This window comes from Stegostoma tigrinum, chromosome 19 (assembly GCF_030684315.1).
Source record: "Stegostoma tigrinum isolate sSteTig4 chromosome 19, sSteTig4.hap1, whole genome shotgun sequence".
Lineage (NCBI taxonomy): Eukaryota > Metazoa > Chordata > Chondrichthyes > Orectolobiformes > Stegostomatidae > Stegostoma > Stegostoma tigrinum.
The window spans coordinates 42,838,116-42,982,294 of NC_081372.1; the positions used below are offsets into that span (position 1 = coordinate 42,838,116).

Genomic DNA, 144,179 nt, shown 5'->3' on the forward strand with positions numbered 1-144,179 from the left:
TAATTTGCTTTCCACCCTGCATTCTTGAACAGTATGCTTCAGTAATGTGTACCTGCTTAAAAACTGTTTATCTGTAGTATTTTCAATTCTGACAGACATCAGCCTGAAATTCTATCACAGCACTTCTCTCTTCGCAGAGACTGCCTGGCCTGCTGAGAGTTTCCAATGTCTGCAATACTTAACAAAAACCGAAAGAACTGCAGGTGCTGTAAATCAGGAACAAAAAACAAAGTTGCTGGAAAAGCTCAGCAGGTCTGGCAGCATCTGTGAAGGAAGAAACAGAGCTAACGTTTCGGGTCCGATGACCGTTCATCAGAAATGTTTCAGGTCCCTTCTGAGGAAGGGTCACCGGACCCGAAACGTTAACTCTGTTTCTTCCTTCACAGGTGCTGCCAGACCTGCTGAGCTTTTCAAGCAAATTTAATTTTGTGTCTGCAATACTTTTCTTTTAACATGCCACCCCCAAACCACCTCCAGTATAACATGAGGTATTATCTGAGAAACAAGCTGGGTAAATAACTAATGTGAGAATGGGAGAACAATTGCAAAATAATAAACAAGTGAGAGTCAGTGTGAAAAAGAAAAGGGTAGAAAACAATTCAAATGTGGGCAGGGGACAGATTTGAAAAGGACAAAGCTGAGATAGCAAGTTAAAGGGGCCAAATAAGTTGAACAGAGGGTTCTAAAAATGGGGTGGAGATTCTTCAACAATGTGAGGCATTTACATATCCCTGCAAGTGAAAAGGCCAAAACGTATCAAAGCATAACATTCCATGAATGCTTGTAGCATGAAACTAAATTGAGACATAAAATGAAGGATATTATAAAATAATGAATAACCACATGAAAGAAAATTTTAAGCGGTATGAAAAGTGAAGTAAAGGGAAAAAGCAAAAACAGAATAGCATAAGGAAAGGACAAAAACATTTCATCAGTTAATATAAAAGAAAGTAGTAATGGTTTCTATATGCATATTAAACATGCCCTTAAATTGGTCATTGCATTTACACGTCTCTGAATAAGAAGGTTATATGTTCAAGCAACACCCAGAAGCTTGACCTCTCAATCTGGGCATACGTTTCAGTTGTTATGACAAGACCACGGGCAAGGTGACTCTCGTAATTGCAGTTCCAGACGAAAACCCCAAATTGTCAAGCTCCCAGATGAGGAGAAATGACCAGCCATCCCTGCTTTAATCACTTGCCCCTCCACTCCCTTCTCCCAGGCTAAATGAAGATATAAGTAGTCAATTTAACCATGCTTTCTTTTGTTAATAAAAGAGAGAGCTTAATATTGCAGTTACGCAAGAATGCAATCATTAAGAGCACACCACACAGACACACAAATGTGAAATGAAAAGCGAGTCCAAAAGTAAAAGAAGTTAAAAGATAAACAGCTCAGTCTCTTGTTGTTTTCGAAGAGTAGATAATGGAATACTGAGAGTCAAACAGTTGGTTTTGTGATTCTTTGCTTTGAAGATTGGAATCAAATTATTTTGTTCTGTTTCATTTTGTCTGGCTTGCTGACTAACTGGCTTCTAGCACTCAGAACAAGAGAGTACTTTATCTAAAATGCAGGAGTAACTAGTGGGTGGTTCTTCAAGTGTGACCTTCACAGCACACCAGTGGTAAAATACACACTAATGCACGAGTATGTTAGCTCACTAGCACACATTCTTCCACCAGCACACACGGACCACGTGTGAACTGAATTTTAACCCTTGATTTCTGCGCATTTGTGAAAGGGGAAGACACAAAATCTCTCTCTTTGAGATGGCTGCCTTTTCGCTGCTAATGTTCACAGTTTGAGATAACTCCTGATAGGAAAATAAGCATGTTGCCTCACCTGAATAGGGTAGATACATTGGGCTTGTTTCTACTGAAAGAGGAGATGTGTGACTTGATTAAAGTGTATAAGATCCTGAATTGTCTTGACAAGTATTGTCCAGTTTCTCTTTAAACAAGTTACAGACAACTCTGACCAGAATGTGAAGAATGAATTTGATCAGGAGTGCCACAATACAAAAGTGGTCAAATCAATATTGGTACCAAAGCAAAACACTCTCCCTTTATTAAGAACAAAATTACAATAATCGTTGATACTAAACGTACTATCCCTAATCTGTTCAACCTGTTAAGGTTACATTATTTCCCAAATCCCTTGCAAATTGACACAGTCGCTCTCTCCGTCGCTCTGCCTCTGGGTCTGCGAAGCTGCTTTCTCTCTCTCTCTCTCTGGATAGTCAGTTGGTCTCTGCCTCCTGCCATGCCGGTTTCCTCAGAAAGCTCAGACAATTCCAGAGATTCTGTGAACAGTTCCAAGAGAGATTTGCAGATAAACCTTGTTTTTATACGTTAAACTGGTTTCCTGGAACTTTCCATAGTTCTGGCCAATCAGGAAGACACACTTCATAGTTTGAAACAAGAGTCAATCGCTTCGATAGCATGCTACTGTTAGCTTCTTTGTGTTGCAGGACCAGGTGATTTTCTGTCGGAGCTCTCCTTTGTTTAGTGGATAAGTTGTTGGGGTTTGTCTGTCTAAAATGACTGTTGCCTTTCATGTTATGCTAATGTCATTAGCACCTGGCTGCTGTGTTTGCATTGTGTCGGGTGTGTGGGTTTTCTGATTTCAGAGTTTCACTTGGCCAATGTACCCAGCATCCCTTGCTGTTTGGCTACATTTGCAATTCATCTGTCTTTTAGCAGCTAGGAAGCTGCTAGACAAGGTAGATGTAGAAATAGATAACTGAGTGTGGAGTTGGAGGAACACATCAAGCCAAGCAGCATCAGAGGAGCAGAAAAGCTGATGATTTGGGTTGGGACCCTTCTTCAGAAATGGAATGAAGAAGGATCATTTCTGAAGAAGGATCCTGACCCAAAACGTTATCTTTCCTGCTCTTCTGATGCTGATTGGTCTGCTGTGTTCCTTCAGCTCCACACTGTGTTATCTTAGACTCCAGCATTGGTAGTTCTTACTATCTCTGTAGTTGTGGAAAGGATGTTTCCTCTTGTAGGGTTGGTCTAGAAACCCGGGAAGCTGTTTTAACAGATTGTCCTTTTCAGGACAGAACTGAGGCAACTTATTTTTCTCTCACAGGGTTTTGTAACATTGGAACTTTCAGCCTCAGAAGATGATGTAGGCCACGTCATTGAATATCTTAAAGTAGCGTTGTATGGATTCTTATTAGGCATGAGAATCAAGAGTTATCATATGTAGATGGTAATGTGGAACTCAAAACCCAAACAGATCAGTCGTGAAGTGAGGTGAAGTGGTCAAATGGTCCACTCCTGCTCCTGCTGAGTATATCTGTAGGTGTTTGATTCATTTTGCATAGCTGTTCTTTTTTTAAAAACAAACACTTGTTGAAATTGAAGTTTGCCATGCCCTTAGATAGTCCAGGGTTATGATCCATGGTCGTGACATCATGTAGTGCTGAGGGAGTGCTATATGTGAAGTGTGACCTTTCAGGTGAGTTATTGAACTAAAGCTCCTATCTTCCACCTTAAGTGACATAAATGATGCTTTACAACAAAAAGGCAGTAGCATTCTTATAGTGGTAGTGGGAACTGCAGATGCTGGAGAATCTGAGATAAGGTGTAGAGCTGGATGAACACTGCAGGCCAAGCAGCATCAGAGGTGTGGGAAAGCTGACGTTTCGGGCCTAGACCCCTCTTCAGAAATGGGGGAAGGTAAGGGGATTCTGAAATAAATAGGAAAAAAGGCGGAGGCAGATAAAAGACGGATAAAGGAGAAGATAGGTGGAGAGGAGACAGACAGGTCAAAGATGCAGGGATGGAGCCAGTAGTGATGAGTGTAGGTGGGGAGTTAGGGAGGAGATAGGTCAGTCCAGGGAGGACGGACAGGTCAAGGAGGTGGGATGAGGCTAGTAGATGGGAAATCTGGATGGGGCACGAGGTGGGAGGACGGTATAGGTGGGAGGAAAGACAGATTAGGGAGGCGGGGACCAGCTGGGCTGGTTTTGGGATGTGGTTGGGGTAGGGGAGATTTTGAAGCTTGTGAAGTCCACATTGATACTATTGGGCAGTAGGGCTCCCAAGCGAAATATGAGATGCTGTTCCTGCAACACTCGGGTGGCATCGTTGTGGCACTGCAGGAGGCCCAGGTGAATGAACTGTTTGAGCTCCTCATGGGAACACAAGGTGCTGCCAGTACAGTCATCAATGTAACGGAGGAAGAGGTCGGGTTTGGGGCCAGTGTAGGTACAGAAGAGGGATTGTTCCATGTAACCTACAAAGAGGCAGGCATAGCTTGGGCCCATGTGGGTACCCATGGCCACCCGCTTTGTCTGTAGGAAGTGGGAGGAATTGAAAGAGAAGTTGTTAAGGGTGAGGACGAGTTCAGCTAAGCGGATGAGGGTGTCAGTGGAGGGGGACTGGAAACCGATATCCATTTCAAGCCCACCAACTCCCACAGCTGCCGAGAATACACCTCCTCCCACCCACCTTCCTGCAAAAATGCCATCTCCTCTTCCCAATTCCTTCACCTCCACCGCAACTGCTCCCAGGATGAGACATTCCACTCCCGAACATCTCAGATGTCCTCGTTTTTCAAAGACTGCAAACTCCCCCCCTCAGTTGTCAAGAACGCCCTCAGCTGTGTCTCCTGCATTTCCCACAACTCATCCCTCACACCCCATACCCGCAGTAACAACCAAAACAGAATCCTCCTCGTCCTCACATATTACCCCACCAACCTCTAGATCCAACGCATCATCCTCTGACACTTCCACCATCTGCAACCGAGCCCATCACCAAAGACATTTATACCTCCCCACCCTTATCTGCTTTGCGGTGGGACCACACTCTCTGGGACTCCCTTGTCAACTCCACACTCCCCTCCAGCCTCACCACACCCTGCATTTTTCCCTGCAACCACAGGAAATGCTACACCTGCCCCTCACCTCCTCCCTCAACCCCATCACAGGCCCCAAGGAGACCTTCCACATCAAGCAGATGTTCACCTGCACATCTGCCAATGTGGTATACTGTATCTACTGTTCCAGATGTGGCCTCCTCTACATCGGGGAAACAAAGCAGAGGCTTGGGGACCACTGTGGAACACCTATGCTCGGTTTGCAACAAACAACAGCACTTCCCAACTTCTTGCATGTCAAGAATAGCAGTCAATGTGATCATCTAATCAGGTAAAAGGGGACAAAAAACTGACAGATTCTTGACACCTGCCACTTCAACACACCACCATGTTTTCTGGCCAACATCTCTGACTCAGGCCTGCTGCAGTGTTCCAGCAAGCCTCAGTGCAAACCGGAAGAACAACATCTCATTTTCTGCTGGGCGCCCTACAGCCTTCAGGACTCAGTACCAGGTTCAGTAATTTTAGACCCTGAACACTTTCTACTATCGCCTTTACCCAAGCCCATACCCCAGGCCCTATCGTGTCATGGGCTGCTTTCAGTACAGCAAACCCATTTTCATACTTTCAGTCCCCATTGTCAGCTTTTCTGTCTCCCTTGCATAGTATCAACCATCCCTTTGTCTGCTTATCTAGTTTTCTCCTTTTTTGGACTCCCCCAGTCCGCTCACTCCTTTTCCTTCCCACCCCATCTTTAGCCTATGCCTATTTTTCAAATCGACCCATTCAGAGATGTTATTACACACCTGTGGAGCAGGTAGGATTTGAACCTTGTTACTATCAGTTCTGGAGAAGGGTCACTGGACTTGAAACACTGGGCTCTGCTTTCTCTCCACTGCTGCTGCCAGAGTTGCTGAGTTTCTCCAACAATTTCTGTTTTACTTTACAGTAAAGCTTGTCTGATTTAACCATTAAGCCTAAGATGGTAAGTTTGGAATTCTGGTGTCGCCTGGTGGGAAGCTTGTTTCTGTGCATTTGCATCTCACTAACAGGTCACCTTGATATGTCAACATCACATCCAATCTTACTCACCATAATTAAGAAATTAATGATGCAAAAGCACAACAGATCAAACAGGGAAGATAGTTTGCAACTTGTCTCATCAGAGTTAGTTAGAGCTCATGGAATTCTTGTGCCAGCTATCTAGCTCCATCGGGGTGCCACCTTGCACCCTGACGACCTATGCACTTGGCCCTCTGGTCGGGAGTCTATTTACCTGGCAGACTGGCTTCAAATCCATCTGATACTTTACTAAACTGGCATCCTATCCCAGCATGTAATCGTTCCTAGCTGCGGCCTTCACAGCTGGTATCCTATTTAGTGGTCACTCTATCCCGTTATCCATCTGACATCCTATCCCCTTAGCACCCTAACACCACACCTAACCATCTACATATGATTTGACAGCTGCTGTGAAAACAGGGTGTGGTTTACCTTCCTCTGACAGTTATGCAGTACAGAGGAGCTGTCAGAATGGAAGTATTGATCATGTTTCTGAGGGAAACCTGAGCAGAGTATCTTCTCAGGATTGCTGAGCTCCCTTCTTTTGTAAAATGAAAGGCGAGGGTAGCAAACTGTCTAAGATTGCCAGGCTTGAGAAAATCTGGCTCAACAGTTCACTGCCATATTTCCTAAATGCTTCTTTTGCTACATTATGTTCATATATCCCGGTGCAAGTTTTAACTTCAAAGTGTTGAGTTTACCTTTTCTAATCCAATAACAACCCATATACTGTAAATATGACCACCTTTTAAATATCCCTTCTCAAGTTGAAGCATTTATGTTTCTCTAAACATTTCATAAATTTAGTGCTTTGACATTTGGAATCAGTCATCAGCCTTCTCTGGGCCTGGTATACATGGCCCTTCTGAAGTAGTCGCTAATTTCAAATAGTACTGACAAAGTACACACTTTGAATTTTGTTTGTGAAGGTTTAATAATGATGTTTTCAGAGCCAACAAAATATAGCAGATAATTGTTGTCGTTGACTTCATTCATCCCTGATCTCAGTAATGGTAACACAGAAAGGCAACCTGTTTAGCTTCATCCGTATTAATGCTTCTTTCACCTGTCACTTAATTAATATACTACTTCACTCTTATCACTTTGATGCAGACTCATCAACTTCCCTGGTTCCTTGAAAGTGGAGTCATAGATTGTCAGGGTGAAGAAGGCATTTGATGTGCTTGCCTTCATTGGCCAGAAAATTTTTATGTAGGAGGTGGGAAGTCATGTTGCAGCTGTACAGGACTTTGATTACGCCACTTTTAGAATACTGTATACAATTCTGATCACCCTTCTATACGAAGGATGTTGTGAAACTTGAGAGGCTGTGCAGAAAAGATTTACAAGGATCTTGCCAGGACAGGAGAGTTTGCGTTAACGGGAAAAGCTAGATTGGCTGGAGCTATTTTCCCTGGAGTGTCAGAAGCCGAGAGATTACCTTATAGAGGTTTATAAAATCATGAGGGATGGGGATAGGGTGAATAGCCAAGGTCTTTTTCCCAGGATGGGGGGAGTCCAAAGTTGGAGGGTATAATTTAAGATGAGAGGGGAAAGATTTAAAAAGAGCCTGAGGGATAACGTTTTCAGGGTGGTATGTGTGTGTGGAATGAGCTGCCAGAGGAAGTGGTAGAGGCAGGTACAATTACAACATTTAAAAGGCATTAGGATGGGTACATGGATTTAAAGGATTTAGATGCATATGTGCCAATTGCTGGCAAATGGGATTGGACCAGATTGGGATGTCTGGTTAGCACATAAAAGTTGGACTGAAGGGTCTGTTTCTGTGCTGTATGACTCTATGTCAGTGGAAGGACATTTATAATGAAACACAAAAGCCCATATACATCCTCCAGGCACAGCTATGAGGAGCTGAAGGTTGAGAAAAATTTCATGACTTGAAAAAGAGTATTGTGCATAGATGAAAAAAAGCACTAATGTAATGCATCAAAGTTCAAATATGAAAATGAGACATTTATGGAAACTAAGTTTAATAATAGTTCCTGTAAAGATAGGTATATAATTCCTTACAGCATATTGGAGTATGACTCAGTTATTAATAGTTGTACCTATGGATCATAATGTTATGAGCATGAGCTGTGTATCAGATGCTCACAGTGGAATTTTCCACTCTCTTGAGTAATGTTGGCAATGGCAAAAAAAAAGTTGTGAAAATGAAAAACATCACACTCTTGACTGAAAGGAAATTTTTTTTCCAATTTTCCTTTAGGCTTAAATACAATTCTGAATCCTGCAAATAAGTGATCACCACTTCATTCCCGTGTGTTTACTCCTTATTATTACCTAATTTCACCACATTTTTTTTGCATCTCTCAATTTGCTCCTCCTTCCTGAGAAACCTGACTGTCAATTTCTGACAGAGAAATCAGAGCTGTTACTTGGTAGGAGTAGAGTAACCATAAAGCCCAATGAAGATGAATGGCATGCCAATACTTAGTGTTTAGGTGATTTAGAAATGATGTCCAGCACCAAGGAAACTAATAAGCAATGAATTATCACATTCAAAAGAGCAATGTGGAAGATTTTGGTATCAGATTAAAGAATCACTTCTATATCTTCTTCGTAAGAATTTCAATTTCTTGGCTGAGAAACTGAAAATTTTAGAAAGACAGGGTTAGTAATCTTTATCATGAAAAGTTCAAAAAGTTCAAAATGGATTCCAATGTCACCTTGAGCAAAAATTGCAAATGAAGGAATTTCCACAAAATGAAATGCTCACCAAATGTAAAGAAGGATAGTCGGGCTGCCCCTTTATGTCAGGACGGAGTTTGAAAAACTATAATAAAAGCTTGAATTGTTCATCTTGAAAAGAAATGTGTGAAAGGTGCCTATGTAAAGTACTAATGGAATAGGAAACATTAACTCAATGCAGAAATTGAAGTCTTGTATTATTCATTCACGGGTTGAGGGTAGTGTGAGTACTGCCCATCCCTGATTACTTAGTAGGCAGCTAAGAGTCAAGTGCATTGTTGTGTGTCCGGAGTCACATATAGACCAGACCTGGTAAGGATGGCAGATTTGCATCCCTAAAGTACATTAGTGAGCCAGATGGCTGTTTATATTAATCAACAATGGCGAAATGTTCGACCATTAGGCAAATATTTTATCCCATATCCTGACCTGAGGTCACTCAGAAAATGGCACTGGAGAAATAATAATGGGGAACATAGAAATGGCAGAGGAGTTGAATAACTACTTCACAATCATCTTCACAATAGAAGAGGTTAAAAAATACTAAATAGTAAAATAATTAAGGGGGAAGAGGAAGAAAAACTACATTCCTTCTATGCAGTACTTTCTCAGAATGTAACTGGAGCATCAGTCTAGATGCCTGTGCTCCATCTCTGGGATTTGAGGATACAAGCATCTGAGTTATAGGTGAGAGTGGTACCAACTGAACCACAGCTGACATAAAATGCACAAAAAAAATGGCACTATTTGAGGGTAATTGCAATGTCACATGGAATACAGGTTGTTCTCCTACAACGTGATAGTTGCATTGTAGTGTGACCTCGTGCTATAGAAAATCAAAATGGAAAATCGTGTTATAGGGAAATCGCTGTGCCTGTACAACAGAAAGACTGTGTCATCTGAACAACAGTGTCCACTATTCATCAATCATGTTACAGTCAAATCATGTTAATGAAACACGTGTTTTAGCAGAACCACCTGTAATTGTGTTGTTGACTTCCATCAGTTGGTGAGGTAGGGGTAGAATATAAATATGTGGATTGGTTGGACAGTTTCTTCCCATTCTAGAGAAAAATATATTGGTTGCCTGTCAAATGTACTGCACTTTATATTTGCTTATTTTAACAAAATTTGCACCACGAAGACAACGCATTGTATAAAATCATTCACAGTGAACACAAAACAGTATAGCACAGGAAAAGGCCCTTTCAGTCCACCATGTCTGTGTCAACCATGATGCCATTCTAAACTATCCTATCTGCCAGCAGGTGATCCATATCCCTTTATTCCCTGTCTGTTCATGTGCCTGTCTGAATCCCTCTTAAACTTTGCTAATGTATCTGCTTCTACAATCTATCCTGGTAGCATGTTACAGGCACATACCATCCTCTGTGTAAAAAAACTTTTCTCACAAATCTCCCGGTGAGTCACGGTTTTTGAATCGTTAAAAAGCTTACCTTGTGAATAGGCGGAGGGACACTGAGCAGGAGCTGACACGGGACTGGTGAGTGAGTGAGGTAATATATTTGTGTGGTTGTGTTACCCAAAACACTACCCAGGTAGTGTTTCCCACCCATCCTCCTCCTCTAACCAAAAAAAAGGTTCTGTGTGCCTGATTGGTAAGGTAACAAGTTTATTTTTTATTCTTTATGTTTTTTAAGTCTTTGGGAATTTAGAATAATGGGAACGGAGGTCAGGGCAGTTGAATGTTCCTCCTGCAGAATGTGGGAGGCAAGGGTCACCACTAGCATCCCTGCTGACTACCTCTGCGGGAAGTGCACCCAACTCCAGCTCCTTGAAAACCGCGTTAGGGAACTGGAGCTGGAGCTGGATGAACTTCGGATCACTCGGGAGGCAGACGGGATTATTGAGAGGAGTTACAGAGAGGTAGTCACTCCTCAAGTACAGGAAAAAGGCAGATGGGTTACGGTCAGGGGATGGAAAGGGAACCGGCAGGCAGTGCAGGGATCCCCTGTGGCCATTCCCCTCAACAATAAGTATACCATTTTGGATACTGTTGGGGGGGACGACTTACCAGGGGAAAGCAGTGGGGCACAGGTCCCTGGCACAGAGTCTGTCCCTGCTGTCAGAAGGGAAGGGGTAGAGGAGCAGAGCAGCAGTCATTGGGGACTCCATAGTTAGGGGGACAGATAGGAGGTTCTGTGGGGATGGGAGAGACTCACGTTTGGTGTGTTGCCTCCCAGGTGCCAGGATGCGTGATGTCTCTGATCGTGTTTTTGGGATCCTTAAGGGGGAGGGGGAGCAGCTCCATGTCGTGGTCCACATTGGCACCAAAGACATAGGTAGGAAGAGAGACGGGGATTTAAGGCAGAAATTCAGGGAGCTAGGATGGAAGCTGAGAGCTAGGACGAAGAGAATTGTTGTCTCTGGTTTGTTGCCCGTGCCATGTGCTAGTGAGGCGAGGAATAGGGAGAGAGAGGAGTTGAACATGTGGCTACAGGGATGGTTTTGGATTCTTGGATAATTGGGGCTCTTTCTGGGGTAGGTGGGACCTCTACAAACAGGATGGTCTTCACCTGAACCAGAGGGGTACCGATATCCTGGGGGGGAAATTTGCTAAGGCTGTTCGGGTGGTTTTAAACTAATTCAGCAGGGGGATGGGCACCAAAATTGTAGTTCGACTATAGAAAAGGTTGAGAGTAGGGTGGTCCGAAATAAAGTTTCAGGGAAGCAAGATGGCACCGGCAAGCAAGAAGTTGGATTGAAGTGTGTCTACTTCAATGCCAGGAGCGTCCGGAATACGGTGGGTGAACTTGCAGCATGGGTTAGTACCTGGGACTTCGATGTTGTGGCCATTTCGGAGACATGGATAGAGCAGGGACAGGAATGGTTGTTGCAGGTTCCGGGATTTAGATGTTTCAGTAAGAACAGAGAAGATGGTAAATGGGGCGGAGGTGTGGCATTGTTGGTCAAGGACAGTATTACAGTTGCAGAAAGGATGTTTGGGGACTCATCAACTGAGGTAGTATGGGCTGAGGTTAGAAACAGGAAAGGAGAGGTCACCCTGTTGGGAGTTTTCTATTGGCCTCCGAATAGTTCCAGAGATGTAGAGGAAAAGATAGCAAAGATGATTCTTGATAGGAGTGAGAGAGACAGGGTATTTGTCATGGGGGACTTCAACTTTCCAAATATTGACTGGGAACACTATAGTTCGAGTACTATAGATGGGTCAGTTTTTGTCCAGAGTGTGCAGGAGGGCTTCCTGACACAGTATGTAGACAGGCCAACAAGGGGCGAAGCCACATTAGATTTGGTACTGGGTAATGAGCCTGGCCAGGTGTTAGATTTGGAAGTAGGTGAGCACTTTGGTGATAGCGATCACAATTCTATTATGTTTACTTTAGTGATGGAAAGGGATAGGTGTATACCACTGGGCAAGAGTTATAGCTGGGGGAAAAGGCAATTATGATGACATTAGGCAAGATTTAGGGAGCATAGAACGGGGAAGGAAACTGCAGGAGATGGGCACATTATAAATGTGGAGCTTATTCAAGGAAAAGCTCCTGTGTGTCCTAGATAAGTATGTACCTGTCAGGCAGGGAGGAAGCTTTAGAGTGCGGGAGCCGTGGTTTACGAAGAAGGTGGAATCTCTGGTCAAGAGGAAGAAGAAGGCTTATGTTAGGATGAGATGTGAAGGCTCAGTTAGGGCACTTGAGGGCTACGAGGTAGCCAGGAAAGTCCTAAAGAGAGAGCTCAGAAGAGCCAGGAGGAGACATGAGAAGTTGTTGGCGGATAGGATCAGGGTAAACCCTAAGGCTTTCCATAGGTATTTAAGGAATAAAAGAATGACGAAAGTAAGATTAGGCCCAATCAAGGATAGTGTGTGGAGTCAGATGAGATAGGGGAAGCGCTAAATGAATATTTTTCAACAGTATTCACTCTAGAAAACGACAATGTTGTCGAGGAGAATACTGAGATACAGGCTACTAGACTAGGTGGGATTGAGGTTCACACGGGAGATGTATTAGAAATCCTTCAGAGGGTGAAGATAGATAAGTCCCCTGGGCCGGATGGGATTTATCCTTGGATCCTCTGGGAAGTCAGGGAGGAGATTGCCGAGCCTTTGGCATTGATCTTTAACTCGTCATTGTCTACAGGAATAGTGCCAGATGACTGGAGGATAGCAAATGTGGTTCCCTTGTTCACAAAGGGGAGTAGAGACAACCCTGGTAATTATAGACTAGTGAGCCTTACCTCAGTTGTTGGGAAAGTGTTAGAAAAGGTTATAAGGGATTGGATTTATAATCATCTAGAAAAGAATAAATTGATTAGGGATAGTCAGCACGGTTTTGTGAAGGGAAGGTCGTGCCTCACAAAACTTATTGAGTTCTTTGACAAGGTGACCAAACAGGTAGATGAGAGTAAACCGGTTGATGTGGTGTACATGGATTTCAGCAAGGCATTCGATAAGGTTCCCCACAATAGGCTATTGTACAAAATGCGGAGGAATGGAATTGTGGGAGATATAGCAGTTTGGATCGGAAATTGGCTTGCTGAAAGAAGACAGAGGGGGTAGTTGATGGGAAATGTTCATCCTGGAGACCACTTACTAGTGGTGTACTGCAAGGGTCGGTGTTGGGTCCACTGCTGTTTGTCATTTTTATAAATGACCTGGATGAGAGCATAGAAGGATGGGTTAGTAAATTTGCAGACGACACTAAGGTCGGTGGAGTTGTGGATAGTGACGAAGGATGCTGTAGGTTGCAGACAGACATAGATAAGCTGCAGAGCTGGGCTGAGAGGTGGCAAATGGAGTTTAATGCAGACAAGTGTGAGGTGATGCACTTTGGTAGGAGTAACCGGAAGGCAAAGTACAGGGCTAATGGTAAGATTCTTAGTAGTGTAGATGAGCAGAGAGATCTCGGTGTCCATGATAACAGATCCTTGAAAGTTGCCACCCAGGTTGACAGGGCTGTTAAGAAGGCATACAGTGTTTTAGCTTTTATTAACAGAGGGATCGAGTTCTGGATACAAGAGGTTATGGTGAAGCTGTACAAAACTCTGGTGCAGTCGCACTTGGAGTATTGCGTACAGTTCTGGTCACCGCATTATAAGAAGGATGTGGAAGCTTTGGAAAGGGTGCAGAGGAGATTTACTAGGATGTTGCCTGGTATGGAGGGAAGGTCTTACGAGGAAAGGCTGAGGGACTTGAGGCTGTTTTCATTAGAGAGAAGGTTGAGAGGTGACTTAATTGAAACATATAAAATAATCAGAGGGTTAGATAGGGTGGATAGGGAGAGCCTTTTTCCTAGGATGGTAACGGCGAGCACGAGGGGGCACAGCTTTAAATTGAGGGGTAAAAGATGTCAGAGGTAGTTTCTTTACTCAGAGAGTAGTAAGGGAATGGAACGCTTTGCCTGCAACGGTAGTAGATTCGTCAACTTTAGGTATATTTAAGTCGTCATTGGACAAGCATATGGACGTACATGGAATAGTGTAGGTTAGATGGGCTTAAGATCGGTATGACAGGTCGGCACAACATCGAGGGCCAAAGGGCCTGTACTGTGCTGTAATGTTCTATGTTCTACATGTTTCCCTTCTCATCTTAAACCTATGCTCTCTAGTATTTGACATAACTACCCTGGGAAAAGGACTCTGGCTATTCACCCTATCCATGCCTCTCAAATTTATATACTTCTGTCAGATTGACCCTCAGTCTCTGACATGAAAATAATCCAAATTTGTCCAACCTTTCCTCATAGCTGATACACATCAATCTAGGCATCCCCTTTTGCATCCTCTCCAAAGCTTCCACATCCCTTCTGTGAGTATGATGACCAGAACTACTCACTATACTCCATATCTGCCCTACCTGAAGTCTCATACAGCTGCAACATGACTAGCCAAGCTTTCTACTCAATGCCCCAATCGATAGAAGGCAAGCATGTCATACGCCTTCTTTACCACCTTATCCACTTGTGTTGCCACGTTCAGGGAGCTATGGTTGTCAAGAATATAGAATATTTAACATTAGAGCGCAGTACAGGTCCTTCAGCCCTAGATGTTGTACTGACCTGTGAAAGCAATCTGAAGCCCACCTAACCTACACTATTCCATTATCATCCATATGTTTACCCAATGACCATTTAAATGCCTCTAAAGTTGGCGAGTTTACTACAGTTGCAGGCAGGGCATTCTAGACCCTTACTACTCTCTGAGTAAAGAACCTACCTTTGATATCTGTCCTATATCTATCACCCCTCAATTTAAAGGTATTTCCCCTTGTGCTAGCCATCACCATCTCAGGAAAGAGGCTCTCACTGTCCACCCTACCTAATCCTCTGATCATCTTGTTTGTCTCAATTAAGTCACCTCTTAACCTTCTTATCTCTGATGAAAACAGCCTCAAGTCCCTCAGCCTTTCCTCATAAGGCCTTCCCTCCATACCAAGCAACATCCTGGTAAATCTCCTCTGCACCCTTTCCGATGCACCCAAAGATCCCACTGTGTATTAATGCTCCTAACAGTCCTGCCATTTGTTCACAGAAAACTGGAGGTTGATAACATGGTCATCCGTAATTGCAAGTTGAAGCTTAAACTGTTGATAAACCGTTTTCTTTGAGGTGCTCAAGTAAACTGAATCCATACTATCCAATAAATGTTACATACAAATAACACGAAAATACAACATGCTTGCAGCAGTGGGATTTTTCTGAAATATACAAGTCCGTGATGCAAGCTTGAAATATACAGGAAAAGGCTTCAGACAAGACTTGAAGCGGGGCCCCCAATCACTGCATGGATTGTCTATACCAGGGCACACTTTCATTTACAACTTAATAGTCTGCTGGGATTTAATGAAGCATCTTATCTATGACTGTACCATGTGATTTCTTTCAGATATTCTATTATTAACAACAGGATATTCTGCCGTTGTGCTCATTACCACAATATTCATATTTTTACATAAATCCCTAAATTTATCATTGACAAATTCATCCTGTTGTCAGTTTGGAATGTAACTGCAGTCCACAGACCAGTCCCCATCCATTTTGCCATTACCATGTCCACTAATGCTCTTTGCTACTATTGTGGCCAAATCTACAAAGTTCAAGATTATTTTTCTTCTTATTCCATACCTTCAAATTCATTGCCACTTGCTAATAGGAGTCTCACTAAGGGTTGTGATGATGTCCACCAATAATTTTTACATACGTCACAGTTATTTTAAAAAATTCTACGACTTCAAAACACTTGCCAGCCTTTACTTCTTCATCTTTTATAGGAATATTTGGCCTGTGAAAAGATGGTTGAGCAAATTGCCAATGTGCTTTTAAGGTAATCAGCCTTTTATCCTTTAAAAACTGCTCTCCTGATGTTGATGACACATAGAATCACAGAATCCCTACAGTTTGAAAGAGATCCTTTGGTGCAACAAGTCGACACTGAGCCATGCAGCATTCCACCCAGGCCCATCCCTCTATAACCCACCTAATCTACACATCCCTGAATACTACGGACAACTTAGCATAGCCAATCCACCTAGCCTGCACATCTTTGGACTGTGGGAGGATACTGGAGCACCTGGAGGAAATCCATACAGATACGGGGAGAATGTGCAAACTCCGCACAGAGAGTCGTCCAATGCTGGAATTGAACCCGGGTCCCTGACACTGTGAGGCAGCAGTGCTAACCACTGAGCTTAATATTTTAAAATCAAGAAATTAGGTCTTGTTAAAGGAATTAAATAATATCTGGCATAAACTGTAAATCCACTGACTACCCAAAAATAATTGTTGTCATATTCCATGTCCACTTTCTTTTCACCCTTTACCACTAGTGACCTGCTGAGCAGTAAGCTTAATTCACTTTTTGCTCTGTCCATGCCGATAACCCAGCTACTGCACAGGAAATCCACATGCTTTTTAATGATTTCAGCACTTTGTCATCCTTAAATCTGATGCAGATAGAATTCTCAAATTCCTTACCTTGACTTTAATCTTATTATTTAGACAATCATCATCACATTTTAATAATCCACTCCACTCACTACTGACATGTGTCCATAGTCCAACACAGAGCATTTGATAGATTCGCTCAACAAAAACATTAATTACTGTGCCGAAGTTTCTTGTAAAGCATACAGTTCCTTCTTTTTCTGAACCTTCTATGTCATGTGATTTCAAAAATGTTGCTACTGCATTTAGGACTAAAAACTTTATAATGGTTATCATGAAGCTACTGTGGCTTTAAGAGGTGTATTTTGCTCTTTTGTTTTGAAGAGAGGTTTTATGGCAAAGGTACAGAGCTGTCTAATGAAATCTCATAAAGTAAAAAGCTTGTGAGATCTTGGGCATTTTTTAAACGTTGGAACGTAGAAGCAACTTAAATAGCTGAGGTAAGCTCCCACAGAACCAGAATTTTTAGTTTTAGTTTTACAGTAGCAGTAACTGCTGTCATGGGGCTGGGTTTGGAAGCTATAGTACATCTCTCCCTGCTGCTCTCTCTTTCAGAGTATTCTGTTGATGTTTTCCTCTTGGACTGGAGAACTGCCTGTGAGATAATTTTTTTTACTGCATTAATTTGCATTTGCCAAGGGTGTGTTTATGGGATGTTACCAAATTGGATCATTTACTATTTCGTAGTTAAAAACTATTATTCTGTTAAGTTTTCCAATAGACTTAAGTTATTATAATTTCTTCTTTTTTGTGTATTTTAACTGTAGCGTATGAATAAAGTGTGTTTTGCTTCATGACTGGTAGTTTTGAATTACATCCTGAACACAAAGCCTAGCACTTATCATTAAAATGAGTAAAAGTTAGGATCTAGGCTGTCTTCTCAAAATAATTCAAGGGTTTGGTCCGGTCCATAACATTTCTAAGTCACATCTAAAACGCCTTTTGACCATATCATGGGAATCCTCAGGTTCATTTTTGGTATCTGCATTTTAGTCACAATTCTGCATTTTGAACTGAAGATTTCAGCCTGTATTTGTATGGTTGTGCATTACAATTACAATTGACTCTTTCATTTTTCATGTTACGGCTGAATGTTCCAACTGAGCTATGACAACTGCTAGGAATGAGTATTTTCACAGGGTTTCGGTTTTAAAAACACTTCTGACATCTATTCCAAATGCACGTTTCCTTCTGACAAGCTAACTCCATGCTAACCTATCTATGTTTGGTACCTTAGCACAGTCCAACAATTTAGAGGTAATGACTCAATTAGGAATCTTCACATAGAACTTCTGTAATTTTGCATATGACCTGTTTAGTTGTTACATTACATCTTTTTCTATGGAATATCTATCTTACTTTCTACATTTTCAAAATCTGACTGTGTTCAACATGCATTTAACAGGTCATCTTCCTTACAAATTTTGTCCGTAAATTTTAACAGACCATAAATCTTCCCCGTGTCCAAATGTTTAGTCTCTAGCTAGGAGAACATTTTACATTGGATCTTGTTTTTACTAGGAAGTGAAAGGGCCATGGTACAACCTTACCTTTTATCGTGGTAAATACATATTGCATATTTATATACCTGCTTCACTTTCCTATTTATTGCAAGGTTCTGCTTCTCAAAATACCAGTGGGAAGTTATATCCCAACGCCTTGCACTGGGTTTCAGCTGTACTTCACCAAAGTAAATCCAAAACAATATTCTGACTTTAAATAAAAAAAATCTTCATTTCTAGTCTTCACCTTTAGGGGTTCAATTTCTGCTATGAAATATCAATTTGGGTACAAGCCAGTCAGTGGCAGAAAGCAAACCACATTTCTCTGTAAGGAATCATAGAGTCATACAACACAGAAACAGACCCATCAGTTCAGCTACGTTGAACATAATCCCAAGCTAAACTAATCCCACCTGCCTGCTCCTGGCCCATTTCCCTCCAAACTTTTCCTATTCATATATCCATCCATAGTCTTTTAAATGTTGTAATTGTACCAGTATCCACCATTTCAACAGGAAGTTCATTCCACAAGTGAACCACCCTCTGTGTAAAAAATTTGCCTCTTACGCCTTTTTAAAATCTCTCTCTCTCACCTTAAAAATATGCCCCTAGTCTTGAAATCCATCATCTTGGGGAAAAGATAACTACCATCAACTCTATATATACACCTCAATTAAAATTCTATCAGGTCACCTCTCAACCTCTTATGTGCCAGTGAAAAAAGTCCCAGCCTATCCAGCTTTTCCTTATAAGTCAAACCTTCCATACCCGACAACATCCTGGTAAATCTCTTCTGAACCCTCTCCAGCTTGATAATATCATTCCGACCAGAGCGGGATATAGTATTCCAGAAGAGGCCTCACCAATGTCCTGTATAACCTCAACATATTTCCTGCACTCAAAGGCCTGTGCAATGAAGGCAAGCATCCCAAATGCCTTTTTAACTATCCTGTCTATATGTGATGCAAACTTGAAAGAAATGTGTCCCTTCACCCCAGTTCATTCCGTTCTACAACACTATCAAGGCCTACCATTAATTGTGGAAGCCCTACCCTTGTTTGTTGTACCAAAATGCAACACCTCACATTTATCCAGATTGAACTCCATCCGTCATTTTTAAGCCCATTGAACCATTTGATTAAGGTTCCTTTGTAATCTTAGAAAACCTTCTTCACTGTCTACTATACCACCAATCTTGGTGTCATCTGCAAACTTACTAACTGTGCCTTCTATATTCTCATCCAAATCATTTATATAAATGACTAACAAAAGAGGACCCAGAACCGATCCCTATGGAACACTGCTGGTCACAGGCCTCCAGTTCGAAAAACAACCCTCCACCATTACTTTTTATCTCCTGCCATTAAGCTAATTATGTATCCAATTGATAAGCTCACCCTGATTCCCATGTGACCTAACTTTACTAATTTGTCTACCACATGTCAAAGGCTTTACTAAAACCCAATAAGCAACTCTATTACTCTGCCATCATCAACCTTCTTGGCAACTTCCTCAAAAAACTCAATCAAGTTTGTGAGTTATGATTTTCCTCGCAAAAAACCATGCTGACTATTCCAATCAATTATTGCCTCTCTAAATATCCATAAATCCTATCTTTTATCGTCACCCCCAACAATTTACCCACAACCGAAGTCAGACTCACAGGTCTATCGTTCCCTGGTTTCTCCTTACAACCTTTTCTAAGCAAAGGAATAACATTATCCAATAATCAGGCACCTCACCCTTAGTTATAAATGATGCAAATAATTCTGCAAAGCGTCTTGTAATTTCCTCCCTAACTTCAAACAACATTCTGGAATACAATTGATCCGGTCCCAGAGATTTATCCACCTTTATATTCTCTAAAACCTCCAGTACTTCCTCTTCTATAATGTGAACTGTTTTTAAAACATCAAAGTTTCAAAACATCTCTGCATTCTCTACACTCAATTTCTTTCTCCAACAGCAAAAACTGACATGAAATATTCATTACTCAAAATATTCTCCCATCTCCTGGGGTTTGACAGAAAGACGACCCCCTTGATCTTTAAGAGGCCCAACACTCTGTCTAGTTACTTTCTCACTCTTAACCTATTTGTAGAATCTCTTTGGATTATCTTTAACACGATCTGCCAGTGCTATCTCATGTCATCTCTTAGCCTTCCTGATTTTTCTCTTAAGAATGCCCAGGTACTCTTTATATTACTTAAGAGATTCAATTGAGCCAAGTTGTCTACATCTAAAAAAAATTCACTTTTATTCTTGACTAGAACTTCAATATCTTTATTCATTTATTTGTTCCTTAACCTTACCAGTCTTACCCTTCACTCCACCAGGAGTAAAATGCCTTTGAACTGTTGTCATCACACTTCTGAACACCTCCCACTTGTCAGACATCCTTTTATCTGGGAGCAGTCTGCTCCAATCAACTTTTAAAAGCTTTTGCCTCTTAACATTAAAATTGATCTTACTCCAATTAAAACCTTCATTATTTATGAAAGGATTATCCCTTTCCATGACCATTCTGAAACAAACAGAATTATGATTGCTAGATCCAAAGTGTTCCCCAACTTTTACTTCAGTCAACTGCCCTGTCTTATTGCCCAAAAGGTCAGTTTTGCTCCTTCACTAGTAGGAACATCCACATATTGACAAAGGAAATCTTTTTGTGCACATTTGACAAATTCTGGGCTGCCTGGTTTACTAAAGATTTACTGTTTCCATTTAGATTTTATTACATTTGATCATGCAAATATAATTTTGCACATTTTTTTAAAATCAAGATCAATTTAAGACTTTTAATCTAAATAATATTGGAACCTCAACAACTTAATTTGAAGGATTTGCACCAAGGGATACATAATGCTTATATAAGACTAACTTTGTATCATATGTAAACCAAATTGTTGAAATGAAAGTCGAAAAAATGTTTGCTTCAGGAAGTCCCACCATAATGTTTATTACCTAATTACAGGTATAAGTATTTTACTTCATGTTTTTTGCTTGTTGTAATATTTATAATCTGCAAAGTTTGGTATTGTAACTTAAAATCTGGCAATCAGGCTCAAAGAAATTGAACTATTTAACTGATTTTCTTTCTACTCATGAGGAATGTTGAAAGTTCTGTTATCGATATAATCCTATTAAACAACAAAACATAATTGTTTACTTCCACAAAAGAAGCAGTTTTTTTTAAAAAAATAGCAACTGTATACCATAAAACTGAAGCAAATTGAGTTCCAAGAATTATGGAGCTCCCTTCTAGATTGCCACAATGAAACACAGAATAAAGCAATCTTGTACAGCATAGAAAAGAAAGTCTAGATGACCAGTCTTAGATTCATGGAAATTCGCTCATTCTCCAGATTCTAAATATTTGTTATTCACAACAACAGATCTCTGCATATCACAAATAATAACAGGCCAAGGGCATTATGCTTGCTATTTAAGCTCCCCCAGTGACCTTGTGAGTTTATGTAATGAATGCATACACACTATAAAGTGACAAGATCAATTGCCAGTCTATGCCGAGTTGGCTGATCACGGCCTCAGTGTCTGCTACAATAGAACTCTTTTTTCTTAGTTATGAGAAAACATGCAGGGTTCCCACTCTACTCATTAACTAGTTGAAAATGTACACACGTGGATAGGATTAAGGTTGACTGACACCTTAAGTAGTTTCCAGCCTGCTGACAGTACGCTCAGCTCAAACACTGCAGTGGCCACTGGTCATAGATTGCTGCCAATGCCTTTCTACCTCAGCAAGGAGTCAATACATTCTAGAAAGAGATAAGATATTCAGAAAACTGAGAGGAATCAAAGTTCCTGTTCTGACCACTAATACGAACATACAAAGTCTGGCTCCATTCCCTTAGATTCTGTATACCTCTTCATTTACAGGTTGCAAAAACACAACTTATCGGCCATAATTAGAAGATTAACATCCAAAGGAAGCCTTCATTTGAATATCTCATAATACAATGTGCTTCCAAATCTGTCCATGAATCATTCACTACTTCAATTTAATCTACCTATCTGCAGCACTAAACACTGTCCTGAAATTCTGGGAGTTGCAGCATGTATCATACATCAAAGTCACATGTGGGAGGGATGAAAGCCCCCTTGTTTCCAGCCCCATGAAAAATGGTACTTTACAAATATCCTCTCTTACAGCCAACATACATCTACCTCCTTAAGGCAATATGTATTGTAATCCAAAAGTAATTAGCGAAGTATATGGTATGCTGCAGTTTCATTAGTTGTGCTCTTCACACTGGCTGTTGGATGTGGGGGGACTTATGAGTTTCTCATATCAGGTATTGCTGGGAAGCAAAATGTGGAATTCTAGAATTTCTGAAGGCAGTTTCTTGATGTAATTGATCTCAAAGCAATCAACTGCAATGATAAACAATTTGTTGCCTTATTTTCGGCCATGGATTTCCAGGCCCACATACTATTGACACTCTGGCAATGTATCACAGCAAGATTCCTTCAGATTGTTCCCCAGTTAGACCAGGAATGACGGTGTGTCACATTTTTCCTCGGAAGAAAAGGATTTAAGCAGCCTGACCTTGAGATACCTAATGGGGTCAATGTTCTCCATAGTGATGTCCCCTCCTGTCTGCCAAACCTCACCGTCAGAGGTCTCCACATGACTTATAGGGCCACAAAGTTAAGGAGCTGTACTAAGTGCCCAAATTTTTTTTATAACTCATAATAAAACAAAGCAACTACCGCTGATTAAAATTCTGCATCACAGTTTCTTAAAATTCTGTCAAGTACACTGCATCATCAGGTTCTTTATAAAAGGTCAGCCTAGAAACCATCTGAGCAGTGATCCCTTAATAACATGCACTACAGGCAATGGTTGTAGTTTCAGATACTTTACAGCCTTTCAAACGACTCTTGGATAGGCACATGGAGGATGGTGAAATGTAGGGTATGCAGTGTAGTTTGATGTTAGCAGGATAATAGGTTAGCACAACATTGTGGGCCAAAGGGCCTGTACTATGCTGTACTGTTCTACATTCTAATAAAATTGAAGTAACGTAGAAATAGCCAAAAACAGATATTACAATCAGGCATGCAAATGACACTGGTTCATCTGGTTAATCCTGAATATATATCTTTTAGTACTGCTGTGCAACATTCATTTGGCAGAATCAATCTACTTCTTCTTAGGCACTTCCTTGGGATTGAGGCTGACTGTTTCTCATTCTGGTTTAACATGTTCTGAGATGACTGAGGAGCACAAGTTGTAGACACTGCCACATATAGAGTGCATCTTGCTTAAAGGGGCATTCAGTTGCTTAGAGGCTTATGCACTGCCTTCAATGACTTGACTTTGCCTCAGCTTGAAGATGTGTTTGGTGATTCCCAAATTAACTTTCTCCATTTTGGTCTGTCAGAATCAGCGAGTTCCAGAAGTTGGTGGGGATTTTTGATACCCTCAGGGATGCATGAAGTCATCCCTAAAGCATTTCCGCTGTTTTCTGGGGCCTCTCCTGTGTCCAGTTCTGGTCACCCTGTTATAGAAAGGATATTATTAAGCTAGAGAGGGTTCATTAGAGATTTACCAGGATTTTGCTGGGAACACAGGGTTTGAGTAATAAGGAGAGGCTGGATAGGCTGGGACTTTTTTCACTGGAGCATAAGAGGTTGACAGGTGACCTGATAAAGGTTGAAAAAATAATGAGAGGTATAGATAAGGTGAATGACAGATGTCTTTTCCCTAGGGTGGGGGATCTGAAGACTAGGGGTTATATTTTTAAGGCAAGAAGAGAGAAATTTAAAAAGATGTGAGAAGTGTTTTTTTACACAGAGAGTTGTCAGTGTGTGGAATGAACTTACAGAGGAAGTGGTGGATGTGGCTACAGTTACAATATTTAAAAAACATTAGATAAGTACATGAATAAAAATTGTTTGGAGGAATGTGGGCCAAGCACAGGCAAGTGGGACTAGTTTAGTTTGGGATTGTGGTTGGTATAGACTGGTTGAGCTGAAGGGCTTGTTTATGTGCAATATGACTCTGTGACTCTAGAACATGTGCTATAGCCAAGTTCTGAATAAGCATTAGCTTCTGGAGTCTGAGATAATGGGAACTGCAGAAGCTGGATGAAGGGTCTAGGCCTGAAACGTCAGCTTTTGTGCTCCTAAGATGCTGCTTGGCCTGCTGTGTTCATCCAGCTCCACACTTTGTTATCTCAGCTTCTGGAGTCTGATGTCTGATACATTCTGCCAATGGAGCTGCTTTTGACTAATTAGCAATTTGATGTTGACTTAAGGAAATACCCTGCTATTAGGCCATCTTTTTTGTCACTCTGAAGATCTTGCAAAGGTACCCCTGGTGACATTTCTCCAGTGCTTTGAGATGCTTGCTGTAGGCTGTTCAAATCTCTGAGCGAAAAGGGGTATGGGGATCACTGCTGCCAAGTAAACCATGATCTTCATCAGAGATTTGAAATCCTTGCTCCTTAAATATACTTTTCCTCAAACAAAAAAGAACTGCATTAGAAAATCAGCAGCACCTGTCATGTGAAAAACAGAGTTATTGTTTGGATTCCAGCGACTCTTTGTCAGAACTGAACATAGCTGGGAATGGATGGGATTAACACTGTTCATGGCCAAGGAGGTGTGGGGTAGGGAGGGCACAGAGTGAATAAAGTACATGGAGACAGTGCCCAGAGAGAGTGAGAGATAGAAAGAGAGAGACAAAGGGACAGACAAACAAAAACACTGATGATAATAAGCCTAGAGAGACACAAATGCTGCATATGATTCTAATGAGAAGAGTATGTAATTGAAAATGGGTTGGCTCTGCTGGGAGAAACCTGCATTAAAAAAAGCTTGCCTGTGGGGGAAGGTAACCAACATGGAGGAGGGGGTTCACATTCTGAAATTGTTAAACTCAACGTTAAGTTCTGAAAGATATAAGATATTGAGGTGGAAAATGAGGTGTTGTTCGTCTAGCTTGTTTTGAGCTTCACTGGAACACTGCAGCAGGGCTGAGACAGAACAAAAATGCTTATGTGGGAACACGGTAGTGTGTTGAAGTGGCATGCACAATTTACACTTCTCATCAGCCCCCCCACCCATTATTTATCTTCCTCTTTCCTCATAAGCAATGATCTCTTTGTATCCCTTTTTTGCTCTCTCTTCCTGGGCACTATCTCCTATTCACTGCCCCCTGAACCACCCCATTGTCAGCCTTAATACCACCCTCTCATAGCTATTTTCAGTTCTGAGAAGGGCTGTTAGAATAAAGATGTTAACTTTGTTTATCTCTCGACAGATGCTGCCAGACCTGCTGAATTTCTCCAGCACTATCTGTTTTTGTTTTTGATTTCCAGCATTCACAATTCTTTGTTTTTACGCTTTTTCTGAGTTGGCAGAAGACTGACCTAGCATATTGAAGATATTAATGCATTTTGTCATCTTTGTTGTCTTCCTCAAGAAGAAACTTTCAAGAAATGGGAATGGTTCATATTTCCAAAGATCTCGCCATTGATCAATGGTTGTGGGTGATGTTTGGAAAAGAACTAGTTTTCTACGTATTCGTGAAAGGCTGAAAACTTTGCAGGTGCAGTCAACATTAGCCTGGAGCTTAGTTTCTATGTGAATGCACGCCTAAGTCTCACTAGTGTACTGGATTTCAATGCCTGAAGTTGGAGTGGCTTTAGTTTTGAATTGAACAATTTCCTCTCTGTTTTGTAAATTAACCCCAAACTTTTGGTTAGGTTGTTGGAGATGAAGTGCATTGAGGAAGATGAAGAGGAGGGTTGGTGCAAAGATGCAGCATTATTTGACTTCAATCTTCACTGTAGTTATGCAAGCACAAATAGTTTGGTGACTCGAGCAAAAGTATATTGTGGATCATCCGTACACTAACTTCTGAATTCATGTCAATTTTGTTACAAGAAACCAAAGGATCTAACACCAGGGCAAAAATAAATGAAAACGTATTCACTCATCTTGCAGCTAATGTGAATTTAAATATAATTCCAACAACAATTTATAATTGTTTAGTATCTTAACATAATAAAATATCCCAAGACACTTCAGTGTTATAATTCAAAGCAAAATGCAGAAATACATTAGGAAATAATAGATCAGTTGACCAAAAGGGTGACCAAAACACAGGTTTTAAAAAGTGTCTTCAAGGAGAAAAGTGAGTTAGAGAAATGTAAGAAGGGTATTCAAGAGCTTAGGGCTGCAGCAACCAAAGGTGCAGCCACTTTAATGGTGGAATGATTAAAATCAGGAATACTAAGAGTCCAGTTATCTTGCAATGTTTTTGGGCTGCAGGAGATTACAGAGATATGATTGGCTAGGCCATGGAAAGACTTGAAAACAAAAGATAAGTATTTTTAAATCAAATCATTGCTTGACAGGGAGCTACTGTGGTTCAGTAAGCACAGTGGTTGATCAGCAAATGGAGTTAGTTCAAGTTAAGACAGAAGTCAACTGCTTTGGATGCTTTCAAGTTTATGGAGTGCGGAATGTAGGAGGTTGCTAGGAATACAATGTGTTAGAAAGGCATGAATGAGGGTTTCTGTAGCAGTTGAACGGAGGCCTATGCAAAGTCAGACCATGTCATAGACTTAAAAATAGATGCTTTTTCTGATGTTTTTGTAGATGTTCGACTCCTGAAATTTTAAGGCATCTGTTCTCTTTGCAGGTGCTTACTAATGTTTTGAGCAGTTTCCCGAATTTGCTGGAATGTCCATGTTGCATATTTGCAACGTGTGCAGCTATTAGAACACTTATTAAATAGGCTAAAGGTAAAACAGTAGATTTTTTTTCAATTTGATTGTGCAACTGTTGTTCTTCTGTTCTTATGCAGTGCTTGCCAAACCTCCTAAAATGTTCAGAATTATTGACACGATGCATGCCTTGTAATATAGATGTTGCTGATACACTTTTTCCACATACTTCAGAGAAGAACTGATTTAACGGAATGCACTTCAATGTGTGATACCTGCACTATTGCACCAAAAAATTATGAACAACACAGTTAAATTTCAATGTGTACAAGAGTTACTTAAAAATGTATTGATGAGGCAGGAAAAAAACTGCACTCTATTTGAAACACATATTGCATAAGATAGTGAGTAATACTGTTTGTCACTGCAAATGGTTATGTCACCAATACAATTTATATTTGGGCTTCAATCTGAACCATATGCAATCGGTAACATGGTTGGTTTACTGACTTCACTGGTGTGCAAAAACAAAGTGTCAAGGAAAATCACTAGTAGGATAATTTAAGTTTGTACTGTAACTTGGTCTATCACGACAGCAGTCGCAGTATCAAGTGGGTGTATTTTTGTTCTCTAACACTGGTGAGTAATGTAAACCTGCCCTTGCCACAAAGACTTTCCAAAACATATTTGTAACATAAATGGAAAAATAAAATATTAAATAACTATTGAAGCTGGGATGGCGATTTATCAAAAATAAAATACATCAACATTGTAGCTTATGACACCATCTGTAACATAATAATAATTTCTTTGCTGTCTTTCTGTATTTGGTACTGAAACCTGTTGTGACCAGATCACTACCACAGAAATTAAAAAAAAAAATTTTTAAACAACATAGATCACTTTTATCATAACCATTTCACTAAATATGTAGACATTCCAAGACTTATTACTGTACCACATACCATCAATTATATAAAAAAAAGTCTAATAGTCAATTATCATTTTCAAATTAACATTTAAATTTACATTGTGGAAGCTAATACAAAAGTACTTTTATAATTTATTTTCCTCTTGGCACATTTTTATAAGGAGATGAATCCTTGATCAGATACAGTATTAAATTCCTTTCGGTACCTTGCCCAATCAGTTCTTATTTATGTGGGAACCATAACATCATTGGTGGATTATTTTACAATGGGTAACATTACTGCCTACCTCAATTCTGTGTTTTTGTATTACTGAAACAATGTAGAAATCCTCAGGACTAAATGGAACGCCTCTGTAACTTCTGACTTACTTCTACTACAATTCAATGGGTTTTGAGAAGTCCAATGCATGGTCTGCAGGATTTACCACATCTGGGGCAGGTGCTGCTTGAAGACCCAGGCAGCTGACACTTGACTTTTCCAACACACAGCTTTTGATGGAGTTTCTCTATTTGTTTGGTGCCATGCCAAATAAAGAGTTCTCCATTTAAGTTGTTCATAAGTGACAGACTCCTATGAGTCACTGGGGATGTTTAATCTCTTCATGGGCGCTTTAAGGGCCTCCCGAAAAATGTTTCCAATCTCCTTCAGGGATTTCCTGCCAAGACCAAGTTCTGAGTAGGACAGTCCCTTCATGACTGTGGTGTCACTCATATGAACAATGTGTCCCACCTAGTGGGCTGTTGTGAATAATTACTATCTCAATGCTGGACATGTTGGTTTGGGAGAAGCTGCTGTTGTTAGACCACCTTGCCTCTAGATTTGGAGGATCTTGTGAAGGTACAGCAGATCTATTTTTCCAGTGTTTTGAGATTCTCGATGTAAGTTACGCCAAAGCATAAAGGGGCAAAAAATCCCTACGAAAGATGGCATTTCCATTGCTTGAATCTTATTTGACCAGCTTCAATTGTCAACTCTGAAATTAGCTAGGACTGGTAGCAGCGAAGTCAAGTTTTCATTTGCTTGGATCACTGGGGAAGTTTTTACAGATCTTTTCTTAAGAAGAGATATCATTTGCCAAAAATATTGGTTAATAGTAAATAAGAGATAGTTGCAGTTTAACTTTTCCTCCATCGTAAGATTAAAAATGGGGACGTTCACTGGTGACTACACAATTTTCAGTGCGATATGTCACATCTAGACACTGAAACAGTCCATGTCCAAATGCAGAAAGACCTGGACAATGTCCAGATTTAGGCTGACATGTGGCAAGTTACATTTGTAACATTTAAGTGCCAGGAAATAACCATCTCTGACAACAGAGAATCTAATCCATTGACATTAAATGAGCACTCCCGTCTTTGACTCCCCCACTATCAATATTTAGGGGATATCATTGACCAGATATTTACGTGAAACAGCAATATAAATAATGCGGCTACCCAAGGAGATCAGAGACAAGGAATTTTGGATCAAATATCTCAATTTCTTTCTTCTCAATGCCTGGCCACCACATACAAGGCACAAGTCAGATATTTAATGTAATATTCTCGACTTGTCTGGATCGGTCTAGCCTCAACAAGAGACAAGAAGCTCAAATCCATTCAGGACAAAGAAACCCATATGAATGGTGCCCTACTCACTATCTTTAACTTTCACTCCCTTCGTAACTGAAATAAAGTAGCAACAGTATATATCAAATACAGGATGTACTGACTAACTCACAGTTTCATCAGCACTTTCCAAAACCACAACCTCTTCCACCTAGAAAGACAAATGCAGCAGATGCATGGGACACTACCACTGCAAGTTTCACTCCAAGCCACACACCATTGTGACTTGGAACTATATTACCATTCTTTCACTATCACTGAGTCAAATTCCTGAAACTCCCTCCTTAACAGGGGATGCCCTACAACTCAAGGATTGCAGTGGATCAAGAAGGCAGCTTAGCAGCACCACCTTCTCAAAATAATTAGGGACAGGCAATAAATGCTTGCCTAGCCAGAGACACCCGCATCCCATGAATGTCTGTTTTTATAGCCACCAGGCAGCTCAAACTATTTTATGGTTAAGAAAGTTATTTCAAAGTCTGGTCACTGTTGTAATGTAGGAAGCAATATCAGCTAACTTTGCACAAAGCAAACTATCATAAACAGATCATCTGTTTTTGTCATCTTGATTGAAGGACAGTCATTGTCCACTGCACTGTGGGCAACTATCCCACTCTTCTTACAAATTGTATCATATGACCTTTTACCTTGAGCAGGCAGATGCAGCCTCAATTTTGCATAAGATCTGAAAGATAGCAATTTAAGAGTGCATTATTCCTCAGAACCACACTAGAATGACAGGCTTAATTTTCACATTAAATACCTGGAAAAGAATTGGTCAGCAAGCATCTTATCATTTATCATTGATGCAAAACCAAGTGGTGGCACATTAGTGAATGCTGTATCACATTTGTCTATTATAAATTAAATCTGTAAATTACAGAGATTTTTTCTATAAAGGTAAAATATTTTCAATACACTAAATTAAGTCTGATAAAGTCTCTACTACATAGGATTGATTTTTAATTATTTATTATCTTATACCTTTTCATGTGGAACTGGGATGAATCTGGATGGGATGCTCTTTGGAGGGTTGGTGTGGATTCGATAGGCCAAATCGTCTTTATCTGCAGGGGACTGTGATTCTTAAATTGGTTTGCGCTTCCTATTGAAATTTCACATTTCCCACATGCAAAAACATCTAGTATCGGTTCAACTAACATTTTACTTTTATTTGCTATGATTATTGAATTATTGTAAATTTAAAAATGATCATGGCAATATGTAATGTGGCTTTTATCAATGAGGAAAGTATTCTGATCATAAATGCTTTTCACAAAGAAATTACTTGAATCTTTCTAAGGAGAGAAATAATGTACATAATATAAAACTATACTTTTTGATATTGTGTATGTGTGTATTTCCATGATTTCTGAGAGGCATATATTCAAGAAAAATAAAGACTTGTTTTCACTTTTGTTATTTTCCTTTTGTAATGGAAAACAAATAGTACAACTTCATAATGTCTGTTGACATACATGAAATAGATTGTTGGTACCGATCATCAAAACCAGTTTATAAGGGCCTGTTTTAAGTCAGAGTTAAATTAGCTGACAGAAACTGGCCTCGCAGATCCATAAACATACACATGTGTGTACTAGACACAGCATCTGTAGTGCATCAATATGTTTACATCTACTACAGATGCTGCAGAAAAAAATAATTTCACACCAACTAGATGCAGTCAAGTCTTGCCAGGAAAAGTCGATGTGGAAGCATTTATATGTTTTTCTTACTTCAGACGATTAAAGACATATCCCAGATCTATAGACAGTATAGTTATGATGGTTAGGATATAATTTAAACCAACATACTGTGAAGACATCAATGCAAGATTTCATCAAAATTGTTTTTGAGCACTCACAATAATTATATTACATTATAAATTGTAACTCTGAGTTAGTGGAAATATTCCATCCATGTGTTATATATAGTACAACTATGAATTCATTTATTTCAAGTTTACCAAATGAAGTGCAGGGAGGAAAACATATATAACCAGGGAATATTCCATCTCTGCATTTTTTGTCATGTGAGACAGTCACACATTATGATTTTGATGGTCCATAATCTTGCCCTTCCCCCACATCTTGATATGTGACCAGCAAAGTGTAAAAGAACACACAAATCCACTGGATTAGAAATGGGCATTTGCCCAATCAAGCAAACTCTTTTTGATTTTGATGCCCTCTCCAACATAACTAATATCCCAAGGGAAGGCAATAAGCATTGATTCCAAAAAAGCTCAGAAATTTCTATACCATCCCCAAGGCAAATGAAAAGGGTACCAACCATATTTTATTGTCTGCTTTAATAGATGTGCTCTAGATATTTGATTTTTAGTTATAATGACAGTGGTTAGCAATGTTAAGGAAGGGTTCATAGCAGTAATCAAAAATACAAGCTCCAACAGCAAAACTGAAATCAAAATACTCAATAAAAAAAACTGAATTAGACAGTTTTATGGTGAATGTTGAATTCTGGGTGAGAGTTTGACAGATGTAACATACTCCTGAGGTTTAGATCACCCAATAACATACCTCAGCTATATGCGCACAGTCTATGGCACAAAGAAAATGTGTATACTATATAGCACATCTTCACATATTTTATGTTCTTTTTATATATGTTTACTCATACATTCTTAAGAACAAAAAATAGCAGGTTTTGAGAGGAAATAGTCTTATAATAGTTAACCTCTCATATTATAAACCTTTAAATGTGGAATATTTAACAGAAATTTAAAATTATTTTCAAATTTATCCTTAGAAGTTTTATCAACTGTAAAATAAATAGCTGAAGACTAATTCATGAAAAGAGTAATTTGAGGCTGTTATGCAACAATATAATTCTGTGGAATATAACAATCAAATGAGTGTCAGCAGACAAATCAACTGCAGGATCACATTGAAATCAATATCATGAACACCCATGATTTTCTTTTCCCTAATGCAGGAGTACTTAAATTAATTTTAACACCTCTCCAACGGAGATCCTTGAACTAAAAAAGGGCTGTTAACAGGGCCTACATAGCTTTAATTGCTCATTGAATTAAATTTGCTGAGTTTGTTTTATTCACCATATCCTAAATGTTAAATATGTTTAAGTAACAGTAGTAAATATAGGTCATTCACAGGATGCAGCTAAAAACATAATTAAAATGCTTTTTCTCAATTGAGACTTATAAAAATTTTGTAAAACAATGAAGGTATCCTGCCACCTTTGTGTACGAACAAAATTAGGTCAGTTGTCACAGAAAGTATGATCTGATGATCATTTAATCTTTTTGCAGTTTAATTATTTGCATATGTTGTGCATTCATGTGAAAGTGGAATACTGTCCACATTACTCCAAGAATTATTGTAACTTAACTGCATGTTTAATATGTTGTACAGCTTCTGACTGCTTTGGTGATAATTTCCATATTTTCTCTGAATATCACTTGTGTTGTGTTGTGTTCATTCACATTTTTATTGCAAGGCCTAAGCAGCTTTGGAGTCAGCAAACAAAAAAAAACTACAGTAGAGATCCAAAAGTGAAAGTAGAAAAAGGGAATTTTGGGATCAAAGGACATGGAATAGAAAAATTCCAAATGTGTAGACAGAAAAAGCTACAAAAAGTGAATTTAAAAGCTTTAGTACAGAACATAACTTCCCAAAGAAGAGGCTAAACATGGAGTGTTAATACCATCATTGCTGATGCCCACGTAGAAGAAAAAGTTTCTAAACAAACGTTGTGAAGAGGAGAACAAAAAGGAAAAGTTGGCTTGGTTCATGCAAGGGCCGTCCCTCCAAATCACGGAAAAGTGAGTGAGACAGACAGAGACAGAGAGAGAGAGAGAGAGAAGAAAGAGCACTCACACATTTTACTGGATCATCAGGGACGCCCTCGGCGGGAATGAGCGCGTGCACGCGTACTAAATTTTTTTTGAGGCGCGGGCACGAGGAGGGATGGACACGTGACGCCGAGGATGGTGTGTGTTTGGTGCTCCTGTTGGGGGGGGCGGTGGTTGAACGAGCGAGCGAGCCAGAGAGTCAGCTTGAGTACCGGAGTGTTATCGTGGAATAGGGAAGCGGCCGGTGCACGGAGGCTGCACCTAGAGCGCAGGCAGCGCCAGGTAGGAGCGCAGCGTATTATAGGATGGCGCAGGGGAGGGGGTATGAGTCAGTCAGTAGGGTTAGAATAAAGGGCTTTAAGGAGATGAGTGTAGACACTACAGGAGAGTGAGGCAGGTCAGTTATGGGGGGGGTATAAATAAACAATTCTTGCTTGTGGCACTTAACACACTTGTTTTGGTGTCTTTATTAAAGTGAGTTTTTTTTTGTTTGTTGTCCATCGTTGCTGTCGTAAAGGTCGTCCTCGCCTGACGAAACCGGTACTTTTGGTGCCCTACTGATTGCAAACACATCAGTAACGGCTCTAAACAGAAGGAAGGGGAGGTGGGGAGGGGAGTAAAGTCAACGGAAGATTCGGCTTCAGATACAGAAATCATTTGGGTTTTTTGTTTCCTCTATTATTATAGAGGTGCAAAACAAATCGGAACTTTTGCAATTAGAGAGAATGAAAGACCAGGTCTAATCCGGCCACGTTCTGCCTCTTGTGCAAGAGAGAGAGAGATAATGAGAGGCAGTGTTTAAGATGAAGGGAATTTTAACAGTGAACTGCGGCATGAAGCTCTAAGGCTGGCTTGTTAGTCATTATGAAAGTTCATTGATCGCTGTCAGTTTCTTTTTGTTTCGTTTGGGTTGCGTTTAGGTCCTCAGTGGGCGATGTTTTCTGCGCGATACAGATTGTATATGGCGATCAATACATCAACCACAAACGAATAACTTGTAATTACAGATTTTTTTTCTATATTTGTCGGAGAGGGGTGGGTGGTAGTGAACTTAACAGGGCGTTCCATTTATTAATTGCTTCCATATCGTATGGTGACGATTGCTTTAAGTTGTTCCCTGTTTTTGGATTCATCAGGATATTATTGTTTTTCCAAAAACAAAATCAGAATAACGTCGAACTTTTATTCTCCAAAGGATTCGACTGAAGATAGTCTTCTTCACACACTTCGTTTTTATTCTAATCAGCAACTCCCGGATCACATGGTCCAGGATTATGTTGACTGTTGGTCGTTTACTTATCTGGTGAAGATTTTTTTTAAAAAGGAACTTTTTAAATGGCTTTTTTTACACGGAAAGTATCTCTTAAATAGTATCTACGAATTCGGTTGAAAATTGAAGGTTATTCAGACTTTTATCTGCTTGAAGCAGGCAGTGACTTGCTGACTAATACCATGACGGTATGGTTGGGGGTTGTTAGAGAAAAGGTATCAAGCACAATGACATGACAATAGCCTGAATGCCTTCACGCCATGTTTAGACATGTGTGCTGAAAGTCCCTTTTGAACTGAATTGTAGTTTTTTCTCCCCCCAACGTAATGATGAAAAACTTAGAGGTATTTAAAAGTACAATAATTAGCCCTGTTTGGTAGAATGTAACTTACTGCTAAATACTTGTATGTTGCAAAACAAGTCTCCATATTTCTTTGTTCATTCTTGATTGCCTTATACGAATAGAACCTCTGCTATAGAATCTTAAACTATTGAAATAACTTTTTAATATAGTTTTATTTTCAGTTCTGTGATTATCTTAACTTTTAAGTAAAATGTTGGAAGGAAGATCCCTTTTAAATTGCAATTTGTACTTGTCCAATTTAATATTGGGGAATAGAAATAAAAAAGTATTTACATTCTTGTAATAGAAATGATTATTTATAAAATTATCTCAAGTACAGTACTGACAGGTTGTCTCAGAATACATTTCACCCTAAACCAAGGGACTACATGTGGATTGGGCTAATAATTAGTTACTAATTGACTGACTGAAACCAGGACTGCTGGACAAATGTTCCCTGGCAAGGAATAAAGTACTTGGTCAAGCTTACCTGAAATGAGAGACTAGAAAAGTTCCAAATAAGTTGTTGCATTTGTCTTTTTTTTTGCCTTTCTGCAACCTTGATTGGAACTTTTAGTCTTTTTAACAAAGGTCAATGGCAGCTAGCTGGCTCTCCTTCAGGGACTGAATGTTTTTGAAAATGTCTCAAGGTTGTTTTTTTTGTGTACTTTTTGCAATTGGCTTGCTTGATGTGTTTAATTGAAATGTTTGTTTTAGGAATAGAGGGTTGAGATTTCAATACTGTACTTGATCGCTGACTGCACACATGCAGTACAGATGAAAGAGCTATCAAGTAACTCAAATGGCATTCAATGGTTTTATGTTCAAATTTTACATATTTAGGCTACATATTTCTATCACCATATCAAATTAAAATGACTTGGACAAGATAATTTTGTGTTTAAATAAAGAAAATATAATGCCTAGAATTATTCCAATGATTCCATGAAAATGAGCTGTTTGGTGTTTTAAAAGGACCTTTGACCACTGAATGCTTACATGAAGTTTTGCAATACATGAACTTCAGCTTCTGATCTGCACTCTGTTGCATACCAGTTCTTCAAGGGAATCATGTCAATTTAAAATCTCATTGAAAAATAATCTAAGGAACTTTAATAACTATTAGTACTGAAAGATATCACACCAAAAACAAATTATTGGATGTGAGCAATTGTAACGATTTTAAATAATCATTGTGCAGTGAGAAAATGTACCAGGAAGTGAAAAACAGTCTTTTATCTTGTGAATTCAGTCATGTGTAATACAAAAATGGTAAAGCCTTTTGTCCCTAAAATGGTAAAGCTTTTCCATTTCCTTTTTCAAATGACTTAACATTTCTGTGTATCCCCTTTTCAACATGTGTAGAGGAAGTTCTTGGGCATTTATTTTCTGATACTAATGCTTCAAAAATTAGGCTACATACAGAAGGCAACAGGATTTTGTAAGCAAGCATTTTAGGCATTGTATTGATTCTCAACTGTATTTTAGGAAAAAAAAATACTTCAGTGGCAGATAGTCATAACTTATCTTCCTTACCACCACAACTCTAAAGTTGAGGACTTTTTCCAGTATGATTCATTGATCAAGGAAGTGCTGCATTTGTTTATCATGATGTTGAAACTGATATCCTCCACAGGCAGAATAATGATCACAGCAGCACTATTGTTTCAGAAGCCCTAGAAAAAGGTTAATCTGAACCTCATATATGGTGGGGAATTGAAGCTTTGGCTTTTTTGGCAGTGAATTTAGTTGGCCACTAGCCTTTGTTCAAATATTATCCTTTTTTGATTATTCAAAGTTCTGCAACTTGAGATTTTTTTCAGGTGAAATATAGCAGAACAACTTTTAATCTTATGTCAGCTGTGTACGGTTGCATAACAAAGATCCAAATCTGTTGTTTTTATGTCAGCTTCTTACAAGTTCATTGTAAATATAAATTCCTGGTTTCCTGCTGAGAAGTAATATTTTACAATTGAGAAATCAAGGCTTCTAAGATGGTCTGAGTCATAAAGCAGAATGCAATTCAGTATGGTAAGCAAAGTATGCTTTCTGTTGTGTGGTTTTATATGCTCTTTTTTTCAGTCTGGGTTTTGTTACTGTATCCAAATACAGTTGGTTTTGTAATATCTTGTAGCAAATACTTTGAAACAGCAATCAGCTTTTGTTGAAGGTGAGACTTGTAAAACACCAAGGAATGTGTGGAATCAATTTTACTGCCTGTTAAAGTACAGTTCTTTTATTTCGAGGATGGTTTGCCTACAAACGAAGGAAAAAAAAGTTGTGGACAACCTATTTGAAGGCTTGTTTTTGAAAACAAGTACTTTGTTAGACACCTTGCTTTTCATTTTTTTTTAACAAAAACAAATTTCTAAATTGCCTGATTTGTGCAGGCTATTATTTACTAGGTTGCTTTGTACAAGTAGAAGTGGTAACTAGGCTAGTGGCTGTTTCCCACCCTTCCTTTCAGAGCTGATTTTGATATAGAGGCAGCCTCCTGTGTTGTGCCATTAAACTAAAAGCCACATCTGTCCTTCACATTAGGCATGTCAGACTGCCTGTTGGGCTAGTGGATTGTGACCTTGATGACTTGTACACTTATTGAAAATTTAGATAAGTCTTTACTGGTTATGGATTGCATTGATATTTGTGTTACACGCACATCCTGTATCACATGAGGTTGTTGGACTTAAACAGTTCCTTAAATTAGAGACTTTGACTATTGCCTTTTAACAGCCCTAGATCATGTTTTTAGGCAGTATGTCTCCTCGTAAGCAGTTAGTGGCTGGTTGTGATGTGTTATTGCTTTGTGCTAGTTCACCTTGTACTATGTGTTCCAGTCGATCTTGCTTTAATAATTTTTTTAAAGAAAGTGTCCATTTAGTGTTTTAGCTGCCAACAAATTGAAAGAGCGACTGATAAATGTGCAGTGAGCGCAATATGCCTGTAATGTTAAGATTTGGTTGATTGAGCTTCTGCTGTTCTCCTCTTTTTGTGGATAAAACAATAGGAAATTTATATCACAGTCAAGAAGCAACCCCACCCACTTTTCTATTTGGTGAAATGACTTGTGCAAACTGCATTCAGGTTGAACAAGAAGAAGAGCCTATTAAACTAAATGCTTAAAATGGCTTTTTAAAAAAATTATACTAGGGTTCAATCTTATGACTTTCCTCTAAAGTTGCAGTGGGTGATGGAGTGCTTCGAAGGTGAATGGGAGTGTACTAAAACCTCTGCAAGTTACACGTAGTACAAACAAGTGAATTAGTGTGTAGTTAGTGATTCATTTTCAGCCTTGCCGTTCTAAGAAAAGGAGTGTGATACATGTCATTCAGTACTTAAAATATTCAATAACAATAGTGGATACTTTGCCAGTAGCTTATATGATAAAGCTACTGTATAGTTGAGCCAAACAGAATTGGGATTAGGCCATTCTGGTCTAATTTTGTTTTCAGGATTTTCTTTGTAAGGTTCTTTATTTTGTTAGATACTTGCCTGTGTATCTGTTGAATTGGTTGGGATCAAATAATTCAGCACAGGCATAAGCAAGGTGACCATACAAGTGCTTAAATTGACCTCTGCCATCTCGGGTTATGGAGGGAACTAAAACAGTTTTTCTTATTTTTGGTGTCCAATAGAAAGTATGCATTTATAGATGTTGGGCAAGGAGTGGGATTTTGCTGAACTGTGGTACTTCAACAAGTTGGCAGTGAACACACCCCCCAAAGAAACTGATGCTTTCAGAAGGGTGGAGTGGATGTGATTAAAAATTGTCAGACTAAAATAGGCAAGCTGAAGTTTATTTATGCTTCACTTCCTTTCAAAACAAGAATATTCCTGGAAATGGGCAAAAATATTTCCAGTAAAACTTATTTAAACAAAAACTTAGATATCTAAACCCTCTGTGATGTATTTACTTGCAAATGAGAAGTTTTAAAAAATAGCTAATGCCTAAAAGTAAATAGAAAATCTTGATAGTGGTGTAGACTTATTTAAGCATCCAGTTAATATTTTTGTTCAGTTTGGTAGTTTTTTTGTGCCCAGTGACCATTCTACCTCACTACCTTTCATGAATGATGCCACCTCAAATACAGTTTCCTCTGGGCAACAAATGTTAGTCATGTCAGCAATGCCCATGTCCCATGAAAGAATTGTTTTTAAAAAAAACTCATCTAAGTAACACCATTGTATCTTGATCTGCAGTGGCACTAGAAATGTTACTTGTAAGCACCAGCAGTATAAACTTATCCCATCTTGAATTCTTCTGTCATACAAATGATAATGTTAATGGGCACGTGAAATGCTATGTGCTTATAGTCCAATGGTCATCACTTGTTTCGAAAAAGGAACTGGTCAAACAAAAGTCTCAAACTTCTTACGAGCAGCCACCAAGGTGTTTAATACAAGACTGCCAGCTGAGTAAACTTGTGTTGTGATAAATCTATAGCTCCTGTGCATACCTGCCATTTATCATATGGGCAACCAAAATGGTCTGTCTCCATAATTCTAGTCAAATAGATTTTTTTATGTATTTCCCCTGTTAGAGTATCTTCACTATTGTGCAGATATGAGCAGTAAAGCTGCAGATGTGACCACAGTGTTGCAGCAAATGTCAGGAGACTTTCTTTCTCTCTTAAATTAAGTATCGCTAAACCAGCAAATGCTAGTATTTTTGTACCTTTTTTCAGTCTTGCAAAATCTCATCCGTTTGCGTCACAACTGAATAAGACTGGCATGGTAGCTTTAGGTTACTTAAACTTCCCTTACTGCCTTGATAGCAACTTCCTCTCTCCTATCCTTTGATCTTCAGTTTCAGATATTGACTGCTCTAACTTTTTTCTCTGCTTATGTGTAACAGCTTGCTCCCTCAGAGTTCTCTTTGCAACTTTGAGATATTCTCACAGTTTGGTAGGCACTATATGCAAATTCTAAAATCTCTTTTCCCAACAGTTAGAAACATTGAGGGTAATATGTTGATGGTGATTATGATGGCTACAGCATGACCTATCTACAAAGAAAATAATAATTTCCTAGAAAATGAAAGACACAGGCATTATATCCGGTTCTTTTTTAAGAACCTATTTTCCATGATAAGTTTTTTTTTAGATATTGGTGTTCTTAATGTTTAGTGCTCCTCATTTTTTTTAGATTTACAGTGAATCAACATTTCAAGCTTGTTCTCAGTAATATTCTGAAATTAGACTTTTTGCTGTGTCCTGACCAGAATCTGTTCACATACTCGTATAGCTGAGTAAGATTCCACAAGCTCTGAGCATTCTGACAACTTGCTTAGTGATGGGTTATTTACTGTGAAAGCTTACGCATAAATACTGGCAAACCGTTTCATCATGGAGTATATTACAACCAAGCCTGATTTTTAGATTCCATCCTCTCCTGATGGTCAAAGAAGTGTAGTAAAAGGAGGAGTTGGTGGATCATAGTCTGGAGTTATGACCCTGGGTAATGCTTTCTCCAAAGAAAGCTAATTTCTGCACTCTGCTACATCAGTTGAGAAACTGACTAAGATGATATTCAGGGTATTGAATGATAAGTCATCTTCTCTGTCTGACTGAACTCACTGAGCTAGTGTAAACTCATGCAGCCCATATAGATGTACGTTGGATAGTATTCAGTAGCATTACATCCAATAGGGCAGTAACTCAGTGTATAGTAATTCACTCCTGTGTGTGACATGGAATTTGTGGACAAGTGTAAGTGCTTGTCCATTTAACAAGTTTCTAATTGAGTTTCCATGGTATATGGGAACCTCTGTCAAGATCAGCATTTGTTGCCCATCCCTAATAATAAATTTTGCTGCATGTAAGTTTGGTACACGAGCATATTAACCTGCTATGTTTACTGTTAATTCTGTACTTTGTCCGATGCATCTGAACCAGCATTTGAGGTGTGTGCATTGGTAGTTTGGACCTTTGCAATCAGCAGAATCACAGAACTGCTTGGAGACGTAACTGTCAAAGTACCTGTAGTTTAATCAGTATACTGTTTGGAAGATACATTTAAAATTCAATAAGTTTTTAAGTAGTTCTTAGAACTTAAGCAGTATCTCTACTAATTGCTCTGCCTTAAAACTGTTAGATTTGGTAGTGCGAGGAGGAGTGACAGTATTTTTTTCAAGGTTGAATTACTGTAATTTTTTTGTACAATAACTTTTCTGATCTTTGAAAAAGCTGACAGGTAGGTTATACATCAGTGACGGGCTTGTCACCGAGAGAATGTATTGTATAGGATATGTTACAAGATTGCAGTAACTAGTTTAGACATTTGTCTGAGCCATATTGGGCACTAGATGGTAGTGAATCTGCAGAGGGTTGTTGAGGTTGGGCCATTGGGTATATTCAAGGCTGAGAGAGACTGATTTTAATCAGTAAGAAAATCGAGTTATTGGGGGAAGAAATTGGAAATTGGGGTTCATTATCAGATCAGCCATTATGTCATTGAACAACAGAATAGACACGATTGGCTAAATGGCCTATTTCTCTGTTTCTGCGTCTTTATGGTCTCACTCACCCTCTTAAGATTGCATTGACTTGTGTATGCTGGTCTGTTGTGAGAATGCCAATGTCTATTGGTTCATGGGCAGCAAAGTCTTAAAAGCAAAAGGCTAAAAGACTGCTTTACATTTGTGTTGTATCAAAACAGCTGAAATTGAAACAATGGGTTGAAGCTACTTGTGACAGCGTATGACTTCACACTGCCCCCCCCCCATCCACCACGGTGATTTTTTTTGTGTATCTTACACTACACACAAAGTCACTCTACGGGCACAATGCAAATGTAGATATGTGCTACACTTAAACAAATTATAAAATGATACAGTATAACATTACATTCATGAGCTTTTAATCTTATTAAATATCTTGAGCTGTCTTGAACCTCCTGAGAGTTGGGAATAAATAGATTCTAGTTGGGACTGTAGGGATTTGTTTAAGGTTGAGTTAGAGTGTTGGTCCACTAATGATGTAATTATTGTAATACATTCAACTGTGGTGATTTTAAAGGAATTTTGTTCTTGGGCTTTTTGTGGTGTGGTTGAAGGAAAGACTGATCTCAAAATGGCTCAAATTGTATTCTGAAATAAATTATTGCGGCATTTGCACAAAGGCAGCACAGAGCTCAGACTTGTGGGCAAATCATTGCAGTTTTTAAATCTGTTGTTTTGTTTGTTGTCTTCAGTATGTAACAAGTGGAATTGACTAATAAACTGAGGAAACAGAACTGAACTTTGCAAAATGGGAATTTTAGACCTAAGAAAAACTTAAACCTGATAATTTTGGAAGTTAAATCTGATGATGGATTTTTAAAAATCGTTTTTAAAGCTGTTTTTAACTGACTTGTCTACACTTCACACTGTAGTCTAAATGTTTTATTGATTTTGTGAAAGACCAACTGATGCTGTAGAGAAAATATTTTTGTGAGTTGAACCACCAAGTGAAACATCTGCATGGTGTGATACCAAAAAATACTATGATTACTAAATCCAGTTCTACAATTAAGTTAGCAGCTGTTTGCAACAAAAGCACAATAACGTTGTCTCTTGCATCCTTGGGCACTTGAATAGGACAGGAATTGGGAGTTGGTGTGAGGGGAAAGCATGAAATAGGGCAGGTTTCTCCCTCTTGACTGACGTGTGGGAGGTAGAGACGCTGTCAACAATCTGACACCTGTCAGTATTGATCATAGTGGGATCGTGTGTGTGTGTGTGTGTGTGTGTGTGTGATTTTCCTTGAGTTTCAAGTGGGAATTACTTTTGCAAGACTAAATTAAGATAGCTTAGATGCACAAAGTTTTTGGAAGACATTGTATGATGTAGAAGCTTGGCTCCTTCTGGTATGTATTAGCATGATTGGAGTTGCACAATATTAGAAATATCTCTAGTATAATAAGAGAAGCAAAATATACATTCCCTCATTTTCTTTATTCCTCTCCTGAAGGTATCGATGAGTGTACTTTCTGTTAAGTTGAAGATGCTACTAATAATTCTGTGATACCTTGCTTGAAAGAGTGTTCCTCCCAAATTCATTTTGGAAGAGAGGGATGAATCTCAGCTGCACGCCTACTCATAAGTTGCCATCACTGTCACCAATGCTGGCTCTGCACGTTGAGGATTTGTTTTGAGTTGGTCTTGGTTTACGTGGTGAAGTATCATGTGTGCATTTCTTGTGAGCAACAGCATTATTGCAGATATAGAATGCATGAGTCTATTTAATTTTATATCCATGCAAATAAGTTGAGGATTGTCAAGAGCTCTTGAATTCCTGAGTTGTTAAATGGCCAATTACATAGAGCATAGACTAATACAGCACAGTACACGCCCTTTGGCCCTCTGTGCTATGCCAACCTATTATCCTACTAAGATCAAACTATCCTGCATACCCTAAATTGTACTATCATTCATGTGTCTATCCAAGAGTTGCTTAAATGTCTCAAGTATCTGACTCCATTACTAGTAGCGCATTTCGCATGCCCACCACACTTTTTTAAAAACACAAAGTCTCTAAAATTTTCATGATTGGGTAACTCATTTCTTATTTTGGTGAAACTTCCGAATTTTCTTTGTCCTTTATTGGTTTTCAGCTTGTCTATTTAACTTTAAACGTAATACTTGCATGTTGCAATGTGTAATCAGTGCAGTGATTCATTGGTGTTTATCATTGCAAATTTGCTAACCTAGAAGTAGCACATTTTTTGATTGTACTTTATCATTACAGTATGTTGCATGACAGTGTGGCACCTGTCTAATCAGTTGTGTATTTTTTTATTTGAAAGGTAATTGATGCTTATTTAGGAAATATCATGGACACAGTTGAAGTTAACTCCTCACTGAATATTGTCAGAAATTGAGTCCAGAGTTTAAATCGGTGAGTCTGATTACAAGATTTAAAAAGCAATAAATACGTACTGTTTCCTGTCCTGTGGCTGGTCATTATAGCCAATCAAGCCTAGCCTGTATATCTGCATTCATGCCAACCTGGACTTGATTTACAAGGAAGCATGCTTGAAATACAGAAAAGTATTCATTTTATTTCCTCCCTTATCCAAATGACTTAAGTTATGCAGACATGTACCATTTGCATCTGACTGAGTTTACATCTTGGAAGTTCTGACCAATGGGTTGATATGTAAGGCTAGTTATGAGGTTGACTGCTACAGAAGGTATAAGACAGTTTTATTTATTAACCTGAAAATCCAGGTAGGGTTTTGGGGACTTGGGTTTGAAACCTGCCACAGCAGATAGTGGAATTTTAAATTCAATAAAAAATCAAATCTGGACTGAATGGTCACTGTTCAACCATTGTCGATTGTCGGGAAAACCCACCACTAAGCCCATCCTTACCTGCTCTGGCCTACATGTGACTCCAGACCCACAGCAATGTAATTGACTCTCAACAATTAGGAACAAGCAATAAATGATGGCCCAACCAGTAACACCCACATCGTCTAAATGAATTTTAAAAATAGGTTTGACAATCTCAAATCAATTCCTTCGATCTGTCTGCATACAATAGTGGTTGCAGCCATGCTTGTTGAAGTTCTTCAGTGTGGAGGCTTCATGTGTTTCTGGTTTCTGTAACAGCTTGCCAATTTTGAGATGTTGCTGAAGAGAGTGTTATAGTGTTCTGAGGATTATGTGATCAACAAAGTGTACTTCTCTGAGCTACTTGCACGATATGATGCTTTAATAAATTGCAGCCAATGACAGCTGAAGAGTCAGCAAAAAGAATGGATACAATGTCAGGAGATTTCTAGTGTGTAAAGATTACTGATATACTGTTACATGGTGTACCAGCAGAAGTGACTTTGCACTTCACTTTCTTTCTTAGGAAGCTAGAATACCAGGAAGTTTTGAAGCTTGAATGCTAAAATCAGCAGAAAGCAGTGTATCTTGTTCAAGCCATGTCTATTCTTACAGAGCTAAATGAGTCAGTCTTTTTATTTTAAGTTAAATCTTTTTTAGGATGACTATCAGGAATTATTAAAGGGCCACTGTCATTAATGCCAAACAGAATACACTGTATTTTTTGTGTTTGTGTGCAACCAATTGATATTGCATCTTGATACAATCCCAAAAGTTAAAATCTGAAGTAAGTCTATTGCTGACTACTCCTTGGTGCACGTTTGTTGTTCTATGTTCCGGCACTTAAGTGGAGTATTCTGCTGTAATGAACAATGGGCTAGTTCCTATTACAGGTAGACAACAGTGCATTGTCGGTGCCGCCCCAGACTGTTTTCAGGAATTGAAAAAGTTCATAGCACTTAAACTTCCTTTCTTGGTAGAAACATGGCCCTTTTATATTTGGCAAGGCTGGCGTTGTCTAATTCTTGCTCTATGAACATTTTAGCTGGCCACCTGCCTTACTGGATCACTTTGATGCAAAATTGCACATCAAGCGTTTTGATTTGGGTCTAAAATTACATAAATGCCAGATTCTGTCCACGCATGAGGTTTCCTTCTCTGAAGGACTGTAATGATCTAGATGCTTTGTGGTATCTATTTATTGATATGTATCATTCCGTTAACAATAATGACTTAAAAATTCTCTCTTCATTGTGGAATTTGAACTCCAGATTATTAGCCCAGGCTTGAAGAATTGCAACTGTCTGAACAATGTATGTGTGGAAAGCAAATGTAATTAGATCTCTAGCCCAAAATTTCAGTGCCAAAATTTTATGTGGAATAGTACTAAAACAATTCTGTGTGCTGTGTTTGAACTTATGCATTTTATGCTTCAACTTGAGAGTTGTTTGCTTTCTCTGTCCTCCATTCTGTCTTCTCTTCCTAAGCTTTCTATTTATTCTGTACCTGTTGAAGTTAAAATTCAATTCCTGATGGCTCATGTTGAATTTATTGTCTGCAGTAGTATTGAAGGTATGGTTTCTTTACTGAGTTAGTTGATTATAGTTGAGATTCTTGTGAAAACACTACATTGGCTGCTGCACAAAAGGATGAGAGAGGCAAGGCAGAGTCCACATGATTTATTAGCTCGTAATTTGTTTTGCATACGAGCATGCTGAATCTGCAGTTGAATTAAGCCATAGCACTTTGGAAGCCAAATAATCAGTTGTTAATGGTCATTATCGGGGTGGAAACTGTATATGTAACTTTTTCTTTCCATCAGACAATCCCACTTTGGTTAGTTGTCCTTTATTGCAACTCATTTAGTCACTTGGAAAAACTAGCTCAGACAGCAGGTGAGTAATAGACAGATTTTTACAGAAAGTAGTGATAAATGAGTTGTGAGAAAAGGAATGTTGGCTAAAGTGCCAGGGAAACTATTTTTTTAAGAACTGAAGTTCTTGGTTTAACCCATTAAAATTGACTCTCTTTGCAGTTACATGTGCATTCAACTCTTGATTATTTGAAATTACTTGTTAAACAGGATTGTTTAAAATCTTTGTCAGAGAATTGTGAATTTGATTAGTCAAATCATTTTGTATGAGCAACTCTGGTGGAGAGCTGTTCTATACCCCATCTAGCAATATGTAGTGCATTGTTGAATCCTTCAGGATATTCATTTGTGACTGAATATTATGCTGTGTATTATTAACATTTCTTAAAAAAATTTAAACATTTTAACAATTTCCGTTAAAATAATAGACAAAGGACTTTTTGAAACAGCTGTAGATGCTGCATTATGCAGTTGTTATGCCATTTTTAGTTTTGAAGTTGTGGCAGGAATTTGGAAAATCTATCCGGCCTTCACTTGGGGGGGGGGGAGAAAAAATGACTGCTAAACATAAAACCTTAAATTCATTGCTTGGTAGGTTTCTAAAACGTCACATTTGGGTGATTGCTCCATTTTCAATATTAGCTTATTTAATCATTTGCAGGTTTCATGATGCAATTTTTTACACTGTTACTTAACTCTCCTTACAATCAGTAAATATTTTCTAATCAACCTGTTCGGAGATGTTATGACATACCTCTGGAGCAGGTGGGACTTAACCACATTTTCTAGCTCAGAGGTAGGGACAGTACCACTGTATCATACACCTTCTCTACACTTTTTCTATACTTGTACCACTCACAGTTGACCTGGATTTTAGTGGATTTCCTTTGAGACATTTGAGCTGCCTACCTATTTCCCCGTGATATTGGGAATCCCCTGATTTCTGCTGCTTGCGTTTTCAAATATCAGCCATAGTACAGCAAACCATTGGTATGTGTTGAAGCCAAGATGGTGCTTTCAGACGGAGAAGTACGTGTAACATGCTGACTTTGCATTGTGTGCTGCCCTTTTTTTCTTTAAAAAAAATGTTTGATGAAGGAGCAGCATTGTTTTTCTGCAGTTCAGTCCAGAGTTCATTTGGCAAGTGGTGTTCAAACTTGTATGGTGAACTGGAGCTCATTCAGCCAGCCAGAGGACTTGAGCTAGAAGAGCATTTCTGTTGTTGGTCCAGTTTCTTAATTTGTCTAAAATGGTCTTTTTTTTTGTAATTAAATAATAAGTGAACAGTAAGTTACACATCTTTTGTAATCACATTGCATATTGTTTTCATGGCCTGATTCAATAACGTTTCACTGGACTTTGTATATTTCTTTAAAAGAACTATTTGGCATGTTTACAGCTCAAGTTAATTGATCATATGATTTGTATCACTGCAACAATTTAGCAGTAACAGCACTGCACTACATTGGAAGAATTTTTTTCAATGTAAGTAGTTACATATGCAAACAAACTTCGTTCAGTGTTGTTACATTCTAGTTGCACTGTTCTATGCATTTTTTTTAAAAAAGGTCTTTTTTCCTAAAAGACATTCAGAATTGATCTATTTGCTCTAAGTATTGCATCATATTACTTAACTAGAAAATGTAACCACAGATGCAGTCCCAGTTACCAACTGCCATAAAACAATTTGGTTTGTTTTTTGAACAATGGCAATCTTCACTGGTGTGGGAAGGAAGGAATAGAACTATCCACTTAAAAAGAATTCCAGGGACTTCCATAGTTGTTGCTGTCATTGTCAAAAAGTTCACTGTACAAAATTTTTGCCAAATGGGGAAATATCGACAATTTCGTAAGAAAGGGTGTCAATAAAATACTTCTGGTAATAGTTTTGGAGTTGGGCCCTTATCCTTGTCAGTTTGCACGCTCAGTTGTTGCTTTTGCAGAATATCTGCAGTGGCAACAAAATAAGGCATGAGTTAGCGATACAACCTGGGAGCTGGCTTGCAAGAAATGATAATTTTACTAAAATTTGAATTAATGTTAGATGCAATGTTTTATTGTCAATTTGAACGCAACTTAATAGCTTGTTACAAATGGAGGGAAATGATTTTGTAGCTGTGATCTTGAAGACCTGTGGATTTTCATTTGGCAGTTTTTCAAATCTGTATGCAAATGTGCAAGACGAATTTAAACAGATGTAGCAGTCATTGTGGTGCTTCTCCCTTTACCTTTGCTTCCCAAATAATGCTAACACTAACAAGCGTTCCATTTAAATAAAGTATCAAATGGCGTTATTTCAAAGTTCTTTTCGACAGATCAGTCACCTTTATTTATTTAAGTCTGTTTAAGTCCCAGATTCATTTTCATCTTGTCTGTTTCATTTAATTTTTTTTTTAAGATTGATGGCCCAGCATATGCATTTTCATTTTACTGATCCTGCATGTCCTGCACAGGCTTACATTGTTCCTTTTCACGTTCTGCATTAGTGTACTTTTCATTTGTACAAAGCTGTCTTGCTGTCCTGTTGAATAAAAACCTCTTGTTGGTTCAGGATTATATGTTGCTTCCCATGTAGCATTACCCTTCACCTGAAAGATCTGGCCTGTGACTCATCTGTGTAATATCCAACCATTAGAAGCACAATACGGCCTTATGATGTGACAGCCCTTTCTAAAAGTCGTACTTGTTCGTTCTAGTTGAGACTGCTGCATACGTGAAAAGTGGGTTATGTTCGGCACTCATTAATCTAATCTTCAAAATGTCTAAACTTTGTCTGTTTTATCAGTTGCTTCTACTTGCTGTACATGCCGATATCCTTTATGATATTTACATACAGCCAGGTTGCTTATGTTTCTTGCACTACAATGGTGTCCACTTATCATGCAACTAACCAAGGTATTTAGACAGTAGGTGGTTCATCTGATTGTGGAAAGTCTTTTGGTGATCCCTTGCATGAAAGTAAATGTAAATATAATGCGGATGTTTTCAGTTGCAAAGCAGAAATAGGTTAGCAATTTTTAGAATCAGAAAATTGATGTCCCTCTGAAGTATAATCCATTCCTGAGTGGACATGTTTGATGTGTGGACAGTTCAGTTCTGTTGAGGAATCCACATGCGAGAGGATTGATGTTTCCTCCATAGACAGGCAGTGGTTGGCTGGATAGCTGGTTTGCAGTGCAGAGGAATGTGAACAGAGTGGGTTCAATTTCTGGCTGAGGTTACCCTCCAGAGTTTACGCTTCTAGCCTCTCCCTTTGGCTGAGATGTGGTGACCTCCATGTTAAGTATCCACTAATTGCCTCTGCCTGTGCCTATCTCCCTCATGAAAGGACAGCCCTACAGTCTGGTAAGACTATGGCAAGTTTACTTTTTTTTAATCCACTAGTCTAATGGATAGTTTATTAAATGCCAAAATCAGTGCGGAGGGGAAGTGGTATGGGAAAAAGTGTGAAACAAATTTACATTATGATGTCGTTTGTGTGCAATACGATGCAGGAAATTACTGAGATTGGACAGATTGCACTTGTTTCTTTAGAGCAGCAGAGACTGAGGGGGACGTGATTGAGATGAACAAAAGTTGAGCACAATGGAACTGGTAGACGCGAAGAAACCTTTTCCCCTTGATCAATGACCGGGGCAGAAGCCTTAGAGAAATGAAGAAACTTTTCACTTAAGGTGATGGGAATCTGCAAACTCAATGCCTGTAAGGGTGCTAGAGGCAGAAACCAGTCTTAACACTTAACTAAGATTTAGATGTGCCCTTGCATTGCCAAAGCATTCAGGTCTATAGGCCAAGTGCTGGAAAATAGGGTTAGAATAGTTGGGTACACAGGTGGAGCTGCAGGAACACAGCAGGTCAGGCAGCATCAGAGGAATAGGAAAGTTGATGTTTCAGATAGGGACCCTCCTCCCTTTAAAAAGGGCCCTGACCTGAAACATCACTTTTCCTGCTCCACGCTGTTGTCTCTGAATGCAGGATCTGCAGTTCTTGCTTTTTGGAATAGCTGGGTGGTTGATTTTGACTGGCTTGGACAGAGCGGCCAAAGGGTATTTTTCTGTGCTGTCGCTCTCTGACTCTATATGGCCATGATTTTTGCCTTTTCAGGGATTAAATGTTGAGGGGAAATCAACTGAGTTCCAATAAGCTTGAGGAGTGATTAGTGAGTTTATCGCAGGTCTCTGCACTGGCTTGAGGTTTCTGGCAAGTTCGTATACCAATTGGAGGCCTGTAACTTCTGGGTCCTAAACACAGTCAGTTAATGGCTAGACCTGAGAATGCAGTGGTGACAAGGTAAGTTTGTCCTTCTTATCATGAAGTGAAAGTTGAGGAAAAGGATATTCAGAGGGATGCGTTGCTTGGAGGCAAGGGCAGGGTATTGGCTTTCACAGGATAATTAGCCCTATGTTGATCTATACGGAAATGCACCCCAAACCTGGCAGCTAAGTCTTAATGGTTACCTAACTGCTACCTCTCTCGACTGCGAGAAGGCAGATAATCGGGAATGTGGTGAATTGATTCCCGAGATGGCTGTTGGCTGATCGCTTAAAGATCTTAGTTGGTGTATTGAGGAGTTCCATTGAGGATTTCTCACCCAGAAACTAATTGGCGAGGTGGCAAAAAGGGGTTGATTATTTCTCCAGGGCTAACTTGCCCAATTCCCCACCTTAACTCCTCCAGAGGGAGAAGAGTCTTTTGTAAGCTAATCTGTTGAAGCAATTGAATACTGAGGCACTGCAACTTTCTCTGAATTAGAATTTACAACTAATTTCAGAAAGCATTTCTAAGAAAAAGATACTTGAACCCATTTGAGTTTTATCACCTCAATTTGTTTACTGAGGACATCCCATAAGATCTTATTGGTACAAACATTTTGTATGCAAAGCTTTTAAATCCCATCTATCACCTGAAACCTCACCACACCCTTGTTCGCATTTCATTTTGGGTTTTTTTAATGCAAGTCTGTCATTTTGACAAAAAGATTGATTGATTACTTTGCAGAGGGAAGTTATGTTCACTAGTAATAAAAGTCAAAGGGTTTTGGATGAGCTGTCAATTTTAAATTCTAGAGTGTGGTTTTACATCTATTTAATATAGCTAGGTAAATGACTGATAAAGCTTGAAGCAATTACGCTGTCAACCACTTGTAAATATTTAAAAACAACTGATTTTTCTAAGGAGCTGCTGATGTCACTGGTCTCTGGTATAAGAGTGTCACAGCTGGTAGCAACGTCAGCATAAACTTCCTTGGTTTCTAAAGCTGCCAGGAAAACCTGTTTTTCTTTATTTAGAAAGAGGATCCTGTTTATGTCAAACAGAATCCAGCAGCATTTTAATTTCTGATTTGCATGAGTGCTGGGAACAAACCGTGTTGGAATTTGACAAAATAATACTAATTCGTAGGAAAGCTCAGGGTAAAAACTAAAAGTAAATGGAGTATTTGAGGCCAGGACTATTAAACATTTAAAGGGAAAATTTGTCATACTTTCTCAAAAAAAATGTAAGCTACGTGACATTTTCTGATAGATCCTGACCACAATTCAGGTAAAAGTTACAGTTAATAGATTTTCTTCTTCCATTGTTCTTGGTTCGGAACTACACGGCCTGCATGCTCTAGTATGGTAGTGTGAAACCAGGTACAATCAGTGTGGTACAAATTACATTGGTTTGATAGATATAGTTATTAAGACTGTGTGTGAGAAAGATTTCAATGTTAGGTCTTAATCCTTCAATGTCCAAAGGTGTTCCCTGCACCAAGTGTATATTACATTATATTGGAGTTGCTTAAGGCACACTTTTGCATTAACATTTTCTGACCCTTGCTCTTTTTCAAAAGATGGGAATTGATATTGAATGATTCCATAAAAATATGGATATAAACATCATCTGTGCTATAAACAGGTGTGACTGTATGATTGTTGAAACTTGATTGTCTATTGCCTGCATTTTTTTCTGAAATGTGAGCATGTTTGGCAAGTGCAGCAAGCCTCCATTTAACATTGACTCAGTTTGTTATTTCCTTTTGTGTTTGTCAATTAATATGGCCTCTATTCTTTAATGTCATGTGCTTAATTTTTAAAATTTGTTTTATGCTGGTAGGGCGGCACCATTTTTGGAGTGACCTTACTTTTCACTAACTCACTGTCACATAGGGATAGAATTAGTTCACTCTGCCCTTCAAATCAGTCTGCCATTAATTAATGGCAGATCTGATATCCCTGGTAGCCTTTCTCCCTTTTATCAATAAGCTAGCTACCTCTCTTCTTCCACTTTTCTTTTGGAAGAGTTCCAAAGTTTGTCTAAGGAGGGGAAAAGAATTGGCCTCATTTGTTTTAAATGGGTAATCCATCATTTTGGAACTGAATGGAGTTCTAGAATGTCTCTCAAAAGAAAACATCTTTTCTACTTGCACATCCGTTCATGTGCTCGTAGCATCTTCTATTTCAGTCATATATCCAACATATAGAAGCCTAAACAGTCCAATCTTTCCTCCTGAGACAACTTACCCATTCCAAGAATTAAGCTGAGTAAACCTTCCAAATACATCCCATGTATTCATCCTTTCTGTAAGGACACCAATATTGTATATTCTATTCCAAATTTGATCTCATCAATGCCTTGTATCGTTGAAGAATAATTCCTACTGGTGCATTCAATTTGTTTTTCACAGACGTTATTTACTTTACTTGCATTGTAACCTATGATTCATGCACTAGGTCACCCATATTGTTCTGTGTCTCAGCTCTGCAATCTCTCTCCATTTTGATTATTAGCAAGAATTTAAAATAAAAAGATACTTTCACATTTTCCCTACAGTATGCTCCATTTGCCACATCTTTACCCACTCACTTAACCTATTTATATTGCTTTGGAACCTCGGTTTATGTCCACATTTTAACTTGCAATTTTATTCATGCCTTGCACTGTCTTAAAATTTTAACTGTCATACAAAAAAACTGAAAGAATTGCGGACGCTTGAAATTTTTGCTGGAAAACCTCAGCAGGTCTTGCAGCATCTATGGAATGAAAGCAGAGTTGATGTTTTGGGCCCAGTGATCCTCCTTCAGAACTGATGGGAACTAGGGGAAAAACGGATTATGCAGAAGTTGGGGTTGGGGGAGGAGCCATTTCAAAACACCACCCTGTTTCCTGACAACACCTCTGTCTCAGACTTGCTGCAGTGCTTCAGCGAAGCAGTGCAGACTGGAAGAACAGCATCTTTACTTTCTGCAGCCTTCTAGGCTTAATATCGCGTTAAACAATTTTAGGGCTTGTGCACCTTTTCCCCCACCCCCATACACTCTTGTCATCTCCAAGATGGCTGCTACCACACACTACCCATTGTCAGCTACGAATAGTCCCTGTTAGCAGCTGCATGTTGTCCTAGGGTGGTCCTTATCCACACTTCTTTGTTTTTTTTTCGCTCTCTTGGTACCATTTGTTTATTCCTTCTCTTCATCTTTCCTGGTTTACCCCACGCCCACAATTCTACATAAAAAAACATCCCTTTCTGAGCTACCATCAGTTCTGAGAAAAGGCCACTGGACCTGAAATGGTAACTCTGCTTTCTCTCCACAGATGTTGCCAGACATGAGATTTTCCAGTGATTTTGTTTTTGTTTTTGCAACTATACGTATGTACGCCTACACTTTACTTTTCATTACTACCTTATCTTCTATTCATGCCAACATATTGCCCCTATTCCATGAGCTTCTTTTCTGCAATCTCTGTTGAGCTATGTTACATGCATTCTCGAAGTTCAACGACTGTCTGTCTCACCACTGGTTTTTCTTCAACAGCACATCTTCAAACAAGGTGTAGAGCTGGATGAACACAGCAGGGCACGCAGCATCAGAGGACCAGGAAGGCTGATGTTTTGGGCCTAGAGGCTCAATGCCCAAAACATCAGCTTTCCTGCTCTGGTGCTGCTTGGCCTGCTGTGTTCATCCAGCTCTACGCCTTTTTATCTCAGATTCTCCAGCATCTGCAGTTCTTACTATCCCTGAAACAAATTGTCAATATATTTTTTCTTTGAAACCATGTTGACTCTTCGTGGTAACCTTGAGCTTTTCCAAATGTCCTCCTATAATGTCTTTGGCTTTTAATGATTTTCCTACAATAAATGCAAAGCCATGTGCCTGTAGTTTCCTGCTTTCTCTCTCCTTCCCTCCCTCTGTGAACAAAGGAGCTTCATTCGCTGTCAATCCTCTGATGTACACATCACCTATTCCCTGACTCGCCCTCTGTTGAGAGTTGGTTTTGGTGAATCTTCCCTTTGCTGGTTCCCTCTTCTGAACCTTCACTATGAGACTGTAAACATGAGTGGTGAGAGGCAACAGGAGCTGTTGACTTGACAACAAGAGGGAGACAGGTAGAATGTTGCCATACAGTTTGTTTTTTTGGTATTTTCATTTTATTAGCTAATTGGGATGTATTGTTGTAAAGTATTTAAATTTACAGGGATAATTTTAAAATTATTTTTGTGGTTTGTTCAGAAACAGACTAAGCTTTTGTACTTTTTATTTGGGAGAATGTGATTTCACTTAGCTGTACTTTTCAGGTACACAGCTAGAACCATAATCTTCTATGTGCACTTGATGTAATAGAAACTGTCAATTCAAGCACTTTGGTTCTCAAACAGAATTCTCCCACAATGTAAGTAATTATAAGTTGGTTGTATACTTTTGATGCTTAAATAAGAGTCTTAAGATAATTATGCTTACTGTTTAGAATCATCAAATTATCAGTTGATTGGCTGCCTCTGAAACGAATACAAGTGTATTTTTGTACACTCTTTCATGAACAGTGTAAATGCTCAGCTTGATAATCAGATCTATGAAACAATTGTTGTGTAACTGAGGAAAGTGCACTGTTTTGAATAAGAAGGTGTTGAGGTATTTTACTTGCAAGCAACTATTTAAATAAAAATTATCACTCTCATTCAATGTCTTCTGTGGTAGCCCCTACACTTCACAGAATGCCTCAAGAGCAGTTAAGGTCGGCATAAAATGCTGGCATAGTCAGCGATGCCCATATATGAATAATTTAAAGATGATAAATTGATTGTTTCTCTGCCTTTCAACTGAACCAGCTTACAAATATATGAAACCAGCGGGTGCTCTTGTGAGTTATATTTGAAATCTAAAGTGATCTTTTTTTCTTGTTTCTTCTACCTCCCTGCCTTTCTCTCAGCTGTCTGCCATCCTCACCACCGCCCCCCCCCCCCCCCCGCCCACCTGCCAAAACTACAACCGTCCTCCTTCTATGCTCCATTTGTAATTTAGAATACCCTGCATGGAGAAAACCGTGTTGCTGTGGGCAGAATGGCTGGCTGTTCCATGAAAATAGTTGCTAATGTTGCCCATACGGACACTCTGGTATCCCTGATGTGAACCACTGCTACATTACAGATGCTGTCATGGTGTGGAATTGAAGATTTGGTTCACTTTTCAATTATACATTATATAGTGTTAGCTCATTCAAATTTGGTGCAAAAAACTATACCAATAGAACAATTCAAAATTTTATTGCTGCAGTACTGGCACTCTCCCACTTGAGGGCATGCCAGCAATATCATTTGCATAAAAGCCATAATTTCATTTGTTCTAATAGAATCTGGTGGCACAAAATAGTTGGTTTTCCAACAGAATTCAAAGACCTGTATAGCCTTCGAACTTGGGTTGTCAGTCATTTTTTTGAACTTGACAATAAATGTCAGCATCCTGAATTCCTAGCAAATGTGTTTGCCTTTATTCTAATCACTTTCTTGTCCAGTAGTTATTTTTGAAGTGGCTTTTGTTCATGAACTAGTGTTGATTGCAAACAGATTTAAAGGGCTTTCATACAAATGTTTGACTGTATAATCAAAAAATCGATCATTAACCCATATTAAATGGCTAATTTACCATCTAAATGCTTATTTTTACAAATAGTGAATGGCTAAGTTGGTTTTTTTGGGCTTTTATATGGGCTGCATTGATCCCCATGGACCTATTTTGAGAACTTTAAGTCCATGATTTGATTTGATTTAATTTCCATCTGATTCCTTTTCACATGGAAATTCCTAAATAAGGGGCACAAGGTATCTTCCTCAGTAGAAGCTGTTTTAAGGCATGTTTTCCTAATCTGTGATGGAAAGTTTTTCTTTCTGTATATGTTCGATACAAAGTTGATCTGCAACAGGCACCATTCTTGCTGTTTTCTTGTAGGTCCTGAGCACCTGATAAATGATGGTCTCCAGTGAATGCTGTAATGCTCCTATCATACCCTGGGATATAAACTGAACTGTTTTAAAAATCCAGTCGGACTGGCCGCTATAGCTTTTTTTTTGCGACATTATGAGCATTGAAGTGTATTGGATTTGAATTTGTTTGAAGCTTCTATTCAACTTGACAGCAGTGTTTACAGATTGGTGTAGTTTTGAGGTGATCTAAAGCAGTGTAATAAAGAAAGATTTGTAGCTGAATTAAATTCCAGAACCAAGAGGAAGTAAATTTACAGCAAGAATGTTTATCTCTGAAAGTGAGGCATTGTTATCGTCTGGAAAACTCAACTAGAAAACCACAAAGTTGTACATAATGCAGTACCATTCCTACATCCCATGGTAGATGCTGGAAAAATTCTTTAGTTTCCATTATCAATGCAGTAGCCCCAGGTAAGGCATGACTATGGAAGTGAGATGAAGATAGAGTTCTGTTTCACTGTAATTCCACTTGTGTCTTGGAAGTGAACATTTAAGTTTCCATGGACCAAGATATTGTGAAGACCAATGAAAACTAAAGAAAAGGCAATTCTTGAGTATAATGTATCCCTGCACGATATCCAAAAATGTTTCTATTAAATCTGTGTCACTAATGTTTCAACGATCATCAGACCTTAAGGCCTGGGGAATAATTTTGGTGCTTCTTCAGCTTCAACAGTAAAGTTGGGTAGAAATGTCTAACACAATCTTTCGGTGACATTCTGCAAATTATCAATTAGACTGCAGCCATGTTATTGAACGTTATAAATAGATACTTACTTTTGCAGAAATGGAAAGAGGAACAGAATCCAAGTTTGGCTTTCATATTGAGAGAGCTGTACAAGCAGGCAAATATAGTGGTGTGTCATTTTCTGCACTGAGCTTTGGTACTTTATCATTAGAGCAGTGAACTAGAGATTTGGTTCTCTTTGTGATCCTTTGAATCTCCTGCTATCATTCTGGAAAGTGCTTGTTCTAGTCACTTTGACATTCACCATATTTTCATGTTGACAGTAACACCATAAATTAAATGGTCAGTCATGCTGTTCTTCCCAGTTACTGAAATGTTAATCACTTAATTAAAGCTTCCATTTTCCTCGTGGACCATAAGCCTTCTCCTAAGTCTGAGGCTCACCATGCCTCAGGTGAAGAGGCAAGTTGACGGAATGGTATTTCAAGAACCAAAGGTATAGGGCATAGCAAACTCTCAAAACCATTACAAGAGGCACCAAAGACACAAGTTTGTTCAATAGACAGCGTTTTGATTGAGAAAACAGAAGAGCCAGTTTCATTGAATTTGCTTCACACTGAGCCTCAAATGGTTCAGGAATTGAACCCATGCCGTCAGTATCACTGCATTAAAAACAAACCATCCAGCCATCTGAGCTAACAGACTCTCTTCCCTTTAATGAGATTATGTTTAAGCAGTTTTATAAGACAATTAGCATTTCATTAGATTGTCTAGCTAGTTTTAATTGTTAAAAATAATTGAAAATGGATGTCTCTGCAAACCACATTTGGAATTATTTGAGTGTTCACATATATCATTAGGAAAACCTAGCAAAGCTGTTCGAGTTTATTTCTAATTTAACTGCAGTTGGGAAAACTTGTGTACCATGTTTAATTAATAACGGTTGAACAAATCCTTTTAGACAGTTAGAGAGAAGGATGCACTTCAATGGTGATTTCACTGGACCAGTAATGCAGGGCCCTAGGCTAATGTTGAGGACGTGACTTTGAATTCCATCATGTCAGATTGTGAAATTTGAATTCAAATTATTATTTTAAAAATACAAAATGCAGTCTAACAATGCATTTGTAACCATTTTTAGAAGTTTTCTGGTTCACTGATGCCCTTTAGGGATGGTGGTCTGCCATCCTTACTTGTTCAGGTGCCTCTGCCTAATTCCAGATGCGCACGCAGTGGTTGAGAAAACTGCCCACTGAAATGGCAAGTTGAGCTATGACAGACATAACCGCAGTGGTTCAAGAAGCCAACTTGTCAACACCATCTTGTCCAGGGCAATTAGGGATGTACAATAAGAAAACGTCCCTCCTGAATTGAGGGTAACTTGCTACTAGGTTGGTTTGATAAGCCATCTCAATATATGGTTTCCAGCCTCTGCACCATCAATGATACTTGAAGGGTCAATAGTTCTGATATTTGTTTGGAAATTTTGTGTAGTCCTTTTGATGCATCTGCATGTTCCCAACACAGCCATATTCAGTGCTTTCATCGCATCATAGGAAGTTGCTACAAGAGTAGGCCATTGAGCCTGCTGTGCCATTTAGTAGGATCGTGGCTCATCCTCAATCTCGGTGCCATTTTCTGACTTTCTCCGAATTCTTCTTTATGCCTTTAACATGTAGAATTTTTGCAGCCTACCCAGAGTGACCCTTTTTCATTGGCTGCATTGAGGAGTTTGGGGGGAAAGAGTGGTGTGACTTTTTTATTTTTCCTTAGGATTGGTTTTTGAAGACAACTCTTAGGAATGTTCATTGTTTACACAATTCTTCCTTGGTAGCAGAGTTGCTAAGTGGAGGAGTTGCAGGGGACCCTGGAGTCCATCATACAAACAGCGTGCCCTTTCCAGCAAAACTCATTTTGAGTGATTAATGCTTCAATGTAGAACCTTATCACTTGGTATGAGTGCAATAATTATACAGTTCAACCGCTGCTTAGTAAGTATATAAGGGTGTGGTCAATCTAACTAATATACCTTTTGTTTTCAGTTTTAAAGATTACATTTGGATTTTTGTTTTGCACTCCACACAATTTTTTGAACTTCTCATTTGGTTTCTGTAAACCTCTGTGCATGAAGTTAGCTGGTGTAGACTAGTGCATTTCTTGATTTTATTTCATTATTTTGAATTCATTCCCATAACTCAATTTCTTTAATAAAAGTTTTACGTAAGGAAACTTATCCTGAGCCATAAAACTGGTAGATTCTTGGTAATTTAACATTTTATCTTCTCCCATTTGCTCTAGCTTTAATCTGGTGAATTGTTTTTAATGCATTTCATATTCTTAAAATTCAAAATGGGAGTTTTGGGCTAGAATGTTGGTGGAATCTTCCCATCCCTGTAATCAAATTCTCATGTGCCCTATGGAATGCGCTGTTTGTCTGAAACCGCATGTTCACTATAGATACGAAATGCAGTAAACCTTGTCATTTTCTTTGAAATACCTGACCTCCAGTGATAAACTGCCATTTGACTGACTATACATATAATGGATATGAGGCATCAAGATTGATAATTAAGGGTATTTATTTGGGCAGTATGGTGGCTCAGTGGCTAACACTGCTGCCGCTCAGTGCTAGGGACTGGGTTCGATTCCACCCTCGGCAACTGTCTGAGTAGAGTTTGCACGTTCTCCCCGTGTCTACGTGGCTTCCTTCCGGGTACTTCCACAGTCCAAAATTATGCAGGTTAGGTGGATTGTCCACGCCAGACCACCCGTTGTGTCTAGGTAGATTATTCAGGAAATGCTGGATTACAGGGATTGGGTGCGAGTCTGGGTGGAATACTCTACAGAGGATTGGTGTGGATCCGATGGGCATAATTGCATGCATCCACACACTAGGGATTCTCTGATTGTTAATACTTTGCATAATGATGGAACACCCTATTAGAAATGACTAGACGTAAGAATGCCTGCGGTGACACTTTCTGACTGCACGCATTTACCATCAAATAAAAGTAAAATGTATTTTCTTTTAATCATTGCCGTTCAAATGTGGAAACTTATTTTGTCTTTCACAAAAGTCTGATATTCTGGTACAGGAGCTATCTTTATTGATCTGTCAAAAATGTGATTTGCCATGTCTGATTCCCAGCAAACCCCATGGACAATATTACACTATAGGCAAAAGAAAGCCCTCTTTAAACTGGGAACTTGCTAAGCAGTTTTATTGTACCATTTATGAAGTAGGTCAGTGTTTCACATGAATTTGTATTTGTTAGTGATATTGCACTAGTTAATAGAATGCAGTAATCCCATCCCTGATCATTGTGTGTATGCTTTCACTTGTGTAAGATTGTTACAGATTGTGCAGTCAATACCGCTTCTCTAATTTATAAATTAACGTTTTTGTTCTTGGAGCTTATACAAAAATAATTTCCCAATTTATAGTATGTGGATACTTTAAGTTTTTTTTTTGTTTTCTTCCCTGTAGATTTTTAGAAAAATGCTGTCCTGTAATGTGCATCACTGCTGAAAGTTACTGATTTCAAAATTGTAAACAAAACTCTGCTTATCCAGCTGTAGTAATTGCTGCAAAAAGATGTTTTGGCTGCTTTTACAATTGACCATGGAGGTTGTATTTTCAAATAACATTTGGTCTTTGACAGGTGGATTCTTCACAGCTAGTGGCAACTGAAGTCTAAGCTTGTCTGATTTAGAAATCCTACCTGTTGGAAACAAGTCTGGGTCTTTCCAGTGAGTCTTTATTGGTTTAGTTGCGGCTCAGGCACAGTACTGTAAGTCTCTCTCACATGAAGGAAAGTGGTAATGTTTGTCTGTCACTTAGCGTAATAGCGTTGGAAAATATTCCTCAAGTTCATATTGTCATTTTTAATTGGTGCCAATCAGAATGTACTACAAATCAGTACAATCAAAGCATGTGCATATATCAAGATATTAATGGTAAAATAGGTGTTTAAAGATGGAGAAAGCCAGTGTTCTTGCAGGGCATTTCTAGTGTTTGTTAGTATAAGTAATGCATTAAATGCTCACACCCAAATAATGCAATTAAGAATGGCTTTTAAGGCATTCAATTAATTTTTGGTTTGAAGAAAGACTTGCATTTATGTCGCTCATTGCATGACTGTCCATCACTCCAAGTATTTTTGAATTGTAATCGCTTCAAAGTAAATTGTTACTGTAAGGCTTCCAAAATTAAGGGATTGATGCTTCAGTGCAGATGTCAATTCATATTAAAGTGGAAGCAAAACACTGGAGATGGGAAATCTGAAATAAGAACAGAAAATATTGCATGATCTACTGAATATTTCCAATGTCGGTGCTGATCCAAGCAGAGTTAAAACCATTTCACACTGAAGGATCATCAATCTGAAATCTTAGCGCTTGTTCTCCGCAGCTGCTGCCTGACCTGAACACTTCCAAAATTTCTCAATTTTCATATCCGTGTAAAAATGCCTATCAACATACAGGTTAAAAAGAAAGAGAACCAATTGCCGTCCAATGAAAACCCTGTTGACGGGATTTTAGAGTTTTTTAGCTCTTTTAGACAGTGTTCTAAAGACCATACGTGGCAGTGTTTTCTGTAGTAGTTTTCAGGCTACTGGAAAAGCTTGCTTATTTCTGGATTAGCAGTGGAATGATACTGTACAGTGGGATTGAATCTAAATCCTTATTTGGTATTTTCGTAGGTGTTCTTTTCTTGAAACCAAATACAAAATGTACAACTTAACAGTGGGACAGTGGCTTATTTAAGTACAGTACCAGTATGTTGCGACAAAATAATAATGGGCTGTGTAATTAAACTTGGCACAACTGCAAGTACCACCTGCTATACAAAGCAGTTTGTGTGCAGCAGCTTCCAAAAGTACCAGCATAAATAAATCCATAATGTGTCATTAAAGAAACACTACTACAGTCAGTCTTTCTGTCTCATCCTCTCTCTTGATTCTACTGTAGTCACATTTCCACTACAGAGAAGTACTCGTGTGTGTGTGTGTGTGTATGTATACATGCACGCACACATGCATGTTTGTGTGCGCTTGGCCTGAGTTTCTAGCAGAGCTGGGTAGGGAGGGCTGTAAGTGTAATACTTTTGAAGCTCGAGTTTGCAGTGCAAGAAAATATTCCAGCTAAGACTCCTTGGGGTCCTGAAGACTCTGGTCCTCGCAGTTTGTCGCCATCAAAGATCTGAATTGTCTTTTATTCTCTTATTTTTAAAGTATAATTGGACATATGGACAGCATTGTCATAACCTATATTTTTGGGGGTTATTTGTCTAAGTTAACTTGATAGAATTTTAAAAAATTAACCATTAGGGACTTATTGTCCTGTGTGTTACTTGAATTGCAGGGTATAGTATTTTTGTATTGCTGATGTGATTAAAAGTTGGGAAACCTGGTAAGAAAAGTAATCTGTTTTTTGTTTTTAATGGTGAAGCTGGCATTTACAACAGTTTGTAAACTCTTAAAATGGTTTTTCGCATGTTAACACATTTCCTTTTAATCAACTTGAAATCATGACAGTTAGACAGGCTAATATTTGTCGTCATTCTCCAGGCAGAAGTGTGTAAAGCGTTTGAAACTGATAACTTGTAAATTGTTTTGTTTTCTTTTTAAATCTTACTCTGGCTTTTCCCTTTTGATTTTAACCCCACAGCAACTGGGGAAACAGAGATAGTAGGAACTGCAGATGCTGGATAATATGAGATAACAATGTTTGAGCTGGATGAAGAAGGGCCTAGGCCCGAAACATCAACTTTCCTGTTCCTTTGTCGCTTGGCCAGCTGTGTTCATCCAGCTCTACACCTTGTTAGCTGGAGAAACAAGTTTTTTTTTGTAACTTAGAGTAATCAAATGTGGTTAGGTTACAAAATTTCTGACCAACATTTAAAGGCTTTCATTTTTCTCAAAAGCATCTTTCACAACGACTGGATATTCAAAATTACTTTATAGGAAATACTTTTGAAGTAAAGTCATGGTTGTCACATCTCAACAACAGTGAATCTAGCCATTGTCCTTTTGAAATTCAATGGCATTACTGTTGATTGTGGGGCATACAGCAATATCCGGAGGAGTTACCATTGGCCAGAAGCAGAAATTGAATGCTATATAGATATTGTCGCTGCAAGACCAGGTCATTGGCTGGAAATTGTTACTCCTGTATTTTTTTTTCTGCCGTTCCTGTCCTTCAACTCAAAGGCACACAGGAGTTCAGTGACTTGTCTGGATACATACAGCTCCAAAGACGATGATGACAAGCTGTTTTATCATCCAGGGCAAAACAGCAGCTTGATTGTCATCTCATCCACAGCTTTCGGCACTTGCAAAGGGAGCAGTATGTGCTATCTACACTTCTAGTTGCTAGTCAAACCTCCTTGAACGTTAGCTTCCAAATTTGTGTCTTTTACATCTGATGCAGGAGCACCAGATGCCTGGGAACGTTGCCACCTACAAGTTCCCCTCCAAGCCACATGCCCTACTCTGGCTAAGAACTTGATTGCTGTTTCTTTTGTCACTATGTCAAAATCCTGGAAACCCCTTCCTAACTTTGGCTGTATTAACTATACAATATGGACTGCAGCAGATCAAGGGGATTTATCATCATAGTCTCAAGCAACTGGGGTTGGGTATCGAACTTTGGTCTACTGATGATCCCCATATTCTGCCAACTATTTTCAAAATAAACACATCTGCAATGAACAGTGCAGTAAGGATTTGATCTGTTTTAAGATAATTGAGATAAATATTGGTTGGGATATTGGAGAGAACTCCCAAGCTCTCCTTCAAAACAGTGCCACAAAATGTTTTTAATGCACCTAATAAGGCAGACAGAGCCTTGGTTTAGCATTTTTGTCAGAACGATAATACATCCCGGTGCATCAGCGCTGTATTGAAGTTTCTATTTTTGGTTTTTGTACTTGAGACCTGGTATGAATTTTTAACCCTCAAACCTTGTGATCCTTAGGCTTGGGTGCTACCAGTGAAGCCACAGCTGCCATGAGTTTTCACATCCCAGTAGTTGGTGTTTTTCTATTTGTTGCTAATGCTCCTAAAGAATAAATAATTTCATCAGGGAACCAGTGGTCTACAGTTATCATTCATGGTGACAAAGGAAATTTATGAACACTTTTTTTAATGCATTCTTAGAAACAAGGATAGAATAGCAGAAGGAGGAATTCTGAGGTGATTCTTGGTGGGGAGGAAGGGAGCCAAGTTATTATCTTTGTTCTGTGTCATTCTAGACTTGTGTGGTTTTAGCAGAAAATGTATGCATGTATTGTCTGTTAAATATTCAAATCTGAGCCTGTTAGACTTGAGTGGGCATGGGCGGAGTAGTACAGTTTGAGGAATAACTGGGCTGCAGATTGATTTTGCTGGGAGCAAAGTTTCCAACGTTGGAAGAGAGATCAAATGAGCAGCTGTAAGGATGTTGTGGCAAGTGGTGGGTCAAAGGCTTGCAATTCCAAGCTCAAGAAGTGCTGTTGTAAACTGCACAGAAGGTTTTTTTACTCCTTCCTGGGTGAGCCCTTAAAGGAAGTGGTTGTTAGTCTTGTTTCTGTCATGATCATTGCGAAAGAATCATTCGACAATTATAGTGCCCAACCCTACAATACAGGTAGATACTGAGCTACCTTTTTTGTTACTATGAATAGATTTGTTTCTAACAAAATAATTTTGACACATTGTTTATGGCCCATTTGAATCGAACAGTAATCGCGAATGGTCACAACTCCTTTTTACTGAAGGAAACTGATTTTTCTTTGTATCTCCAAAATGTATGCAATTCTGTCCTCTCTGGTCTACTCTTTACTGTATCAAATGGATTGTTATTGCTCCAGGGTACTTCCAATTCCCTGATCACTTTATTTTGTCTACAGTTAATAGCATTTTGGCAGTGACAAGATATTTTTTAAACTTAGAAGAGCTACTAAAATAGCCATTTCACAGAAACTGGATCAATTAGGTTGAGAGTTAAAAATATTGTGGAGAAAGAGTGCCAAAAATCTGTTAAATCCAAACTGATGAACTTTGTAGAATTTTAATACTGTGCCACCATGTGGCAACAATATCTTTGTTTTGAGAAATGCAAATGGCTGGACATTGCCTGTAAGACCCAGGTGATTTTTGTGATCTTTTTGTTGTCCATGTGTTGAGGGATGAATGGAAAGGCAGAGACTGTTGATTCAAGAAAGTATGTAATGTGGAGGTGGCAAAGTTGGTGAAGATCGGTGTTCTTTCTTAAAGCGCCTGCACACTGGTCAAATCAATTGTGACAGTTTGTTTTGTGCAGCTATTGTGTGTGGTGAGAAGTTGGAAACTGAGTCTTGTCTTTTCAAATAACCAGCAGTGAAACGTTGACCCAGATTTTGCAGTCAGTGTTGAGTATTCAGTTACATGTACATACTAAATGTTGGTTTCGCCATTTCTAATCATACAAGGGTGTTAGGGGTTAGGCAGTGGCAAAGGGGATGAGGTCATTGGATTAATAATCCACAGCGCCAAATTACTGGGGGATTCTTGTTCAAATCCCATGTGGAAATCTGATATAAATAAACAAATGAAATTAAAAGCTGGACGAATGGTAACCACGTAACAATTGTTCTTTATTGAAGCAGCTTATTTTTTTCAATATGAAAAATATCTTTTTTTGAAAGAAAATCTTAAGGTCTGGTCCACATGTGACTTCAGAGTCCTCTCAAAGAGTGGCTGTGAAGTAGCCCAGCACAGGCATTTTAAGGGAACTATTTGTCCAGAGGATGATGTGCTGACCTTGTCAATGATGCCCTTGTTTTGTACAAGAATAAAAGAAAAATTGAATAGGACAGATAACTATGCATCTACTTAATGGGTCAAATGGAAGATTTTAAATCCGCAATTCAGAATCTAAGCAAGATAGTGTAAATCAAACATGTTTATATCACTAGAGAAGTGAAAGAGCAAGTGAGAAAGATGGAGTGAAGTGAATTTTCTTTTTAAATTCTCCAACAACCATTTAATCCTGAAGGGTTGGATTCCTGTCCCAGATCCTGTGTCTCTGAGATTGGATGCAAGCTGGAAGGTGTGTCGCAGGACCCCCTTAAAGTCATGACCCCTGATGATTTGCTGAAATTGCATAAAAAGTTTTAACCTCTAAAGGCCTGATTTTCTGCAGCCTAGGACCCTCCTTTTGAAATCTAACCACTGCGTTCAAGGTCAGAATCTTGTGCCAGAGATGTGAGACACCCTGGATATTTACTGTGAAAATTTTTAGGTTGGTTAATAGCTAGTCGTAACTTTGATTAGCCAGAAAAACTGAAATGAGTACAACAATTGGATTGTTGCCTGGGAGAGTGATGGAGTCATCAACCAGGATGGAGAATTCTCATGCATAATAGCAACTCTGACGTCAGAACTCTCATTACCGTGTTTTAACTTAGAGCAGCTAAGCATGTGTGGGATTTCCACTTGAATGCCAGTGCGTACTAAGGCTCACCATTATTTGAGTGTAAAATGCAGTCCGATGAGTCAAAAGGAAAATAGGGACAGACACCCAGCTCTCCAATTTTAGCGAAACAAACGCATACAGAAATGAATGTTAACTCAGTTTCAAACTCGACTGCTTTCAAAACAGCCTGTCAAAGAGCAACTTCCTTTTTGGATTGTCAATTTCTTACTGTTCTTTATGTTCCTGACATTTGCATTGCAGGGTAAGGCAGTTATACACGTTTGTGCTAAGTGTCTTTATGAATTGGAACTGTTTTTCTATTCATTACTATTTTTAGCACCAGAGCATAATACTGAAGTATTTTTTGCTGTATAATATTAATGGGCTAAATGGTGACAATTTTAATCTTACTTTGAATGTTGTGTATTCTGCTTTCAGCAATTGAAACCCCTGCATCTGTAAGTACAAGAATAGAAGAAAAGCAAGCTTTTGACATTGAAATTGAAATTCTAAAGCTTTATTTGTCTCAAATAATGTGTTAAGAATAAAATTTCAAGATCTCCGAGAAAGATCATCTGAAGAAGAGCATATGCCTTGGTTTACTGATAAACCCACACGTGAATTTGTGATGAAGTCTACTGAGAGCACCATAACAAAAACATCTGAGGATGTCAAAGATGATGTGAACTTAACACTTGATGAATTTTCAAACCCAAAAAAGTCTGTGGAACACCATTGCTCAATTTGTGACCAGTGTTTTCCTTTTGATGGCCTTTTAACTCAACATATGCACATGCATTCAAATGAAAAGCATCCATTTTGTGATCGTAGGATTTCCCAGAAAGCAAATTTAAAAATTCATCTTCAAAATCGCAAAGTGGACCATTTGCAGCAGGGTAGAAAATCTGGAAGAAATAAGGCCACTCTATCTACAAGCTTTGAAATCCCAAATGCTCTGTCTAATAGAATTTGTCCGAATGATGTTGAAATCAATGAGATTGACGTTAAGCCAATAAATGGTGTTGCTTTGACCCTGGACGCTTTGGAAGGAAATACTGCAATTCATGCTGAAGAGCTTCCACTTCTGCCTTGTATGTTTTGCAATAAAGGCTTTCAACACTCTGAAGAACTCCGTCACCATGTAGTAATTCAGCACAGGCCCACACTATGTGAGCCTGCAGTCCTCCGAGTAGAGGAGGGTTTGAGTCCGATGGTAGAGACACACATTACAGCAAGTTCACCAGAACAGGAGATTCATGATGAAGGTGAAGATGGTGAACTCAGCTGTAAAGTGTGTGGACTGTCTTGTGAGAGTGCTGTGAGTCTGGAAACTCACATGAGGAAACACAAGGATTCATTTATCTATGGTTGTAACGTGTGCGGCCGACGCTTTAAGGAGCCTTGGTTTCTTAAAAACCACATGCGAACGCATTCAAGTAAAGCTAGGGGAAAATCTCAGCCAGATTCAGAGGGTCCTGCGACAATCAACAATGTCATTATGCAGGAACCATTTTCTGGAAATGTTGTATCTCCTTATAAAATGTGCATGGTTTGTGGATTTCTTTTTCCCAATAAAGACAACTTGAAGGAACATAGTAAAGTTCACAACAAAGACATGCCTGATGATGATAGAATGGATGATTATTCCTTAAATCAAGAAATTATGGTACCACAGGAGGCATTCCTGCAAATGCTACATCTGCGTCCCCTCTTATCACAAAATTGCAAACCCGTGAAACTTGGAAAATGGATACCCGAACTTGATCCCTTTAATACATACCAGGCCTGGCAGCTGGCCACCAAGGGTAAAGTGGCAGTTGGCCGAGAGAACGTGAAAGATCCAGGGCAAATAGCCAACTCTGAGAATGAAGAGGAGCCCTCGGACAAAGAGGATTCCAGCGAACATTGGACCTCAGATAAAGGCCATCATGGTGCTACTGTGGAGACCCTTGACAAGGCTAAAATCAAAAGCAGCAGTTTAAGCCAGAGTGGGCCACCCACTTTGGGTGATGTTGATATTGACCCGAAATTGACCCAGAATAAAACCAAACCGACCAACTGTACAATGTGTGGTAAGATTTTTAGAACCTACCATCAATTAGTGCTCCACTCCAGAGTACACAGGAAAGGCAGGAAAAGTGTAGAGAATCCTCCAAATTCGGTTGATATCAGTGAAGCTGTCACTCAATCCACTGATTCCGTTAAAACGATTGAAGACCATAACCCAGAAACGGACAAACCTGAGGAGGGCTCTGAAGAGGGATCAGAAGATGGAGTACTAGGAGAAGGACTTTCATCAGGTAAGAGGGTTATACACTTATTGGGGTGCTTTCTCAAATTTCCTAATTCTCACTTTTCAAAATTTGAAGGTCTCTGTTGAGTCTCTCTCTGTTTAGCCTTGGATAAGAATCTGTGCGAACCTCTGACAAGTTATCTCACTCAGAAAACCAAAATTTTCGGTGATGCTGTGGTATATTTAGTAACAGTTCACAAAATTGAGTTATCTTTCCTTGTTCTGTATTCTAAAATTATATCCCAAAGAAATATTTCTCTTCGTAAAAATGTAATTGAGTTCTCCGTAAATAATATATCCTGAAGGCCAATCGGTAACCATTAATTTTTATCTACAATCTTAAATTGTATTGTTTTTAAATAAGAGGAGAGATTATTGTGCTGCAATATTTAAAAGGGCTTCAGTAAATTGTTATTCTTAGACCGTTTTTGATTATCCCCTGCTATTCATTTCAAATGCTTTTTATATTATTGGCTTACTGATATAACTTCTAAACATTTATAATTAACACACATCCTCATGAAAAATTTGAGTTTCTAAGATTAAATTTTAGAAGTAGGGGTGAATTTTTACTTAGCATTTTGGAGACATTGAAATCCTCCCTCTCCTGTTATCTTATAATAGAATTGTCAGGTCAGAGAGACTGGTGCCAGGCTTGTCACAAACAAAGTAACATGAAATAAACAGGCAAATATTTTTCTTGAATTGTGAGCTGCTTTTGTAGTATTCTGTGGATCCATGAATGAGTAGGTTTGCATCAAGAAAGTTTTTTTGACTTCAGCGAGCAGGTGATACGTACAGAGTTGGTTTTTTTTTGACAATGTCAGTAATTAACTTTTACATGCAATCAACCATTATTTGAGGTTATATAGTAATTAAAACCAGCTTTGCTTAAAAATTTTGTATATCCCATTACAGTTTCAATTGGTTTCTCTATGTATGAGGAAGGGTCTAAACCATTTATTTAAAATCCACTTTGTGGGACTTGATCAACTATGTAATGAATATGTTTGGTGTTGCGAACTTCTGATTTTTGAATTGTTTAGAACAAGTTATTATTCAAATGAGCACAGATTTCTTCCATAGGGTCATGAGGAAAGGAAAACAGCTTACATGACATTTTGCAAAAGCAGCAGCTTTTCTTTTCACTACACAAGTAGCTCAGTCTGACTATGCTTTTTTTGAAAAGAGGCATAATGTAGCTAAATTATGCAGCTTTTAAGTAAAATTTTATTGTTGTTTAAAGCTAAACCAAAAAGCCTAATGTAATGATGTTCTGACGCCTTTTGAAGTATGGGATAAATACAATGAAAACAGCACTTGAAATAAACTGGAGTTCCCTAGTTGTATCCTATGCATGTTACAAACTTGACTCGATGGAGCAGTTGGTTGTGAGTTAGTGAAGGGTTTCTCTCGGTGCAATAACTGAAAAATGTAGCGTCAATAAAATACTTCAAAGAGCAAACTAATATGCAAAATGTAATAGGCATGAAGTTTGTTTGCACCAATTTTTTTTTTGACACTTGCACGCTTATGGGGAACATCTCTGTGGATCCAATAATGGCCAGCATAGTCTTCATGAGTGTAAGATGTGAAGACATACCGTCTCCCTTGGGTTTTTTCCTTCTGCACCAGTTTTCCCTGCAAGAGAGGAGAAAGTTTGTTAGTGAGTGTGGTGTATTGTATTTGGGTGATGTGGCTGGCTGTGGTGTGAGTGAGTGTATAGTGACGCCCGTGTGTGTTATAAGGGGTTGTTTGTGGGGAGAGTGAAGAAATGGTGAATTGAACAATGACCGAGGCTAATGGTGCTGGTATAACAACATTTGAAAATACATTTGCTGACCTTGACCAATGGTGTAAGACTGATCTATTTTGGGACCACATCCAGGCCATTGGGACTAGATTTTTGCATCAACCTTCATGATTATCATTTTCTGCTGTATCCTGGGTGAATCCTGGCTTCTGCATACATGATAACTTTCAATTTTCTATTGTTTCCTCAAAGTACTATTAAATAAATCACAAAGTCCTGAATCCTGTTTCTACATTGTGCCACTTTTTAATGTTCCTCAAGTGAGATTCAGTTATGCACCACAGCCTTTAAGCAGTGTCAGCTGCATGTGCTATTTTGCCTCTTCTCATATGTCTACCATTCAACAGCATGGTTAATTTGGGCTGGATGTTGACATTATTGAAATGTGCAGAAATTTGGTATGCAGCTTGTGTTGCAGTCACTGGGTGTTGGTCAGTTTTGCAATATAAATTACTCAGGTCATTTTTGCAAGGACTTTGGAATTTACTCTCCCCCCTGATAACTTGGGCGTAGAATATCTGTGGTAAATATCCGGATAATTTTTTCAGGACTACCCACTGCCACCTGACTAGTTGCAAGATGCATGTTGAAGGGCTTGCCAGCATGGCTTGCTGGAGGTACATGGATATGGCCATGTGCCATGCCTGATATCATCTCATTTAGTGAGAGTACAATCTAATTTCATCTTGATTTGAAGCGCGACTGTTTGAACTGCTGTGCATCCCATGAATTGTTTCACCAAAAATTTGAAGCTGGTAGCTAATTTTGGTCATGTGACAGTGTCAATTGCACGTAATATGATTGCTTCCATGTGTTTTACAGTACTTGTATGAAAGCAAATGACAAGACCATGATGAATAAAACAGCCACTTGCACCTACATGAGAATAGTGTTATATTTGGATATGCTTGGAAACTTCTCGACGTCTTTACTGTAAAGATGCCAGAAATGTCTTGTTTGGCATTATTCTATTGACACAACAAACTGAAATTAATTTCAATCAGTTTGAGGTTGGAACTGCCTTGAAACTGCAATTTTATAATGACTGGTGAAACTGACCAACTCCTAAACATTCACATTAGGGCAGTGACTGAGCAGACTTGCTGGTTATTTTCATTGCTTCAGATAGTGCACCCTTTTTAATTGTCTTTGCTTATATTCTTCCACTTTTTTTGGATTATTCAACTTCTTTTAACTTTATTCATTGCTCAAGAATAAAAATTTAAAGCTGCATACTCTATGATTTTGAAAAACCGCTTGTGCGTGTTTTCTGCTTTGTTTGTCTTTGAAGGTAGTCCCTTCAAAGGTCAATATTCATGTTACTTGCCAACCATTGCTTTGCCATTACTGCTGTATGGAATATAATCTAATGGTTTTTCAGGATTGGTGCATCTATCGTAACACTACACAAATTAGTGTTTGGTTTTAGACATGGAATTTAATTTGTGCATTCTTTACATATTTTCTAAATTTCAATATGGAAAGGTACTTAGCTTACTTGCAAGCAAATGTTCACTGTCTGATACAACAGTAGAAGTGCACCATCTAGTGTAGTATTACTTTTTTACATGAAGCATTTTTTGATTTTTATTTCCAAATTGCTGATACCCTAGAAATGCATGTGACATTGCATTGCAAGCATTGATAAAGTGACCTTCAACTCCATAAATGTCAGACTATGACTACGGTGATGCCTGTGTACTCTTGAACATTCTGCCCTGATTTTTGCATTTTAAAAAAAGCCTTCCAATTTTAAGGATATGTAAAATTGCGGACAATCGTATGGAATACCACAAAAGAAAACTGCAGCTTGTAGCAAAATGACCACAATTAATACAAATCACACCGTGCTATATTCCTTCCTTGCCTTTGTGCTCTCACTGCTGTTACATGTTGTGAAACTAAATTGAAGTTGCACGCAAAGAATAAGGCCAGGAGTTTTGCTCCCAAGGTTGCGAGCACAATCTGTTAGTTCCCGGCTTGCCAAACCTGCCATGGTTGGAAATATGCCAAATAGTGGATCTTTGTAGCAGTAGCAGCTTACAAAGGAAACAAAATGTGAGGCTGGATGAACACAGCGGGCCCAGCAGCATCTCAGGAGCACAAAAGCTGATGTTTCGGGCCTAGACCCTTCATCAGAGAGGGGGATGGGGTGAGGGTTCTGGAATAAATACGGAGACGGGGAGGCGGACCGAAGGTGGAGAGGAGAGTATAGGTGGGGAGGTAGGGAGGGGACAGGTCAGTCCAGGGAAGATGGACAGGTCAAGGAGGTGGGATGAGGTTAGTAGGTAGGAGATGGAGGTGCGGCTTGGGGTGGGAGGAAAGGATGGGTGAGAGGAAGAACAGGTTAGGGAGGCAGAGACAGGTTGGACTGGTTTTGGGATGCAGTGGGTGGAGGGGAAGAGCTGGGCTGGTTGTGTGGTGCGGGGTGGGGGGGGGGAAGGGGACAAACTGGGCTGGTTTTGGGATGCGGTGGGGGACGGGGAGATTTTGAAGCTGTTGAAGTCCACATTGAAACCATTGGGCTGCAGGGTTCCCAAGCGGAATATGAGTTGCTGTTCCTGCAACCTTCGGGTGGCATCATTGTGGCAGTGCAGGAGGCCCATGATGGACATGTCATCTACGAATGGGAGGGGGAGTGGAAATGGTTTGCGACTGGGAGGTGCAGGTGAACATCTGCTTAATATGGAAAGTCATCTTGGGGCCTGGGATAGGGGTGAGGGAGGAGGTGTGGGGGCAAGTGTAGCATTTCCTGCGGTTGCAGGGGATGGTGCCGGGTGTGGTGGGGTTGGAAGGCAGTGTGGAGCGAACAAGGGAGTCACGGAGAGTGTGGTCTCTCCGGAAAGCAGACAGGGGTGGGGATGGAAAAATGTCTTGGGTGGTGGGGTCGGATTGTAGATGGCGGAAGTGTCAGAGGATGGTGCATTGTATCCGGAGGTTGGTGGTGTGGTGTGTGAGAACGAGGGGGATCCTCTTTGGGCGGTTGTGGCAGGGGCGGGGTGTGAGGGATGTGTTGCGGGAAATGCAGGAGACGCGGTGAAGGGCGTTCTCGACCACTGTGGGGGGGAAAGTTGCAGTCCTTGAAGAACTTGGACATCTGGGATGTGCGGGAGTGGAATGCCTCATCGTGGGAGCAGATGTGGCGGAGGTGGAGGAATTGGGAATAGGGGATGGAATTTTTGCAGGAGGGTGGGTGGGAGGAGGTGTATTCTAGGTAGCTGTGGGAGTCGGTGGGCTTGAAATGGACATCAGTTACAAGCTGGTTGCCTGAGATGGAGACTGAGAGATCCAGGAAGGTGAGGGATGTGCTGGAGATGGCCCAGGTGAACTGAAGGTTGGGGTGGAAGGTGTTGGTGAAGTGGATGAACTGTTCAAGCTCCTCTGGGGAGCAAGAGGCGGCGCCGATACAGTCATCAATGTAACGGAGGAAGAGGTGGGGTTTGGGGCCTGTGTAGGTGCGGAAGAGGGACTGTTCCACATAACCTACAAAGAGGCAGGCATAGCTTGGGCCCGTGCGGCCCTTGTTCGCTCCACACTGCCCTCCAACCCCACCACACCCGGCACCTTCCCCTGCAACTGCAGGAAATGCTACACTTGCCCCCACACCTCCTCCCTCACCCCTATCCCAGGCCCCAAGATGACTTTCCATATTAAGCAGATGTTCACCTGCACATCTGCCAATGTGGTATACTGCATCCACTGTACCCGGTGTGGCTTGCTCTACATTGGGGGAACCAAGCGGAGGCTTAGGGACCGCTTTGCAGAACACCTCCGCTCAGTTCGCAATAAACAACTGCACCTCCCAGTCGCAAACCATTTCCACTCCCCCTCCCATTCTTTAGATGACATGTCCATCATTGGCCACCTGCAGTGCCACAATGATGCCACCCGAAGGTTGCAGGAACAGCAACTCATATTCCACTTGGGAACCCTGCAGCCCAATGGTATCAATGTGGACTTCACCAGCTTCAAAATCTCCCCTTCCCCCACTGCATCCCAAAACCAACCCAGTTTGTCCCCCCCACTGCACCACACAACCAGCCCAGCTCTTCCCCGCCCCACCCCCCACCCACTGTATCCCAAAACCAGTCCAACCTGTCTCTGCCTCCCTAACCTGTTCTTCCTCTCACCCATCCCTTCCTCCCACCCCAAGTTGCACCTCCATCTCCTTCCTACTAACCTCATCCCACCTCCTTGACCTGTCCGTCTTCCCTGGACTGACCTATCCCCTCCCTACCTCCCCACCTCTTCTCTCCTCTCCACCTATCTTCTTTTCTCTCCATCTTCGGTCCGCCTCCCCCTCTCTCCCTATTTATTCCAGAACACTCTCCCCATCCCCCTCTCTGATGAAGGGTCTAGGCCCGAAACGTCAGCTTTTGTGCTCCTGAGATGCTGCTTGGCCTGCTGTGTTCACCCAGCTCCACACTTTGTTATCCTGGATTCTCCAGTGTCAGCAGTTCCCATTATCGCAGCTTACAAAGGAATAAGGGTGAAACGATTGATCGGGTGGTTAGCACTGCGACCTTCCAGCACCAGCGACCCAGGTTCAGTTCAGGCTCAGGTGACTGTGTGGGGTTTGCATACTGTTCCCACGTCTGTGTGGGTTTGCTCCTGGGTGCTCCGGTTTCCTCCCTCCCACAGTCCAAACATGTGCAGGATAGATGGATTGGCTGTGCTAAATCGCCCATGGTTCCCAGGCATGTGCAGGCGGTGGATCTGGGTGGGAGCTCTTTCGAGGGTCAATGTGGACAGTCAGCACTGTAATGATTCTCTGAACTTGCCGCACCCCACAAATCTTGTTTTTCTTACACAACAATTGAGATGAAGTCTATTTTAGGCCCTATTCACCCAATCCCCTTGCACCTTCCATGCCGAATTAGTGTTTGGTTTTAATCGTGTTTGAGTGATTTTGGCTTTTTTTGTCATAAATTGTAATGTTGAGGCTAATGTCCTTCAGGTGGTGCCTGTTGAAGTCTAAGACATTAGATAATCATAGTTTGCCAGTAAATGGCATGTGATAATGTTTAGTGTCAGTTGATAAACCACATGATAATGAGTAATTTGGGAAAATGCTTCTGATTTGGTTAGAGATCCATCTAGTGATCACAGCTTGCAACTACATCAGAAGAGTTGAAAAGAAAAAATCTTGTGGATTTTTTTCATTTGAGTTGAGTGATTGATGGCATTGATTGTCCGTTCCTTAGTTCCTATTAAGGTGACAGGGTCACCATTTAATGGCCAACATTTACAATGATAAATCTCAAATGTTAGATTCAACTCCTACGTTAATGTGGAATGTATCTATTTCGTAGAATAGTTTTTCGTGACTTTTGGCAAATATTCAGCAGCAATATTTCCGTCTGTGTTTTAAAGTCTATTTCTATATTTGTAATTGACAATCTAGTCACATCCATAAGAGGAATAAATTCATAGATCAGTGTTGCATCTCATTGCTTTATCTTGAAGTATTATTGAAGTCCTTTTAGATTGACAGCATCCCTTTATGTAAGAGGGGAGCTGAACTCAAATCTCAAACCACTGATGTCTAGACCTATAGAATGCATTATTTTTCAAATTAGACATAGCAACTTAAATTTAAAAATCAAAATGAATTAAAATAGAGGCAAATTGTGAACAATTGTTTTCAGTTGGTGTGTGAATGTGACTGGTCTGGTAAACAGACAAATTGCAATTGAACATTGTAGGTTAGCATTTTAGAGTTTATAAACCAGTATTTGAGTATAGTTATACAAAAGCAAAGCATTTGTTTTTTTCCTGAAATACTAAATAAAGCAAAACATAATGTTGAAGAAGCTCAACAGGCAGCATCTTGAGAGAGGAACAGAGTTAATGTTTTAATTATAACTCTTTAAAGTAGTTTTAAAGAAGAGCCTTTGGACTCCACACTAACTTTGCTTTTCTCTCCATTGATTAAAGTTGAACATTGGCTAAGCAAAAGATACAATAGACAGTGCTCTGTTCCCAAGATAACATTCAAAATGTAGTGATTTTTAGTTACATTTACCTTTTTTAACTTTTGTTTGGGAGAAGAAAGTGAGGGATTGCAGGTAGCATGAGAATTTTAGCCTGGAGTTGTCAACTAGCTGAGTGTTATACGGTTAAATCCCTCTCAATTTGGTCTTCATCTGTTGTTAGCTTTGATACTCTATATTTGGAAACAAGTATATTCGTGGCTTTGTGAAATCTTGCCTTATATACTTGGATCCCAAAAAATAACTAAAGTATGATTTTAAAATTAAATTTCTTCTGTTTTCAAATTTTGTTTAATTACAAATGCATAATTTGAAAGTACTTTTTGATATTTTTTATGCACCACTTTGCTGATTCCATGTATAGCTGATTCACTTCCTTGGATTAGAAGAAAATTGTGTAGAATGAATGAAAGGAAATAGTTTAAAATGGTTTGCTGTTTTTTTTCTTTCTAGATCGCAGTGAGGATGGCTCAGAACGAGGAAGAAGTAGAGAGACTGGCTCATCTGGTGAATGCAGTTACTGTGGAAAGTCTTTCCGCTCAAACTATTACCTCAATATTCATCTCAGGATACACACAGGTGTGTCTGTCTTTTGTTTATGAGGGACTTTCATGTTGTAATTGGCAGAAATGATAGTATTAAAATTATTCTTGGCCTCGCAGTGGGTATAAGACATGACCGAGGATCTTCCTGCCCAGATGTAGTGGCCCAATTTCCAGTCCAGAAGGTCCAAGTGCTAGTCCCACCTGTTCCGGAGGTGTGTCATAACAGGTTGCCTAATATAACTATTAGGTATGACTATTACAAAGCCTTTGATAAAAGCTAGATTGAACCTTTATGTGGAGTGAAACCTGCAAAGAATATCTAAAGGGCTCGCAACAATCTCAAGCAGAAAGAATCAATTCAAAAGCCTATTTTGTGATTTTAAAATCCATTTATTTAATTATGGATTCATTCTTCTGTTTTTCTGCTGTGGCAACAAAAGGGATTCTTCCCTAATTTTACAAGTAATGTTTCTTTCCCCCATATCTAACATTACATAAAAGGAGAATCTTAAAGTACTGGACAGTATTGGCTTCATCTATTAAATGCATGAATTATATTTACTGCCACGCTGAACAATTATGGAGGACCAATTTAATGAATTCATATTTTACTTTACATTTGATTTATCTTTGCGTGGAATTCTGTTTTGCACATGTGCTGTACTGTTCAGTAAAACCTTGTATGTAATAACTAGTCTTTCTCAAAGTTCGTGAATTTTGTACTGCAGTCCAGCACTAACTTTATGCACAGTTTATCTCTCTTTAAGAGCCTTTAATTGTATCTTATCTTTGCTTTATGTACATTTTTATTGACTTAGCTTTTCTTGCTGACTTCAATGCATAAAGGCTTGGTATAATTACAGACATTGTTCCACCCTTTAAAACTAAAAAGAAATCTTAACTATGTGGTACGCTCCATAATTCTGAATCATAAAAACAATTCATTTTAAGTCTTCAGACACACCCAATTTGCTTATTGCTAAACATGTTCTTCAGCCACTTCCAGTTGAATGCTAAAATAAGACCATTTGATATTATGTATTTTTGTCATTTGCTCTTGTAATTAATTCTCTACCATTATCAGTATAAAAATCCATCATCCTATTTACTTAAATCTTTCTGAAAGTTATCAAGGACTTGTTAGCTTTTAGTAGTCATGGATAGAGAAGCTTTTATGCTATTGACCTGCTCCTTGTTACTTGTTGATTAGCTTTGACATCAGCCAATTTAGTAAAACCACATTTTCCCTAATTCACAAATAGTTGTCACATTTTTCCATAAATCTATCTGTTCCATCTAGCTGCTTGTTAAACCAATTCAGTTGTTAATACTTGTTGAAATAGTTAACTTAATCATTAATCTCTTGTGAAGTCTTTTGTTGATCTTCTAAAAATTGTAGGAAATTATGTATGGATTATTCTTGGTCACTTGAGCACTTAATGATAATGTGCAAAGACAATCAACAAGATGAGCAAGGGGTGATTAAATGAACTTAAACTTAGTCTTTGAAGATGGAGAGTACTTTGGAAAAATAGAAGTGATGAGTCCAGACAACTGGTGGCATCTCTGCAGTTAACTATTTAAATTAATTACCCTCAAGAATTTTCTACTTTTTTTTCTACACAGGATGCATATTGCACTAACTAGTCTTTAAAAGCGCATTGTTCCTCATTACATTTGGTAATTAACTTTCCCTTTTCATTTACGGATTTAGGAAATTTATTTTTGAATACATAGTTTAAAAACACACTGAATATCTACATTTTTTTTTTAGAAAAGCCACCAGTTGAAGCCATTGAGGCAGAGAGAGAGTTTAAAATGGTAACAAGGCAAGTTGCCAAACTTATCAGTGTAACTGCCAATATAAAACAAAAGATTATCTGGTCTTTGGGAGTTCTGATGCTGGTCATGTGTCTGCTGACAGAATATAATTGAAAAATGGGATAACCAGTTTAGTTGGTTAACCTGCTAACACAGCCCTGAATGAAGTACAGTTGCGGAGACGGTGATATTTCATGATTTGTGGAAATGCAGAAGGGAAACAAAGAGGAAGAGAATAGTATATTATTGGTCAACTAGTTTGATCTGAACAAGCAGCTTTGTCTAGCCAGACCACAAATTAAAGGGCAGAATTGGGACATTGGGTTCATCAAGTCTGCTCTGCCGTTCAATCATGGCTGATGTGTTTCTGAACCCCATTCTCCTGCCTTCTCCTCATGACCCTTATCAATCAATGGACCATCTATATGTTCAATGACTTGTCCTTCACAGTGTCCTGTGTTCTACAGATTCACCACCCTCTATTTTTCTGAGCCAACGAGGAAGGAAACATTCCTGGATCTAGTTCTGTGGAATGAGATGGGTTAAATGTCAAGGACCATTTGGGAAATGGTGATCAAAGTTTCATGAAGTTTAGGTTAACCAGAGACAAGAATCGGAGCTAATTAGAGTCGGGTGAAGATGGAACTGCCCCAGTTGAATCAGAATCAAAGATTGACAATGTGCTGCTATTGGGGTGCATTCTATAATGGATGGTCTAGTGGAATGTCTGGCCGGGTATTCGCTGCAAATGAAATCCCAGAAGCATGAAGTGATAGGAGTGAATAGAGTCAATTTAAAAAAGAAAAATAATTCTGGAAGAGAAATAGGAACCTTGGAATATGTGTGAAATTGTTGAAGGTTGCAAGGATGGTTAAGGAAGTGGTTTAAGAAGGGTTGATAGATGCTTACAGGTTGGGAGTTAGAATAATCTGTCAGATTTCTATGGTAGTGATTCCAAGGAGGATGGACTTCAGCCAGGTGGATAGATTGGAGAAATAGGGAACTATCCCTTTTGGAGGAGAGAACACGAGGAGGAGTCTCTTTGCCACAACGACTCTTCTTATCCAAACCAACAAAACACACTTCTGAGTGACAAAACTTTCTTCTCTGACAGAGGGGTATTTCTGGTTTGTTTTGAAAAATGTTTTAACTTCATTCTTCCCTTCTCCTGGGTGAAGAAATGAGTCTGAAATGGTATTTTAACCAATAATGATGAGAAAAAAATACTCGAGGGGTATATCTTGCAACAAATTGACTATTTTGCATGATTATGGTTAATAATGCAAGTTATTGGAAGGTCCTCATGTATAGAGCTGATCTATTTAAAATAATTAAAATCTGTTTTCTTTTGCTTTAGGTGAAAAGCCTCATCGGTGTCCTCTCTGTGACTATGCCGCAGCTCAAAAGACCTCACTTAAATATCACTTGGAGCGACACCACAAGGGTGAGCAGAAAAAGGCTGAAGAAAAGAATGATCCTCTGAAGAATTCATCAGCATCTCCCAAGTTGGAAGTCGTACCAAAAGGAACTGATGAACCTGTTCAGGAATCTGTGGATTCGACAAGGTTGTTTACAGATTCTTTGGGCAGTGCCAAAGATTTAGATGCAGACTTTCCTCTGAGGAAGCACAAAGAGATTCCTCCTTCTGTGTTTTCAAATGTGAGCAGGGAGCTTCCTGACTTGACCAGGGATGCTAGTTTGCATCATAATCACCCAATCTTCTGCAACACAGTGCTACCATACTGCAAAAAATCAAAGGGTGAAAAGGTGATGGGTGAGTCGCACAGGAATGATTCTGATACAAAGGCGGTTCTTGACGCTGAAACATCAAAGGTTTTGGATGAATGTTTAATGGAAGGGTTGTCAGAAGGCGGCATTCAACAGAATAATGTAACAAATACAAGATGGGAGCCTCCTTCAATAAATGATCGATGCTATGTTAGTACTCTAGTTAAATTAGAGGACTTCAGTGATCAATCTGAATGCAGCTCTTTGGAAAATCCCTTGAATCTTTGCACGGTGATGTGTCAGAAAAGTCTGTGTAGCGATGGTAGTCCTCTGGGAAATGCAGCTACCTCAGTTTCCAAGAGTGCCTTACTGAGCAACGCATGCCCATTTTGTACTTACAGAACTTTGTACCCAGAGGTCTTACTGATGCACCAAAGAGTGGTGCATAAATACAATGCTGACCCAAGCCCAATAAATGGAATGCGAAGTGTTGTTTGTGGTGCTTCAGTTAAAAGCAGACGCACTGGATGCCCCCCTGCACTATTAGGTCAAGATGTTTCTTCTTTACTCACCACCAAAGAAACAAACAGAGAATTTTCTCGTCGGACCAAGTCACCAGTACCAACAACTTCGCCAGATGCTTCAAACTTGCTGCTTGGGAAGGCAAAATCATCGTCATCATCATTATCATCTTTGTCGTCATTACACCAGTCTCAGTGCAATAACCTTCTTCCCTCTGCAGCAGGATCCAGAGCTTCAGGTGACTTTAAAACTTTTAAAGCAACTCAAAATTCTAGCGCACATCTAGAAAATTATCGATCCATACATACTGAACTTAGACAGATGCCAGATGTAGTTCAAAGAATAGAAAGAAGTGGACCATCAGAACCTGTCAATAATAAAAGAAATATATCTGAAAGACCCTGTAACAAGTTGGACTATGAATCTGATGGACCTAGAGGATCTTTAGTTAGATTTGACAGTCTTTGGGCTTCAAATGTTGGCAAAATGTGTCTTACTGATATGTCTGAAAATCAGGGAGGCTTGGACTCACATGAGCCTGCAGCTAAAAGAATGAAACTAAACAGTCCTTTAAGGAATGATCACCTTACATTTGGAGCTAGGAGGGGTGTGCAAGGAAGAAATGTCAAATTATCTCCAGAAATGTCTTCTGTTCAGGCAAGAAACTCTGGGATACCATCTAAGTCTGGATCAACATTGGATTCAAATGGAGTTGACTCACATTGGAATGTATTGAAACTTTTGAAGTCCTATGGCCCACAAGATCTTGCCTCATTGTATAATAATTGCGGACCCAGTAATAGTGGAGACCCTAATAACAGTCAAGAAGGTAGGTGTTGTCTTTTAGATTTATTGTCAATACATTCTTGATGTCTAAATACTTTAAAAATGTTTTATTACATTATACCATTAGATTGTCATAGTAGAAAATCCATTAGAAAAAGCCTGAGACACAGAATTAGTCTCCATTTGATGAGGGATAGGTTAATCGGAGGAGATTTTGTCTAGTAAATTTGATTTGAATTTATTGAGATGACTAGGTGTGTAGGTGAGGATAGGCTTTTGACAGTCTCCCACAGCAGGCTGATTAGGAAGTTAAGAGCTCGTGGAATCTAGGACAGTTCAGCAAATTAAATCCAAAATTGGCTTTGTGGTAGGAAGCAGAGAGTAATGGTCGAAGGGTGTTTTCGTGTTGGCACCCAGTGGCATACTGTACGGTTCATTGGTGGGTTCCTTGCTGTTTGTACAGTGCATTATGTTATGGATATGTGTAGGAAGTACGATTAGTCATTTCCCAGGTGACATGAAAACTTGTAGTGTAGTAAACAGCATGCAGGAAACCCTAGACTACAGGACAACATAGACAGGCTGATCAGATGGCCTGAAAAGTGGTAAATGGAATTTAATCCTGAAAAATGTGAGGTGATGTTAGTCCTCCCAAAATACAACACACAGGAGTACGCATTGAATGAAAGGATCAGTAAGTTCTTTGTGTGCATATCCTTGAAGGCAGCAGGACAGTAGTTAGTGATTAAAAAGGCATGAGATACTTGCTTTTATTACTCAAGGACATCAATACAAGAGCAGTGAGGCTATGATGGAGCTGTACATCATATTAGTGAGACCACAGTCAGAGTACTGTGTGCAGATCTGGTCCCCATACTATTGTAATAGAGACAGTACAGACGAGATTTTCCACGACGTTGCCTGTGCTGGAAACGATGAAGGGAGACTAAATAGGCTGGGTTTGTTTTCCTTCAAACTTATAACACTTCAATCCAGTTTCTGTCATGGCTCCGCCCCTGCATTCCATCCGCTCTGAGGGGTGAGGATAAGATGCATAGAGTGAAACATTTCCCGTTTAGTAAAAGGGTCGGCAGCTTTGGGCACAGTTTAAATATAAGGTGCAGGATGTTCGGGGGGTGGGGGCGGAGTGTTTTGAGGGGAAAAAATCTTTTCACCAAGAAGGTGGTGAGTATCGCTGCCCAAAATGGTGGTAAAGGGAGGAACACTTAAGATTTCTAATGATTTAGAAATGCCACAGCATACAAGAACAGGTGCTGGAGATTGAAAAGAATATACATGTGCCACATGACTGGTGCAGACATGATAGACTGTGAAGGGTTTTTTCAACACTGTTCAAAATCCAATGACTCTTAATGTTTAAATTTTTTTAAAATGGTCATCTGTATGGAAAGTGGAGATATATTTTTATTGGATCCAGATATTCATTTAAGCCCTTCCCAAAACACCACAGTTTTGAAGTTTCTATGTTGCCTTGTGGACTAATAACTTTGTATTTTTAAAATGAATAACCCTATTTATCAGATTCTCTTTCCTCTGCTTTCTGTAAACAAAGATGCATACACCTCCAGAAGAATGTATAATTACTGAAAAATGACTAGCTGCTGGTATATTTCTGGCAAACTAACTTCAGTTGCCAGCTATGTACTAGCCACTTCGTGTGTTTTTTTTATTTTTTATTGTTATTTGTTTTTTATTATCTTTTTGTAAAATTTCACTCTAATGCTTTATTTGAACAAACGTCTGAACAGAACATCGTCTTTACAGAATGAAAGGGGGTTTACACGAGCTGAACTTCTGACAACACCATCTGCTTTGGACCAGCATCCTCATTACACTCAGCAAACTTGATTAGCCGATGATGTTTCCAATCACTGCTTGTTCATCACACTTCTTTCACCCAGGGGAGATGGGAAAGTTCTGGTGCCACTCATTTCTTGTTGCTTTTATATCAGTTGCCCCCATTAAGGTGATGACGTTCCATCTTGCATGACTTGCTGCTTGATGAAGCTGGTTGATGTCTGAGAAGTAAAACCAGCTGCCTAAAGGATCATGCCTGACAAGACTTTAATGCTACTGTAGAGGCATATCAAGCTTGTGGCTTTTAATTTAATGCAATTTATTCATACTTGCAGTCTTGCACTTTTTGTGGGCTGCCAGCACTGATGACAATGCAGGCTGACAAGTAGTCATGCCGGGCCTCATAGTAGCCAGAGAAGAGACCTGGCATATCAGATGCTAATGACATTTTGCTGTCCTGAATTTTAACATAACCGTTTCTCCTGCTGTTCTGTGGTTATGTTACTCGAGACACATACAGGGCGTAGAGATTGTGTCAGATGAGTCCATGAAAAAGTGATAATTGTTGCTCAGTAACTGTTCACACCTTCGCAACATTTAACCGGGATGTTTCCAAGATAATAAGCACATACCACTAGTTAAACACAGCTTTGAGGTATACATTTATTATGTATGATACATTGACATTTGGAAGAGATTGGGAAAAAATATTTGCCATAATTTTAGTACTTGAATTTTTTTTGTGTTTCTAACAGCTCGGTAAAGATTAGTCAAAAGTTATGCGTTTCAGAAGGTTGTTGAATTTTAAGGATTTATCAGGAAGTTTTGGGCAAGCAACCATCCTAGAACAAATTGCTCAAACTGTTTTACTGGGGAAGAAAATGTTTTTGGACAAAACCTATGGTATTGTAAACCTGCCCATTTGAAACGTTCCAGCATTGCATTAGAAATTTAGTCACAGTCAAATAATAGTGACTGGATGACCCAATGTTTCTGAGGAAGGTACTCTAAGTAGTTCATTGAGTAGGAGTTGATTAGTCTAACTATGACACAGCACTTGTAACTGATCCCAGTCTTGTCCTCAGTTGGCAAGTGAGATAGTTTTGAAATAAGTACAGATGGGTTACTTGTTTTCTCTTGCCTTTCTAAAAATTGTAAGGAAAATATAAAGGTCTCTGACTGCGGCTTTCTTTATAATCAGCTAACACGAGAACCCTTTACTCAACCTCACTGTCAAAATAAATATTATTAATCTTTTGTAAAAGTACAATGTTCATGCTGAACTGTCATAATGCTCAGGGTATCTCAAGTGAATTTTTTTAAGCATAGCACTGAAAAAGAAATCAAGTCCAATCTCGGAAGTAACTGTATCCCTTCTAATTTGGATAAAATTAACACGTCTCTGCTGGCAAGAGACTGTGTGTGTGTGTGTGTGTGTGTGTGTGTGTGTGTGTGTGTGTGTGTGTATATATTGTGGATAGCTGAAACAAAAATGGACCTCAGTTCAATCTCCACCTGACTTTCCTTGGTTTTCCTTAACTGATCATTCATCAAAAGAAGTAGCCCCTGTCCCCAGACATTTATCATATAACATGATATAAGTGAAGATGCATGCATGCTAATGTAATTTACTTCCTGGTTATTTTTATTAGAACAAGAAAAACGGATGAGGTTAAGTTCAGAGAAGGTTAAACTGAGTGCACTTAGGAAAGCAGAGTTGGTGATTAAGCTATCCAGCAACGCTGAAAATGATTATGGGTATAACCTGGATGAGGTCAGAATTGGGCTCTTGTCAAATTCCTAGTTTAGTGCCCACGTGATTAATGGTGCCTGCAGTGTTCGGCTCAAACTCCACATGTGCGTCCTTGGTTAAATATTGTGACTTGTTTTGGAATTTCTTCATGTTTGCTTACACAGGGATGTAGTTCTTTAGAACCTAGTAGGATTCTGTGACTGGTCAGCAAAATTTATCTTAAGATGATTAGTGAGTAACAATGTTTATTACTTTTCTCCTTGCCATCCCTCACCTAGGAATAGTAGTGCTCTGAGATCAGTAGCCAGCATGCAGGTTTAGGATTAAAACCTCAACTATGATGTATGGATAGTTTATTGTCAGATGAAGTGGTATATTATCCTTCCTCATCCACATGAGAACTTATCCAAAATGTGTTGTCCTTTTTATTTTTATGCTGTTATTTTAAACACTTTGTACCCGGAGATTCATTTAATGGCTGCACTTGTATCTCTGTGATACATTGCTGTGTGAGGGTTGAATTTTTGTGTATAAACAGATCAGTTAATAAAATCTATTTAAGCTTGAACTCTGAAATGAGTAACCGGAGCTCAGCATTGAAATAGAAAGTAAAGTGTTAACTGTTCTGTAAAATTAAGAGATTAAAAGTGTTTGGTATTTTGTTGTTATGTCTACTTGTGAACTTTTAATATTAAATACTTATTAAATTTTAGCCACTTTAACAGAGAGATGTGGTGGCAGGTACAGATTTGCTAAAGTGCTATAAACTTTAAAGCAATATCTCAGCGGTTGATTGACAAGTGAACTTTGGTTAGCACACTAGGGCAACCTCCCTGTGCTTTTCAGGATCTGACTTGCATCCACTAGAGGTTTAGTACCTCATCAACACCATCTTCAATGTTGGACTGAAGAATGAGCCTAGATTTAATGCCAGGTCTTGGGTGAAGTTAGAACCCATGATCTTAACTCAAGTATGTTACACCCAGTGATCGAAATTTAGCACTGATCCAATGTGCTAACTGTAAACTTTTTTGCTGTGTCCCAAACCCCCCACCCCCTTTTTTTAAAAGACAAAGCTGGCATATTTGAAGGGAGGCTTTTCAATTTTTAATAAAGTGTGTGGCTTTCCCACCCAACCCTGACCTGACTTCTGCATCATGGTGGGCAGTCAAGGCATCAGGCACCCCATTTGCCCTACGGCTTATTTCAGGCCCTTTGTACAATAAAATAACGACAAGTTAAAACCCCAAACCCATCTTCACTACAATCCAACATGCAGCAGGAGGACGGCAGAGGCAAGGTGAGTTGTACAGTGACAACCACTGCATGCTGTTGGGCAACAAGGACGTGGTAGCTCCTGTGACACACAGCCGCACTATTCAAGGAATTGTCTCCCAAGATTTACTCCCGTATTAATCCACCCCACTCAGACCACCATCCAAGCACATCAACCCTTTTTAAATCATGCAGTGCAGTCCTACATGTCTCCCTTGTATGTAATGGTTTAAATAAAAACTTTTGTAGTGCAGAGACTGCTGTTATCTAACTCGAGTGTTCATTGCTTGCAGTTTGGTTTCTGTGGCATGTTTGGTTGAAGTTGAGGGAGGATGAGAGAGCCAAGTTTGAAAACGTGGGCTAAATGTTGCTACAGATTTTGTAGCAACACCTACTGCGTTGCGACATTTGAGTTCTTGGATGATGTGGGTGTGTTCCTATAAAGGACTAGGAAAGGGAATTATTCTGATTTTACCTTATTGATGTTTTATTTTACATTTTATACAGGGAAAAGACCTTTCCAATACCTGCAGCACTCTAACAGTCTGTCACAAAAAAGGAGCATTAATCACCCACATAGTGGATCTTTAGACAAGAAAGAGTACATGACCCAATGAGACCTGCCAGTGAATAAGGTAAATATGTAACTACAAGGAAGACACATTTCTTCCAAACCGATTGAACCACAACTCTTTTAATAAACATCTGTTTGGTAAATTGAATGGTATTCAAAGCAAGTTTATTGCACTGCATCTATTAAATAAAGGTAAAACCGAACCAGTCAGAAAATCTAGATTTATGACTTTTATAATTAAGCTACACATAGACTTGTACTTTGGCATGGCTAGAATTTTGAAAGGATTGCAAGCTAGAAGTGAAGCTACATTTGAAAAACATTTTAATGAAAGTATTTCAACAGGAATTGTAGTTTGTTTAGTAACCTGTCTGACAAACCATTCTGGAGAAATTCCATGAGAGGAATGGGATTGAACCTTAAATTAGTCTGCAGGTATTGTCAAGTTGATTTTTAATGTTGGCGAGGAGAGAAAAGGTGCGTAAGACTTTGTGTACAAAATAGTACCACAGGTAAGCTCAGGCTGATGAAATCCAATGGAAAAATTACAATCAATAAAACTATTGACTTGAAACATGAAATGAGCATTTAAAATTTTATTTTTGAACTCCGTTTAGAGTACAGCTGCCTGTGATCATGTAGATGGCTTCAATGAGTATAGGCAAAACACAGCTGTGGATATAGAGATTTATAATTATAGAGAAGGGAAGAAATAATAGGAAATTAAATGGTACTATTGAAAACTATATGAAATCATTAGATTTTAATGTTATAAATAACCCCTTTGACCACTGTACTTTGCTTTCTTTTGGGCGATGGGTCCTCTGGCACACTGATTCCCAAAATTTCAGACATACATTTTCTGACGTTTGTTTATACTTTTAAATGGTTATCATGAATTTTGTTTGAGATCTATTGAGTTTTGGCACAAACGATTTGTCAGTTTTTTTTGTCATTTTCTTACTCCCTTCAGAAGAATGATGTGGTATAGTCAGCTCATTCTAGGAAGGTTCTAATGTGAGAAATGCCAAAGGTCAAAAATCAATGCCAAATTGTGAATAGATAAATTATCAGAAAGTAGCAAAGAAGCATGACTTTTTTTTGGAGTTAAATTTCTTCTCCAACTTCACAATATCCTAATTGTTAATTTGCAGTTTTATTTGTGATTAATAGCTCAAGTACACTCCTTATCCCAACCCTTAATCTCATCGGCATTAACTACCCTAGTCTTCGGTTGTTCTTTTAGCTCTTCAAAATCTTGTTGAAATGATTATTGCCTCATATGGGTAGACTGTTTTCAATTTTTTTTAATCACTTGATAGACTTTATCTGGCAAAGCATTTGGGAGATATGAGCCCTGATGTCTAATGTCTGGCCCAAAGTTATTGCTTGCTCACTTTGAAACATTACAGTGTTGAATTACACGCATCTCCCTTGGCTCAAATCAAAACCACCTTTTCTCTCTCTCTTAATAGATGAAATTGCTTTTTCAGATTTTCTTGTTCTTGTGTCAATTGCTGTGTTTTAGCAATCAACTAAACAGTCTCTAATGCAGTATCTGCAAGGATTTTCTGAGCAGTTGTTATTTATAGCCTTTTGTCTGTTCTACAAATTTCCAGTGCACTCTTGAGCTAACTTTTGATGGTGCAATATCTTTTAATGTTTGTACAGTGTTTAAGTTTTGCTCCAACTTTTTCACATCACTACTGCTAAGACTTGCTATAATAGCTTAGGCAGATGTGCATTCCACTAACTATAGTTAACATCACCGCACTTGGAATACTGCGTCCAGTTCTGGGCGCCCTATTATAGGAAAGATGTGGATGCTTTGGAGAGGGTTCAGAGGAGGTTTACCAGGATGCTGCCTGGACTGGAGGGCTTATCTTATGAAGAGAGGTTGACTGAGCTCGGTCTCTTTTCATTGGAGAAAAGGAGGAGGAGAGGGGACCTAATTGAGGTATACAAGATAATGAGAGGCATAGATAGAGTCGATAGCCAGAGACTATTTCCCAGGGCAGAAATGGCTAGCACGAGGGGTCATAGTTTTAAGCTGGTTGGTGGAAAGTATAGAGGGGATGTCAGAGGCAGGTTCTTTACGCAGAGAGTTGTGAGAGCATGGAATGCGTTGCCGGCAGCAGTTGTGGAAGCAAGGTCATTGGGGTCATTTAAGAGACTGCTGGACATGCATATGGTCACAGAAATTTGAGGGTGCATCCATGAGGATCAATGGTCGGCACAACATTGTGGGCTGAAGGGCCTGTTCTGTGCTGTACTGTTCTATGTTCTATGTTCTATCAGCTACATGAAAAGCTAACTTAATAGAATTAATAAAGCTCAGCAACATTAATCAGTAGGAATTCAGGGGAAAACTGCCCGATGGTTGGAGTCGTACCCTGTGTGGAGGAAGATGGTTGTGGTGATTTGGAAGTCAATCATTCCAGACAAAGGTGATAACTGAAGAAATTCCTCAGAGTTCGATACTTTTCCTCATGTTTGGCTGTTTCCTTGACCTTTTTGTTACATCAGAAAGTCAGAGGTATTCACTTATGATTGCATAATACTCCAGCACCACAAAGCTAAAGCTGTATTTTTTGCTGATAGATCTGGGACAAGATTATGATTTGCGCTGTGAGACACAAATGTTACTTGCCACTTAAGATCCAACTGGTGCCCTTTCACATTCATTGGAATTTCTATCACTGAATGTTCCACTATTAATATCCTGTGGGTTACCATTGACCAGAAGCTGAACTGGAGCAGCCATATAAATGGAAGAGCAGTTCAGAGGCTGAAAATTCTTCCATGACTAACCTGCCTTATGACTCCCCAAAGCCTACTTAGCACCTACAAGGCACAATTCAGGAGACTGATGAAAAACACTCCACTTGCCTGGGTGAGTGATATTCATTCAAGAAGCTGGATACCATCCAAGACACAGCAGCCCACCTGACTGGTACCACATCTGCCACCTTCAATATTCAGTCCCTTCACCATCAATACCCAGATGCAGCAGTGTGTATCATGTGCAGCAACTCAGCAAGCCTCCTTCTGATAACTTTCAAACCCTTATCCTCTACCACTTGGAAGAACAAGAGGAGCACCACCATCTGCAAGTTCTACTCCCAACGATGTCTTCCTAACTTGGCGTTCCTTTGCTGTCACTGTCAGCATCCTGGAAGTCCCTCCCGAACAGCACTGTGGATGTCCCTGCACTACAATGACTGTAGTGATTCAAGAAGGCAGCTCATAGTCATCTTCTAAGGCTCTTTTAAAGCTGTGCAGTTTCTGCTGTCGAGCCAGCTATGACCACATCCTATAAAAGAAATAAAAATGAACAAGGGAGCAATTTCAAAGTAAGGGATGCTGGAATTCTGAAATCAAATGAGAAAATGCTGAAGAAACTCAACAGGTCTGGTAGCATCTGTGAACAAAATTGGTTTTAAAAATTAAATGATAATGTTTTGAATCTAGTATGACACTTCTTCAGAAATCACTTTGATTCTGACAAAGAGCCCTTTCAGCTTTGGTGTTGACATTAAAATAAAGTCTTCCCATTCAAGACAGGATAAATTTCTTCTACCATTGTCATTAATCTCGAGGACATGCTTCTCCCTCCCAACTGCAGTGAGCATTGGATTATTTAATATATTCATGGCTGAGTTAGATATGAAGTTGATGTGGAAGTTGAGGCTTCTGGTGGAACAGGCAGGAGAATGGAGTCAAACTGGAAATCTGATATTGAATTGTTGAGTGGTCTTGAGTTGAATGGCCTACATCTCTCATTTCTTGTGATCCTTTTGTGGGATGTAGGGGAATAAGTTTACGATCAATTTGGTGTTTTTTTACTCATTGCCCTAGCTCTTGTGCACCTTTTGAGGGAGGCCTGAGCTTTTTGAGTCAGCATGAATGTTAGCATTAAGCCAGAAAACATTTGCAAAATGTTTTCAATTTACTTTGAAGTAATCTAAAATTAAATAAATGTGGTCTTGTTTGCCTTTGTTATCTTCAAAGTGCCTGCACTTACAAATGCCCAAATTGCTGCACTAGAGTGTGCAGTTGTACTTTGTAATCCAAGAAAGCTTAGTGTCACCAAGTTAGCGCAAAAAAAATGCTGCAAGCTTCAAGATCATCACACTCCTAACTACGTAGGCTCAGTACCAACACCGATGACAAGGTCTAGAGACCCATTCAGAAGAATTGGACAGAATCACTATTTTGTACAAAGCAGGGGAAAAACAACTTGTATTTAATGCTGCTTTTCATGAGCACACGTCTTCGAATTTCTCAGCTAAAGGAATATTTTTGTGTTGTCCTTTTATAGTAATGTGGGATAATGAGGGGAAAAAGATATGTGCACGGTTGGAAAGTTCGCCTTCAATGGGGAAACCTTGCTTTGAATAATGTCTAGCTTCTAAGAAATATTTCTGACTTTGATTTCTTATGGTTCACTAACTTTTATCTGCTGCTAGATGTACTGCCTACTGGATTAGAGTATTAACATTTAGGGTGAATAAAAAAAACCAAGATTATGCAGAGGGTTTGTTGGACATAGTCCTCCTCATTTGGGTGGCTGAGACTTGGAGCACACAACTTATTAAAAACTCTAAATTTAATTTTTTGAGAAAATGTCTCGTTTCTAAATTACAACCTTAAAGACTCTTTGCTTAAGCAACGGTTACTGCTGGAGAAGGTGGTTCTACCAACTTTCAGAACAGCCTTTAAAAGATCATTTGCAAGCTTTGTTATTCCAAGTGCCTGTTGATAATTCTAGTTGTCCAAATGTGTTTTACAACAATTACTTTGTATCTTCTTGACCCTAGATGCATTGAAAGCTGTGAATGGAATGTCCTTTTCTGCATTCAAGTTGATTTTTTGGTGACAACCAGCTGGCCCACTCGAGATCTAACAATACCTGAAGTTTGAGATCCACACCAAATAAGCTGTGATGTCTACATTGTATAGAACACTACTATTCATTTTTGGGTTACGTTTTTTGTTCTGTTCAAACACAGTTGTAAGCAGAAACTATATATACACATACATACAAAATGCCTTGTATTTCATTCTGATTATGACCTTCAAATTGTATTGTTTGAATTGTCAAGTGTTCCTGTTTTTTGCAATAACTACATTGCTTGGCACTAATAATTGAGTTTGGGGCCATCTTGTTTTTTGTTTATAATTTTTTTTCAAAGCGAAAATAGATTTTGGTACCTGATGTTGACATTTCTGGGAAAATGTATAACTCTTATTGAACTTTTTCTTGAATTTGAAAAATGAGCAATAAATTGTATGACCTGTGGTAATGCTTCTAGCATCAGTCTTCCAATAGTCTCTTTATATTCCAATTGGTCTTCGGTTCCACAGCTGTGGCAAGCAGTACTTAAGTTGAGGACCCTTTTATACTTGGTTTGTAACAGTTAGTAAATCTTTTGTTTGAACACTAGATTGCTTTAGAGTCTCCTGCAGCAGGACCTTGATTGTTAACATCGTGAAAATCATACATGCATGGGAGAGGCATTAAATGAACATCCCTTACACAGAGCTCTGAAATGACACAGCGTAGTGTTGGATTATCTTACAATATCATAAATGCTGTCCACTAGATAAATAAGGCACTATTGGAATATGACATGGGAATTTTCCCACAATCAAACGTGGTAGATTGCAGCAAGACACTTGCTGGGTCATCTCAAGTCAGCTAATGATTTGGATGTTTCTGTATGTACAAATTTAACAAAGCAAAGTGAAAATTCTGAACCGTTTAAAACTGCATAATTTGAAGTGACTTGTGTATTGTATTGTTTTGTTTTTGCTTTCCTTGCTCAATTTCAGCCCAAGTGATTTTGTAGAATGCGTGCAAGATCAAAACTGGAAGGGGTTTCTTTTGCTAATAGAGAGGGGAGATGCACTGTTGCAAGATATGTTTTTGTAGTTTCATGCATTTAATATGCAAGTTTCTTGAGACTTCTCCCCGATGTGGAAGACTACTTCTATATAGACAGAAGACTTTTGCACCTCTTGTCCCCCAGGTGGAACATTGAGCCAAGAACTGAAGTAGTACCTTATAATTGTCACAATGCGTCGCAGCACCCTTGTTTTGATGGGCCTTCAAGCCAGAGTTCAACAGGTTCTGAAACAAAGAAAGTTCTTGTCTGGGGATGTGTAACTTGAACAGATGTTAAATTAAGTACTAGCACTAGGCCCAAAATAAAATCAAAAGTTGAACCATAAAGTTAAAATCCTCACGTTGGATGTTGCCCACTTTCTTTGTAGGCTACTGACAACATTGAGGGTATTCTTTACGAGCTGATGTTTTAATTTTTGTGCTTTCAAACCCTGAACCTAAATGATCCCAGAAGACTTTGGTAAGATTTTGTCTGTGGTTTTATTTTACATAAAGCTGCACATTTAGCATACTAAGGTGGAGGAGCAATGGAATTATTTTTACCCTTTTCTGTGTGAACTTTAGTTTTCTCAACTGAAGTAGCACTGTGGGACGAGTGCTGAGCATCTTAAATTATTATTTCGTTTCATCATATACTAGCTCACTTTTATTGTACAACATTTTTGGTAAAGTTATTGCTGAAATGTGATATCTTGCACCGCCACCACCACCCCCAGCCCCCCCCCCCCTCAAGCAATCTGTACAAGGGCAGCTATGTTCTAGTCATTTGATATTCTTTTCTGCAGCCTGCCTATTGATTGTGTTCTCCCATAAGCACGACTGCTATTCCTTTTTGTTTTCTGCTTGAATGTATATTAACAGTTCAAGCTTTAGGATGCTCTTAAGTAATGCTTACCACGGCTATGCTTAAATTTGTTGTATTGGTTGAAATTCAGTGAATTTACCATTTTTAGACACATTGTTCTGCAACATTAAAAGTGTTTAGTATTCCAGGTTGTGTAGCTGATAAATTAAGTCAATAATTCTATTGAAGACTATCCATTTACTGAACTTGCCCCTTTAATCTTGCCAATTTTAATGCACACTTTAAATTAATTTCATTGTACTTTAGTTCAGTTAGGAAGATATTGCATTTTGATTCTTAAGAACTAATTTCAATAATCTCTTTCTGTCTTTAAGAATTGAGCTTCTCTACTTGTTTTGTGATTTGTTATTTGACTGGGACCAGTGGCATTGGGAAGTTTCAAATAGGCTAAAAATAAACTTTTGCTACAAAAAATTCAATTATCAAATTTACATTAATGAAATGCACTAAATTTCCATTTTGAGAGCAAGGTGGAAGGAACAGAACTGTGATTTAATACAAATGGAAGTCAACAAGTGCATGAGACTTTGGAAGAATTTGACTTCTTTTCTTCAGCATTCTCTAAACTGAATTTCAAGAGACAACAATGACCGAGGATATTGTGTAGAAATGGCAATTTGTATATACTGCACTAGTGACAGGAATGCTTTGTATTAACGTACTAGCCCTGTACCCTGGGGAAGAAGTGTATATAGAAGTAAAGTTCTAGGCATTTTTGTTTTGAGATGGATAATGGGCCAATATTCATTCATTTATGATATTAGGCTTAGTAGATAGCCTCAATTGTTTTTTTAATGTAAATACAGCAAATGTAACATTTCAATACAATTGGGCTGCTAAAATATTTTCTATTCATTTTGTACATTTGTTTAGGTGAAGGGGATTTTTTGGTTGAATTCCAAGTGGTTTTTATGAAGTAATTGAGGCTTTTGGCTAGCTATAGATTTTCTTTTAAAGAATTGGATAACATTTTGACTTTTTTAAAAGATGGATTAGTTGAAAGCAATTTGTATTCATCACTGAAAACATCTTGGTGCACAGCATACACAGAACATTGGTACATGGTCTGTCAGCTCTCCACAAATGCTGCTAACATACCCTTGGTAATGGAACCATTGGAAGACTGTGAACTTTGCATATAGTTCTACTGTGCCTGATAGTTATGTTTCAACTGTTAACTCATGTTTGTAAGACGCATTGTTATTTTCCCATTTTAAGAATCTGGTGATACACAAAGGAGAAACTAGCTATGCAGCAAGATGATGTGTGTGTATGTTATATTGGTCTTACAGTCTGTTCTAATACTTTCAAGCAGGGCATCTGAATTGTGACGTGTGCCTTACCAAGAAATCTCAAACTCATAATTTTCTTGGGAAAAAGAAATATGCTCAACAGATTGAGCAGTCTTTGTTTTGGTTTGGGGTTTGTAATATTGACACTACTGACCTCTTGTGACCATGGATTCTGATTTTCTTTCTCCTAGAGAAGACTGAGCCATATGTACATGTGCTAGAAAATGTTTTATAGTTGCACTTTTTAATGCATATTTTTGAAACTGTAATGCATCAAATACAGGGGCTAAAAGTTGCTTGTTTGATCTGAATATAAAATTGTTGCTTGAGGGTGCATGCTGAATTCATGAATTCCTATTCCATTGAATTTTGAAAATATTTCTTTACAATGCAATTTATGGGGAATTTCCATCCATGTCTTTTGGATCCCTCAGTGTTACAACATTAGAAAATAAAAGTTTTGTATTTGTAGTTGGACACACTGTGTAGTATGCATATTAAGGTACATCTTATTTAATTCAGTTTTCTTTTTGTATTTATTACATATGGATCTTTTTGATTTCTTCAATCATGTTCAACCATGCAATAGTGTTTCAGACTGTCTCTAATTTATGATGTACTGTTATTTGATGTACATTCATCCAGTTTTGGAATATATATATATATGGTGTTTTGCATCTCTGGTTCTGTTGGAGTTCTTTTTTTACCTGTCCAAAAATAAGTTACTGCTTTTGCCTATTTGCGAAACCTGCATTTTCCTATAACTTCACTTCCAGGAGGTATCACTCTGCAGTTTAAATCGGGATTTGTTGCCATTTTTAAAGTGCATTTTGCTGAACTTTGGCACACAAGTTTTACACAAGTATTCCAATGTCATAACTGGAAACATTTTATAGTACACATGCTGTGTTAACATATTTATTTCTTTTCCCAAAGGATTCTTGAATATTTCACAAATAAAAGCTGAGTGAATTTGTGCTGGGGATAGCTCTGATTGGAAACATAATTGTATGAAATAACCTATTTTTCTTTCGACTCTTGTTGCACCTAATTGGACATAAATATTTTTAGAACCAGTGCTTTCGTCATGGTGGTGGGTGGTAATGCCAAGGACCCTATTGGTTCCTTTTATAGCGATTGAATTCTTCTGAAAAGTGCACTTGTGTGCAGCCACTGAAAACAGACTCCACCTTCACCATGACTATTGTAGTCAGTATTGGGCTGATTTATCTGACTAAAATAGCAGGTGCAAAAATTGAATAACATGTAAGCACTTCAAGCTCCTACTCATAAATTTGCAGGTTTATTCTACATGTAAAAAATCAGCACACTGGTACAAGTAACTTATCAGAAGATAGTCATTTCTGAATTCCTGCAGTTCAAGCCAGTCCTGACCCATTCCTAGTCATAACCATATTATATTTATAGCAATGCCAGCTGCAGTATATCCCATGTGAATTTACCTTTTAGAATTTATTAATGCTTTTGAATTTTGAAAATGATATCCACTTGTGCACACATTATTCTTTGTTAAATTTTTCCTATAGCGTATGTAAAATTTTGACCACAAGTATCACTAATTGGAGAATAAATGAGATTTTTGGCACTATTTATCAATATCGACAGTCCCTTGAGAGAGAACAATGGCAGAGGCAGCAGATGTCTTTTACCTCACCTGGAGACTCTCAAGCCTATTGATCAAATTAATTTTCTCACTCTCTCCAGATTATTTATCCTTTCTAACTTTGGACAAGAATGTAAGTAATGTTCACATTCTGCAATAAGAACTGCAGGGTCTGCCAAAATCACTTCCATCTGAGATTGTTACAACCAGCAGACTTGCATTCCTCTTTTAAACCGTGCTTCCAAAATCCAGAAATGTTGTCCCATCAATTCCACACTGATTTTTAGTTTTATATTGATCTTCTCTTCCAAGTTGCCCTACAGCTCCCCTTGACGGATATACATTGAGAGTTTTGGTTATTTGGACAGCATCTTTACCAACATTATTAGGAATTTCCAAAACCATGTTCATAAGTCACTTTTATGACATACAGATTGGGAGTGTTGGTAATGCTGTCAGAACCTGTTCACCTTTGGGGAAGGAGAAGCATTGAATGTGCAGTTATAACTTTTTCTAACTTATGAAATTTGAATAGTTAACTCTACAGCACCTCAAGTGTTTGTTGTTTGTCGTTTGTGGGCTTTTAAAATGCAAAACCTAGAGGAGCTTCCAGTGTGAAAATTTTTGAAATAGTATTCCTTTTCCAAATGGGACTGCTGAATATAGCAAGAAAACTTTCCCTGTCATTCATGATTTTCCAATAACACAACACTAAAAATATACTTTCAAATTTTGAATGTAATTCAAATCAGATAAACCAGCTGATGCTTAAAGCTTCATCACTTTTCTGATTTTTATCTGCTAATAAATTCATCTGAATGAGATGGGAGGAGTGCAGTGTTTTGCTATTTGCATGACTACAAATTGGCGATTGGATAAATCAACTAAAATGTCCAATCATATGTTTTCTCCAGTTTACTATAAAATTAATTTATTTGAATTTAACTGCATAGAATAAGCTGTATTTAATAAAAATGTACTATTAATGCTGCTTTTATAGAATCAAACAGTGTAGAGAGAGGCAGTTCAGCCCATTGAATCTGCACTCTTCCTTTGAAGAGCATCCTATCCTATTCTGAACCCTGTGTTAACCATGGCTAACCCACTTAGATTATCCATCTGTGGCCATTACAGAGCAATTTCAGGGCCAATTCATCTAACCTACACATTTTTGGACTGTGGAGGGAAACCCCACCCAGACAAGGACAGAACTTGCATAATCAACACAGACAGTCATATTTGTTTTCATTTTATAAACTATTTATCCCTCTAAATAATGAACGGATACAGGATTAAGAGGGTTAAAAACCATTTTGGTCTCCAGAGTTTCATCTTTTTTTCATTCAAATAAATGTGGAACAGGAACCATTGGAAAATAAGACTGGCCTACAACAAACATTGCACATCCTTAAGAGTGGTAAGGGTGTGGAACGCCTTGCCTGCCAATCTAGGTAACTCAGCCACATTAGGGGCATTTAAACACTCCTTGGATAAGCATATGGATGATGATGATGATAGGATAGTGTGGACCACTGCAGCAAGCCCAAGACAAATGTTAGCCAGGCAACTAAAAGCTTTTTTTTGCAAGTAGCAGGTAGGTGTTATATGAAGTGGTCACCCAATCTATGCTTTGTTTCCCCAATGTAGAGGAGATCATGTTGTGAGCAGCAAATGCAGAAGACTTCATCAAGTGCAGGTAAAGTGCTGCTTCACCTGAAAGGTGTACTTGAGTCCTTGGATACTCAGGAGGGATAAAGTAAATGAGTAGATGTTACACCTTTTTGTAGCTGCAGGGGAAGGTATCATAGGGCTGTGGTGGTGAGGGGCAAGAGGAGACAGTGTGTTGGGAGTGAAGGAGGAGTTGACCAAGCTGTCCTGGAGGGAACAGTCCTTGCACAAGGTTGAGAAGAGGGAAATGTGTGTCTGGTGTGGCATCCTGCTGGAATTGGCAGAGATGGCAACTAAAGATCCCTCTAGATTAGGCTGTAAGATCTCTTTGAAAGGCAGTGCAATGTTTCCTCAATATTGTACTAGAAATCAGCCTGGATTTTAGAATAGAGTTCATATCAACTTGTGATGAAATCTATGATTGTTATCATTTGGGCCTATTGTGGCCATGCTAGCTTGCAGCAAAAACTAATAAGTTGCCTCCTTTTCCCATGATCCTTCATTTCTTTTCCCTTCAACTTTATTCAATTTTCTTTTGAAAACTGCACTTAAATCTGTTTCCTTCTCACACTTGTGTATTCTGGATCCTAATCGCATGCTGTGTACAAATATTTTTCTGCATGTTACTGTTGCTGCTTTTGGCAAACAATCATATAGGGCCCTCAACAGGGCTGCTGTAGTGAGAAATCAGGGAGAAGTCAAGTGAGGCTTATTTTGACATCTGGAGCAACTATAATATTTTCTAGGAGAGTTCTGGGTTTTGGAGAGACTTTGACTAGACAGCAGGGTCAAGGGGTATCATTTTGACTGCTGTCTGTCTCACTAACATGCATACAGAGAGAGCCAATGATGTGGTAGTGTTATCGCTAGGACCGTTAATCTAGAACCCCAGATAATGTCCTAGTCATTTCTGAAGAAGGGCCCAGACCCAAAACGTCAGCCTTCCTGCTCCTCTGATGCTGCTTGGCCTGCTGTGTTCAATCAGCTCTACACCTTGTTATCTCAGATTCTCCAGCATCAGCAGTTCCTACGATCTCTTAATGTTCTGGGGACCCAGGTTTGAATCCCGCTCAGGCAGATGGTGGGATTTAAACTGAATTTTAAAAAATCTGGAATTAAGAGTCTAATAGCTTTAGGTGCAGGAGGCAGGAAGGGTGAAACCCGTCTGGTTCACTAATGTCCTTTCGGGGAGGAAGCTGCCACCCTTTATCTGGTCTGTATATGCGACTGCAGTCTCACATCAATGTGGTTGACTCTTAACTGCCCTCTGGGATTAGGGCTGGGCAATAAATGCTGCCAAGCCACGTAAGCCCTCATCCAGTGAACAAATAAAAACAAAATATCCTAACCTACCACAAGGAAGCTAGATGCTGAATTCTCAACCAGAAATACCAAGCAGGTACCTGATGACGTGTGCTTGTAACTTCCTCCTTGGGACCACTGCCTTGGGCACCTGGCACCACTATCTCTGGGTATGCTCCAATGCGCTAAACCCCTGTTCGTAGATGCTAGCATCCAATAGCTGCCATCCTCTCGACCCTTATCCAATCCACTTAGATGATGCCATTGCATGTTAAAATTGAACTTGGAACACGCTGACGTGTAGCATTGCAATGCAGCTATAAGGACCCTGGGCAGCCATAGGCATCCTAAACTGTACGGACTACATCTCGAGACTGCTCACTTGCTCTGTAAAGCACCTGCTTATCATGAACCTCCCTGGATGGTAACAGCATTCTTACCTTTGTTTTTCCTCTCTTTTCCCCTACTCCCTGTCAAGCTAGAGCTACTGGGCTCTTGATTCTGGTTTGCCGTGCTGTTTAGTGTAAACTCAGTCAGCAAGTTTGTCATGGTTGTGAATAGCCCTCAGTCAAGTCAAGGGAGATGGTATCGGGGTCATGGGGTCCAGTTAAACAATTGCCAGTTGGACATTTTGGGGCAGTCAGGGTCAGTATCTTCTCCTTACTCTGAAAAGCTGAAAGTTGGACAGCCCACCACCCATCCTGGTCCCTTCTGCCATACATACTGTGGGCTGTTTTCTCCTAAATTGAGAGAAACGGAGGGATTGAGTGAGATGAAACTAGGTGGCATAGCTGTCAGTGAATGGAAGTTGGTCTCACCACCTGAGTGAGTGGAGCAGCGTGGGCACCATGAAGCGGGGGTGGTTTAAAATGGATGAGTGTGTTTGAGGGAAGATGCAGCTGTAAGGAAAGTGTTAGATGATGATCCTTGGTTGCAGATGAAAAATGGTGGTACTATTGCAGAGCAGAGAAGGAAATTGCTTTACCATCAGGGCTGCTGGACATTTCTCTGGACTATACAAACTGCCTTGACTCAGGTGGCAACATTAGGCCAGACTGGCAGGACCTGCACCACCCTGTCATTAGGACCTCCCAGGTCCCTGTCTGCAAAGTGGGGCACTAATCTTACCTCTTGAAAAGAAAACACTGGTAGGATTCAGCCCTTTGATCAGGCTTCTTCCCTGCAACAGTACTAAAATTGCATCTTGTATCTGGCAAGTCTAACCTGTACTTTTGCATCTTTCATGATGTATATACAGCCAATTATATGATTGCCTTACATTGTTATCTATTTGTAGTCAGAATCACGTGTAATGTCGTCTTTTCCTGATTTCCCCCTCTCTTACCTTTACTATCCTGTTCTTGACCCACCCTACATAAAGCCCTTCGGTGACAGCATCAGAGAACACACCATTAAATACCATATGTACACTGGTGGCAGCCCACTCTGTCTCATGCTGATTTTCATGTTACCTTTCATTATATCTACATTTTCAGACTGTGCACTGTATCGTGCAATGAGCAGAATATTCCCCAACTCAATATTGGGAAGACTGAAAACCATTTTGCTTTGGTACCAGCAAAAAAACGTTCTTATCCATTAAACTCCATCCTCCTTTTGGGCCACTGTTGAGAGTTTGGTTGATCCTTAATCTTGGTGCCATATTTAATCATAAACTTATGACCACACATCTGAGCTACTTCAACAGCCTATTTCCATCTTGATAAAGTAAGTTTAACTCCCCTCCAGTTGCTGAAACACTCACCTGTTGGTTATTTCTGACAGCACTAACTGGCTTTACATGCTCTTCACTCTGCCACTTGAGAAAACTTCCAAAAGCTGTCTGTTTCTCAACTCTCTCCAAGTCCTGTTCACCACCATCCCTGTGCTTGCTGACTGACTTTGTTCCCTATTAAGTAGCACTTCAATTTTTGGAAACATTCATCCCACTTTTCAAATCCTGCCGTTACCTTGCCCCTCATCTCTTATAATCTCTGTCTTCACAATTCTGGGGTGTCTGTGTTTATCCAATTGTTGTCATTACTCTGTCTGAGTGTGTGCTTTCAGCCGCTATGATCTTATTCTCATTTTTATATCCAACCACCTCTGTCTCTCTACCGTTTTTGCTTATGTTCACTGCCTATCAAACGCCAAAGCCTCCCTTTATGAAATGCAATTTTATACAAATAAATTTTGGCATTTGGATGGGCGGTGAACTGATACATGTTGCAAAACAAGTGTAGATTACTCCCAGATCTGAACTCCAATAAAGGAGCACTTTTCCCAAGTATTGAAGTGTTTGTACTGGGGCTTTCTGATGCTAAAATGAAGAAATTAAGGTGACATGTTGAAGGCAGAATATAACCATTCATCAACATTTGCTGAGAAAATCATGGGAAGTTTTAAAATCACTTTTTGCCCTTGGTGGATTTGTTTAGAGCTGTAACAAAATCTGAATTTCTGTGAGCCATGTGTTGCAAAGCAGACACACAACTAGCAATAACAAGGTGTAGAGCTGGATGAACACAGCAGGCCAAGCAGCATCAGAGGAGTAGGAAGGCTGATGTTTCAGGTCTAAACCCTTCAGAAGAAGCCAAACAACTGGCAATGTAGCAATTTGACTTTTGAATACACCGTATTCTAGTTGGTGCTTTAAAGCTACAAATGTGGCCCGAGGCTTTTTCTGTCCTAATTACTTTCCGATAAAGGATGTGCTTTCTTCAGTCAAAGTATTTTACCAGATAAGTACTACTTTCCATTCTTACAACTTCAGGTTATCCCTCCTGTAGCTGTAATAACCAAGAGTGGCACTTTGAGACACCAAGCTTTGATTACCATCAGATATCGAATTTGCTAGATTCTGAAATTTGACAGGTTTACACCTTTTTAAAAGTGAAGTCAATGATTAACATTCTTTATACATCATCATTGTTCTTGTTCCATATTTTGCATTTCTAACCCTAAATTGTGGGAAGAAATGTAGCATAGAATATACCATCTCAACATCATCTAGAAGGAATTGTTTTCTTGGATCATCTATTTATAAGTTTTTAAAAAATTGATAATGTTCAATTTCCATCTAACTCTGTGCTAGATAATTTTTGCCTTTTACCTTAAAATGCTTCTCAGCAATGTTGTAAGGTAGATATTTCTATTTCTTCTCATGGCCAGCTCTTTCAAGTTTTGATAATAGAATTTCTAACTTATCTATATTAATATTTCTTTTGATGTGTTGCTCCTAACATTTCAGTTGATGATTGTAGGTACTATGAGGGCTATTGCATGCCAGTTTACATGAACAGTTCTGGGACCAATAAGTGAAATTATCTTCTGAAATGATTTTATGATTCTGAAATCATGTCTGCTGTAGACTCGGGAGTTTATCCTTTTCTGGCTTATTTTTCAGGCTAAACTGGACTCTGTTCTTAGGAATAATTTAAGGATCAACTAAGGACATTTCAAAATAGGTGACTTTCTTCTTTTGCTTCTATTCTAGGCAGAGTGGACATTCATATTTGCAACAGAATTTAAAGTTCAGAAATTCAACTACACCTCTGCTTGCTTTGATTTTCTTTACACTTTTCACTTCACTTTTAAATACTTATGGTCACAAACAAATTTTACCACTCTGAAGAAAGGTAACTGCACCTGAAGTGTTAACGCTGCGGTCTCTTCACAGATGCTGCCAGACCTGCCGTTTTTTCCCCAGCAATTTCTTTTTGTTTCTAATTCTACAAATGTTCTTTTTCAGAATCCACCAGTGAAAGAAAAATCTATAATGGGCCACAGCCCAGTCTTTGGGATACCATACTGAAGTCCGTAAGGGGTTTACGGCCTTTTGAGAATATTAGGTCAGTTCTTCAAATGGGAATTCAATAATAAGTATTCTAGTCCCATGCAGATTTACAATCCAGATTACTTTTCAGATGAGTACCAATTCATAGTTCATTTAACTCCTCAGCAGCGATACTGCACTGAATGCAAATAATCTACACAAACAAGGAACTTTCAGACTTCCTGCTGTTCGTCCCTGAAGTACCTTACTAATGATTTGTCGTGTGTTTGCATGGTTTGTGGAGGTTTACTATACAAGAGGGCCATCTAGTGCTCTATACATGCAATTGCATCTCATCAGTTGCACAGGAATAGTTTGAACCTTGAGTTACTGTATATAGATCGCCTTTTCTCGTGGAAGCATTGGTGTGCCACATATTGAAGTGATAGCATCCACTACGTGCTTAGATCAGAAGCAAATGGATAACACCAGATTAAGCTGCAAAAACTGTATCGGAGATAATGGGAACTGCAGATGCTGGAGAATCCAAGATAACCAAGTGTGAAGCTGGATGAACACAGCAGGCCAAGCAGCATCTTGGGAGCATAAAAGCTGACCTTTTCGGGATGAAGGATCTAGGCCCGAAACATCAGCCTTCCTGCTCCTCTGGTGCTGCTTTGCCTGCTGTGTTCATCCAGCTCCACACTTGGTTATCTTTTTTTTAAATTGTACTTTATTGAAAGTTAAAGACAGAACCATGGATGCTGGAAATCAGAAACACAAAAACAGATTTTTTTTGAAAAAGACAGAACAAGTTTAGCAGCATTTATGGAGAGAAAGCAGAGTTAATGTTTTGCGCCCAATGTCCCTTTAATTTATATGCTGTTAGAGCTTCTGAGTTTTTCCAGCCATTTCTGTTTTTGTTTGCTGCAACTAAGTTATATAGCACACTATTTCAAAGGGGGAGGCGATGGCTTAGTGGTATTATCACTGGACTGTTAATCCGGGGACCCACATTCAAATCCCACCATGGCAGATGGTGGAGTTTGAATTCAATAAATATCTGGAATTAAGGAGCTAATGATAACTGTGAATCCATTGTTGATTGTTGGGGAAAAACCCATCCTGTTTACTAATAACCTGTAGGGAAGGAAACTGCCATTCTTACCTGGTCTAGACTACATGTGACTCCAGACCCACACCAGTGTGGTTGACTCTTAACTGCCCTCTGGGCTTTTCGGAAAAGGCAATAAATGCTGCCTGGCCAGCAACACTCTCATCCTGTGAATGAATAATGGAAAAAAAAAACATACGACTACAGTGCATTACTATTTACTTACTATCATCCCACCTACCTTCCCTCGGCCCAAGCCTCCCCTCTCTTTCTTTCCCAGTTCCCATCCCCCTCTGTGTTTCTGAAGAAGGGTCCTGACCTGAAATGTCAGTTTTCCTGCTCCTCTGCTGCTTGGCCTGCTGTGTTCCTCCAGCTCCACACTGCATTATCTCTGAGTCCAGCACCTGCAGTTCTGGCTATCTCCAAATGATTTATTTTTACATTATTATTTTTTTAAACATACTCAAAATCCTCAAAGGAAACAGAATGAGTAATACTGTCACAAAAATCAATTGTTGTATCAAACAACATCATTTTTATGTTTAAATCTCTGTTTAATAATTTTTGCTAGTTTAAATTGATACACCCTAATCTTCTTTGAACTAAATACTTGCCAGCTAGACATGAAATATTTGAAGAAAACATTCTTGCATTTTAAGAGCTTTCAACAAGCACAACAGATGAGCCATTTTAATTTCCTTTGTAGAACTCAGCAGGCTGGTTACTGTTCTGGTGCTGTTGTATTTTCCAATTCTAATTGAACATCACAAGAGGATTTATTACTCCATTACTACATTCCTTTAGAACATCAACACTCATATCCTTTTCATTGTCAAACATTAAAGTCTCACTCTTGAACCATAGTGACAGACAGATATGGGCTCTTGATTTATTCAATTAACATCTATCAATTAAAATGTCTTTATGAATGTTTAATATTAGAAGTTTTCAACTAAACTTTAATATTCACCAGATAACAAAGTGTGGAGTTGGATGAACACAGCAGGCCAAGCAGCATCTCGGGAGCACAAAAGCTGACGTTTCGGGCCTAGGCCCTTCATCAGAGGGGTCTGATGAAGGGCCTAGGCCCGAAACGTCAGCTTTTGTGCTCCTGAGATGCTGCTTGGCCTGCTGTGTTCATCCAGCTCTACACTTTGTTATCTTGGATTCTCCAGCATCTGCAGTCCCCATTATCACTCTAATATTCACCAGCACTGGTTTTCAACATTAAAGCAATTCTGGATTATTTTTAAAAATTGAGTCATATGTTCAATTGAACTATTGCCTAAGTTGAAATATTTTCTGCTTTGAATATAATTTTGTATGTGGACATTTTTTTTCAAACAGTGGAAAAACTTCTAGGTTTCACAAATATTCATGGATGAAACCATATAATGCCGTGAGAGGGAATAGTGTACAGATGGCAATAAATAGCTTTGAATTTGAGGGGAATTAGAGGTGGATGCTGAATTTAATTCTTGCCAGTTATGCTCACATCCTAGGAACAAATATATAAAACACCTAAAGGTGTATAGCTCTGCTCAAGATCCGACAAGTTTCACAAGGTTGGACTCGGACGTGGGAAGGGATTGAGTTTATGGCTGAGACTATAAATGATGGCTTTGGTTTTTGTCAATGTAAAGTTGGAAGAGATTGTTACTTATCCATATTGGGCTAGAAGTCTGGTAACACATAGCCATTTGAGCAAATGTGGCGGAGCTTGGTGCTATCGGTATATGTTTAAGTTCAGTCATGCTAATGAAGGAAAGGCAATATATCAAACAATGATACCCCTATGCTGTCAATGAGTTTAGAAAAGATATTCATTTTCACTAGAGTTCTGCTCTCTTCTAACTTACATTTACTGGATATTTTTATAAGGTTTAATAGTAACAAGCTCACTGATACAGATAGACCTACACTGACTGTACTGTAATCAAAACTGCATCTTAGCAAGGGATGGGATACTTATCAGATATGTTTCAAGCCAAAATAGCCAACACTTTTGACACGTTCAAGAGCTGCTCTTTTCTCCATTTGGAGTTTGCCTGATTTTAGATATGGGTTTTCGAAGCGATAGTAATGTTTTGTGGTTTTTGTTCTGGTATTATTTGAAGTACAAAATGCATTAATTGCTGGACAAGGAAGATTGGGGATGAATGAAAATAAGTTAAATAAGACAATCCAGTTTGTCTGTGCAGCAGTAAATACAGCCTTCTGGCTAATTAAAACACAGGTAGGTTGCTTCAGTTACAGTGAGTCCGTAATCTCAGGTATGTGTACAAAAATGCAGTGTTCATATTTGGTTCCAAAGACTCTTTTTTTCATGAACTATGCTTTATGCAAAATGATACCAAATGCTTTCATATCCAGCCGAAAAATAATAGCATTATAGGCATTCCTGAAGAGGGAAAAGGTTAATTGTGAAATTAGTTATATAATTCAAATAGTGAGCAAATGTTGCCGATTGCCTAATATCTTGATATGAATATGCATACTTATTGAGATGTTGTCACTTTCTTAATGCCTAATCAGAATGCCAAGACGACCACAGAATCGATTCCTTCTCTGTCAAGGACAAACTGCAATCATCAATGATAGTTTGAATTTTCTAAGGGCCAATTTTTTGAAATCCACTGTACTAACTTATTTTCTGGAAACCATGACACTCTCTTTTTTGTCCTCACAGAAGCTGTTGACTAGGAATAATTTAGATAAGTTGTGACTCCTTTATCATCTAAATGGATTTGTTTAGTATTATGTTGTTTGGTGTGCAATAGACTAGACCAACTTCAAATGGATATCACCAGCATTCTTTCTTGGTTCATGTGTTAGCTAATAATATTCACTATCTTCTCCCTTGACTCACTGTTCGTCCTCTTCAAATTTTGTCATTGTCACCCCTTTCTCCTCCAACACCCCTCCAAAACAATCAGTGATCCTTTCTATCAAACCCCCTCCCCTATACTGTAACATCCCTTTCCTCCCCAAAACCTTTACACATTCTCTTATCTCCTAAGTTTGCATGAATCATTTCAGTTGGGTTTCCACAATTACAAAAGTATTGGAGCAACTCTAAGCGAAGTTCAAAATCGTATCCTACGTGACTGTAACAAAAGTGAATACTTGCTGTTTGTATTTCTCAGTCTGCAGTGTTTGTCAAAGTTAACGGTCCCACATCTCTGTTGTTTGTCAACTGAATGTGACTGCATCTGCCTGTTTCTATGTTAATCTATCTAATTGTATTGAGGAAATCATTTGTAAATGGCAATTCTGCCTGGTCTCACACCATTACCCCTGATGTTCTCCAGTGATCTATCCTTGGCAGCTTTGTACTTTTCATCGACATGCTGCCCCTTGGTGACTGACTTCAAAGTCACTGAATCAGCTTTCGTGTACCCTATCAATAAATAGCTACACGTCACCACTAAGTGTCTCATATATTCCGTGGTGTCTCAATTCTGGGACTGTTTGACATCCAGTACTACAAGAGCAGACATTTCCTCCAATCAAATATTGTGAAGAACAAAACAGCTGTCTTAGACCCTACTCCAAAGTCTGTAATCTTACCCACAGACTCCATCCGACTCCATGACAATGGCGGAGGCCGAACGAATGTGTTTACAAACATGTTGCCACATTTGAGAATGACCTTTCGACCACAAACTCGAGCTACCACAAATGCCACCTATTTTCACCACCATAACATAGTTCTATTCTCCCCTCACTTCAGTGCTGAAGATCTCATCTATGCCTTTGCTACGCCTAGACTTGACTTTCCAATGTGCTCATAACCAACCTCTCTCATTCTATACTTTGAGCTTGAGGTTATCTAAAACTCTGCTACCCTTATTCTTGCTAGTGCCAAGTTTCTTTCACTCATAAATACCATGCTCAGTGACTTGTACTGGCTCCTAGTTATCCAGTGGTTTTTAAAATTCTTAATTTTTGTGTCCAAATCCTGTTATGCTTTTCCCCTCCAACTAGAATACAGTGAATGACTTGGAACCACTTATCTAAGGAAAGAGACAACTTGCTTGATTGATCTTGGGTATGGAAGAATTTTCTTGTGAGGAGAGGATGTACTCGCTGGAGTTTAGTGGAATGAGAGGAGACCTCATAGAAACATATTAGATTCTTGGAGGCTTTGTTAGGGTAGATGCAGAGAGGTGCAAGAGAATCTATGATGTAGGGATGCAATCTCCGTGTAAGAGGATTTTTCCAAAATAAAAATTCATTTGCGTGTTGTGGGAGTCACTGGCTGACCAGTGTTTATTGCACATTCCTAGTTGCTCTTGAGAAAGTGGTGGTATGCTTCCTTCAGAAACTACTGCAGTCCACCTGCTGTGGATAGATCTACAATATCACTAGCAAGGGAATTCCAGGATTTTGACCTAATGTCAGTGAAAGAATGATGATATATTTCCATGTCAGGTTGGTGAGTGGCTTGGAGGTGAACATACAACATAGAACATAGAACAGTACAGCACAGCACAGGCCCTTCGGCCCACGATGTTGTGCTGAACTTTTGCCCTAAACCTAAGGTCTATCTAACCTCCACCCCTACCTTATACAATCATCCATATGCCTATCTAATAGCCGCATAAATGCCCCTAACGAGGCCAATTTCACTATCCTCTCCGGCAATGCATTCCGTGCCCCTACCACTCTGTGTAAGGAACCTACCTCTGACATTTCCCCTGTATCTACCTCCTCTCACTTCAAAACTATGTCTCCTCATAATAGCTACCTCCACACTAGGAAAAGGTCTCTGGCTGTCCACTCTGCCTATACCTCAGAACATTTTGTACACCTATATCAAATTACCTCTCACCCTTCGTTCTAAAGAGAAAAGCCCTAATGTCTGAACCTTTCCTCGTAAGACCTTCTCTCTATTCCAGGCAACATCCTGGTAAATCTCCTCTGCATCTTTTCCAACGCTTTCACATCTCTCTTTTGAAGAACTTGAGGATGGTAGCGTTCCCATGTATTGACTGCCTTGACCTTGTATATGGAAATGGTTGTGTCTGGAAGGTGCTGTCTAAGAATCTTGCGTGAATTTCTATAATGCATCTTCTAGACAGTAGTACATGCTGCTGCTACTGAATGTCAATGGTGGATGTTTGTGACGTAGTGCCAGTCAAGTCGGCTGCAATGTCCTGGATGGTATTAAGCTTCTGGAGTGCTGTTGGAGCTGCACTCATCCAGGCAAGTATTCAATTGCAATCCTGATTTGTGCTTTGTAGATGGTGACCAGTCTTCGAGGAGTCAGGAGATGAGTTACTCGCCGCAGTATTCCTAGGCACCAACCTAGCCACTGTGTTTGTGGTGAGTCCAGTTGAGTTTCTGGTCAATGGTAACTCCGAAGTTGATTGTGGGGGATTCAGTGATTGTATTATCATTGAATGTCAAGGGGCAGTGGTTAGATTGTCTTTTATTAATGATGATCACTTTTCAGATCAAGCCTAATTAGAACAAGGATGAGGAGAATTTCTTCTGAAGGTAGTGAATCTGTAGAATCCTTTACCACTGAGGGTTGCATCATTAAGTATATTCGAGGCTAAAACAGGCAGATTATTAACCAGCAAGTGATCCAACGGTTAAAGGAGAAAAAGGCAGGAAAGTGGACTTAAGTATTATTAGGTCAGCTATGATCTCATTGAATGGCAGAACCGATTTATGGGCCAAGCAGCCCACTCCTCCCACCTTATTACCTACCTCGATTGTCATTCAGCCCCATAATCCTCTGAGAGACGTGGCTTCCTCTAAATCTATCCTTTTTGATCCTTCTGCATTGAACTGTTCCATCAGGTAGTGGCTGTGCCTTCAGCTGGTTAGGCACTTAACTCTGCAAGTTCCTCCCTAGACTTCTCTGCCTCTTGTTTCTTTTAAGAAGTGCTTAAAACTTTCTTTATTAATCTTTTAATCAGCTGCTTTCATATCTTCCATGTGCTTTATAAAGCTCATAGTATTCAAGGTGCGAAAGAATGACAAGTTGTTGCTGGGCTGCCGAGTGGGAGGATACTTTTTTTGTTTTTGTCATTTCTCCACAAAGCCTAGCCAGGATCAAGCTCACTATCAGAGAGATTTGATTCTCTGTATGGAAAGGAACAAAATGTTTGATTAAATGTTGCTGGATCTGGTTCTGATTGAAATTGACAAAGAAAAATGAAACATTGTTCCAGATCCTTTAGGTAACCACATGTAAGGGCAAAGAGAATCGGAAATGTTGTGTAAAACAGCAGCATTTAAATAGTATTGCTGCATTACACTCGATCGCACTTGAGTACAAATCTACCCGATTAAAAGGTGAAGTTCAATAATATGCACTAGAGGTCACTATTGCAGTATGCGGTATTTTCAAAGCAACATGTAACGTGGCTGTAAATGGCAAAATATTTATCAAGTCTTGCGTATAATCCTATTCAGAAAGAGACCTGTCTGTTCAAATAGGTCGAATACTATAACGTATGATCTGAGTAAAGGAGTGGTAGTTAATTTTGTAATATTAGAGAACAATTATTGCTTTAGTTACTTAAGCTACAGGAAATGACAAATACTCATGAGTAGACATTTCAACAGGTCACATTAAATCGGTGTGCAAAGACATTTTAATGAGTGACATCTTTGTGTACAACCTAAGGGAATAATGATGAAAAGCATGTTGCTAGCACCGATGTCTAGTTGATGGTCTCCAAGGTTTACAGCCTTTAACCTCAGTTTATAAAGTTTAGAATGGGAGAGAGAATCCTTTAATCCAATGTTGATTTATTAAATTCAATTGTTTACATACAGTAGACATAATAGGTTAGAGCGGATCCAGTTTAATTTATAGAGTTAAAATGCATCCATCTATCTTGTTGACTGGTTTTGATTCAATTTGTTTTCATTGTATTAAATTACTTTAATGCACACAAGCATTAGTGAATCCTATTTAAATATCCCATAATACAGTACAGTGATACACATGAAATCACAATGTTGTGTCTTGGCACAAAGCATGATTATCTGGAACCCTCTATAGAGAGCATTGAAAGAAATGAACTAAAACTTACTATTTTGCATCATACTAATTCAATCTCTAAGTAACTGCTATCAAAAGTCAATAGAGTTCAGACATATTTCCCCACTTCCTACACAGCCCAACTATTGGTAACATAAATAGATTTCTTCATATCGCTTATCTAAACGATGTTCTGTCTAACTATATTCCCGCATCCACAATGAATGAGCTGGTTGCAATTGATCATTGCTATCTCAAATTGCAGCCAGTCATTTAGAACACACTGAGCTCAAACAGCCTATGTCCTTGGCTGAAGCAATACAATCCATTCCTGCTGACTTACTCCAAAACAACAAAAGGGAACAAAATTATAGACTTGTGCATTGTCTTAATTTGAAATAATGAGGCCTAGACCTGTGAGGCCTCGCTTATTGTCTCATTATCTCTTTATTTGCAATTCAAAAAGTATGGGCAATCCTTTCTGATCTGTTTCCGTATTCACAGCTGTGATTTGCACTATTTATTACAAATGACACATCTGTGCTGAATTTCAAAACATTGAATATATTTGTACAGCAGTCCTTTGTTATAACCATGATCTGATACCCATAAATCATCTGGGTGGAGCCATTCTGCCAAGACAGGCTTCCTCCAACGTAGTTAATCGGCAAGAACATCCAAGTCTCTCTCTGCAGTTTGCTAACCAGTTAAAGAAAGCTATTTCCACATATCAGGGAACAGGCTTGTGCATCACCTTGCAGCAAGACATCTTTTAAAAAAGGCAAAAATGAATATTTTTAACCTTAGGTTGCTTACAAAGAATGGTTCCTAAACTTTTATTCTCATTTTAATGTTTCTGAACTGTTGTGATCCTAGAGTGAGAGTTGTGGCCCATGATGGTAGAATGTTACCATACTGTTTTGAACCCCAGCAACTGAGAAAGAGAGTTCCTCTGCACTTTAGTAAATAGCAAAACCTGACTTATCCTTCTGCTTGCCCACTCTGGCAGCTGCCACCTCCTTCCTCTCCTCTGCTGCCTCCCTCCCATTCCCTGATCCTGCCTTTTTCTGCATCCCTCCTGCACCTGCCCCTGCTTATGCTTCTACCTCCTGAACCCTTGCTGTGAGCAATTCAGTGCACAAGGAAAGGGTATTGGTACAAAAAGGAAGAAAGTGAGGAACAGAGAGGCAACAAGCAGGCAGAGGTGATGAGCTGCATGCAAGGAAAACCATTTGCCCAATGGGTATGAAGTGAATAGTGCTGTATCAAACATGAGGCAGCAACCAGCTTGAGTCCAGCTGCAGAACATGCTTGGGAGCTGCAGTTCTATCAGAGTGGCCCATTGCAAGAGCTTCCTTAGGGCCTTTGTATAATACCACAGTGATCATTACTCAGCAGAGGAGGGGAGCATGTGACCTCACTGGGTGTCATAACACAAGGTTTCCAAACCCCTAGAAGTTTACTATTGATTTTCCCCCTTGAAATAAAGCTCCAATATCTTTCCTGTAAGAAATTACATGTTAGGATGTATAATCTTGTGTGTTTGAGTCTTGTGGTATTTGTCCTTTTTTAATGAGTGTGAATTGGCACTTCAGCCATTGTTGCTCACTTTTTTATTTTTGTGTGCACTCAACCTGGTCTTGTTGATTTGTGTATCTTCAAGTTTCTTTTCTAACAAAACTTCCATAACCAATCTCTGACCCGTATGACCAATCACCAGGCCACCATTAATATTACTCTACTTAAATAACATTTTCATTTTGAAGCAGTCCACATGTTGAATTATTTTTCAATTAACAATATCTGCTATGAAGGCAAATTAACAATGCACTCCCAACAGCACTGAAAGCAGTTAATTTATCCTGGATATCATTGGTAGGTGGAGGAATGTTGGTCCAGAAAATTATCTCCACCTTGAATATGCAAGCAGAGTGATCTTTGTTTACCATTCCAGTTGATTTGCAGTTATTACCTTTAGCAAGATAACATCTTCGAAACTGAACTGAGTGTCCTCAAGTTGTGGTAAAGGGCTTGAAGTAACAAATTTAAACGGCAAGTTGCATTTATTTAGAAGGTTTCATTCATGTCCCTAAGTGCAAAATAGCAAATGAGGTACTTTTTAGCCAATGTCACAAACACAAACGAGATAATGACTTCGTGGTAATCAGTCATGTGTGACATAGGCTGCAAATTAAATATTAAACAAGAATCAAAGCTCCTTGACTCTCAAGTTAGGCCGTAAAATCATTTACATCCTGGGAAGACAGATGGGTCTTCGTTTTATCTGAAGAACATCAGATCTGACAGTGCAACACTCTCTCTTGGCATTGCACTGATGTTTCAAATAGATTATGTGCTTTCAGACTCTGGACTGGGATTTGGAATCTCAACCATTAAAACCCAGAAGTTAGAGTGTTTTCACTGAGGAATACTGGTTGCTCAATGTGGTCCTATTAATTTCTAAATTGTTGTTACTAATAATTCCTGTCACTTCTTTCTCCCCTCCATTATTGGTGACAATTAAGTCATTCAATGTGTGTACTTTAGCACCCTGATGTACGTACAAATTCTATGCACAATGACTTTTCAGATACATTTTTAGGAACTTAAGCATTATAATTTGTCTACTTTCACTGATTCAACTTAAATCTTTAAACATTGATTTTCTTTTGACTCAACCATTTTGATCAAATTTGACAACAACCTTCATTTCTACAATGTCTATCAGCACCATTTACCACTCAGAGGTGACGAGAATAATGATTTAATCCTTTGTCCTTAATTGATGGGATGGCATATACTTCCATCTCATTAATTACACAGATTTGCAGAATGAACTTCCTTTTCCCAAATAATGTCAGCCCAACTGAGATACTCAACGCACAGGAAACTCAACTGCATATTGCAAGCATATAGCAGTTCACTTCGTCTTTTGCCTCAAGTCTAGGTGAGTACATAATGTCAACCGTTGTGTGGCAATAGATCAGCTCCTGTTTCACTGTGATACTTTAGCACAGATGGCCAGTTAACAGCTTCTGTCATAGACTGGCAACTTAGGACAGAAGGTACGAAGGCAACTCGTGGCAGTGAAGAACACTTCAGCATAGAAGGCGAGGCAATAGGATGCGACTGCAGGGTGAGCATCAATGTGAGAAGGGGTTACATGTGACTAAAGGGCACATTGCTGCATCAGTGCTATAGGTGTTGCATGAGTCTGCAGATTACATGGCACACCCAGTGCATGTGCTGGAACAGCATGGCAATATGTGAATGGGAAAGGGATGTCATGGTTAGTGGGTGCTAGTGGACTCAAATATGTATATACACAAAGAATCATAGAGACGTACAGCATGGAAACAGATCCTTTCGTCGAACTCACCCATGCTGACCAGATATCCTTAATTAATCTCGTCCTATTTGTCAGCATTTGACCCATAACACCCTCAACCCTTCCTCTTTATATAGCCATCCAGATGCTTTTTAAATGTTGCAATTGTACCAGCCTCCACCACTTCTTCTGGCCATTCATTCCATATGTGCACCAGCCTCTGAGTATAAAAAACTTGATTCTTGTGTCCCTTTTAAATCTTATCTCTCTCACCTTAAGCCAATGCCGTCTAATTTTAGACTCCCCCAGCCCAGGGAGAAGACCTTGCTTATTCACTCTATCCATGCCCCTCGTGATTTAATAAATCTCAATAAGATCACACTTCAGCCTCTAAGTCTCCAGGGAAAGTAGCCCCAGTCTCTTCAGCTTCTCCCGACAGCATAAACTCTCTAACTTTGGCAACATCCTCGTAAATCTTTTCTAAACCCTTTCAACTTTCACAACATCCTTCCTATAGCAAGGAGATCAGAATAGCGCACAGTATTCCAAAAGCGGCCCAACCAATATCCTATATACAGGTGTAACATGATCTATAGTCAATGCGCTGACCAATAAAGGCAAGAAGCCAAATGCCACCTTCAGTATCCTATCTACCTGCACCTCCACTTTCCAGGAACTATGAACCTGCACTCCAAGGTGTAGGGATTCTAGTGTGCGATTAATAATTTTCCGATTTTCAGGTGGTCTGAATCACTCCACCCCTGGTTCTGATAGTGGATTTATTTAGGAATGTGAGATGAAGGAGGCAATGGACAAATGTTTCAGGGCAAAGGAATCTCTGCGTTTATTTAAATACAAAAGGTAAGTATAATACAAGAAATAAAGATAAACGTAATAAACTGTGAAATTGACCAATCAACTACACAGAGGACAGTAATTAGATACACTATTAAATTAAGCACAGGTTAAACACAATTAGAAGCTAACAGTAGTTTTAATCACAGAAATTTTAACCAGACTTCCTACCCTTCGGGTTCCCTGCACTGTAACCACCCACCTTCCCATCGCTGCTAGCTAGGTTGGATACTTTGGGGCCTCAGGAGTTTAATCTCACCAGTGGGGAGAAACATGATTATGAAGAACAGCTGGCAAATTCCCGATGGGTGGTGTAGGCCTACTATGTCTTCAGTCTGTATTGAGTCCACTGATGCAGTTGGATGCATTTTTGGATTTATCGGTGAGTACTTGATTTTCCTTACTTTGTGGTGGTTTTTGCAGATCGGTTTTCACCCCAGGATGTGCCATTTGGGTCAGTGGTGTTCGGAGGTTGTCGATCTTTGGTTTGTCAGTTGTGTTCAGTTGCTGTTAGTTCCCCTGATATAGAACAGGCCTGTGTCCATAGATTTCAAAATTGCTGTTGGGATCCCTCTTCCAAAGATAGCAGTGCTCTTTTGGATCCCTCCTCTGGGGCTACCTGCAGGGATAGCTCTCTTGGGTGAGTTCTGGGCCTTCAATTATACTGATTGTGGGCCTGTTACCTTTGTGCCAAATCTGTGCTTGTCATTGTGTTACTGGTGTTCTCTTTGAGGTCAATTGGCTTCCTGACTATTAAGAGTAGGTGTGAATGTATTTTGATTGAAGTTGAATGCCTGATATCTCTGTGGATGAATATTGATTTAATTTGAATGCCTAGTATCTGCAGAGGCTCTGTTTCAGCCTGCGTTGAGTGATGCTAGATCTGGTTGACTGTTCCCTTAGTGTGGATGTGTAAATTGTAATTTTTGCGTTGAACATTGATTCCAGGCAGCCATCTCTATGGGTATTTTTCCCAGAGGTCATCCCAGCTGTCCTTTTTCTTTTAAAGGTTTTTTGAAATATCCAGGGTTTTGGTCCAGTATTTCAGAACACAGGAATTTTTACTCATTCCTACAAACATCCTTTTGATCAGCAACACTCCCCATGACCTTGGCCATTAAGCATATAAGTCCAGCCTAGATCTGCGTTTCCAAAATGCAGCACCTCGCATTTATCTAAATTGAACTCCATCCACCACCACTCAGCCCATTGGCTCCTCTGAGCAAGATCCCGATGTTCTTGAGGTAACCACCTTCGCTGTCTGCTACACTTCCAATTTTGCTGTCATCTGCAAACTTACAAACTGTACCTCGTACGTTCTATGGGCCTTGTTTCCAGGGAGCGGAGTCAGAGCGTGGAAGCAGCCGGAGCACGGTGATATAAACCTAACTTACTTCAGGGATTCACGGCCTTATTTCAGGAGGGTGGAGCAGCCAGAGTAACTGAAACCTGACTGGAAAGGTGATATCACAGGACAGCTGTGATGTGGATGTGAGTTTGCTTGCTGAGCTGGAAGGTTAGTTTTCAGACATTTCATCACCATTCTAGGTAATATCATCAGTGAGCCTCCGACGAAGCGCCGGTGTTATGTCCCTCTTTCTATTTATCTGTTTAGGTTTCCTTGGGTTGGTGACGTCACTTCCTGCGTTGGTGATGTCATTTCCTGTTCTTTTTCTCAGAGGATGGTAGATTGGCTCCAAATCATTGTGTACCATCCTCTGAGAAAAAGAACAGGAAATGACATCACCAACGCAAGAAGTGACATCACCAACCCAAGGAAACCTAAACAGATAAATAAAAAGCGGGACATAATACCAGCGCTTTGTCGGAGGCTCACTAATGTTACCTAGAATGGTGACGAAACATTTGGGAATGAACCTTCCCACTCAGTGAACCAGCTTACATCCGGAACGCAATAAAGACCCACTCTTTTGTGGACCGAGAAGAGGAGAGCACGACTGTGTTGGAGCTGGAAGGAAGATGTTGGGTTGGCTGTGCACCTTTGTAACCAGTGGGTCTTAATGCTGGCTTCGGCCTACCGCTGGTTCAGGGGAGCAGCCAACCTGCAACGATGGCTGCAGCAAGTGCTCGTGCCCCAGGTCAGGGGGTCAGGAACACCATCCGTGTTTCCGTGAAGAAGGTGGATGAAGGTGCACCTCTGGACCGCACCTTCTTCATGAAGAGGGTCCTGTTGGACTGTTGTGGGTTCGCTGCTGCAGACATTTATTGCCTGCAGGATTTCCCCGGAGGAGGTTTTTACGATGCGACCTTCAGGAGTGCCAAGCTTTGCGAGTGCTTCCTGGAGGTTTTCAAGGAGAAAGGAGGTGAAGGCCCCCTCTCTGTATTGACCGCTGTCCTGCTGTTTGTGATGCCAGCGCAGAGGAGCCGTATGGTGACTGTACACATGTACAACCCGCATGTGCCAGCAGTTGATGTCCTGACCTTCCTTGGAAGGTACGTGAAGGTGGAAGGGGACCTAACCGACATCATGGACCCCTTCGGTATCTGGACCAGTAAGAGGCAGGTCAAGGTGACGCTGAGGATGGGCGCGGATGGGAACATCGTACACCCACCGTCCAGCTTTACGATCGGCGGGAGCAAGGGCTACCTGACCTACGCAGGGCAACCTAAAGTCTGCCATGCCTGCGGTAGGTCAGGTCACATGGCGGCTGACTGCAAAGCCACCATCTGCAGGGAGGAGGGACACCTTGCAAAGGATTGCCCACAAGAGAAAAGCTGCAACCTTTGCGGGAAAGCGGGCCACCTCTATAGGGCATGCCCGCGGTGGGGGACCACCTACGCCCAGGTCGCCGGCGGGGGCAATGCGGGGCAAGCCCCCCCGGAGGAGAGTAAGGCACCAAGCCCAGCAGGGACCCCCCTAATGTGCAGGAGGGCCCAGCCCCGCAGGATGGACCCGAGGCCAGCTTTGCGCCCCTGCAGGCTCCGCTACCAACCCCCCACCGCCCCCGACAACCCGGAGTCGATGGAGGCGGCGACAGGTGACCCAGGAGAGTGGACGACCGTCTGGAAAGCGAGGAGGAAGGCGCGCCGGCCGGCCCAGGAACCGCAACCATCAGGCGGGAAGAGGCAGTTACAGGGGGGCTATAAGAGCTCTGCTGATGGAGATTTGGAGGGGGCCCGCCCAAAGCAGAAGCTAAAGATCTCAAGGGAGAAGGAAAGCGTACCCCGCTTCCAGGTGATGGGAGGCGTCCTGAGGCTCCCTCCGACACCCTGCCACGTGCCACTGGGGCCCTGGAGGGTCCCCCGGAACTTCCAGGCGGGAAGGAGGAAACAGCGCGTCCCCAGCCTGACCCAGAGCCGGACTCTCCTGCCTCCGTACCCCCGACGGGGGTTGCCACCCGGTAGGTAGCACGGACGGTTTCCTGAGCCTGGAGAGCGTCCAGCAGTTAGCCCGGGCAATGGGCATGAAGGGACAGATGGAGGGGCTGGACCTTGGACTTGGGGAGGGTACTGCGGTCACTGCCCACAATGGGGGTACGAGTTGCGAGCATTTAATGTGCGCAGCGTCAAGTCCACCGCAAGATGTGTGTCCACATTGGCCTACCTGTCCACCGTCAAGGCGGACCTCCTGTTTCTGCAGGAGTGCGAGATACCTCACCTCAGCAGGTACGGGAAATGGTCCGGCACCTGGACCTGTGGGCCTTCGATCTGGTCGGGGGGTAACGACTGTCGCTCCTCGGGCCTGGCTATTCTGCTGCGGGGCGCAACTTCACCATCTCTCAAGTTCAGGAGGTGGTGGGCGGCGCCTCCTAGTGGCTGATGTCACCTACAGGAACGCTCCCCTGAGGCTAATCAATGTGTACGCCCCAGCGGTACGGAGGGAGCGGTTGGCCATCCTGCAGCGGCTTCAACCCCTGCTGGCTACGTCCAGGCCGGTCATCCTAGGCGGAGACTTCAACTGCATCATTGATGCAGATGGAAGATCGGGCGTGGGGACAGCGGGTGGGGGGAAGTCAACTCGATGTCACGTCCAGATTCCTGATGGGCACGGTGAAGGACGTCAAGCTGCTCGACGTCTTCAGCACCCCTGCAGACGGAGCGCAGCAGAGATAGACCCGTCTGGCCGCGACCAGGTGTATCTGCTCAAGGATAGACTTCCTGTTTGTATCACAGGCGTTCTCGGTCAGGTCCACCGGCGTCGAGCCGGTGTTCTTCTCTGACCACTGCCTCCTGCTGGCCGACTGTCGCTTACAGGACGGCCAGCACGCCGGCAAGGGGACATGGAAGCTCAAAACGACTCTGTTGACCCCAGAGAGTGCCAAGGAGCTTAAGAGGGAGTACGCCGGTTGGAGAACCGTTAAACCCCTCTGAGTCTCCGGGCGACTGGTGGGAGACGGTGAAGGAGAACATCAAGAGGTTCTTTGTCCTCAAGGATGTTCGGAAGGCGAGAGAGAGGCGGGGAAGGCCGTCGCGACTCCAGAAAAGGGTGCAGAACCTGCTCCTTCTGCAGTCGATGGGGGTCGATGTCATGGAGGACCTCCATGAGGTGAGGGGCCAGCAAGCCTCGCTCTTCGCCACGGAGGCCTCCAGAATAATCTTCCGGTTCAGGGTCCGCTCCGTGGAGCAGGATGAGACGTGCTCGCGTTTCTCCTTTCGAAAGGTGAACAAAGGGAGCTCTGTCCTTAGCCGGCTGAAGGAGGATGACGGCTCGGTGACGTCGTCTCGGCCCGACATTTTGAGGATCAGCAGATCCTTCTATGCCGGACTGTACGATGCGAAGCCCACGGACAGCACGGCCTCGGAGTCGTTCCTGTCCTCTATCGTGGAGGTCTTAGACAATGGGCACGAGGGAGTGGCTGGACCGGCCGATTATCCCTGGACGAGCTGACCAAAGCCCTCAAGTCCTTGGAGAGGAATAAGACTCCTGGGAGTGACGGCTTACCGGTCGAGCTGTATTCCGCTCTGTGGGACCTGGTCGGCCAGGACCTGCTGGAGGTGTACGATAGTGCGCTTTGGGCAGGGGAAATGTGCAAGTCCATGAGGAAGGGCATCATCACCCTCATTTATAAGAGGAAGGGGGAGAGGGAAGAAATTAAGAATTGGCGTCCCATTTCACTATTGAACGTGGACTACAAAATCCTGGCCAAGGCCATAGCCAACTGGGTCAGGTCTGTCCTGGAGTCGGTGATTCACCCTGACCAAACTTGTGCTGTGCCGGGCAGGAAGATCGCTGAGAGCCTCGCGCTCATCAGGGATACGATCGCCTACGTGCAGGACAGGCGGGTGGACACCTGCCTCGTCAGCCTGGACCAGGAGAAGGTCTTCAACAGGGGGTCTCATGCTTACATGAGGGACGCCCTCTCCAAATTGGCGTTTGGGGAGGACTTCCACAATTGGATCCGGCTGCTGTACACCAACATCGTTAGCGCAGTCTCGATCAACGGGTGGGAATCGGACAGTTTTCCCGTCAAATCTGGAGTCAGGCAGGGCTGCCCCCTCTCTCCTGCCTTGTTCGTGTGCTGTGTGGAGCCCTTCGCTGCATCCATCAGGAAGGACGTGAGCCTGAAGGGCGTGACTATCCCAGGCAGCGGACACCTTCGGGTCAAGACCTCCCTGTACGTGGACGACGTCGCTGTCTTCTGCACCGATCGTCGGTCGGTGAGTAGGCTGTTGGACATCTGCAGCCAGTTTGAACTGGCCGCGGGTGCCAAAGTCAATGGGGTAAGAGCGAGGCCATGTTCTTCGGGAACTGGGACGACTGCTCCTTCATCCCCTTCACCATCAGGACAGACTACCTGAAGGTGCTGGATGCAAACTGAAGCAGAAGCTGGGCAGGTGGACGCTCCGGTCCCCCTCCATCTCGGGTAAGAACCTGGTTGTCAGGTGCGAGGGGCTTTCGATACTGTTGTATGTGGCGCAGGCCTGGCCTATTCCCTGGACCTGCGCCGCTGCGGTCACCCGGGCCATCTTCCACTTCATTTGGGGGTCGAGGATGGACCGGGTCCGCAGGGACACCATGTACAAAGACCTGGAAAATGGGGGAAAGGGCGTACCGAACGCCACCCTCGCCCTGATGGCTACCTTTGTGTGCAGCTGTATCAAGCTGTGCGTAGATCCTCAGTACGCAAACACCAAGTGTCACTACTTACTGAGATTCTACCTGTCCCCAGTGTTGCGAAGGATGGGCCTGGCCTCGTTGCCGCGGAATGCTCCGAGTAGTTGGACCGTTCCGTACCACCTGTCCTTCGTGGAGAAATCTTTGAAGGGAAACCCCTTTAACCACAAGGCCATCAGGCAGTGGTCAGCACGTAGTATCCTCAAGACTCCTCGGGGAAAAGGAGAGGGTGGATCCCATCATGTGGTTCCCCAGGCAGACTGCCAATGTCGTTTGGCAGAAAGCCTCATCGCCAGAACTTTCAAACAAGCACAAGGACATTGCTTGGCTGGCGGTGAGAGGAGTTCTGCCAGTAAGATCCTTTATGCACGCCCGGAATCTCTGCGCCACCGCACGCTGCCCTCGAGGTGGCTGCGGGGGGGACGAGACTGTCAATCACCTCCTTCTGGAGTGTGCCTATGCGCAGGAGGTCTGGAGGGGGATGCAGTGGTATTTATCGAGGTTCGTCCCGACCAGCTCCGTGTTGCGGGACTCCGTGCTCTACGGGCTGTTTCCCGGGACGCACACCGAGACCAACATCAACTGCGCCTGGAGGACCGTCAATGCAGTGAAAGACGCTCTTTGGTCTGCCAGCTGAAAGAACTGACCCCGACCGAATGTTGCAGACTAGCGCACTCCAAGGTCCAGGACTACGTGCTGAGGGACGCGCTGAAGCTTGGGGCAGCTGCCGCCAAGGCGCGGTGGGGAAAGACCACCGTATGAAACCCCTCATCCAGAATAGAAAAAAGGGCCCTATCTGGTAACTGGGCCCAGCTGGCGCCTTCCCCAACTGGTCAGGGGGCCAACGGGAACTGTGCGGGGAGACGACTGCCGGGGTATTTTCTTTGCTTGTTTTTTTATTCTTCTTTGTTTTGTTTTTTTCCTTTAGTTGGTGTACGTACCCCTGTGTAACCCAGAGCGGCTTGCATGACTGGGTAGGTGTATAAGTATGTTTTATTTTTTGTACATCTTATGAATAAAGTACATTTTTTCAAATAAAAAAAAGTGACGAAATGTTTGAAAACTAACCTTGCAGCTCAGCGAGCAACCTCACATCCAGAACCTCAACCTGAGCTACAAATCTTCTCAAAACTCGCCAGCTGTGATGTGATTGGCTGGTAGGAAATCTGGCCTAAATTTAGAAAGGACGTTCCAGAACTAATAAATAAATTTAACTAAGTGGAATTAACTAGCTAATAATGTAATTAACCAAGTAGAGATGGCTTGGTAGGCGATGTGCTGTAGCTGTATGATGTGGGAGCTGGCTGACCCCATTGCCAAAGGACCACATTCGCAGCAAGCGTTGGTTGCTGGAGGAGCTCAGCTCAGAGCTGATGAGCTGGAATCTGAGCTTCAAACATGGCGGTACATCGGGAGGGGGAGAAGCACTTGGATGCTTTGTTTCAGGAGGCAGACACACCTGATAGACTCAGTGTTTCAAATTCAGTCAGTGATCAGAAACGGCAAAATGTGATCACAAATGATGCAGGTAGGAGGATCCCGAATTCAGGACTGGAGGACCCTCAGCTCTTGACCTTGACCAACGTGTATGAGGCACTTGCTCCCTGTGAGGATGAGGAAAAGGGCTGCAGCGAGGACGATGCAACTGACCACTGCACAATAGTACAGGAAGCCAGTCAAGTGGTTTGGAGGGGGTGGAGGTGGGGAAGCAAAAAAGACAAGTGCTAGTTGTAGGGATACTATAATTCGGAGGATTGAGAGCATCCTTTGCAAGTAGGGTTGAGAATGCCACATGGTATGTTGCCTGGCCATTGCTAGGGTGAGGGACCCCTCTGACAGACTTGGAAGGATATTGGAGCAGAAGGGCAAAGATCCAGTTGTTGTGGTTCATGTTGGGACAATTGACATAGGCAAGGCTGAGAAGGAGGATCTATTTGGGGATTACAAAGACTAGGAATGAAATTAAGGAACAAGTCCTCAAGGGTTATAAGCATTGGGATACTACCTGAGCCACCTGCAAGTTGACTTAGGGATAAGAAAATTAAGGAAGTAAACATGGGGCTAAAGGAATGGTGTGGGAAAGAGGGGTTCCGTTTCATGAGGCACTGACATCAGTTTTGGAACAGGAGGGATCTGTACTGTTGGAATAGTCTCCACCTGAACCGATCTGGAACCAATGTTCTAGCGAAAAGAATGAATAGAGTGGTCTTTAGGACTGTAAACTAAAGAAATAGGGAGAAAGGAAGGGGACGCAACCAAGTATAATGGTAAATAGAAAAGGAAATGGCAGGTTAACATTTATGCAGCTGGGTTTAACTACATGAAGGTGGTGAAGGAAGTTAAGAGGAAAGAAAACTCAAAATTCAAAAGGAAGGTATGAAATCTGGCATAAAGGCACTTTACTGAATGCTCATAGCATTTGAAAGAAGGTAGATGAGTTAATGGCACCAATTATTGTAAATGAGTATGATTTAGTAGCCATTATGGAGACACGGTTGTAGGATGGTCATGACTGGGAATTAAATATCCATAGGTATTGAACTATTCAGAGGACAGACAGGAAGGAAAGTGGTTGGTGTTGCTCTGATATTTAAGGACGACATCAGGGTGGTAGTGAGAGATGGTATAGGTTCTATGGAGAATAAGTTTGAATTCATTTGGATGGAAATGAGAAATTCTAAGAAGAAAAAGTCACTAATAGGCATAGTCTATAGGTGACTGAATAATGACATCACATTGGGACAGACAATAAGCAAAGAAATAACTAATGCCTATAAAAATGATATGGCAATTATTATGGCGGATTTTATCTACATGTTGAACCAAGTTGGTCAAGGCAGCCTCGTGGAGGAGCTCATTGAATGTATCCATGATAGCTTTCTTGAACAGTATGTAATGGAACCTACAAGGGACCAAGCTATCTTAGATCTGATCCTGTGTAATGAGACAGGAATAATTAATGATCTCATAGTTAGTGGTCCTCTTGAAAGGAGCAATCACAGTATGGTTGAATTTAGAATACAGATGCTCAGTGAAAAGATGAAATCCAATACCAGGGTCCTGTGCTTAATCAAAAGAGACTAAATTAGGATGAGGGAGGAGTTAGCTAAAGTAGACTGGAAGCAAAACTCAATGGTGGAACAGTGGAGGACTTTCAAAGCAACTTTTCAAAGTGCTCAGCTAATGTTTATACCAGTGAAAAAGAAGGACTGTAGGAAAAGGGGTAATCAGCCATGAATGTCTAAGGAAATAAAGGAGGTTATCAAATTGAAAGACTAGTGGGAAACTGGAAGATTTCGAGAACATTAAAAATGGACAGAAAGCTGCAAAAAAAGCTACGAAGAAGAGTAAGGTATATTATGAAACTAAATTAGACCAGAATGTAAAGCCAGCAAAAGTTTCTAAAAGTATATAAAATGAAAGAGAGTGGCCAAGGTAAACATTTGGTCCTTTAGATGATGAGAAGGGGGATTTAATAACAGGATAAAAGGAAATAGCTGAGGCATTGAACGGGTATTTTATGTCAGTCTTCACAGTGGAGGACACAAATAACTTGCCAGTAATTGATGACAAAGAGACTAAGATAGGTGAGGACCTAAAAACGATCATTATCACGAAAGAGGTAGTGTTGTTTAAGCTAATGGAGCTACAGGTAGACAAGTCTCCTGACCCTGATGGAACGCCAGGGTACTAAAAGAGATGTTAAGAGAAATAATGAATTCACTTGTGGTAATTTTCCAAAATTCGCTGGATTCCGGGTTAGTTCCAGCCGAGTGGAAAACAGCCAATGTGACACCATTGTTCAAAAATGGAGGAATCATAGGCCAATCAGTTTAACTTCTGTAGTGGGGAAAATACTTGAATCTATCATCAAGGAAGAAATAGCAACACATTGAGGAAGAAATTTCCCCACTACGCTGATGCAGCATGTGTTCGTGAAAGGCAGGTCATGCTTGACTAAATTCCTGGAATTCTATGAAGACAGTATGAGCATGGTGGACAACAGGGACCCAGTAGATGTGGTGTATCTGGATGTCAAAAAGCATTTGACAAGGTACCGGACAAAAGATTGTTGCTTAAGACAAAGGCACATTGTGTTATAGGTAGTGTATTAGCATGGATTGGTTAACTAACAGGAAGCAAAGAAACTTTCCTGGTTTGCAAACAGTGACTAGTGGTGTGCCTCAAGGATCAGTGGAGTCAAGGGCACCAATTGTTTATAATTTACATAGATGATTTGGAGTTAGGGTCCATGTATAGTGTGTCAAAGTTTGTGAATGACACTAAGATGAATGGTAGAGTAAAATGTGCAGAGGACTTTAAAAGTTTGTAGAGGATATAGATAGTTTAAGTGAGTGGGCAAAGGTCTGGCAGAAGGAATTCTATGTTCAGAAATGTGAAGTCATCCATTTTGGTAGGAATTGCAGTAAAAAGAGCTATTACTTGAATGGTTACAAAAAATGCAGCATGCTCCTCTGCAGAGGAACCTGTGTATTCTTGTGCATGAACCACAGTTGGTTTGCAGGTGTAACAGGTAATTAAGAAGGCAAATGGAATTTTGTCCTTCATTGCTAGTAGGATTGCATTTAAAAGCAGAGATGTTATAGTACAGCTGTATAGGGTGCTGGTGAGGCCACACTTGGGGTACAGTGTATAGTTTTTGTTATCTTACTTGAGAAAAGGGTGTACTGGCACTGGAAGCAGTGTAGAGGAGACTCACCAGGTTGATTCCAAAGTTAAGAGGTTTGATTTATGAGGAGAGGCTGAATAGACTGGGATTATATTCATTGTAATTTAGAAGAAGGAGGGCAGATCTTATAGAAACATACAAATTTATGAAGGCAATAGATAACATAGAAGCAGGGAAGTTGTTTGCACTGGTGGGTGAAACTACAACTAGAAGACATAGCCTCAAAATTAGGGAGGGCAGATTTAGGATTGAATCGAGGAGGAGCTTCTTCACCCAAAGCGTTGTGAATCTGTTGAATCCCCTGCCCAATGAAGTAGTTGAATGTTTTTAAAGCCAAGATAGATATTCCTTTTGAATAGTAAAGGAATAAAGGGTTATGGTGAGAAGGTGGATAAGTGGAACTCAGGCCATGAAAAGATCAGCCATGATCTTATTGAACAGTGGAGCAGGCTCAAAGGGTCAGATGGCCTACTCCTCCTGATTCTTATGTTCTTGTGTTTGCATCCAAATCATTTATATAAATACAAAAAAGTAGTGGATCCAGCACCAATCCTTTGTAGCACACAGCTGGTTACAGGCCTCCAGTTTGAAAAGCAACCCTCCACCACTGCCCTCTGTCTTCTACCTTCGAGCCAGTTCTGCATCCAAGTGGCTAGTTCTCTCTGTATTCTAGGTGATGTAACCTTACTAGCCAATCTACCAGGAGGAACCTTGTTGAATGCCTCACTGTCCATATAGTTCACATCTATCACTCTGCCCTCATCGATCCTCTTCGTTACTCCTTCAAAAAACTCAATCAAATTCATGAGACACGATTTCCCATGCACAAAGCCATGTTGACCATCCCTAATTAGTCCTTGCCTTTCCAATTACATGTAATTACTGTTCCTTCCTTCCAACAACTTGCCCACCTCCAATGTCAGGCTCACTAGTTTGTAGTTCCCTGGCTTTTTCATACCATGTTTGTTTTATGTGTGTATGTACTGCAATACAGGAGTTACTGCCTAAATCAGACCAGAGGCTGGGCTGTTTCTAGTCTAGGGATTTGGCCATGCTCAATCATGATGTTCATTGGGGTAATCAAGCAAGGATTAGCACTAATTCAGTCTCGACATCAGCCTATGATCAGGCCCGGAAGTCAAGCAAAATCAGACCAGGCCTTGCCAGGTGGCCATTTCCATTTGGAAAATTCAGTCCAGGGTTTGACCATTATTGGTCAGGAAGGGTTTGTAGGGTCTGTCCATGGTGTTTGTTGATGGCAAACAGCTCAAGCCTGGGGTTTGGCCTGTTTGTATTTGTTAGCTGAGGGAATGGTTAATATTTTGGGAGGCAACTGAATCTGGGAGGGCGAAAGCTGGTAGGACACGGGAGGGATTTGATAATATTGAAGTGGGAGATTGAGCCAAATCATCTGGCCTCAATCTGGAACCAGTGGAAGGCCAACCAGGGCATGGAAGCCTTATGGTCGTGGGGTGGTGGTGGTGGGGGGGGGGGGGGTACAGACATAAAACAGCATCATTTATCATGCCCAAAACACTTGGGTAGGTGAAGGGTCACTGGTGAAATGGCACTTGCAAAATAATGGGTTAGATAAAGAACAGGGACGATATTGAATGTTAGAAGCGAGGTCTGCAACTAAGCGTAGTGAACGCAAATTCTAAATCTCACTGCCTTAATCCAAAAATCAACATCCTTTCCCGTGCACCTCCAGGTAATGATAGCTGTCTGTTCTGAAGTTTTTTTGGGACTGAATTCATGATCTTTTTTAATCTCCAGTGATACTCACCTCTACTGCTGTTATCTTAGATGTTGCTAGTGGTTCTCTATACTTTTGAGTGTCATATATCTCTTCTCCTTTTGAGGTTCCTCTACTCCGACCTGAAGCTCCTGAAAAAACACAGGGGCAACTGGCCCAATCTTTCCCCAGCTTTTTATCATTGTGACATTCCATTAATGAGAATGTAAGGCAAGTAATGTCATGAATGTTTTGAGGCTCATTGGTCACATTGGATCTTTTATAATCATTGACATGAGCAATTTATATAATTTAGTGAGTGAATAATGATAACCATGTGATTGAAAGAATGGTTCCACACATACATTTGTTGCAACATGTGTCTTGGCTCCCGCTCCGAGCTTCACTCCTGCTCCTCTGATGCTGCTTGACCTGCTGTGTTCATCCAGCTCTACACCTTGATATCTCAGATTCTCCAGCATCTGCAGTTCCTGCTATCTCAGCAGCAACTGACAGCTCACTATCTTATTTTGTTATTCGCTCGTTACAATCTGCTTATATGAGTAACCTGGTGACAGTAACTTCATCCATTGGATTGGTTGCCAAGAAGGCAGATGGATGAGTTAGTGAGATTAGCACTGTTCCTCAAACCATTCAGCTTACAAAATTGTTGGTTTTTGGAGGCAATGACAGGACAAAATTGTTCCCTAGTTTGAGTATGGCTGCAGCAATTACATTTCTGTCATAGGGAAAGCTCATAATCGGCCAGACAATCCAGGGCAACATTATGGTAGGACAAACATTTGCAGCTTTGATACTTACCTTTTACATGTCAGAAAAATCTCCTTTAAGGATCAGAATTTAAAAGATTGACAAGCTGGTCCCAGTAAGTGAATGTTCAGCAAGGGTGCTATTTTCATGTATCTCAGTCATCCAACCTGTGCCCAGTCTTCCTCAAACATTGCCAGGGTGACCTAACCTGAAATCAAGGCCACAGTGAGCTCCTACATTGATGATGTGAAGTGCAGGTAGCCATTTTTGAAAGTTGTGTTGACAGTGCCAGAACTTCTCATGAATCTGTCTGCCTGACCTGGGAGGAAAAATCCACCACCTCCCACCCACCCCCCTTCCAACCACTCCAACTGCTCTAGCTCATGTCAGCTAAGCTGATTGCCTGTGACCTTGCCGGTGATCCGAAGGTTCACAGTATTCATCTTCAACTGGTACTGGAGCAGAGGTGCTCAGACCGGTCGTCTTGCACCAAGCTTTGTTCCAGACACTAGTTAACGCCTGCAGAAGAGAAAAAGGATTTGTTTCTATAATTTTTTTTCTCTCTGTGAAAACGCAGAATACCTTTGCAGATCAATGTGTTTTCCTGACTTATGCCCAAGAAAAGCAAGCGCAATGTTAATTGCTAGAATCCTCAGTCATTACTGTCTCCCTGTTGCCATAGGAACTGGCGTGGTCTTCCCTGGTCAGCTCTACTGGTTGTTTCTCAAAAGGAATGAGGAATTTGTCTTAGACTCTTCACTAGTTTTGGCCTCCTCTCATGGGTTTGTGCCAGATTTTTTTCCTGCAATGAGGTAAAGAAAAGGATTGTGCTATTATGCAATGGGTCTATGTTTTATGAGAACGCATAACCAGGAAGTATTAGATAATTTTAGCATAAGGTGAGGCGGTCAGTCCACATGAGGCATGTGATACTGAGTCTTGCACCTTTTGTGACATGCCTGTGTAGAGACAGAGTTTTTGTTGTGTTATATCTTTGTGAATGTGAACTAGCTAGAGAAGGTGGTGCTGCTCACCCTTGCAGAGCATAGGAACTCGTTCATTTCCTTCCCGCATTGCCATTGATCCCTTTAGTGAGGGGCATTGGCACTGACACTCACTGCTATTTGGTTGCAAGCCTTGTCGTGTTATCCACAGGGAAGAGGATCTCGCTTTTGGCAGCGAGTGTATCTGTAGGCAGTTAAAAGGAAGTGTCGCTGAACCAAGGGACCAGCTTCTACTTCATAGGCATTTTTTGAAGTTGGGGGTTTCCTCCAGACCCTCCTGGGATGCTCCTGATGTGCAGTAAATGAAGCTGGGTCCAGGTGACCTTTAAAAATAATGTCAGAACCTTTAATCCCAGAAGTTCTCTCCAGGGGTGAGAACTGCCTGTTTGCTTACCAGATACAATTCACTGAGTTGCTTGTGCAATATCATATATAGATAATTAAGTGTGAAACACATAATCGTGTGATAATCCCTGGGGCATTGGGAGATATGTCACCATCTACATTTGCTGTCATACTTTAAGGCAAAATGGAAAATCTCAGCCTCTGTTTATTTGTAAATCCTCGTAAAGTAACAGCGTGACGACTGAGCAGGAGAATTGTCCATTGGGCAAAAACAGAAATTGCTGGAAAAGCTCAGCAGGTCTGGCAGCATCTGTGAAGTGAAAATCAGAGCTAAAATTTTGGGTCCAGTGACCCTTCCTCAGAAGTTATCCATGGCGTCCTGTTCAATATTTACCTCAATTAGTGTCACTGAATCAGATTGTCTGTTGATTATCGCATTGCTGTTTGTAAGCTTGCTTATGCATTTTGGCTGCAGTATTTCCTTCATATCCAGCACAAACGCAATTCAAAAAACAAAGTACTGTGGAAGCAAATACAGATATAATTGCTGGAAAAGCTCAGCAGCTTTTGGCAGCACTTCTTCTCAGATGCTACCAGATCTGCTGAGCTTTTCCAGCAATTTCTGATTTATACCACCTGCAGTTCTTCTGGTTTTGAGGCAAGAACAGCATTGGTCCTAGAACATTTCAGGAAGTCATGAGGCTGCAAAAAGGTGGTATGTCTTATTTTTATTGTTTTCATTTTGCTAACATGTTTTTCTTTTCATTGGTTGTCCTAATTTTACATGTGCATGTTAATATCTCTGGCTTTAAAGCCAGCACCACTGAAATTAGCATTCATCTGATAGTTGTTTTGCTTATGCGTGTTTACGAATGCCTCTGATTTAATATTTTCCCACTAAGTTTTAAATGGCCTTTCATATTCTTAAAAAAATAAGGTTCTGATTCTGAACGTGAATTATGTAGCCATGTCTCACTTATTGATATTCTACGAGTTGGCTAGATGCCTTTTTCTTTAAAAGAGTTTGTACTGAAAACCATAGCATTATCATAATGAACTATATTACAAATATAAAATTAGATCAATTTTCATCTTCTCAGTTACATTTGTCTATAAAGTTGTCAGTATGGATCCAATATAAAAACTTAAAGCCCACATTGGAAATAAACAGCTTAATTTTCAATCCCAATTCAAGAGAAATCCGTACACATTGAAATGTAAAAAGTAACCCATATCATCAGTTCAAGAGTGAGACTGGTCGTGGGAACTAACTTCTTTCACTGCATTTTACCTAATTGTATTGTGAATTAATTGTACTCCCAAATGAATTACAGGACTTCGGCTGAAGTCTTACATGTAAGCAAGTTCAATACTTCTATGGAATTAGTAAGTCACTGAGTCCGTGTTTTGACCATGCTCACAGTTTGTTAGAGCTGAGATTAATTTAATTGTCAGACAGACAAAGATGTTGACAGTTCCCATTTGCATTAAACAAATATGCTGTATACACATTGATGCTGAACAAAGGGAAACCAAGAAGGTGAACATCAGACCGTGTGCCTGTGGGCACATTCAAGATTTGTGCAGTATTAAATTCCTCAATATTGGATCATATAATAAGATATAGCCAATAAAATGAGCAAAAATTGCATGGACTCAATTTAATATAGACATTAATCTTGACAGTAAAAATGACAGGAAGTGTATTTTTCATTGTTACAGATAAAATGAGACTTTTAAAAAATTGAGGAAAATATCTTTAGAACTTTGCACCCACCTCTTTTAGCTGCCTAGCCTTCTGGACCAAACAATGTCACACCAATTTGGACGGGCAGATGTCAGTTTTTTTTAAGTCACAGGACAGCCATCAGCTGCAGCCAAAAGGCTGGACACATGATGTTTTCCTAGGCCTCAGCCAGTTGCTTCCTCAACCAGGCAGGCAATGGCCAAGTGGTATTATTACTGGACTATTAATCCAGAGTTCCAGATAATGTTCTGGGGACCTGTGTTCGAATCCAGCCACGGGAGATGGTGGAACTTGAATTCAATAATTGAATTAAGAATCTAATGATGACCATGAATTCATTGCCAACTGTTGGAAAAGCCCATCTGATTTACTAACGACCTATAGGGAAGGAAACTGCCACCCTTACCTGGTTCTGGCCTACATGTGACTCCAGACCCATAATTCATAACTTCCCTCTGGGCTATTAGGGGTGGGCAATACATGCTGGCCTAGCAGCAACGCCCTCATCCTGTGAATGAATAAAGGAAAAAAACCTAGTACTATTCTGACCATTCTCTGGTGATTCTGATTTCTCTTTTCTCCTTCGATGCTTTTCTGTGTGGAAGCTGTTGATTTTCATTTGCTACTTCCCCCTCAAGTGGGGATTTGGGCCAAAGAGTTAAGTTCTACAAATATTAAGTGCAATTTCTCACTTCTGGCACCACAGAATGAATCACCAATGCACTATGGTACCTTGTCACCCTTAATTCACCTTGGATTTTCTTTCCGTTCTCATTGCTGAGCTACCACTTTTGATAAAATTGCCTCTTGCTAGTCCTTTCATTTCTTCTCTTAGGGATTTCAAACAACATCGGGATCAAATTTGTTGAAGTTCTATGATGTGAGTTTTGATTTCACAAATAAAGTAAAAATAACCTTCATAAAACCACTTCACTCCTTCAAAGTGCATTTATTCATTATTGAGTCAATTCAGGTGAATGTAACTTAGGCCATATCAAGTTGAAATATCTGAATCTGCTATTTGGAAATAAAACAATACTGCAGATACTGGACAACAAAATGTGAGGCTGGATGAACACAGCAGGCCAAGCAGCATCTCAGGAGCACAAAAGCTGACGTTTCGGGCCTAGACCCTTCATCAGAGAGGGGGATGGGGTGACGGTTCTGGAATAAATAGGGAGAGAGGGGGAGGCGGACCGAAGATGGAGAGAAAAGAAGATAGGTGGAGAGAGTATAGGTGGGGAGGTAGGGAGGGGATAGGTCAGTCCAGGGAAGACGGGCAGGTCAAGGAGGTGGTATGAGGTTAGTAGGTAGATGGGTGTGCGGCTTGGGGTGGGAGGAAGGGATGGGTGAGAGGAAGAACAGGTTAGGGAGGCGGAGACAGGTTGGACTGGTTTTGGGATGCAGTGGGTGGAGTGGAGGAGCTGGGCTGGTTGTGTGGTGCAGTGGGGGGAGGGGATGAACTGGGCTGGTTTAGGGATGCAGTAGGGGAAGGGGAGATTTTGAAACTGGTGAAGTCCACATTGATACCATTAGGCTGCAGGGCTCCCAGGCGGATTATGAGTTGCTGTTCCTGCAACCTTTGGGTGGCATCATTGTGGCAGTGTAGGAGGCCCATGATGGACATGTCATCTAAAGAATGGGAGGGGGAGTGGAAATGGTTAGCGACTGGGAGGTGCAGTTGTTTGTTACGAACTGAGCGGAGGTGTTCTGCAAAGCGGTCTCCAAGCCTCCGCTTGGTTTCCCCAATGTAGAGGAAGCCACACCGGGTACAGTGGATGCAGTATACCACATTGGCAGATGCGCAGGTGAACCTCTGCTTAATGTGGAATGTCATCTTGGGGCCTGGGATAGGGGTGAGGGAGGAGGTGTGGGGACAAGTGTAGCATTTCCTGCGGTTGCAGGGGAAGGTGCCGGGTGTGGTGGGGTTGGAGGGCAGTGTGGAGCGAACAAGGGAGTCACGGAGAGAGTGGTCTCTCCGGAAAGCAGACAGGAGTGGGGATGGAAAAATGTCTTGGGTGGTGGGGTCGGATTGTAGATGGCGGAAGTGTCGGAGGATGATGCGTTGTATCCGGAGGTTGATGGGGTGGTGTGCGAGAATGAGGGGGATCCTCTTTGGGCGGTTGTGGCGGGGGCGGGGTGTGAGAGACGTGTTGCGGGAAATACGGTAGACGCGGTCGAGGGCGTTCTCGATCACTGTGGGGGGAAAGTTGTGGTCCTTGAAGAATTTGGACATCTGGGATGTGCGGGAGTGGAATGTCTTGTCGGAGCAGATGCGGCGGAGGCGGAGGAATTGGGAATAGGGGATGGAATTTTTGCAGGAGGGTGGGTGGGAGGAGGTGTACACCTCCTCCCACTCACCCTCCTGCATACACCACCTCCCACCGACCTCATCCCACCTCCTTGACCTGTCCGTCTTCCCTGGACTGACCTATCCCCTCCCTACCTCCCCACCTATACTCTCTCCACCTATCTTCTTTTCTCTCCATCTTCGGTCCGCCTCTCCCTCTCTCCCTATTTATTCCAGAACCCTCACCCCATCCCCCTCTCTGATGAAGGGTCTAGGCCCGAAACGTCAGCTTTTGTGCTCCTGAGATGCTGCTTGGCCTGCTGTGTTCATCCAGCCTCACATTTTGTTGTCTTGGATTCTCCAGCATCTGCAGTTCCCATTATCTCTGCAGATACTGGAGATTTGAAATGAAAACAGAAAATGCTGGAGAAGCTCACCAGCTCTGGGAGCATCTTTGGAGAGTAAGACAGAGTTAACATTTTGAATCCAATATGACTCTTCATATTGAACTTGAAATATTAATTCTATTTCTCTCTCCATAGTTGTTGCCAGATCTGCTGAGTTTCACCAGCACTTCCTGCTTTCATTTTAGTTTTTCAGTAGTTTGCCCTGTATTTTCCTGCTAAAATTTTAATTTCTGTAGTGTAAACTAAGAAACTTGTATATAAAATCTTGTTTGATGTGTTGATTGCAGATGCTGAGAATTTATAAAATGAGCACTAGCACCTGATATTATAAAATAAGATCAGAATACTTCTAACATGGACACTTTTCCCACTGAAACAAACCCTAAAAGTGATAAAACGTTCTGATGCAAGGTCAATAACTTGAAACATTAACTCCTGTTTCTCCTCACAGGTGCTGCCTGATCTGTTGATTTTTTTTTTGTCCTTTATTTCCCTTTATTTTGTCCTTGTTTTGGATTTCTAGTATTTGCATCATTCTGCTTTTCTAAAACTAAAAGCTATTTCTTTTATTATATGTATTCTGGAAAATATTAGGCCCCAACCCCGGCAACGTTCCCCAATTAATCGCAGTTCCAGAAAGGATACCCCAAAATAAGCTCCCAAGTGAGGAGAAATGAAATGGCTCTCCTTCTTCTCCTTATTCCCCCATCCCAGTCACAAAAAAACTCGAAACATGTCTGCGGTTCGGGATATAATCTGCAGGGGCTGGCTTGCTGTTGAACAGGGAGTTATTAGCTCCTTATTATCTTTGTAGTTATAAGAGATCACTGTGCATCTGTTTTGCCTTCCTGTTCCCACTTTGGAAAGTTGTTGCTTGAAGTTTCCTTTGCACTTTTAGACATGACATTGGATGGGTCTTAGTGTCTCTCTCTCTTTCCAGATAGTCATTTAGTTTACATATTCAGCCATTTGTGATGGTATCAGTCCTCTTTTTAAAAACATATTTTGGAACTGCAAGTTAAAAATAGCCATAGTATCTCAAGGTTTAGAACCATGGTCATGATAAAAGGCAAATAACATTAAAGTGAAAAGTGTGATGTATGAAACAAAGGCATGTAAAGGTCACATGTGTATGTCCATGTTAATCCTTGCAGCTTTTATTATCAAATATTGAGAGGTTTAAGTACACAGCAATGCAGTGTTATTGGGAAAAATACCAAGCAAAGGACAAAAAATTGCTTAGCTACATTCCTACTACAGGTAATTATCTGCTCGTTTGTAACTGGACCACATCCCTTGACTCGTGGAAGTACAAAACATTTCTGGAGAAAGCCATGAAGCAGCATTAAAATTGCAATGTATAAAGGGGCGTAGGCCTTGAGCTGGGTTCATACCTGTAACATATGTCTTAATTTTGCTCAGAACCAATCAATCATTGACTAAGCTTCACACTGCTGTCTGCAATGTTTAGCTGCACATTTTAAAAACTATTGGTGTTGATATTCAATATGTGTACTCTGATTTATCTACTGCACAATTTCATAGCATCTTTGGAACAGAAATGCTATAAGTTGCACCATATCTGAACAATTGGAAATAGTTCATTAAAAACTCCTTAAGGTCAGCTCTATGCCCTTTAAATATTTCCTATCACAACCATATTCTCCTACCCTCTGGGCACAGCACAATTTATATTTCTATGCTTTCCAAAATACTATATTTATGGTACTTTTAGGCTCAATCTCTTAATGTGACTGTCTAAAATGCAGTCATATGTGATAAAATATTTTCCCTGGTATCCCCGAACTGGCTTTGAAAGACAGTCTTTAATATATAACGGGAAGAAATGACATGACTACATTTTTACACATTAACACTTTGAAGGTCTGTTAACAGTTTTATTGATTTTTATAACTTGTCTTCAATTTATCCAAGAACTCTCTCTTCTGTTTTATGCTCAAACACATTGTATTATGCAGTATTATTGTTTGAAAACTATACATTTTGTACCTACCTGGTCATGTAAATGAGGTTTCTCCTAATGGCTGTTTGTAGATGCACAGCTTAATGTGGAAATGAACCATGTATACCAGAAGTTTATTCTCACTTTTTGTAAATTTATTTCAGTTAAGGTGATGAGTATTGGTGGAGTTTATAACAGACTCAAGGAGTCAAGGAAGGAAAGAAATCTGAGATAACAAGGTGTAGAGCTGGATGAACGCAGCAGGCCAAGCAGCATCAGAGGAGCAGGAAGGCTGACGTTTTGGTGCTAGAGCCTTCTTCAGAAAATTTCTATTTTATCTATTCAAGACTTCTTCCACTTTTAATCTCTTCTAGTGATGGAGTTTCTTCCTTTGTTACAATGGCATGGCAACACCCCCTTTTGTAAAAACGCATTTAACACCGTTTGGCTAGATGACAAACAAGCCACCTGGGGAAAGCATTTGCTAACTGGAATTTTATGACCACCAAAGGAGAGTGAAAGTGAGAGAAAACCAGATGCAGGTTAATGCATGGGTAAGAGGTGCACAACAGCAGAAGTGCTGTTATTTTGTAATTGTTCCCATAGTTCTTGATGGTGTAATCCCATTTATGCTTTACTTTTGTGTAATAAACATCTGTTCTATCATTAGAAGTAATTGGATCATCTTGTGAATATGTTCAGTGTCTGACCTCCATAGTGAATGAAAAAGGAAAATGAAATTTACGGTGTATCAAAGCAGATTTCATTCTGGGATTTGGCTTGTCAAACATGACTGTCAGCTGGGATTTAAACAATGGTCAATGTTATTCTTGGATAAAGTAAATTTGGATGCAATGTTGATGACAGGGATAATTTCAAATATTCTTTGGCAAAATATTGTATTTATACTCTGCATAGTGACAGAAAAACTTGATCTTAAACTGCTTAGAAGGAAATGATACAACAATGTTATTCAGACCCAAAATGTCAGTTTTCCTGCTCCTCTGATGCTGCTTGGACTGCTGTGTTCATCCAGCTCCACACCTTGTTATCCTAGAAATTCCCCCATATTCTATTTGAAAATTGACCTTGGAAAGTAGTGATAATATACTGATACACCTTTTGATGTGTTCATGGTTTAGAATTGAATCCCTACAGTGTAGAAACAGGCCCTTCAGCCTAACTAGTCCATACTGGCCATCAGCACACACCAATCTGCACATCCCTAAACACTATGGGACAATTTAGCATGGCCAATCCATCTAGCCTGCGCATCTTTGTGACTGTGGGAGGAAACTGGAGCATCTGGAGGAAACCCGCAGACACTGGGAGAATGTGCAAACGCCACACAGCCAGTCGCCCGTGGGTGGAATCAAACCCAGGTCCCTGGTGCTTTGAGGCAGCAGTGCAAACCACTGAGCCACTGTGCCACAACTGTAACTGACGGAAATGTTGTGGTGAAACCAAACCATTGCAGACTGCCATTTTCTGTTCTCGGTGCAACATTAATATAAACGCACAGGAAATGTTTTCTTGGGTTACCTGCTGTTCACTGACTGACCTGTGATGACAGCAGAAAGAAGTGAAGAGTTTGCTACACTATCACTCGTGCCACAGTTTTAACTCTGAAGTTTTCCATCAAAACAATACCAGTTTCTTTATTGCTTTTTCATTTTAAGGGAAAATATTGTTTTCTATCATTATTAGTTCTCAATGATCAGTTTATGAATAATTTTAATTCATTCATGGGGTGTGGGTGTCACTGGTAAGGCCAGCATATATTGTCTGTCTCTAATTTCTCTGCATTCAATTTAGTATAGGTATATCCACAGTGCTGTTACAGAATGAATTTGAGTGATAATGAAGAAATGGTGATGTAGTTCCAAGTCAGGATGGTGTGTAGTTTGGAGAGGACCTTGCATCTAGTGGCAGTCTGTGAATCTGCTGATCTTGTCCCTCTAGATAGTAGAGACCACAGTTTTGAAAGGTGCTGTCTAAGCGTCTTTGCAGAGTTGCTGTAGTGCACCTTGTAGAAAGTGCACACTGCTGAAATGGTATGGCAGTAGTAGAGGCAGTGTATGTTGAAGGTATTACATTGGCTGCCAGTGAAGCAGGTTCTTTGTCCTGGCTGATATTGAACCTCTTGTGATCTGGAAGTACTCTCATCCGGTTCAGTGCAAACTATTCGATCACAATCCTGATTTGTGCCATGTAGATAGTCAACAAACTTTGAGGAGTCAGGAGGTGAAGTACTCAACACAGAGTCTTCGACTTAAGACCAGGTCTTGTAGCCACAGCGTTTATGTGGCTAGTCCAGTTCAGTTTCTGGTCAATGGCAGTCCCTAGGGTATTCAGTGATGCTGAATGTCAAGAGGTGATGGTTGGATTCTCTTTTCTGGGAGATAGGCATTACCTGGCATGATTGGCATCATTTGTCCTTGCACAGTGAAACCATTTCCTTCTCATGGCCTGCAGTCATCATTGCATTGAAGCAGCCTGGGAAGAGTCAGCATCACAATGAACTACTCCCAAATTGCACACTACTCTTCCCAGTCAGCTTCACTATGCGACTGACTGCTGGTCACTTTTTCCAAACATTGTAGGATAGGGTATCAAAGAAGAAATAATGGGAACTTGTCAAAAGGGTACAGCAATAGTTGACTAGCAACCTCATATGTGGAAAATGTAGTCTAAAGGATGAATCTATTGAATGTTTTCTGATCACTTTCATAATCAGTATGTTATGGCGCCAAGTAGACATCAGGTTATACTTGACCTGGTTTTGACGAACAAGATAGGATTAATTACTGACCTCATACTGAGATTACCTTTGGGTAGCAGTGACAATAATATGATTACATTTTACATATAGTTTAAGGTGCAGAAGTGTGGGATCTGTATCATGTGCAATTTTGAATTCAAACAAGGCAATTATGAGGGCATGAAAGCAGAGTTACTCAATGTGATCTGTTTAATGGATAGATCAATAGATGTGCAATGGCAAAGATTTAAAAGGATAGTCCAGAAAGTGCAGAACAGATACATTTCAACATACAAGAAAAAATTCTAAGGGTCAAACTTACCATCTGTAATTAAATAAGATGTCAAAGACATTATCAAATTCAGAGAAATGATATATAATTGTGCAAAGATAGGAGGCAGGTGAGATTATTGTAATGTAAAAAGAAACAAAGAACTACAAGAAGATTAATATGGTGGGAAAAGGAAGTTATCTAAAAATATATATATTGAAAATATATATTAATGTTTCTTTAGATGCTTAAAAAAAGGAAAACCTTATCAAAGTAAGTGGGTCTAGAAACTAGCTATGGAGGATGGAGAGACAGCAGATGAATTGAAAACAAATATTTTGTGTACAATGTTCACTACAGAGGATAAAGTGACATGCTGAAATAGCTGGAAATCAGGAATTGAAAGGGAGAGAGGAAGTCAAAATCACAATTATCAGGGAAGTAGTACTGAGCAAACTGTTACAACAGACAGTTCACAACTCCCAGGTCCTAATGGATTTCATCCTTGGGTCTTAAAAGAAGTAACCGGTGAGATGGTTGACACATTGGTTTTAATTTTTCCAAAACTCGTTAGACTTAGGGAAGGTGCCTTTGGATTGGAAAATGTAATTTTTTTATTCAAAAATGGAAAGAGGCACAATGCTAACACCAGTTAGCTTAACATTTTCACAGGGAAAATGTCAGAAGGTAGTATTAAAGAAGTTATAACAGGGTACTTAGGTAAGTACAAAGTACTGATGCAGAGCCAGCATGGTCTTGTCAAAGGGAAATCATGTTTAATTAATTTGTTGGAGTTCATTGAAGAAGTAACTTGTGCTGTAGAGTAACAGAACAGGCAGATGCATTATGTGAAGATGTCCAGAGGGCAATTGATAAGGGTGTCACATCAAAGGTTGTTGGGGAAATTAACAGCTCATAATGTAGGAGGTAATGTACTAGCATGGATAGAAGACTGGCTGGCTTGCAGGAAGCAGACTAGGAATATGTTGCTTTATTTCAGGCTAGAAGGATGTCATGAGTGGTATGCCACATAGTTGGTGCTGGAGCCTCAACCTTTTGCAATTTGTGATTTGGATGAACGGACCAAAGGAATGGTAACTAAATTTGCTGATGCCAAAAGAGTAGGTAGGAAATTAAGTTATGAAGAGGGCATTAGGAGCCTATAAAGGGATATAAATAGGTTAATTGGACAAGGGTCTGGAGAATGTAGGAAAGTGTGAAATTATCCACTTTGGCAGTAGGAATAAAAAAACTCTGGGAGCTCTGCATTCTCTCAGCATTTAGATAAAGAGGTGCAGACAGATCTGGGTATCCCAAAGCATAAATTGCAGAAGGTTAGCGTACAAGCAGAGCAAGTAATCAGGAGAGCAAATAAAATATGTTTTTATTGCAAGCGGAATTGAAAGCAAGAGTAGGAAAGTTATGCTTTACCTACACACAACACTGGTGAGACTGCATCTGGATTACTAGGCATCATACATAAGAAGGATGTTAATGCATTGGAAGCAGTTCAGAGAAGATTTACTGGACTAATTCCTGGAATGAGCAGTTTACCTTGAGGAAAGGCTAAACAGGCATGGCTTGTAACCTCTGGAGTTTAAAAGAGCCAGAGATGTCTTCATTGAAACATATAAGATCCTGAGGGGGCTTGATTGAGTGAATGTACGTTTAAATGTAAGTGTTGCTCATTTAAGATGGAGGTGAGGAAACATCATTTCTCCGAGGTTTGTGAATCTTTTGAATTCCCTACCTCAAAAGGCAGTGTTTGCAGAATCTTAACTTATCTACCTCTGCCTTAAAAATATTTAACTTACTACCATGGGGAGAAAGGACTTATGGGAGTTGTGCAGTAGTGTAGGATCGAGGTTAAAACCAGAAATGATTTTCTTGAATGGCTGAGCAGCTGGAAGAGCCAAGGGGCCTACTTTTGTTCCTTGTTTGTTTGTTCATAAGTTCTTACATCCATCCTCAGTTGTTCTCCTCTGGCAGTCAACAAATTGAAATAAATTATGTCCACCCGGTAAAGATAATTGAATTAACTCCAAAGGGACCATCATCACGTCACCCTTCGTTTACATGTGGAGAGTCCTTGACATTGATCTAGCTTCCCTAGAACAGCTCTGAGTGAGCAGAGCCTCTGACACTCCTGTTTATATTCACCAGCCTGATTGGGGATGTTAACCTGGTCCAATCAGGGAACTCATACTGAGAGGTCTACCTGGTTGACCTTGTTACAATCACTGCAGTAATCTCGTAAAAAGGTGGCATCAGTGCATTCACCCTGTAAATGTTAATGTTTATATATATTCTTGGGGTATGGTCATTGCTGGCAGTCTTAGTATTTGTTCTCATCCCTAACCGGTCTCAATGTGGTGGTGAGCTGCTGCCTTGAAGTGCACATTGTGAACTCTTACTGTCCTGATAGCCAGTGCTAACATAGGAATAGTGATATATGTCCAAGTCAGGATCATGTTTGCCTTTGAGATATACTTGGCAGTGAATGTTAAATGTAGAGATAAGAGGAAGATACTTGGTAATGTCTCATGCACAAAGCTGAGAAGAAATCTCACATTTATAGCTCGGCATCATTGTCAAATGTAAAATATTCATAACGGCAGGAACTGCTGATACATTATCCAGGACAGGTGAATGTCCTTCAAAGACTAAACACTTTTAGGAAAGTGCTATCTCTTCATGGCATTCATTGTCAATAGAGAGGGAAATAGCATCATCCGTGGGCCTCTGTAACAGTTCCTGGTGCTGAATTTGCAAGCTATAACAGTATTTGTGGTCGATCCCTTAGCTCTATCCAAGTGAGGGCTCAATTTACAAATGTAAATGGATCTGGCCCCTTAAACAGATGAAAAGTTGCAAATGCAAATTTTCTAAATGTTTATATTTGCAAAACTCCAGAGAAGACCTTCCTGTTGTTTTGGACTTCCGAAAGATATTTGGGGTGTATTGTAGTTTTTGTAGATCAGATGATTGCAGCCTTTAGATAAACCTTTTAAACTTGTTCCTCCCCGAAAACAACTCATGTGAAGATCAATACCACTTTTAATGGAACTCTGTGATACAAGATCTTGACTAGCACACTTGAAGTCCCCAATTCTGACCACAAAGAAGGGTAAATGCCTAAAGATCAAGGAGAAAAAGGAACAAACACAACTAAAATGTAAATAGATGTTAAAATGTAGGCTATTTTTATTCCAAGTTTTTAGTGTCAAACCAGTGTCCTACCTCAACCTTGATATAAGTGAATCCTCTGAGAATAGGAAATGGCATGGCAAGCTTAGTCCAAACCCTTCACAACTGAATATTCAGAATTATGTTTCCCTCTTTTCTCTGTGAAGGAAAAGACACTGTTCATAGAACATTAAACATAAAAAAAGAGAATGAGTCAATTAAATTTGACAACCTGTTTGGAGTAAAGCCTTTCTTCTGCTATTTTAGCTCACTCTCTGAATCTTTAATTTTGCAGTATTAACCTTCTGTCGTTTTTACCCTTTTGAGCTGAAAATGGCCACTTTCATGAACTTGAGTTAGTTAGATTCTGATGGAGGCTAAGACCAAACTATGTGTCAAAAATTACAAGATTGGATAAATTCCATACTTTCATGATCTGATATTCTTGAGATAAAAGTTCACAGATGACATTCCTTCTGCTCAATCTGATCCCTGCAGCAATTGTTAAAAACTAACGGAAGAGGGCAAGAATTTCCCCCACTCCTAATGGATTAGGAAAATATGGTTCTGAAATCTCTTAACCATTCCCGCTCAAAACTGCACTTTACCTGCAAACAGGGGCCTAGAGAATTCTGGCAGGCAGTATAAGCTGATTTATAGTTCAGCTATTGAAAGGACCACTCTCACATCTCATAATTATCCCCTTGTGTTACTAGTCCATCCTTATCCAAAGCTTGTGTGTAGGTTGATGCCTGAGTTCCCTTTAGCTTTGGAACTCTCATGCCATCTGTCTATCCTGCTCTGTAGAAACATATCTTTTCTTGTATGTTAAAAATGAAATTGGAGACTGAGTTGCTCCAGTAATCATCAACCAAGATATGACTAATGCACAGGTGCAAGCAATTGAAAAAGAAATAAAACAAGAAACGTTTCAAGTAAAATTATTTTGAGACCTCTATCCATCTCTAGAGGAGTGTACATGACCAGTGTGGCCCAATTATTGTTA

At 40.2% G+C, this 144,179-nt stretch overlaps 1 protein-coding gene across 4 annotated transcripts; it reads left to right on the top strand.

The window, feature by feature from the left end:
• The first annotated feature begins 33,279 nt into the window (after positions 1 to 33,279).
• Positions 33,280 to 96,108, top strand: znf217 (zinc finger protein 217). Of its 4 annotated transcripts, XM_048550141.2 has the most exons (8): positions 33,293 to 33,389; positions 43,505 to 43,596; positions 54,464 to 54,558; positions 66,711 to 68,572; positions 76,825 to 76,950; positions 80,095 to 81,816; positions 87,127 to 87,254; positions 92,014 to 96,108. In XM_048550141.2, the coding sequence occupies exons 4-7, from the start codon at positions 66,862 to 66,864 to the stop codon at positions 87,234 to 87,236; spliced, it is 3,669 nt and encodes a 1,222-aa protein (XP_048406098.1). In that variant the 5' UTR covers positions 33,293 to 33,389; positions 43,505 to 43,596; positions 54,464 to 54,558; positions 66,711 to 66,861; the 3' UTR covers positions 87,237 to 87,254; positions 92,014 to 96,108. The 4 variants fall into 4 exon arrangements, with proteins under 4 accessions (XP_048406099.1, XP_048406098.1, XP_048406095.1 ...); XM_048550138.2 differs by lacking the exon at positions 54,464 to 54,558; XM_048550140.2 differs by lacking the exons at positions 33,293 to 33,389; positions 54,464 to 54,558 and adding an exon at positions 34,081 to 34,104.
• Positions 96,109 to 144,179: the final 48,071 nt, after the last annotated feature.

Coding starts and splice junctions, on each gene's coding strand:
- znf217 (XM_048550142.2), top strand. CDS start 66,862: ATGCCTTGGTTTACTGATAAACCCACACGTGAATTTGTGATGAAGTCT. Junction 68,573..76,824: donor AGGAGAAGGACTTTCATCAG/GTAAGAGGGTTA, acceptor TTTTCTTTCTAG/ATCGCAGTGAGGATGGCTCA. Junction 76,951..80,094: donor TCATCTCAGGATACACACAG/GTGTGTCTGTCT, acceptor CTTTTGCTTTAG/GTGAAAAGCCTCATCGGTGT.